This window comes from Dama dama, chromosome 9 (genome assembly GCF_033118175.1).
Source record: "Dama dama isolate Ldn47 chromosome 9, ASM3311817v1, whole genome shotgun sequence".
NCBI classification, from domain to species: Eukaryota; Metazoa; Chordata; class Mammalia; order Artiodactyla; family Cervidae; genus Dama; species Dama dama.
Window position 1 is genome coordinate 43,308,660 of NC_083689.1, and position 144,179 is coordinate 43,452,838.

Sequence of the window (144,179 nt, forward strand, 5' to 3'; positions counted from 1 at the left end):
CAAGAAAAAAGGGAGAGGGCTCAAATCAATAAAATTAGAAATAAAAAATTAGAAATAAAGAGAAGTTACAATTAACATCACAGAAATACCAAGGACATTAAGAAACTACTAAGAGGTACCATATGCAAATAAAATGGATAACCTGGAATAAATGGAAATATTCTTAGAAAGATACAATCTCCCAAGACTGAACCAAGAAGAAATAGAAAATATGAACAGATCAATCACAACTAATGAATATGAAACTGTGATTAAAAAACTTCCAACAAACAAAAGTACAGGACCAGATGGCTTCACAGGTGAATTCTTTCAAACATTCAGATAAGAATTAACACCTATATTTCTGAAACTGTTCCAAAAAGTTGCAGAGGAAGGAAATCTCCCAAACCCATTCTAGGAGGCAAACATCATCCTGACCCCAAAACCAGACAAAGATACCACAAAAAAAAATGAAGTAAAGATCAATATCACTGATGAACCTAGATAATAAATTTCTCAACACAATACTAGCAATCTGAATCCAACAATATGTTAAATGGTTCATACACTATGATCAAGTGGAATTTATCCCAGGGATGCAAGGATTTTTCAGTATAAGTCAGTGTGATACACCACATCAACACACTGAAGAATAAAAACCATCATCTCAATAAATGTAGGAAAAACTCTGACAAAGTTCAGCATCTAGTTATGATAAAAACTCTCCAGAAAGTGGGCATAGAGGGAACCTATCTCAACATAATAAAGGCCATACGTGACAAACCTACAGATGACATTATACTCAACAGTAAAAAGATGAAAACATTTCCTCTAAGATCAGGAACAAGACAAGGATGTCCACCCTCTTCATTTTTATTCAACAAAGCTTTGGAAGTCGTAGCTACAGCAATCATAGAAGAAAAAAAACAAGTAAAAGGAATCCAAATTTGAAAAGAAGTAAAACTGTCACTGTTTGCAAATGAAATGATGGTATACATACAAAATCTTAAAGATGCTTCCAGAAAACTGCTAGAGCACACCAATGAATTTGGTAAAGTTGCAGGTTACAAAAGTAACACACAGAAACCTGCTGCATACCTATGCACTAACAACAAAAGATCAGAAAGAGAAATTCAAGAAACAACCCCATTTACCATGGCATCAAAAAGAGTAAAATACCTAGGAATAAACCTACCTCTGGAGACAAAAGATTTGTACTCTGAAAACTGTAATAACCTGATGAAAGGAATCAAAGACAATAGAGATGGAAAGCTGTAACTTGCTCTTGGATTGAAAAATCGATATTGTCAAAATGACTATATACTACCCTAAGCAATCTACAGATTCAATGCAATCGGTATCAAGTTACCAATGGCATTTTTTCTTGGAACTAGAACAACAACAACAACAAAAAACTTAAAATTTATATGGAGACACAAATGACCACAAATAGCCAAAGCAATTCCCAGAAAGAAAAAATGGAGCTGGACGAATCAGGCTCCCTGACTTCAAACTGTACTACAAAGCTAGTTATCAAAACAGTATTGCAGGCTTTCTCCTGAGGAGCCCCCACTCAGCGGGACCGGCCACAGGGGATGGAGTGGGCCCGCCAACCAGGCCCTGGAGTGACCCAGAGGAGACGACCAGGCGGCGCCTGGCCCGCTGTCATCTAGACGGGCCCCCTGGGCGCGTCCTGGAGGTTGGCCGAGGAGCGGTTCTGTGGCGCTGGCGCCCAGGAGTGCCGAACTTGGCACGGGGCCGCAGGCATGCGTTCCAGCTGCAGGGCCTGCGGCGCCGTCCCGCCTCTCCCAGCGGCCTGGGAGCCCCCTAGACGAGCTACCTTGGCGGCCCGGAGGGACTGTGAGCCGTGCAGCGCTGGCCGGCCGCCCGGCTCGCCGCGCTCGCTCTGCTGACCAGCAGCCTGTGACCAGCGCGTTTGGACAATGCGAGCCAGGAGTGCTACACTGCGCTCATCGACGTGACGGTGCAGGAGCCCGGCCGCGGCACCTCTTTTTACATCCACATCCATCGCGGGCTCTTTGAGCTTGCCCAAGGCCGAGGCCGTCAGTTTCTGGCGCCGATGCCCATCCATGGAGTTGCTGATCATCTGGGCTGTGATCCTCAAACCCAGTTCTTTGTCCCTCCTAACATCAAACCGTGGATTGCCTAGGTGCAGAGGGGAAATTGCACCTTTAAAGAGAAAATACCACGGTCTGCCTGCTTTCCACAATGCAGTTGCTGTAGTCATCTACAATACTATATCCAAAGGATAGCCAGGCACTGGAGATAATGTTGTTGTCATGATTACAGAATTGTGGGGTAACGATATTTGGAGCTATCTGGAGAAAAACATCTCTGTACAAATGACAACAGCTATTGGAACTCAAAAGCTGCAGAAGAACTTCAGCCATGACTTTCTAGTCGTCGGGTCAATATCTTTTATTGTTTTGATGATTATTTCTTCAGCATGGCTTATATTCTACTTCATTTAGAAGATTAGGTACACAAATGCCCCGGGGGCAGGAACCAGCGTTGTTTTGGAGATGCAGCCAAGAAAGTCACCGGCAAATAGACAACCGGAACAGTGAAAAGGGGTGGTAAGGAAACAGATCCAGATTTTGATCATTGTGCAGTCTGCATAGAAAGCTATAAACAGAATGATACTGTTCGGATTCTCCCCTGCAAGCATGTATTCTACAAAGAGAGGGAGGTGGGAGGGGGGATTGGGATGGGGAATACATGTAAATCCATGGCTGATTCATGTCAATGTATGACAAAAACCACTACAATATTGTAAAGTAATTAGCCTCCAATTAATAAAAATAAATGAAAAAAAAAATCCTGTGTGGATCCCTGGCTTAATGAACATTGTATCTGTACTATGTGCAAACTGCATATATTGAAGGCCCTGGGAATGGTGCCAAATTTGCCAAGTACTGATTAGCATTTGATATGGAAAGACTCACCAGAGCCCAAGTAGTTAACTGACAATCAGCCCTAGGTGAGCTCGCCAGTGACAACTCGTTTGGCCTGGAGTCACAACTTGGGGCTCTCACTTCCACAGGATGGGGAGCACACTCCTAGAGCAAGAGAGATCAACATCGCAGTGACAAAAGAACGATTTATTACTGACAGTTGCGGCCTCCTCAGCGCTCTCACACTGCTACTTGATCATCAGAACCACAGCTAGTTGAATGCTAATGAGGTAGAATAGTTTTGAAGAAGGAAAAACTGCTTTCTGACTGATTGCCTTGAAGGAAAAAAGAACCTATGTTTGTGCACCATTTACCAATCATGCCACACAAGCATTTATTTTTAGTACATTTTATTTTTCATAAAATTGCTAATGCCAAAGCTTTGTATTAAAATAAATAATAAAATAAAAAAAACCAGAATTGTACTGGCACAAAAATAGAAATATAGATCAGCAGAACAGCATAGAAAACCCAGAAATAAGTCCATGCGCTCATGGTCAATTAATCAATGACAAAGGAGGCAGGACTACACAATGTTGGAAAGACAGTCTCTTCAGTAAATGGTGGTGGGAAAACTGAAGAGCTACCTGTAAAAAAGTGAAATTAGACTATTCTTTAACATCATACACAAAATAAGCTCAAAATGGATTAAAGGCCTAAATGTGAGGCCAGATATTATGAAACTCTTAGAGGAGAACATAGGCAGAACACAGTTAGATAAATCACAGTAATGCCTTTTTTTTAATGTTTCCATTATCAGAGTAATGGAAATAAAAACAAAAATAAATAAATGAGACCCACTTAAACTCAAAAACTTTGTAAAGGAAACCCTAAAAAAACCTTATAGATAACCCACAGAATGGGAGAAAATATTTGCAAATGATTAGTCTCTAAAATTTACAAACAGCCTAAGTGGCTTAATATCATCAAAACAAATGACTCAATCAAAAAAATGGACAGAAAACCTAAAGAGACATTTCTGTAAAGCAGACATACAGATGACTAAGAGACACATGAAAAGATGTTCAATATTGCTAATAATCAGAGAAATGCAATTCAAAACTACAATGAGATATCACGTCATGCTAATCAGAACGGTTACCATCAAAAAATCCACAAACAACAAATGCTGAAGAGGATGTCAAGAAAACAGAACCTTCCCACACTGTTGGTGGGCATGTAAATTGCACAGCCACTGTGGGGAACAGTATGGAGGTGTCTTAAAAAACTAAAAATAGAGCTACCATACGATCCTGCAATCCCTCTCCTGGTCATAAATCTGGAGAAAAATGTCCAAAAGGATATGTTCACCCCAATGTTCATTGCAGCATTGTTTACAATAGCCAAGAAAGGGAAGTAACCTAAATGTCCATCAACAGAGGAATGGATAAAGAGAATGTGGTGCATGTATAAAAAGGAATATTATCCAGCCATTAAAAAGAATGAAATAATGTCATATATAGCAACATGGATGGACATAGAGATAGTCAGACTAAGTGAAATAAGTCAGACAGAGAAAGATAAATATCGTATGATTTGTTTATATGCACAATCTATAGAAAACAATCCAAAAGAACTTATTTACAAAGAAGAAACAGATTCAGACTTAGAGAATGAATTTATGATTACCAGGATAGAAGGGTACGGGGAGGGATAGTTAGGGAGTTTGGGACTGACATGTACCCACTGCTATATTTAAAATAAATAGCCAGCAAGGACCTACTGTACAGCACAGGGAACTCTGCTCATTATTATGTGACAATCTAAGTGAGAAAAGTATTTTAAGAATAATTAATACATGTAAAACTGAATCACTTTGCTGCATACCTAGAACTAACACAGCATTATTAATAACTATACTACAATATGAAATAAAAAGGTAAAAAAATCAGTAAAATAATATCAAAAAATGTTTTTCTGTCTGATCAGCATTTTTCATCACAAAAATGTCAATATTATTAACTTTCCAACACTGCTTTGAGTTTTAAATCAACAAGTACTGTGATTGCTCTGTGAACTTAATTCATCTTTTTTAGGGCAACATTGTGTGCTAGTTTTCCTAAGCTCCAGGAATAGATCTCATTTTAGGAATGAATAAATGCACGATTGGACATATGAAAAAAGTAAACAAATATTCTACTGAATGAAAAAATAACTTTATATTTCTTGTAAACAGAAGGCATAGAGCTGAATAAGAAAGTTGACAATTTTGTAATTAGAGATAAATCTGTATAGTATGTTATTGATGAAATCTCTAATTGGCTGGAAATCCAGCTAAAAGTTCTACTCTTGAGACATTTGCATCTTTATATTCCTCCTCCTGAAGTGGTATGAATTGCTTTTTGCTCACAACATTTCTGGCACCAAATGTGTGAGATTTTCTACATCAATAACCAATATTCCAACTCTCCAAAGACCAACTGTATATCTGAGAATTCAGTTTAATTCTGACAGTAAGTACACCTGAATTTAACACCAGATCCCACTGATTTAAAAGCAAAGTCTTGCACAAGAGCCCTTCCCCCAACCTGCCCCAGTTCAAAAGTCAGTTGCAAGTTCTAGATTGCCACAAACTACCAACTGACTATAATCATGCATTGCCAGGACCTGTCCTTTGGTTAGGTTAAGTGATTTCCTAGAATGACTTACAGAACTCAGGGAAACATTAAGTGTACTGGTTTATAATAAAGAATATAAATGAAGAGGTACATGGGATGAGTCCTGAGCAAAGAAGCTTCTGTCTGCAAAGTTTGGGGTTCACAAGCTTCTTGCCACATATATTTATTCACCATCCTGGAGCTTTCCAAACCCCAGAGTTTAAGGTTTTTATATAGGTCCATTGCATAGGCATGATTGATTAAGTAAAAACTGACCATCGGTGCCTTAATTTCTAGTTACTCCCCCTCCCCAGCAGGTGGATGTGGGGCTGAAAGTTCCAACCTTCTAATCATATGGTTGGTTCCTCTGACACCCAGACTCCATCCTGAAGCTGTCTGAGGACTCTAGGTTGAGTTATTTCATTGTCATAAACTCAGGTACGGTTGAAATGGGCTTGCTATGAATAACAAAAGTCGTTCTTCTCACTGATATCACTCAGAAAATTCCAAGGGTTCTAGAAGCTCAGTGCCAAGACTCATGATAAGAAAAATGTATCTATTTCTTATTACATCACTGGGATTTATAAGGAAAATGGCAAAGACACCTATGGATAAATATGCTAGACTTATATATCAGCCTAAAATCTTGATTTGTTGTTATTCATTCACTCAGTTGTGTCCTACTGTTTGTATCCCCATGGACTGCAGCACGCCAGGCTTCCCTGTCCTTCACTGTCTTCCAGAATTTGCTCAAACTCGTGTCCATTGAGTCACTTTGCAATTATCTAACTCCTATGAGATCGATAATATCTACATCACTGAGTCACTGCAAATATTGGGGAGAAAAGGCAAAGGACTTCACAGAAATTAGGCACCCTTAGTGGCAGACATTCTCTAAAATCTTAACAAACTAATATAACAATTAACATATGTAGCTACATAAACAATTTACAATATCATAATAAGCATACCTATCATACATATAAAATAATATAAACAGCCAAGTGATATAATTATGAACAAAAAATGAAAAGAGAAAACACTTTATCTTTATCTTGGCATGAAAACAGTATGAGTACATCCAACTCAATTTGTCACCTTTGAACTCAAGAAATTTTGTACTGAAATGACATCCCAAATATTCTGCCCCTCCAAATCATGTATTTCTTTTTCTCTCATTTTTAAAAATTAATTTTGATCCCTTTAAACCAGCTTCCTCCTCACAACTGGTGAGTTTCTAAATATTACCTCGTGTCCCTCTAAAACCACAGTTCTCTAATACAATGTGCCTAAGTGCCTTCTTCACAGTCTTGTTCCTTAGTGTGTAAATCAGGGGGTTCAGCATTGGGGTGACCACAGTGTAGAAAAGGGCTACAAGCTTACCTTGCTCATGAGAGTTTCTCTTGGCAGGCTGGAGATACATGAAAATGATGCTCCCGTAAAACAGAGCCACCACTGCCACATGGGACGAGCAGGTATTGAATGCCTTTCTCCACCCTTCTGCTGACCTGATCTTCAACACAGCCCAGGCAATATGGCTGTATGAGACCAGGATGAGACCCAGAGGCAAGACAACAAAGATAAAGCTGGCCACGTACATCTCTACTTCATTGAAGCTGGTATCCACACAAGCCAGTTGCATAATGAGGGGCATCTCACAGAAAAAGTGGTCAATGCGATTGTTCCCACAGAGAGGCAGGAGCATGGTGAGTGTGGAACCTACCATGCTGGTGGTCAGACCCCCAAGCCATGAGGCAAAAGCCAGGCTGCAGCAAAGCTTTGGATGCATGATGACAGTGTAGTGGAGTGGCCTGCAGATGGCAGCATAGCGATCGTAGGACATGACAGCCAGAAGGACACATTCAGTTGCTCCCAACCAGTGGGAGATGTAGAACTGGATCACACACCCTCCATAGCTGATGGTTTTCTCTGGTCCCCAGAGGTTGACCAGGAGCTGTGGGATGATGCTTGTGGTGAAGCTAATGTCCAGGAAGGAAAGGTTGACAAGAAAGAAGTACATAGGAGTGTAGAGATGCACATCCATGCAGGAGACCACAATGATGATGCCATTACCCAAGACAGACACCACATAAACCCCCAAGACAAAGATAAAAAGGATGGGTTCTAGAGAGGGTCTTTCGGAGAAGCCCAGCAGTATAAAAACTTCTGGAAAACTTACATTGGCTATTTCCATCATACGTACAGCTATAAGTAGGGCAAACAAATCACCTGCAGATGAGTGGGGGGCACAAGGTATGAGTGATTACACAGGGTATAGTGATTATATCAGTTAGCAAACTTTAAACATAAATTTAAATCCTTTGTTCCTGAAAGCATCCCATCAACTGCTCCATAGGTAATGGCCCATCAGCTTTTTGAAGATCAGTTTGGAGTATGTGCCAAGTGACATGGAAATATGCATAGGCTGGGGAAAAATGGACACATGCAAAATTCTTGGCATTGAGTTTTTATTGAAATATTACTTGTAGTAGCAGATGTGGAATCAACCTAAATTTTTAGTGATAAGGTTTTCATTGGGTGGAGGATGGCATTTCATATGATGAAACACAGCACAGTTATTAAAATTGAGCCTGTGCTACTTCCCTAGTAAGTTAGCAGCCACATGAGTTCATCTTGACATTTCTTGTCCTGTCAAATCTCACAAACATTGGCAAATTTTTGTCTTATTACTAAATATAGCCAGCTTCTCATCACTTCTCACCAGCTCTGCTGCTTCTACCTTAACCTTTGCTGTTATCATTTATCACCTGAACTGTTGCTGTAACATCCTAGCTTGTCTTCCTGCTTCCCTGTTACTTCCTTTCAAAGTATCCTCAACATGATATCAAGAAGATTATGTTAAAATGTAATATGGTCATAATTGCTCCACAGCTCAACACCCTTCTTATCATAGAAAAAGGCTTGCAGTGGTTTTCCTCCAAGGTAGTCACATGCTCTTATTCCTCACCTCCTTAAGGCTGTTTTTAAAAAACAATTTTTTACTGAAGGTTTCCCTCACTGTGTTATTTAAAATTGAAAAGAACAGCTCTCTCCCATCTCTCTTATCCCCCTTTCCTGCTTTATTTTTTGTCACAGTACTTATCTTCATAGAACAAATATTCTGTTCTAATTTATTGTGTCTATTACCTGCCTCACTCCATTACAGTACAAATGTCATGGACATAGGGCTTTCTGTTACTTTATTTTTGAGTTCCCAGCGCTAACTCAGTGTCTGAAACACAAAAGTTCTTTAATCGACAGTCATCAAATCAGTGAATTGTGAAGCAGTTTTGTTAAAATGGTGTGTGAGCATGATGAAAGAAGAACTAAGGCAAAATAAAGGTATAGTTGAGGGACATGCAGTGTAACCTCAAGCAATGCTGCAAAGAGGGAACACTTAAAGCTGTCAAAGTCATGCATAGCTGACCCAGACTATGTCTTCCTCTTATAAATGTTGAATAAAACCAGAACTGAGCACAGACGATGTGTGAAGTCAGAAGCCCTCTTAAAGGGAAACAGGAAACACTCTGCTTCAGGTATCTCTGAAAAGTTCTGGAACCTTTGTTTACAAACACATGAAATTTTTCTTCCCTGGTTTTTGAAAGGAAAAATAAATGTATTATAATTAGAGTTCATTCAAGTGTGAGGATCTGAGCAGCTATAAACTCAACTCTCAACACTTTAAAAATTCCAGAGAGGGAAACTTTTCCATCTCTATAACTGGAAGTTGACCAAGCAAAATAAATTGAACACATGTATGTTTACAGTGTTTCATAATACATGTAGAATTTCCCCACGCATTTGGAGAAATGGGGCTCAGGGAGCTTCATGCCTTTCCCACAGAACTTGTACTGGTTTGGACTTTACTGAGCTAGAATGCTGAGAAAATCATCTGCTTAACATATAGTACACCAGAGCAGCACTGAACTTCTCCAAAACCACCAGGAAGAGGATTCAGGACCCCTCCAAATTTAGTAAGCATAAAGAGTAGTTTCATAATGTGGATGTGGGAGAGGAGAGGTGAATGAGGATAGTTCTGTGCAACTGATTCATGACACAATAAAGGAATTGCCCCATACACAGAGTCACCTCAGATGAATTGATGAGTACATAGAAAAGTAAAAGGCTGCATTGTCTCTCATGGGCTTAAGTATCTCTACTAGAGTTATGAAAATTTTATTAGCACACATATGGAGAAAATGTGTGACTGTCACCAAAAGATGGGGATCAGAAGTTCATAGTCAAGAAGTAATAGTTTGGTAGAATTTTTGAGAAAATGGAGATCTTAGTGATAATTTGATTCATTTCTGGAAATGATCAGTGAAGTGAAAGTCACTTAGTCATGTCCAACTCTTTGCAACCCCATGGACTACATAGTCCATGGAATTCTCCGGGCCAGAATGCTGGAGTGGGTAGCCATTCCCTTCTTCAGGGGATCTTCCCGACCCAGGAATCAAACTGGGGTCTCCTGCATTGCAGGTGGATCCTTTACCAGCTGAGCGGCCAGCCTGGAGGATTCCATGGACTGTAGAGTCCATGGGATCACAAAGAGTCGGACATGACTGAGTGACTTTTGCTTTCACTATAGAAATGATCAGTGGCTTACTCAAAGTCCAAGGGTTGCTCAGTGCAAGTACTGGAGCTATACCTAAGCAATCAGATTCTTAATACAAGAAAAAAAAAAAACCAACAACTCAGTAAAGGAAGAGTTTTGCTCATTCAATGATTCACCAAAGCATCACAATAAAAAAAATTGTTCTTGAAAATGTGACCCAGCCCCAAGTTCCGTGACGTTATGACAAAGAAAAGTAGCATGGTGAGAGTTATAGGAATGAGTTCAAATTTTGTGAGTCAATTATGTCATCACAAATTCTACCCCTGAATTTATCCAACCTACTAATATCCCCAAGACCCCAAAAAGAGCAAATCAACATGGTGCAGTTCTCTCAAACTTAATTAGAATTACCAGAAACTGTATGATTCCAGTTTATTTTAAATATCATCAATAAAAAACAAATAAATCTGAGAATATCACTTACTGATGGTAAACTAGCAGTATCCTCTCTCTCTATGCAGGGTGCAAATATTGTATAACAAGTAGTATTTTATTTCAATAATTAATAAGATCCATTAATTCAATACATGTGGCTTTAAAAAGTAAGAGAGTCAGCAAGGTATTTTGATGCTCTAAAATTGCTGGAAATCTCCAAGTCAGTGATGGTAGGTGTGCTAGATTCTCTTCAAATGCATATGTGAGGGCAGCCTTAAGTTTTAAAATTAGAACAGGTTTAAATTAGAAAAACTTATTTTTTCCTAAGAAAGGTGTAAGCAAAAGAAGTGAGAATGATTCACAGAATTTTCAGAATGAGAAATATATGGCAGTCCCCAGAGATCAAGTGTGTCATAAAACTAATAAAATTACAAGACATTCATTTTATCCCCTGGAGCATTCAGGAAGGAGGCAGAGTGTGATTACATCAGGGGAGTGAAGTTGGAGGAGAAAAAGCTTTGGGGATTTTCTTCCCTATTGAATAATTACAATTCTACTAGAATTTCTATACACATAGAATTGTTCATATGTGTACAGATGTGTCAGTTTGAATGCTATTTCAGTGTTATTTTAGGCTTTTATACTGCCAAATATTGATTGTCTGTGCATTTATGCAATGGTGGCCATATCTTGTGAAGAAGAACATGAAATATTTGCTCACTACAGTAACTTCAGTACTTGTGTTACAGATATTTTTTCAAAATTCAATTATTCTATTATTGGAGTATAAAACAGTGACGGACTAATATTTTTCTTGATAGAACAAGGTTATTTTTACTGTAGTAAAATACATGTAACATAAATTTGCTAGTGTAATCATTTAATAATGTACAGATCAGTGGAATTGTGCATTTACAAAATAGTACAACCATCACTCATATCTAGTTCCAGAACTTTCTTATTAACCCCATCAAACCCCTTTTTAGCAGTCACTTTCCTTTTTTTTTTCTTTTTCTAGTCTTTGGAGAAATCTACTTTGTCTTTATGAGTTTGCCTACTTTGGATATTCCATGTAAATGAAATCATAATGTATGTGGCTTTTTATGTTTGACTTCTTTCACTTAGCATGTTCTCAGGTTTTTCCATGTTGTAGTGTGTATCATTATTTTATTTACTTTTATAGTTGAGTCATATTCTATTGTACGACTTTGCCACATTATGTTTACCTAGTTATTTGTTGATGTCCATTGGAATCCACCTGCAATGCAGGAGACCCCAGTTTGATTCCTGGGTTGGGAAGATCCCCTGGAGAAGGGATAGGCTACCCATTCCAGTATTCTTGGGCTTCCCTGGTAGCTCAGATGGTAAAGAATCTGCCTGCAATGTGGGAGGCCTGGGTTTGATCCCTGGGTTGGGAAGATCCCCTGAAGGAGGGCATGACAACCCACTTAAGTATTCTTGCCTGGAGAATCCTCATGAATAGAGGAACCTTGTGGGTTACAATCCGTAAGGTGGCAAAGAGTCAGACAAGACTGAGCTGCTAGGCACATTGGTTTATTTGTTGATGGACATTTGTATCATTTTCACTTTTCACTATTGTGAATAGAGCTGCTAATGACATTTCTCTACAAATATTGTTTGAACATCTGTTTTCAATTATTTTGGTGCATGTCTAGGAGTGAAATTAATAGATCATATGGTAACTTTGTGATTAGAACTTGTTTTGGGGACTTCCTTGGTGGTGTAATGTATGAGAATCTGCCTGCAATGCAGGAGACCTGGGGTCAATCCCAGGGTCAGGAAGATCCTCTGGAGAAGGCCATGGCAACCCACTCCAGTATTCTTACCTGGAGAATTCCATGGACAGAGGAGCCTGGCAGGCTACAGTCCATGAAGTTGCAGAGTCGGACACGACTGAGTGACTAACACTTTCATGCTTTCACACTATTATATTTACTATGCTGTTGTTTTTCAGTGGCTAAGTCATGTCTGACCATTTGTGGCCCCATGGACCTTAGCTTTCTAGGCTCTTCTGTCCATGGGGTTTTCCAGGAGAGAAGACTGGTGTGGGATGCCATTTCCTTCTTCAGGGAATCTTCCTGACCCAAGGATTGAACCTGGGTTTCCTGTGTCTCCTGCATTAGGCAGGCTGATTGTTTAGCATTGAGCCACCAGGGAAGCCACAGTTTTGTATTACAGTTTGAGATCAGGAATTATGAGACTTCCAGTTTTGTTTATTTTCCTCAAGATTGCTTTGGTTATTTGGAATCTTTTAAAGATCCATCCAAATATTGTGATTAAAATTTGTGTGTGTGTGTGTGTGTGTGTGTGTAAAAAGTGCCATTGTATTTTGATTGAGATTGCTGTGAAACTACAGATGACTTTGGGTAGTATGGACATTTTACCAAGATTAGTTCTTCTGATCCATGAATGTGGGCTCTTTCCATTTATTTGTGTTATTTCATTTCTTTCTTCAAATTCTTATAGTTTTGAATATACATATATTTTACCTCGTTTAAGTTTATTCTTAAGTATATTACTATTTTGGTGCTATTGTGAATGGGAAACAACCAAGCAATGTATGCAGTGAAATATGTGCTCGACACAGTCTACTGCCTTACAATCTAATATGGGTCATTTTTACCAATAAATATTTTGTCTTATTTTTGAGTGCAAGTTACTCTTAATTTAATTCTGCAAAGAGCTATTACGAACCTCATTTTAAAGGTGAGGCAACTGAAGCTTTGAATGGGCAAATGACTTGCTCAAGGTCATGTGGCTAAATGGTGGAGAGATTTGCACTCATAAATATTTATTTCCTATCTCACATATTCCCTTAGTGACCTAATATAGTCTAATGGATTCAAATATTAACTAAATCCTAAAGACTCTTTGAACTGTATCACTGGCCAGCAACTCAGCCCCACACTTCAGACTCAAACAACTCATTGTCTGTGTTGTTAATGTTGATTTAAAGGGTGTTATGGAATGACTCATTTCCCCCACCAACATTCATATGTTGAGGCTGTTACCCCTATTGTGATTGTATTTGGATATGAGGCCCTTAAGGAATAATTAAGTTTATATGAGGGAGCTCATGTGTGGCATCCTAATCCCATAGGATATGTGTCCTTATAAGAAAGTGGAAAATACCAGATCTGCATCTCTTTCCCCCTGTTTCTGTCCCCCAGTATGCAGAGGGGAAAGGCCATGTGAACACAGTAAGAGCAAGGCAATCTGCGAACCAGGAAGAGAGATCTTACCAGCAATTAACCTGATGACACCTTGGTGTAAGACTGATCTGTCTCACAGGTCCAGTGTCTGACCTGTGAGAAACTAAGTTATTGTTGTTTAAGCCATTCTACATGTAATATTAGTTCAAATTTAAATACAGATGGCTAATACACCTTCTGAACTTAATGTTTTCGAAAATGAACCCTGTTTTCTACCAGACCTTAACTAGCTTCAGTATCCCCATCTCACTTGATGACAATTCTATTCTACTAGTTTCTTAGGTTAGAAACCTCAAAATCAACTTTGACCATTCTTTTTTCTCTTACTGATGGTTGTCAACCACCTACAGAAGAGATGCACCTGTATCAACTTTGTATCCTTTGAGTCACTATATTGGTATCAGTTATAGCAGTACATCTAGTGTAAATACTAGTAAAAGAAAATTAGAAAATTTTATGAAGAAATAAAACAATTATGTGCATAAAAAGAAACAAACACTACTGTTTGTTGAGTTTTTATATGTTTATCACTATGTTATTTTTCAGCCTCTCACTACATATGGCTGCACAACAAGCATATGTGGTTGGTGCTATTACACAGTTTTACAGATGAAGAGAATGAGGCTCAGAGAGGAGAGTTAATTGAGTAAGGTCACATAGTCACTAAGTAAAGAACCAGGCCCTATAGCAAGTATGACCTGACCTCATACCAGATACCAAAACCCTGTGCTTCATGTCCTTTCCTTATTATCTACATAGAGGTCTTGGTGCTACAAAAATGTGAATTCTTCTGACATTAATTTAAAGTCTAGCTCACTACCAGAGTCCCAATAAGATACTGTTTTTGAGTAGCAGGAATGGGCTTATTGTGACATTTAAGATAAAGTAAGTATAGGAACAGCTATGAAATTTTTGAATTTGAAGAATAGAAAGAATAGTGATATATTCCTTGCTCTACTAGCTAAGAAAATATTCTATTAATCCAGTTACTGAAAGTGTGCTGTGAAAGTGAAAGTGTTAGTCGCTCAGTCATGTCCAACTCTTTGTGACCCCAAGGACTATAACCTGCCAGGCTCCTCTGTCCATGGGATTTCTCAGGCAAAAATACTGGAGTGGGTAGCCATTTCCTTTTCCAGGGGATCTTTCTGACCCAGGGTTTGAACCTATATTTCCTGCATCACAGACAGATTCTTTACTGTTTGAGCCACCATGGGTGCATCATGCATAAATAAATATTAAAAGAACAGAATTGATATTCCCCAAATAAACTTATATACATAAGAAATGTAGTTTTTAAAAAATGTATCATTTCAGGATAATAGTAGAAATATAGCTAATTGAAATAAACTGTGGAGGGACCATTGAATAAACATTTGGAATATATTAAATATAGTTCTTTCTTTGTCCTATCATGTGCCCACACACACACACACACACACACACACACAGACATTGTAGAAGGGATTGAAAAGATAAGCATAAAATAGAACTCTATTAAACACAAAATAAATTTTGTGTTTGGAGGACCATTTCTAAGCATATTTCAGGCATCAAGGCATAAAATAATTTCCTCCGACTTACTAAGATAGTCTGAAAACATAAAAGTCAATGTTTGCCTGGGGTCTGGAAGACCCCTCATCACCTGGATCTTAAGGATCTCTCAGGTTTAAATTCCTTTCACACTTTCTCTCACTCCCTTTCAGCCACACCTGTCAATTTTCCATCTGAAATTCTTTCTCCTCTAAAGCCTTTGCACTGGTTGCTCTTTTTCCATGAAATGCCCTTCACACTCATGTTTTGTGTCTCCCTCCCCTCTTTCATTACGAAGAGCTAAAATGGCAACTCAAGACCTCCTGTCACCTTCTCCACTCTCATCCTATTGACTATTCGTCCTGTCATGTCTTAACCTACATTCTCTATAGGCTTGCTTATTTAATAAGCTTGTGTATCTGTGAAAGGGTGACATCGTTTCTTTGTTCTTGCATCTCCAGCACACAAAACAGGTTGCATATAAAAAATAAGTTAAAATAATGTTTCATTTTGTTAAATGAAATAAGGACTATAAGGAATTATAATTACATAGTTGATGGAATTTAATACACAAAATTTAAAGCTTTTGTACCGTGAAGGAAACAAAAAAAAACATATCAAAAGAATAAACATCCCACTGGAAAAATTATTTATCACTTCTAATAATGAAGGGAAATAGATTCATATATAAACTACTTTAAAGCAATAAGAAAATGTAAAACAGCAAGAACAACAATGAAAAAAGGGGGAAGACAATTTAGCACAGAAAGCATATAGTATCCAAAACATTTCAAAAGGTGTTAAAACTCACTAGTGATCAGATAATTGACAAGCAAAGACTAAAATGATCTACAGAATCCAAAGTTAGTGAAATTGTGAGACTGTATACCTTTCCACATGCTATTGATAAGAGTATAAATTTATAGTTTCTTAACAATTTCAAAATGTATATTTCCATAAAATATGAATATGTGAATGTTATTTGCTTCAGAATTCTAAGATCCATCTTCTATAACTAGTAGTCAAGTTTGCAAGAATTTCAGTACATATGGATTTATTTTAATTTTGTATGTAATAATGAAAATGAGGAAAATGCTCATGGTAATTAAAATTTCAGAATACATACATACATATATATAGTACATATTGATGTGAAAATATATCTATGAAATGTTTAGTGAAAGAACTTGCTAGGAAGTCCTGAGCTTGCTCTTTTCTGGGTTGTTTTCTCATATTTTGCATTACAGTCTTGGACCAAGGAGGTTGCCTGCTGAGTGTGTTTACAGTTTTTAATCATATTTTTGATACCATCTGACTCCCACCACTTCACACACTATCCCATCCCAAGCTGAAAGATGAAGTGGAGTGTGCTAGCTTGCATAAATTACTTTCACTTTAGTCTGGGTGTCCCCAAGGCAAACGCTATGCCCAGTGCATCTGGTTTATAATGTCAGATAACAGTAGAGCAGGACAAGGACAGAGGTGACTTTGGCCATGAGCATGGTTATCAGTGCTCCATCTAGCAGAGATATGGGAGCTGTAAGATATTGTGATATATATATATATATATATATATATATATATATATTATAATTTCTTAGATGACTAGACTGATAAGGACATCTTTTGTTATAATATTTAAATTTTGTCCTCAGTTTCTGAAATGTTTTTAGAACAAAAAGAAGTGGCTATCATTTACAAATGATAAAAATCCCTTTCAACTATACTTGAGTTTGTGTTAATGGGGTGACTTTTGGAAAGTCTCTAGGTAACCACTGGGGCTTCTCAGGTGGCGCTAGTTGTAAAGCACTCATCTGTCAATGCAGGAGACATAAGAGACACGGGTTCAATCCCTGGGTTAGAAGATCGCCTGAAGAAGGGCATGGCAACCTACTTCAGTATTCTTGCCTGGAGAATCCCTGGAAAGAGCAGCTTAGCGGATTATGGTCCATTGCGTCAATTTACCATGCACTAGATAACCAACAGACTGGGGCTGGTTCCCAGCGGAATCAACAAGGCGGTTATAGTGTTGAAACTTTCAGTCCTGCCCCTTCCGCCATACACCCAATTCCCTAACCTCAGAACAGAAGAGAGGGGATGGAGGGTGAATCATTCACTAAAGATCAGTGATTAAGTCAACCATGTCTATGTCATGAAGCCTCAACAAAAACTCAGAAATGCAGGCTGCAGGGGGTTTCCAAGTTGGTGAACAAGAAAACATCTTCATGTCATGACATTTGAACACTTCAAAATACATGGGGATAGAAGCTCCTGTGTTTAAGGCTCACCTGGACACCACCCTTTATATCTCTTTATCTGGGTATTTATTTGTAATCTTTAATATTCTTTGGAATGAGTGAATAATTAATTTAGTGAGAAAAATGTTCTCGAATTCTGTAAGCCATTCTAACAAATTAATCAAACTTGAGGAGGGAGTCATGGAAACCTTCAATTTATAGCTGAGTTAATTAGAAGCACAGGTGACAAGTTAGACTTGTGATTGAGGCAATCCCAAGAACTGTAGCCCACCAGGCTTCTCGGTCCGTGGACTTCTCCAGGCAAGAACACTGGAGTGGGTAGCCATTCTCTCCTGTAGGGGAGCTTCCTGACCCAGGGATTGAACCTGGGTCTCCTGCATTGCAGGCAGATTCTTTACTATCTGAGCCACTGGGGAAGTCCCTATTTAGAAGCAGAGCTGACAAGCTAGACTTGTGATTGGGGTCTGAAGTCGGGTACAGTCTTGGGTATTGAGTCTTTAAACTGGATATCTGATGCTATTTTCAGGTAAATAGTGTCAAATTCTAAGGTTATCCAATATGTGTCAGAGAACTGATGGTTGTGGGAAAACACCCGCACAGAAACGCATCTCAGATCAGTTTCTGATGGAAGGAAGGGAAGTCATCCCATTGACTTCAATCCCTGTGGGAGGTGTGGCTTCATTTCCAGACTGTGCATGCTTGAGTTAAGCATGTGAGGAGACCCTGAGGGAAAGTCTCGGAGTATACAAAGGGGCCTGGGGTGACTCAGGTTCGGTTTGCTTGGGTGAGAGAGCATCAAAACCTGTGTTCAAAAGCTTGCTGCAAAAAGGGGCAAGAGTGACAGGAGTAATCATGGAGATTCAAAGATTCTAATGTATTGGGCAAAAAAGACGCACAATACAAAAAAGTAGGTGGCTAGTTTTCAGGCTTCAACAGCATGTGAACTGTGAACTACCAAATGTTCAAGTGGTTAGAAGAGGCAGAGGAACCAGAGGTCAAATTGCCAACATCCGCTGGATCATTGAAAAAGCAAGAGAGTTCCAGAAAAACATCTATTTCTGCTTTATTGATGATGCCAAAGCCTTTGACTGTGTGGATCACAATAAACTGTGGAAAATTCTTCAAGAGATGGGAATACCAGACCACCTGACTTGCCTCTTGAGAAATCTGTATGCAAGTCAGGAAGCAACAGTTAAAACTGGACATGGAACAACAGACTGGTTCCAAATAGGGGAAGGAGTACATCAAGGCTGTATATTGTGACCCTGCTTATTTAACTTATATGCAGAGTACTTCATGTGAAATGCTAGGCTGGATGAAGCACAAGCTGTAATCAAGATTGCTAGGAGAAATATCAATAACCTCAGATATGCAGATGATACCACCCTAATGGCAGAAAGTGAAGAACTAAAGAGCCTCTTGATGAAAGTGAAAGAGGAGAGTGAAAAAGTTGGCTTAAAACTCAACTTTCAAAAAATGAATATCATAGCATCAGGTCCCATCACTTCATGGCAAGTAGATGGGGAAACAATGGAAACAGTGACAGACTTTATTTTTTGGGACTCCAAAGTCACTGCAGATGCTGACTGCAGCCATGAAATTAAAAGATGCTTACTCTTTGGAAGAAAAGCTTGACCAACCTAGACAGCATATTAAAAAGCAGATACATTACTTTGTCAACAAAGGTCCATCTAGTGAAAGCTATGGTTTTTCCAGTGGTCATGTATGGTTGTGAGAGTTGGACTATAAAGAAGGCTGAGTGCCAAAGAATTAATGCTTTTGAACTGTGGTGTTGGAGAAGACTCTTGAGAATCCCTTGGACTGCAAGGAGATTCAACGAGTCAATCCTAAAGGGAATCAGTCCTGAATATTCATTGGAAGGACTGATGCTGAAGCTGAAACTCCAATACTTTGGCCATCTGATGCGAAGAACCAACTCATTTGAAAAGACCCTAATTCTGGGAAAGATTGAACCGGGAGGAGAAGGGGACGACAGAGGATGAGATGGTTGGGTGGCATCACTGACTTGATGTACATGAGTTTGAGTAAGCTCTGGGAGTTGGTGATGGACAGGGAAGCCTTGCATGCTACATTCCATGGGGTCGCAAAGAGTCGGACATGACTGAGTGACTGAACTGAACTGAATTGAACTGAGTTTCCAAGAGGTCACATGAACATCTTTCCCCCTTTCACTATGTCTTAAGGACTTATAATACAAACAGGATAAAAATTTACACTGTTTAGGGAGACCCTCCCTTACTCTCCCTCAGGCTTCACTCCTTCAGGATGGCTCTGTTAGTGAGTTTGCATTAATTCTACTGGATGTGGGGCCAGAAATTGTGTAGGATCACTGGTGTCCTTTCAGTTCTTGACTTCATCATGAGCCACAAATCACACTTCAAATGAATTTCTTTAGGTTCTGAGGAGGATGTCTTCATTGTGAAACAACACCGTATTGAAACTGCCTCGCTCATTCTTTAGCCTATGTATTCTATTACTTTAGCACTTTGGCACTGCATGTCAAGAGTTACAGCTTTAAACTGTGCTGTGCTGTGCTAAAGTGGCTCTGTCATGTCTGACTCTTTGAGACCTTATGGACTGTAGACCACCAGGTTTATTCTGTCCATGGGATTCTCCAGGCAAGAATACTGCAGTGGGTTGCTGTGCCCTCTTCCAGGGGATCTTCCCGACCCAGGGATCAAACCAGTGTCTTCTGCATTGGCAGGTGGATTCTTTACCACTGCACCACCTGGGAAGCCCAGAAAAATGTTTCTTATGCCCAAATAACTCATTAAGTTCCCTCAAGAAATTTTCCATCCTGCAGTCCCAAATTAGTTATGGCTGTTCCTTATTGTAGTTCTCTTTCAGTCTAGAAACCTTGCAAGCAAGTAGAGACAAGAATGGTAAAATAAAATGACTGTTATTAATTTAGAGTTTCACTGGAGCCTTGTGATCTACTCTATGTGAGCAAGCCAAAAAACAAAATAAAGTTATGCTTCTCTTGATTGCTAGGTAGTTGCAAGACCCTTTAATCTTGAACCTTCTGCCTCACCTTTTCTCTAAGCATAAAAGGAAACTGAATTCTACTCTAAGTTAAGATTGTTCTTTAGGAGATTGTTGTTTTTGTTCAGTCCCTAAGTCAAGTCCAATTCTTTGGGACCCTGTGGTCTGCAGCATGGCAGAATACCCTGCCCTTCACTGTCTCCCAGTTTTTGCTCAGATTCATTTCCATTGAGTCAGGATGTTATCTAACCATCTCATCCTCTACCACCCTCTTCTCTTTTTACCTTCAATCTTTCCGAGCATCGGGGTCTTTTCCAATGAGTCGGCTCTTCGCATCAGGTGATCAAAGTATTGGAGCTTCAATGGCAGCATCAGTCCTTTCAATGAATATTCAGGGTTGATTTCCTTTAGAATGAAGGGGTTTGATCTCCGTGTTGTCCAAGGAAATCTCAAGAGTCTTCCCCAACACCAGTTCGAAAGCATCAGTTCTTCGGTGCTTAGTCTTCTTTATGGCCCTACTCTAACATCCATACATGACTATTGAAAAATCCATAGCCTAGACCTTTGTTTAAGCTCAGATCTTTGTCCACAAAGTGACGTCTTTGTTTTTTAATACGCTTTCTAGTTTTGTCATAGCTTTACTTCAAGAAACAAACACAGCATTGTAAGGCAACTATATCCCAATAAAAAAGTTTAAAAAAGAAATAAACTAAGTAATTAATAGTTGATACTGTTGATAAGTTATCAATCTCAATACTGTATTTACTTTTACTTTATCCAAGATCCAAATATACCAATATCTGTTGGTATTATTCAAATGAGTAGTCTGAGAGTCAATTTGTGACATTTAGGGAGGTGTTGAGTTCAAAAAGTGGGAGCAAAATTTCTAGAGACAGGGTTTTGGCCAAAAAAAGTCCAGAAAAACCTTTCAAAATATTGCTGAAAGTAAATGAGTTTGTGGTACACCCACTTAATATGTTTGAAAGAAAAACATGAATGCTATTTTTTCTTTACGATCAAATTTTTTCTCTGATCAGAATTTTCCCATCTCAAAAATGTAAATATTATTAACTTTACAACATGATCTTGAGTTTTAAATCAACAAGTCCAGTGATTGCTCTTAAACTTAATTCACTTTTTTAAGTGCAACTTTGTGTGCTAGTTTTCATAACCTCCAGAAATCATTCTTGGACATATGAATAGTACTCAGTGAATAAATATATCTTTACATATCCTGTAAACAGAATATGTAGACTTGAATAGGGAAACTGATCTTCCTATAGTTACAGATATATCTGTGCAGCATGTTATTGATGAAATCTCCAATTTGCTGAAAATTCAACTCAAAATTCTACTTTTGAGGCATTTGCCTCTTTAGTTTCCTCCTCCTGAAAGTGCATGAATTGTATTTTGCTCACATCTTTTCTGACACCGAATGTGTGAGATTTTTTTCACAACAATAACCAATATTCTAACTCTCTAAACACCAACTGGGCAGCCTATAGTTCAGTTTAACTCTGACAGTAACTACCTAAATCTATTACCAGATCCTGCCAATTTAAGAACAAAGTCCTCCACAAGACCACCCCCAGTTTAGAAGGCAGTTGCAAGCTCCAGGTTGCCACCCATGTCTATGACCAACTAACTATAGAGTTGCCATAACCCCTTCTTTAGATTTAGTGATTTGCAAGAATGGCTCTCATAACTTAGGGAAACACTTTAGTGTACTGGTTTATGACAAATAATATAAAAGAAGAGATACATGGGATGAAGTTTGGAAAGGTCTTGAGCACAGGAACTTCTGTCTTGGCAGAGTTTAGGGCACCCTACCTTCTTGTCACATAGATGCAGTCACCAGCTGGAAGTCTCCAAACACCGTTGTTTAAAGTTTTTGTGGAGGTTTATTGTATAGGCATGATTCATTAAGTTATTGGCCATTAATGACAATTTCCAGTAACTCCTTCCCAGACATTGGGCTGGGACTGAAAGTTACAAACTTCTAACCACAGCGTCAGTTCCTCTGGTATCCAGGCATCCTCTGGAAGCTATCTAGAGACTCTTCTTTGAGTTAATTCATTGGCATAAACTTAGGTATGTTGAAATGTCCTTTTTATGAAAATAAAAGATACCTTCTTATCCATATCACTCAGAAAATTTCAAGGGTCCTAGAAGCTCAGTGCCAGAAGTCAGGACAAAAAAAAAAAAAAGTATATATTTCTTATTACATCACAAGAGACTATAGCCAAAATGGCATATATGTCCATGGATACAAAGAAAAGACTTACATCTCAGAATAAAATCTTGATAACTTTGTAATTATCTAACCTTTGTGAGGTCAATAATATCTACCTCACTGAGTCATTACAAGTATTAGGGGGGAAAAAAGTAAAGGATTTCACACGTATTAGACACCTTTAGTGACAGACATTGCTTTAAAATATTAACAAAATCATTTAACAATTAGCATATGTAGCTACATAAACAATTTACAATATCGTAAGTAGCATGAATATAACACATACAAAGCTATATAAATAATTAGCAAAATATACTTATTAATAAAAAATAAAACAGAAAATAAATTCTCTTTGCACTGGCCTGAAAAAAGTATGTAAGTACATCCATTTCAGTTTGTCATTTACCTTGAACTTAAGAAATAGTGTGTAGAAATGATATCCCAAATATCCTGACACTCCAAATCAGTTTTGATCCCTTTAAATCTGCTTCCTCCTCACAAGTGATAAGTTTTTAAATATATGTATCCCTCCAAAACCACAGTTCTCTAATACAATGTGCCTAAGTGCCTTCTTCACAGTCTTGTTCCTTAGTGTGTAAATCAGGGGGTTCAGCATTGGGGTGACCACAGTGTAGAAAAGGGCTACAAGCTTACCTTGCTCATGAGAGTTTCTCTTGGCAGGCTGGAGATACATGAAAATGATGCTCCCGTAAAACAGAGCCACCACTGCCACATGGGACGAGCAGGTATTGAATGCCTTTCTCCACCCTTCTGCTGACCTGATCTTCAACACAGCCCAGGCAATATGGCTGTATGAGACCAGGATGAGACCCAGAGGCAAGACAACAAAGATAAAGCTGGCCACGTACATCTCTACTTCATTGAAGCTGGTATCCACACAAGCCAGTTGCATAATGAGGGGCATCTCACAGAAAAAGTGGTCAATGCGACTGTTCCCACAGAGAGGCAGGAGCATGGTGAGTGTGGAACCTACCATGCTGGTGGTCAGACCCCCAAGCCATGAGGCAAAAGCCAGGCTGCAGCAAAGCTTTGGATGCATGATGACAGTGTAGTGGAGTGGCCTGCAGATGGTAGCATAGCGATCATAGGACATGACAGCCAGAAGGACACATTCAGTTGCCCCCAACCAGTGGGAGATGTAGAACTGGATCACACACCCTCCATAGCTGATGGTTTTCTCTGGTCCCCAGAGGTTGACCAGGAGTTGTGGGATGATGCTTGTGGTGAAGCTAATGTCCAGGAAGGAAAGGTTGACAAGAAAGAAGTACATAGGAGTGTGGAGATGCACATCCATGCAGGAGACCACAATGATGATGCCATTTCCCAAGACAGACACCACATAAATCCCCAAGACAAAGATAAAAAGGATGGGTTCTAGAGAGGGTCTTTCGGAGAAGCCCAGCAGTATAAAAACTTCTGGAAAACTTACATTGGCTATTTCCATCTTACATACAGCTAAAGTTAGGGCAAACAGGTCACCTTGCAGGTGAGTGGGAAGACACAGGGTGTGAGGTATAAAGGGATTATATAAGTGAGCAAACTTTAAATCTAGATGCATAGTCATTGCTCCTGAAATCATCCATTCAACTTCATTGTGGATGAGGTTGCATCATACTCTTGAAGGCCAGTTTGGAATGTATGCTAAATGACATGGAAATATGCATAGCCTGTGGAAAAATGGACACATGAAAATTTTTTGGAAATGAGTTGTTATTGAAATATTACTTACAGAATCAACCCAAGTTTTTAGTGAGGAGTTATCACTGGGTATGGTATTTTATGGAATGAAACACTACACTGCACAGGCATTAAAATTGAGCCTGTGCTGAAATTTGCTGAATATTGTGTGGCAGCCTGGATGGGAGGGGAGCTTGGGGGTAATAGATACATTTGTATATGTGGCTCAGTCCCCATGCTGTCCACCTGAACATTGTCACTCAGTGATATTCCAGGATAAAGTAAAATGTTACAAAGTTGAGCCTGTGCTCCTTTGCCACACAGTTAATAGCCACATGGAATCCATCTGGACATTTCTCTTCTCTCAAACCCCACAATAATTGGCAATGTTTCATTTTATTATTAAATGTATCCAGATTCTCATGGCTTCTCGCCACCTCTGTTGTTTCTACTCTGATCCTTGCTGTTATCATTTATCACCTGTACTGTTGATGTTATATCCTAAATTGTCTTCCTGCTTCCTTATTACTTCCCTTCAAGTTATTCTCAACATAGTAGTCGGAAGATTACATTAAAATGCAATGGTCATATTGCTCCCCTGCTGAACACCCCCCATTTTCATGGAGCAAAGCTTGCAGTGATTTTCCTCCAACACAGCCACATGCTCACATTCCTTACCTCCTTCAGGTTGTTTCTCAAGAGTCATATTTTACTGAGGGCCTCCCTCACTGTGCTATTTAATAGTGAAAATTATAGCTTCCTCTCAGCTCCCTTCTCCCCCTTTCCTGCTTTATTTTTATTCATAATACTTATTAGCATAGAACAAATATTCTATTCTAATTCATTATGTTTATTACCTACCTCAATCCGTTAGAGTAAACATTTCATGGAGTTATGGCTTTCTGTTACTTTATTTTTGGGTCCCCAGTGCCAATGCAGTGTTTGACACACAGAAGTCCCTTGATCTATTGTCATTGAATGAGTAAACTGTGAAGTAGTTTTTAGAATGGTGTGTAGTCATGGTGGAGGCAGGACTGAAGCAAAATGAAGGTTATAGGTGATAACCTCACAAAAGTATTTCTAAGAATGAACACTTAAAACTGTCAAAGTCATGCCCCAGTGACTCAGACTCTCTCTTCCTCTTATAAATGTTAAATAAACAACACAGGACCTATCAGGGACAGTGTGTGAAGTCAGAAGCTCTCTTAGACGAAAACAGACAATCAGTCTGCGTCAGGTGTATCTGAAGAGTTCTGGGACTGTTCTTAAAAAAAACATGAAATTTTCTTTTCAGTCTTTTAAAAGGAAAAGTAAATTGATTATTATTGGAGTCCATACATTGTGAAGAATAGAGCATTTATAAACTCAACTGTCAACTCTTTTAAAATCCCACAGCAGGGAACTTACCTATTTGTATAACTGGAAGTTAGACCAAATGAATAAATTGAACACTTGTACATTCACAGTTTTAAAAAATATATGTAGAGTTTCCGCATGAATTTGTAGAAATAAGACTTAGAGAGCTTCAGGCATTTGCCAAAATTCATACACAGAAGTTGTACTGCTGTGGTCTTCACCACACCAGAATGCTGAGACAATCCTCCAGTACATCAGAGCAGCACCTAAAACTCTGAGAAGGCATCAAGGAGATGTATTCGGATCCCATCCAAATTCAGGAAGCATGGAGAGTTGTCAGGAGTGGTTTCATAACACGGAAGTGGGGGAGGATATGTGAATGAGTATATTGATGTGCAATAAAGAATAGTTATGATACAATAAAATAACTGCCCTGTGCAAAGAGTTACTGCAGATGAATTTAGGAGGACGCAGAAAAGTAAAAGTCTAAACTGAGGACTGTGTTGTCATCTGTGGGTTTAATTGCCCCTCTGGAGATAATGAAAATTTTGTTGACTCACATATGAAGAATAGGTATGAATGTTCCCAGCAGATGGGGACCAAAATATCAATCATAGTCATGAAGTAATAGTTTGGTAGAATTTTTGAGGAAATGAAGATCTTAGTGATAACGTGATTCATTTCTAGAAATGTTTAGGGGCTTACGCAAACTCCAAGAGTTGCTCAGTGCAAGTACTGGAGCTATGCTCATGACACCCAGATTCTTAGTAAAAAAAAAAAATCCTGTAAAGGAAGAGTTTTGCTCATGAGAGTGACTCACCAAAACCATTACAATAAAAATCACTCTTGAAAAATGTGACTCAGCCCCAAGTCCTGTGACATTATGACATAGAAAGCATGATGACAGTTACAGGAATGAGTCCATATTTTGTAAATCATTTATTCAGTCCCAACTCTTCCCCCGAAGGTAGGCAACCTACTAAAATACCAGGGACTCCAAAAAGAAAAAATCCTGTTACTCAAAAGGATCAGTGCTCATCAATCTTACTGGAATTACCAGAAACTCTGTGATACTGTTTTATCTTAAATATGTACCATGAAAGAAAACAAATAAACTGAAGAATATGACTTACTAATGGCTATCTTTCAGCATCATCTCTCTGTAGTCAGGGTGCAAATATTGTATAAAGGGCAGTATTTTATTTCAATATTTGATAAGATTAGCAAATTCAGTGCAAGTGGCATTAAAAATAGGAGAGCATCCAAGGATTTGGAAGCCTTAAAAATATTGGAAATCTTCACATCAGTGGTGGCAGGTGTACTAAATTCTCTTCTAATGCATGTGTAAGGACACAGTCCTAATTTTTTAAATTAGAATAAGTTTAAATTAGAGAGAAGCACTGATATTTTCCCTAAGAAAGTGGTTAGCAAAAAGAATGAGAATAAGTCACAGTATTTTCAGAACAAAAATATATGCCAACTCCCAAAGGACCAAATATGTCATAAAACTCTTAAAATCACAAGACATTCATGCTATCGCCAGAGTATTCAGGAAAGAGACAGAGGGTGACTACATCAAGGGAGTGAAGTTGGAACAGAAGAAGCTTTGGGAATTTTTTTCCTATTGAATAATTACAATTCTATTATAGTTTCTGTACACACAGAATTGATCATGGGTGTACAAAAGTAATATTTTGAATGTTATTTCAATGTTATTTTAGGTTTCTATACTGCCAAACATTGATTGCAGAACACAAGATTTGTGTGTCCCCACAAAGGTGTTTTCATGTAGTGGAGGAGAGAGCCTGAAATATTTGTTCACTACAGTAATTTTGGTACATGTCCTACAGATTTTTTAAAAATCCAATTATTCTACTCTGAGTGTACAATGCAGTGATAAACTAATACTATTCTTGATAGAACAAGCTTATTTTTACTGTAGTAAATATGTAACATATATGGTAATGTACATATTTCAATGCTATTCTCTCAAATCATCCCACCCTTACCTTCTCCCACTGAGTCCAAAAGTCTGTTCTTTACATCTGTGTCTCCTTTGCAGCCCTGCATGTAGAATCAACAGTACTGTCTTTCTAAATTCTGTATATATGCATTAATACACAGTATTTGTCTTTCTCTTTCTGATATACTTCACTCTGCATAATAGGCTCCAAGTTCATCCACCTCATAAATTTGCCACTGTAACAATTTTAAAGTGTACAAATCAATTGAATTAAACTCATTCACAAAATAGTACAATGATCACCAATCTTTTGGAGCAGGAAATGGCCACCCATTCCAGGATTCTTGCCTGGAAAATCCCATGGACAGAGGAGCCTGGTGGGCCACAGTCCATGGGGTTGCAAAGAGTCAGACACAGCTGAGCACCTAACACTTACACTTTCACTTCACACCTTTTATAAGTTAATTTTAATGGGAGAATAGTGATTTTGCAATGTTGCATTAATTTACTGCCCTACAGTAAAGTGAATCAGTCACACACACACAAACACAACCTCTGTTTTAGAGTTCCTTCCCATTCCGATCACCAGAGAGCACTGGGTAGAGTTCCCTGTGCTATATGGGAGGTTCTAAGTAGTAATTTTTTTAACACATAGTACAGATATATGTATCAGTCCAATTTCCCAATTTATCCCACTCTCCATTCCCCCCTTGGTAACCAAAAGTTTGTTCTCCACATCCGTGACTCTGTTTTTGCTTTACATATAAATTCATCTCTGCCATTTTTTTTTTCTAGACCCCACATATAAGTGATACTGTGTGATACTCATTTTTCTCATTCAGACTTACTTCACTCTGACAATCTCTAGGACCATCTACCTCTGCAAATAGTACTAATCTGTTCCTTCTTTTGGCTAAGTAATATTCCATTGTATATATGCACCACATTTTAAAAAATATTTTTAATTGAAGGAAAATTGCTTTGCAATGTTTCATTGGTTTCTACCATACAACAACACGAATCCGCCATGCATGCTTAGTCACTCAGTTGTGTCCAACTCTTTGGGACCCCATGGACTGTAGCCTGCCAGGCTCCTCTGTATATGGGGTTTTCCAGGCAAGAATGCTGAAGTAGGTAGCCATTCTCTTCTCCAGTGGATCTTCCCGACCCAGGGATTGATCCAGGGTCTCCTGTACTGCAGGCAGATTCTTTACCATCTGAGCCACCAGGTAAGCCATAAGTATATATTTATCCCCTCCCTTTTGAGTCTTCCTCCCATCCCCCTCCATCCCACCCTTCTAGCTTGTCACAGAGCAACGGGCTCTGTGAATATTCCATGAGAAGAAAGTGTAGTATGCCATTTTCAGATGGAATATCCTATAAATAACAATTATTAAATAAGTCAATATGTTCTAATGTATCACTTAATGATTATGTTTTCTTTTTAATTTTCTATCTGGATGAGCTCCTTGTGTTATATTGCAACTTCCCACCAGCTCTTTTACAAATGGTAACGTATATGTTTCAATGCTACTCTCAATCCATCCCACTCTCTCCTCCCTCTTCTGTGTCCAAAAGTCTGTTCTCTTATGGTTGTATTTCTACTCTTGGCCTGCAAATAGGTTCAATAGTACCATTTTTCTACATTTCATACATATGCATTAATACACAAAACTTTTTTCTTTCTGACTCACTTCACTCTGTGTAATAAGTTCTGGGTTCATCAACCTCAGTTTAACTGACTCAAAGTCATTCCTTTATATGAGAGTAACATTCCATTGCATATATGTACCACAACTTCTTTATCCATTCATCTGTTGATGAATATCAAGGCTGTTTCTACGTCTTGACTAGTGCAAACAGTGTTGCAAGGAATATCCAGCTGCATGCATCATTTTGAATGATGGTTTTCTCCAGTTATATGCCTAGGAGGGGGATTGATGGGTCATGTGAGAGCTCCATTTTTAGTTTTTTCAAGTACAGATCTTTTGCCTCACTAGGTAGTTTTATTCCTAGGTATTTTATTCTTTTTGATATGATAGTAAATGAGATTGTTTCCTTAATCTCTCTTTCTGACTTTTCATTGTTAGTGTATAGGAATGCAAGAGATATCTGAGTACTAAATTTGTATCCTGTGACTTTACTAAACTCATTGATGAGCTCAAGTAGCTTTCTGGTATCATCTTTAGAATTTTCTATGTATAGAACTATGTCATCTGTGAACAGTGATAGCTTTTCTTCTTTTCCAATCTGGATTACTTTTATTTCTTCTTCTCTGATTGCCTTGACTAGGACTTCCAAAACTATATTGAATAATAGTGGTGAGAGTGGACTTCCTTGTCTTATTCTTGATAATACTTGAGGAAATGCTTGTTTTTAGAGGAAGTGTTTTCAATTTTTCATCATTAAGAATGATGTTTCCTGAGGGTTTTCATATCTGGTCTTTATTGTGTTGAGAAGGAAATGGCAACCCACTCCAGTATTCTTGCCTGGAGAATCCCATGGACAGAGGAGCCTGGCGGGCTACAGTCCATGGGATTGGAAAGAGTTGGACACGACTGAGCGACTTCACTCACTCAGGTTCCCTCTAAGCCTACTTTCTGAAGAGTTTTTATCATAAATGTGTGTTGAACTATGTTAAAAGCTTTCTCTGAATCTTTTAAAATTATCATATGGTTTTTATCCTTCAGTTTGTTAATGTAGTGTATCATCTAATTGATTTTTCATATAGTGAAGAATCCTTGCATCCCTGGGATATATACCTATTTGTCAGGTTGTATATGTTGTTGTTTTTGGCTTGCTAGTATTTGTTGAGGACTTTTACATCTATGTTTATGAATGATATTGGCCTGTAGTTTTATTTTTTTGTGATATCTTTGTCTGGTTTTGGTATCAGGGTGATGGTGGCCTCATAGAATGAGTTTGGATGTGTTTATCCCTTTGTAATTTTTTGGATCAATTTTAGAAGGGTAGATATTAGCTCTTCTCTAAATGTTTGATAGAATTGAATTGACCTGTCAAACCCTCTGATCCTGGTCTTTGTTTGTTGCAAGAATTTTGATCACATTTTCAATTTCAGTACTTATGATTAGTCTGTTCATATTTTCTATTTCTTCCTGTTTCAGTCTTGGAAGGCTGTACAGAGCCTTAGAAAACTTAGAATTTGTCCATTTCTTCCAGGTTGTCCATTTTATTGGCATATGGCTGCCTGTAGTAATCACTTAAAATCTTTTGTATTTCTGTTGTAACATCTCCTTTTTCATTTCTAATTTTATAGTTTTGAGTTCTCTTCTTTTTTTCTTGATGAATCTGGCAAAGATTTGTCATTTTTATCACCTCAAAGAAACTGCTTTTAGTTTCATTGATCTTGGTTATTTTTTTTCCATCACTATTTCATTGATTTCTGCTCTGATCGTTAAGATTTTTTTCTTTCTAGTAACTTTGGTTTTTGTTTGCTCTTCATTTACTAGTCATTTTAGGTGTAAGGTTATATATATTGCCTCTCTGTTGAGCCTCCCTTCCAAAAAGCAACCTATCCCTTTATCTCAACACACAGAATGAGTTGAGATCCCTCTGCTATACAGAAGCTTCCCACTAGCTACCTATTTTATACTTAGTAATATATATATGTCAATGCTACTCTCTCAATTTGTCCCACCCTCTCATTTCCCCCATATCCACAAATTCATTCTCTATGTCTGCATTTCTATTTCTGTGAATAGATTCATCAGTATATTTTAGAGATTAATTATGCATGTGTTAATATATGATATTTGTTTTTCTCTTTCTGACTTACTAGACTCTGTATGACAAACTCTAGGCTCATCCACATCACTACAAGTGACCAAATTTCTTCCTTTTAAGAGCTGAGTAATATTTCATTATATATATCACACATCTTTATCCATTCAACTGTTGATGGACATCTAGGTTGTTTGCCTGTAATGGTTATTGCAAATAGTGCTGCATTGAATATTGAGGCATATGTATCTTTTGATTTTCTCAGGGTAAGTGCCCAGAGAAGTGGGATTGCTCCATCACATGTTAGTTTTATTCTTAATTTTTTTTAAAGAAATATTCATACTGTTCTCCACAGTGGCTGTATCAATGTATATTCCCACCAATGTGCAAGAGAGTTCCCTTCTCTCCATATCTTCTCCAGCATTTGTTGTTATTTTATTTTTTTTAATTTATTTTTTGATGATGGCCATTTTGATCAGTGTGAGGTGATACCTCATAGCACTTTTCATTTGCATGCTTCTAATAGTAAGCAGTGTTGAGCTTCTTCTCTTGTGTTTGTTGGCCATCTATATATCTTCTTTGGAGAAATGTCTGTTTAGGTCTTCCACCCATATTTTGATTGGGTTGTTTGTTTCTTTGGTATTGAGCTTCATGGATTGCTTGCATATTTTGGAGACTAACCCTTTGTTGGTTGTTTCATTTGCTATTATTTTCTGCCATTATAAGGGTTGTATTTATATCTTGTTTATAGTTTCCTTTGCTTTGCAAAAGCATTTAAGTTTAATTAAGTCCCACTTGTTTATTTTTGTTTTTATTTCCATTACTTTAGGAGGTGGGTCAAAGAGGATCCTGCTTGATTTATGTCAAAAAGTGTACTGCCTATGTTTTCCTCTAGGGATTTTAAAGCTTTAGGCCTTACATTTAAGTCTTCAATTAATTTTCTATTTATTTTTGTGTGTGGTATTAGGAAGTGTTCTAGTTTCACTCCTTTACATGTAGCTGTCCAGTTTTCCCAGCACCACTGACTGAAGAGGCTGTTTTTTCTCCTTTGTATTTTCTCACCTCTTTTTCAAAGATAAGGTGCCTAGGTGCGTGGGTTTACCTCTGGGCTTTCTGTCTTGTTCAGTTGACCCATATTTCAGTTTTCTGCTAGTACTGTGCTGTCTTGATGACTGTCTTGATAGTCTGAAGAAGGTTGGTTCCTCCAGCTCCAGTTTTCTTTCTCAAGTTTGCTTTGGCTATTCAAAGTCATTTGTGTTTCCATACAAGTTGTAAATTTTTTAACTCTAATTCTGTGAACAATTTCATTCATGATTTGATAAAGATTACATTGAATCTGTAGATTGCTTTGGGTAGTATAGTCACTTTATAAGACTGATTCTTACAATCCAAGAACATGGCATATTTCTCCATCTGTTTGTGTCATCTTTGATTTCTTTCAACAGGTTCTTACAGTTTTATACATGCAGGTCTTTTGTCACATTAGGTAAGTTTATTCTTAAACATTTTATTCTTTTTGTTACAATGGTGAATGAAATTATTTCCTTAATTTCTTTTTCTGACTTTTTGTTGTTAGGGTATAGGAATGCTAGGGATTTCTGTGTATTAATTTTGTATCCTGTGACTTTACTGAATTCATTGCTTAGCTCTAGTAATTTTCTGGTGGCAACTTTACAGTTTTCCACGTATAGTATCATGCCATCTGCAAACAGTAAGAGTTATACTTCTTCTTTTTCAATCTGGATTTCTTTTATTTCTTTTTCTTTGTGATTAACATGTCTAGGACTTCCAAATCTATGTTGACTAATAGTGATGAGAGTGGCACCCTTGTCTTGTTTTTGATGTTAGAGGAAATGCTTTCAGTTTTCCACCATTGAGAATGTTTGCTGTGGGTCTGCTGTATATGCCCTTTATTATATTGAGGTATTAAATGAGCATAGAAATGCTCATTTTCAGGAGCATTCTTATGATAAATGGGTGATGAATTTTGTGAAAAGCTTTTTATGCATCTTGAAATGCATATGAGTATTTTTATCCCAGCTTTCTTTTGATTTCCATTTGCATGGAATATCTTTTTATATCCCCTCATTTTCAATCTATATGTATCTTTAGGTCTTAAGTGGGTCTCTTGCATGCAGCAGGTGTATGGTTCTTATTTCTGTATTCATACATACAGTCTGTGTGTTTTGATAGGGGCATTTAACTCATTTACATTTGAGGTCATTATCAATACATATGTTCCTATTGCCATTTTCTTAATTATTCTGGGCTTGATTTTGTGTGTCTTTTTCATTTCTTGTGTTTCTTGCCTAGAGAAGTTTTTTCAGCATTTGTTGTAATGGTGCTGAATTCTCTCAGCTTTTGCTTGTCTGTAGTTTTTGATTTCTCCATCAAATCTGAGTGAGATCCTTGTGTAGAGTCATTTTAGTTGTAAGTTTTTCTCTTTTATCACTTTTAATATATCCTGACACTTCCTTCTGGCCTACAGAATTTCTGGTTCTTTTATATGATGTTTTGCTTTTCCATTGCTACTTTTCCTTCTTATATTTAGTTTTTGTTAGTTTGATTAATATGTGTCTTGGTGTCTTTCTCCTAGGATTTATTCTGTTTAGGACTCTCTGTGCTTCCTGTACTTGGTTAGCTATTTCCTGTCAGATGTTAGGGAAATTTTCAACTATAATCTCTTCAAATATTTTTACAGACTCTTTCTCCTCTTCTTCTGAGACTTTATAATGCAAAAAAAGAAAGTAGCAGAACAATAAAAAAGAATAACAAATGTAATAAATTTAGAATGCTAACAGATATGCTAGGAAAAATATGAATTTGAAACAGGCACTGTAGCATAAAACCAAACTCCAAAAGCAAAGAAGAAAAAAATAATAATGATAAAACCAAAAGGGAGCAGAACAGGAACAAAGAATAAAAATAAAATGGACTTGGAAAATCAACAGATATATTAGAAAAAATATTTCTAATATATTAGAAAAAACAATACTATTATTGATGAAACAATCCTTGGAGGGTAAAGCTTTGCTCCAATAGAAAAGAGAGAGAGAGAGAGAAGTATATATATATATAAGTGTATGTATGTATGTATGTTGCTGTTTAGTCACTAAGTTGTGTCTAACTCTGACCCCATGGACTGTAGCCTGCCAGGCTCCTCTGTCCATGGGATTTTCCAGGCAAGCATACTGAATTGGGTTGCCCTTTCCTTCTCCTGGGGATTTTCTGGACCGGATTTGAAATTTGAAACCATGTCTCCTACATTGAAAGTAGCTTTTTGATCACTGAACCACTTGGGAAGCCTCTCTCTCTCTCTCTCTCTATATATATATATATATATATATATATATACACACACACACACATATGTAATTAAAAAATAAGAGGGAGCAGAACAATAACAGAGTAAAAAATTAAGTTTAGAAAATTAAAAAAGAATAATAAAAATAAAAAGTTATATATGAAACAACTATGGAGGGTAAAACCAACCTCTACTGGCAAAGAGTTAAAAAAAAAAAAAGAAAACAATAAAAAGGTAGAAAAATTGTTGGCTGTGAAGGGCAGTGCTTAGTTATGGAAGAACCCAGGATGTGGTGGGATTTAGGGAGAGGTGGAGTTTACCCAGAAATGAAGTCCTCATTCAGGATCCACAGCTCTGGAAAATGTCCTGGGCAGGAAAGGGGGGCAAGCTTGGGCTCTTCCCAGCTGAGGGGTCCTCTGGAGTACCTCAAACTTTGTGTGCCAAGGATTAAGCCCATCCATGTCCCCAGGAGGCTCCCTGGGCCTGAGTGGGTGAGGGAACGGAGGTGGTTCTCCGCTCTTCCACACCACAAGTTACCCTCCCCACACCGACCTGGCTCCTCCTCTACTTGCTCCTTGTAGCAGTAGCACCTATTCAGGAAGGGAATGCCCTAGAGGACAGAGGGGCCCCTGGAGGGTGGAGCCCTCGGTGAGGGCTTGGCCCAGAGGGCAGAGGGGAGCCCAGGGGATGGAGGACTACACCCCAGTGGGTGGAGGACTGGGTCTGGAGGGTGGAGGGGGGCCCCCGTAAGACGGAGTGGAACCACAAATGGTGGAGGGCTCAGCCTGGAGGGAGGAAGGGACCTCAGAGGGAGGCGAGAGCCCTGGAGGGCAGAGGGGGCCCTGGAGGGTGCAAGGATGGGCCCAGAGCGATCCCAGAAGGTGGAGAGTGTCCCGGAAGTTGGTAGCCTCAGCTTGGGGTCAGAGGGCTCCTCGGGCCTGGTCAATGGGGGAATGGCAGGTGGTTCTCTGATCCTGAAATCCCGGAGGAAGCCTCCTCCACTAGCCTGGCTTTTCCTCCTCCTTCTTCCCTCTCACACCCCCAGGGCCTACCCAAGTGGAGGAAGCCCTGAAGAATGGAGTGTGCCCTGGAGGACTCCGCTGAGAGGGTGGAGATGGCCCTGGAGGACAGAGGGGCCCAGGAGGGCGGAGGACCAGGCTCTGGGCCCCCAGAAAGCTCCCCAGGGCCAAGTATACAGGGAACTCCAGGCACTTCCTTCAATGGGTCCTTCAATTCCCAAGGATTCCACCCCCTCCCAGCTAAGGTGAGGTACCATTCCTGGCTCCCAAAATGCTCCCCTTTCCCTCAGCCACCTCTCAGTCACACCAGTCCCCTCCACTTTGTCTTGACCGCCCACCCCCTGCTCCCCACTACCTGGTACCTGGTCGCCCAGGGGCTCCTCCCATGCTCTTGGCCACTGGAGGTCTCCCATTAGCATCTGGTGAGTATCTCAGGTATGAGAGACACTGGACTCCATGGCTTCCCTCTCCACTAGCTTGGCTCCCCCTTCTATTTTGCCTTATTAATAGTCACATATTTGAAACACTGAGAGTCAAACTTATTTTGATAGTTACAATATTTACTATATTGACAATTACAATATTTACTATAAACACCTTTTAGGTAAAACATACTGGAAGCAAAAAAAAATAATTTCAAAAAATAACTTTTCCTTTATGGGTAGTTACTGACTACAGTTATTGTACAAACCGGAGTAGTTAAGCTCAAATTCTACAGTGAAATGTCTGTACTTGACTTTCCTCATCTCAGGGTCTGATCAGGAACACAGCCAGCAGGGAGTGTCAGTCTGAATTTACTCAGCCTCCTGGCTAGAATTAGTGTCCTTGAAAATTGGGGGTATGTTACCCAAAGGATACAACCATGAAGTTGGAAGATGAATAAGTTCTGGGGACCTAATGCACAGCCTTGTGATTGTAGTTAACAGTATTACATTATGTACCTAAAGTTTGCTAAGTGACTAGATCTTGAATGTTCTCATCATGAAAAAAAAAGAAAGAAATGGTTATTATATAATATAATGTGTTGACTATGTCAACAATGTTAAGTATGGCAGTACTTATATTCAATACATAAATGTATCAAATCAATACAACTTAAATTTACATGTTATGTGTAAATTATAGCTTGATAAAAAGAAAAATCCTAACAAAGCATCTGACATAGTTAAAATAAAATGAGAGAGAAATGCTTCATGCATGGAGGATTTAACCTATAAACCAGATAACTGTCTTCAGTATGGTGTGTCTCTCAATTAGAAATACATAATAAGAAAGAATGTTCTAAGTTATTATTGAGCATTGTTCAAAGAGCATTTGAATAATAGAGATTTTTATAGTTATTCCAGAAACAATGCTAAAATTAAGATTACTAAACTATATATGTTTAACCTTCTCCTTTAAACAATCCAAACCATCTGCTTCTCTGCCAACTGTTAATCCATCATGACATTAGTTTCTGCTACTTAACCTCTAATCTTACTAGGTTGTAAAAATATCAGATTTTCTAATATTTGCTAATTCTTAGTGCCAGTGCCTGGCAGGTCATTCAAGAAATCTGATTTTAGTAACTTTTAGGTAAAGGACCATGAACAACAACAAAAGAACCTTATGTCAGGGGAAAATGTGCCATGCAATTTGTTGAAGGAATAGTTCCTGGTGGGTGATAGGGCACTCATGATGACTGTGCTAATGAAAGGTTGAACATTTGCATTCTGGATGGAGAGAATGAGGCCATAGATCTGTACACAGATTGTTAAGCCAAATTACATCATTCAATGTTCAGGAAAATGTTTTTAATTAGGTCTTGAATCTAAAAGAGATGTAAACAAGACCTCCTCAAGTTCTTACACCGTTTGCTTTGGCTTTTGTATCCTTCAGTGTCCTGATCATTTCTGGATAGCAGCACTGAAGGAAAAACACTGAGTTGTAACATAAGTTGTAATTTTTTAAAAAATTTTTTATTTATTTATTTTTCATAAGTTGTAATTTATAGCTCAACATTCAGAAAACTAAGATCATGGCATATGGTCCCATTACTTCATGGCAAATACATGGGGAAATAATGGAAAGAGTGGTAGACTTTATTTTGGGGAGCTCCAAAATCACTGCAGATGGTGACTACAGCCATTAAATTAAAAGACACTTACTCCTTAGAAGAAAAGTTATGACCAACCTGGACAACATATTAAAAAGCAGAGACATTACTTTATCAATAAAGGTCTGTCTAGTCAAGGCTATGGTTTTTCCAGTGGTCATGTATGGATGTGAGAGTTGGAGTATAAAGAAAGCTGAGTGCCAAAGAATTGATGCTTTTGAACTGTGGTGTTGGAGAAGACTCTTGAGAGTCCCTTGGACTGCAAGGAGATCCAATCAATCATCAGTCCTGGGTGTTCATTGGAAAGACTGATGCTGAAGCCGAAACTCCAATACTTTGGCCACTTGATGTGAAGAGATGACTCATTTGAAAAGACCCTGATGCTGGGAAAGATTGAAGTCAGGAGGAGAAGGGGATAACAGAGGATGAGATAGTTGGATGGCATCACCGACTCGATGGACATGAGTTTGAGTAAACTCTGGGAGTTGGTGATGGACAGGGAAGCCTGGCGTGCTGCAGTCCTTGGGGTCTCAAAGAGCTGGACATGACTGAGTGACTGAACTGAACTGTAATATAGATATTTAGGCAAGTGATGTCATAAAGGGAAATTTTCCTTCTATGTTTGAAAATATGTTGTGGCAACGAAGGTACACTGCCCACAAGTTTCAGATGAAGATCAGTTAAGATAATTATAACTTTCTTGAAATCATCATTGTCATCATCATCATCATCTTCATCAGTCAGACAATTGTAAGGGAGGAAATCTTTCCATCTGTCTCTCTCTATTTAAGCTTACTGACGGAGGTCCTATAAATTAAACTGACAATAGATTAAGAGAAGGAAAGATATGCAAATTTATTAAATTTTAATTTTATATCCATGGGGGGCATTTTTTTGGAAAGTGAATATCCAAAGAAGTGAGATATGAGAGCTTACATATCATCTTAACAGGAGAAAGGGAGAGAACAAACACTACTTACCAGACAGCAAATGAATTTTAGATTCTTAGGAGAATAATGGGGGGTATGATAGATGATGACAATGTCTGTTTGAATGTGGTGGTGACTTCCTATCTCTTTTCCTGTGATGATTCAATCTTCCCTGTGACAAAACTCCCAGGAAGGGGATTTACTACAATTGAATTTTTTCTTTGAAGAAATTCTTTCTTTGTGTTTAAGTAGATAAGGGGAGCTCAAAGAAAGCTTTTTCCTGCATTTATTGATTATAAAATGTCTTCATTACACCAAAGTGGCATATTGTGATCTCCTATACAATCATTATTTTACCTTTTCTCAAAATTGAGATAACTTCTTTTTTTCCATATAATAAATATAAAAAAAAATTCAGTCAAGCAATGACATTAAAAACATTTTAAACCAAGTACCTGGTTTGTTGACCTGTTAACTTTTCCAGTAGTCAATTTTCATCTTATTGATCTGTCCTTCAACATAAAACAATCGAGTTAGATTTGAGAGTCAGTTTCTTTACCCAGGGCTTGGGTAAGAAACCATTTTGGTTCCAGTATTATCTACAAATAAGCAGAGACTAGCTGTTAACAGATAAGAACCTTCTTTCATCTCACATGCTTGGTCTAGCTCCAAGTTTTACGGAAGTAACTGATATCAAATCTCCCACACAGATGGCTGATGTACTTTAATGTTACAAATACCACTATTTTCATGGAAGGAAATTTCCAGTTAGCATTAGAAATTTTAAACAAACATTATCAGCAATGTAAAGATTTATTTTTAAAAAATGCTAATTGTAGCATTGTTATAATAGAAATACTGAAGTAACCAAAAAAAAAAAAAAAAGAGAGAGAGAGAGAGAGAAAAGACCAAAAATCAATCATTACATGGTTATATAATCATTATCATTAGTAATGATATTATGAAAATATAATAACAGTCATCCTACAAAATCCTACAAAAGAACTTTACACAGAAAATTATAAGATACTGATAAAAGAAATCAAAGATGACATAAATAGATGGAGAGATAGTCCATGTTCCTGGGTAGGAAGAATCAATATTGTGAAAATGACTATACTACCAAAGGCAATACAAAAGACCCCGAACAGCCAACCAGTCCTGAGAAAGAAGACAACCTTCCTGATTTCAGATTATACTACAAAGCTACAGTCATCAAGACAGTATGGTACTGGCACAAAAACAGAAATATAGACCAATGGAACAGGATAGAAAGCCCAGAAATAAACCCATGCACTGATGCATACCTTATTTTTGACAAAGGAGGCAAGAATATACAATGGGGCAAAGACAGCACCTTCAATAAATGTTGCTGGGAAAACTGGATAGCTACATGTAAAAGAATGAAATTAGAACACTTCCTAACACCATACACAAAGATAAACTCAAAATGGATTAAAGACCTAAATGTAAGACTGGAGACTATAAAACTCTTAGAGGAAAACATAAGCAGAACACTCAATGACATAAATCAAAGAAAGATCCTCTATGACCCACCTCCTAGAGTAATGGAAATAAAAATAAAAGTAAACAAGTGGGGCCTTATTAAACTTAAAAGCTTTTGCATAGCAAAGGAAACTATAAACAAGGTGAAAAGAAAACCCTCAGAATAGGAGAAAATAATAGCAAATGAAACAACTGACAAAGGATTAATTTCCAAAATATACAAGTAGCTCATACAACTTAATGCCAGAAAGACAAACAACCCAGTCGAAAAGTGAGAAAAAGACCTAAAGAGACATTTCTCCAAAGAAGACATATAGATGGCTAACAAACAAGTGAAAAGATGCTCAACATCGCTCATTATTAGAGAAACGCAAATCAATACCACAATGAGATATCACCTCACACCAGTCAGAACAGCCATCATCAAAAAGTCTACAAACAGTAAATGCTGGAGGAGGTGTGGAGAAAAGGGAACACTCTTGCACTGTTGGTGGGAATGCAAACTGATACAGCCACTATGGAAGATGGTATGGAGATTCCTTAAAAAACTAGGAATAAAACCACCATATGACCCAGCAATCCCACTCCTAGGCATATACCCTGAGGAAATCAGTGTTGAAAAAGACACATGTATCCCATTGTTCATTGCAGCACTATTTACAATAGCTAGAACATGGAAGCAACCTATATGTCCATCGACAGGTGACTGGATACAGAAGTTGTAGTATATATACACAATGGGATATTACTCAGCCATAAAAGGAACGCATTTGAGTTAGTTCTGATGAGGTAGATGAACCTAGAACCTATTACACAGAGTGAAATGAGTCAGAAAGAGAAAGATAAATATTGTATTCTAATGCATATATTTCTTTGGAGAAGGAAATGGCAACCCACTCCAGTATTCTTGCCTGGAGAATCCCAGGGATGGGGGAGCCTGGTGGGCTGCCATCTATGGGGTCACACAGAGTCGGACACGACTGAAGCAACTTAGCCACAGCAGCAGCAGCAATGCATATATACAGAATCTAGAAAAATGGCCCTGAAGATTTTATTTACAGGGCAGCAGTGGAGAAACAGACATAGAGAACAGACTTATGGACATGGGGAGAGGGAGGAGAGGGTGAGATGTAGGGAAAGAGTAACATGGAAGCTTACATTACCATATGTAAAATATATAGCCAGTGGCAATCTGCTGTATGGCTCAGGAAACTCAAACATGGGCTCTGTATCAAACTAGAGGAGTGGGATGGGGAGGGAGATGGGAGGGAGGTTCAAAAGGGAGGGATATATGTATACCTATGGCTGATTCACTTTGAGGTTTGATAGAAAACAACAAAATTCTGTAAAGCCATTATCCTTCAATAAAAAAATAAATTAAAAAAAGAGAAAATATAATAACGGTCATCCTAACTGGTTTGAGGTGAAATCTCATTGTGGTTTGATTTGCATTTCCCTAATCAGTAGTGATGGTGAGCGTCTTTTCACATAACTGTTGTCCATCTGTAAGACATCTTCAGAGAAATTTCTACTCAAATACTTCGCCTATTCTTTTATCGGGCTACTTATTTTTCATTATTATTTTTGCTATTGAGTTGTATGAGTTTCTTATGTATTTTGAAAATTACCTTTTTATCAGATGCATAGTTTGCAAATACTTTTCCTTTTTTGTAGGTTATCTGTAGGTTGCCTTTTCCCTCTGTTGACTGTTATAACATAATGCCTATAGTTAACCCAAAGGTATTGTACACTTAAAATTTTGTTAAAAGTGTAGATCTCATGTTAACACATGCAAACACACACCTACATGCAAACACCAAAAGGATGTAAAGAAATTTTGGAGGTGATGGTTGTTTTTATTAGCCTGATTGTGGGGATGGTATTGAGTATATATGTGTGCCTGCTAAGTTGCTTCAGTCTTGTTTGTCTCTTTGCGACCCCATGGACTTATGGACCCTATGAGGGTCCTCAGTCCCTGGGGATTCTCTGGACAAGAATACTGGAATGGGTTGCCATGCCCTCCTCCAGGGGATCTTCCAGATTCAGGGTTCAAACCCACATCATCTCTTACGTCTCCTGTGTTGGCAGGTGGGTTCTTTACCACTAGTGCTATACTATATATAATATAGCACTATACAATTTACACACACACACACACACACACACACACATATATATCCACTTACCAAATTGTATATGATAATTATATTTGGATTTGTTTTATTCCAATTATCCCTCAATAAAGCTGGAAAAAAGAAAAAAAAATAAGAAACTGATCTTTGAAAAACCTATTTAAAGGCATAGAAAGACATGTGCAAAGGGAGACCTCCTTTTGGAAATTTTTTTAACCCAAGGGGTACATATGTGTATTCACAGAGCAAAGACTATAAATATACATTAAAATACATAGAAATTGTTTCTGGGTAATAGGGTTCTGGGATATTTAAATGTTTTCATTTTTTCTTATTTGTACTTTCTAGATTTTCTATGCCAAGCATATAATAACAATGATAAGAAAAACCCATGTTATCAAATATCTGACTTTAAAAGTACAAAGTGAGATGATAGTTCTGACTATAAGAGTAAATAGAATGCATTTTGTGCGCCTTTCAAATAAATGACAAACGAAGTTGTTGATAGGGAAGAGATGAAGTAGAGAGAGCAACCATGTGGAGAATATTGACAGGGAGGATTCTTCTCAAGAATAAAAATGACCCACATCAAGTGTGTAGTTTGAGATATTGGCTTTGAAGGCTAGTATCTTGTTCTTTGACACAGCACTGAGACTACTAAATGAAATTTCTTATAGCATGCATGTCAGCTCATTCAACAGTCATAGCCACCATCATTACAGAATACTTTACACTAAAATCCACTTTCACTTATATACTATCTATTTCACAGGTGAAGAATGTCAGGTGCAGGAGGCTCATTGGCTAGCCTTCAGTAGTAGAATTAAGAGTGTTAGTCAGTCAGTCATATCCGACTCTTTGCAACACTATGGACTGTAGCCCACCAGGCTCCTCTATCCATAGGATTTTTCAAGCAAGTATTCTAGAGTGGGTTGCCATTTCCCCCTTCAGGAGATCTTCCTGACCCAGCAATTGAACCTGCATCTCCTGTGTCTCCTGCAATGCAGGTGGATTCTTTACCCTTTAAATCCTTGTCTTTTTCCTGACCAACTCACGCTAGTGTGAGCAGAGGGGACCCTAAAGAGGCTGAAGAAATTGGAGACCTTGGGCATTACTACATCTCCATCACTGAATGTCTGGCTCCCAGTGGGGACCTACTTAAGCATTTAGGGACTGATGAGTTCATTTGTGAGTAATAAATGGTTTATGGCACTGGTTCTCAAATCTCAGCAGGCAATAGGAGGAAGACATCCCAAGAGTCTCTGATTCAGCAGGCGTGAACTGGGGCCCAAGAATTTGTATCTCTAACAAGTTCTCAGGTGAAATGGATGTTCTTGGTTTGGAATCATGCTTTGAGAATCCCTCGTCTAGCACTGTGTTCCTTAAAGGATCAGCAGTAGTGGCATCTACCCAAAAGTTTGTTAGAAAGGCAGATTTTTGACTCCAGCTTGACAATCAGAATCTGCATTTACAAGATCATCAGATGATTATTATAGATGTGAAAGTTTGGGAAGCAGGGCTTTAGTACACAGGTTCTCAAATACGAGTTGGGTAAGCCATAAACCCAGAATGGGATGTGTGACAATCTTGCTGCAGATGTATTTTTCTCACAATTGTGATTGAAACATAAACTAGAATTTAGAAATTTCTGAACCAGAATTTGGGCTTTCCCAGTGACTCAACGCAGGATCTGCCTGCAATGCAGGAGCCACAGGAGACATGGGCTCGATCCCAGGATTGGGAAGATCCCCTGGAGGAGGAAATAGCAATCCACTCCAGTATTCTTGCCTGGAGAATCCCATGGACAGAGAAGCCTGATGGGCTATAGTCCACAGAGTCACAAAGAATCAGACACAACTGAAGCGACTTTGCACACACACACAAGGCCTGATACTTCCTGAGCTCTGCCAATGGCTAAGTTAAAACATCCTCAGTCCTGGTATTTGGAAAAAGAGAACTGGAACATATGAGTGTATAGTTTCTGAATTCAGCAGATCAATTTCATGTTGGATGAGAACTGAAGAAAAGTGGCTACTTGTTCTCTCCTCTTTTGCGTGAGAACTATAACGAAAAAGCTATTTCACTCTCCCAGCAACAATGGCTCAGAGTCAGCAGTCAGCTTATTGCCTGCCTTGAAATTATCACTGTGGCCAGCTTGCGCTCTGTGGCTCTGATGGGCTGTGTAGGGGAGGAAGTGGGGGACCAGATGGTGGAGATTGTATGTTAGGCCCTGTCACCTTCCTCCTTGTAATGTTAGTCTTGAAAAAACAACAGGAAGAAAAATTTCTTTTTTACTTACCTTGAATAATGTCCAGACTCTTCTATTTTTCTTACTTTTTCTCTGCAGTCTTGTCTTTTGAAGTATCAGACCACTAAGGAAAGGCATTTACATTTGATTTGATTTTCATAAATGGAAGAACAAACAGATGTTTGTTTTATTTTTAACTTTATTTCTTTTCCTTTTAGGAGGGTTTCTTTTTGTGTGTTTGGAAGAGGACAAAATATTGAGAGTCCTGAAATCTCAAATTTCTGAGAAATAGGGATAGTCCCTGCCCTGTCTGACTCTGAAATCCTGACATTTTGTTGAAAGCAAAATGAACCCTAGATTTATTCTCTCATGTTTCAGCCTGATTTTTCCACACTCCACACACACACACACACACACACACACACACACACACACACACACTCACACTCACACTAACATCTCTTCCTTTTCCCCTCCCCTGCCTTCTCTACCATGCCTATGCCCATCCTCTGGCAACTTGTCATTGGTGAAAGCATGAATCAGTGGTCAGATGTAACATCCTGCCCCGTTTTGTGGCCACTGTTAAACTTTGGTCAAGACACCCCAAGTGGAATTAAACTCAGGATCTGAGAAACAGAGTCACAGTGAGAGAATGGGAAATAATCTCATGAGAGAAATCAGGTAAGTCCTGACTCTGGGCACAGCCCTTCTTGGGAGAAGAGACAGGAAGAGGGAGGTGGGGTGTGTGCATTTGGAATGGTGAATCAGTTGTGCTTTAAGAAGGTTGAACTTAAAGACAGCATCTCCTAAGAACACACAGGAAGCTCCCAATCCACTTTCTCTTGGCCTACTTTGGAATTGTGGTAGGTTGTCAGATTTAGAAAATAAAAATACAAGATGCCAGTCAGATCTGAATTTCATAGAAACGCATGCATTTTTTTTTTCAGTATTAAGTATCCCTCTTGCAATATCTGGAGCACTATGGCACAGGTCATGTGCTGTGCATGGGTTATACTTAAACTGAAAAAGTTGTTGTTTATCTGAAATTCAAATTTAACTGTGCATCCTGTCTTTTATCCAGCAACCTGGGTCTGTGATCACTTGAATCTTCCTACATCTTTTTCTTCATCTGAGTAGAGGGCTTATCTTGCCATTCATTGACTTCATGGGATCAGAGTGAAAATAAACACTCAAGTTCTTACAAATTGTTGAAGCAAAATAATTCACTCAAGTGTTTTTAAATTAAGTAGTGCCTTTTGTGGGTGATTTTTATCCCTGTCCTTATCAAACACTTCCCTCTTTCTCATAGGTAAATAATTTTTTCTTTGCCTAAGATATATAGACACACTTCTTTTTGTTGTTGTTGGAATGACTTTTATTTTATTCTTTATTGGAATATACTTGCTTTACAAGACACGTCTTTTTTATCCATTCATCTGTGGTCTTAAATTGTTTCCAAACAAGATATATCAAGTGTTGGCAAGGGTGTAGAGAAAAAGAAAGACTTGTATACTGTTGGTGGTTCAGTCACTGTGGAAAATAATTTAAATAATTAAAAAATGCAACTATCATATGATCAGGCATTCTTGCTTCTGGGTACATATGCAAAAGAAATGAAACCAGGATCCTCCTATCTTTGTTGTAACATTATTCACAACAGCCAAGACATAAAAATAACCTAAGTATTGAGCAACGGATCAATGGATAAAGATTGTCTTTTCTTTTTTCTCTTGTTTTTCTTGATGATAGCCATACTAATGAGGTGATATCTCATGTGGTTTGATTGATTTGTATTTCTCTGATAGTTAATGATTGTTGCTGTTCAGTCTCTAAGTTGTGTCTGACTCTTTGTGACACCATGCACTGCAGCATGCCAGGCTTCCCTGTCCTTCACTGTCTCCCAGAGTTTGCTCAGACTCACATCCATTGAGTTGATAAGCCATCCAACCATCTCATCCTCTGTTGCCCCATTTTCCTCTTGCCTTCAATTTTTCCCAGCATCAGGGTCTTTTCCAAAGAGCTGTTGTTGGCCATTTGGATGTGATCTGTAATACAGGTAGATTGATCTGGCCTTGCGGCACTCAACATATTGCTCCTGTGTTCCAATGAGTATATCCATTTCCCACTAGCTAACATCTAAACTGTGGAACATTTGTTTTAGAATTTAAAGTCCTATATATTGTTTTAATCACTCCCTCCTTGTTCTCTTCTCCCTTTGGGCATTGCCTGACTGTCTTGCTTAGCAACCAGCCTCCAATTAAGTACTTTCTACTTACTAATGGAGTCTCTCCAAGGCAATTTTTACTTTGAATATATCTTTACAGCCCCTATAACTGTCTAGAATGTAGAGAAAAATAGAAATCTAAAGAATGTGTACTTAGTTAGTTAAATATACCTTTTTTCCCCCTTCTGTCATAAATATGTTGTATGGACTTTGTCAGTCTGGTCTCTTGGCCAATTTGAGTTGAAGTGTGCCTTGGCTGTCAGAATTCTTGCCCCAAGGTTCATTTTCAACCACTTTTTATTTGCCAAAATATAATATTCCCTCTACAGTGCTGTGGCCAGATATTACATCTTCCTGATCTTTACCAGAAATTATTCTTTCACTATTCAATGACTTGTAAATGGTTCATACACACTGATGATTCTAAACGCATCGTGTTCTGTCATGGTTATATGGGTGTAAGACTTTTAGATAATGTATTCTCTGGCCATGAGGATAGTACTCTTAAACTTTGAAAATCCCTGAAACTCTTGCTAATGATCTGCAGAAAGAAGGCTCTCAATAAATGTTTTCTGGCTAGTGTGAAGAAGCATGTGCGCTCATTGGAGAAAAGCAGAGATTAAAATTGTCCTGTTCGGATTACTGAGACTTAAAGGAGCTTTCCATTTTTAGCTGTCTTCCTATCTGTATTGATTTTTAAAATATCCAACCTTATCTGTTACCGTGTTCTGATAAGGTTGGTGGTCTCTTTCAAAACAGCCATGAATTGTGCTTACTTTACAAACATGAAAGCATCATGAGGATGCTGATTCAGTTCAACCATGTTGTAAACGAAGCCAGTTAGACTCAAAGAGATGAAAGTGTCTTGGTTTGCTTACCCTCGTCATTGCAAAAACCCCTTCTTATTCTACTCTTCATGGGATGGCAAAGAGTCAGACACAACTGAGCAACTAACACACACACATATATTCTACCCTTTAGCCACTGCTTTCTGCTTAGGATCCTATTCCCACCTTCTGGAGAAACCTATCAGCTAGATTTCAGATCTATTTTAAAGTTCAGGAAGATGTGAAGAGGAAGTAGACAGATGTTATCTTAGGATTCCTCATGGTTGTCATCTGTGAATGATACCTCCACAGTAAGAGGCATCCTTAAGAGGCATCCAGTAAGAGGCATCTAGGCCCTCCTGCATGCCCACAAACTTCAAGGCAACCAGATTCTCTAGTATTCAAGGAACTCACAGGACTGAGTGAAGTATTCAACTTTCATTGATAGTAGAGACTAATAATTATTTCAGGCTTGCTCTCTGCTCTATACACCATTAAGAAGTTCATAAGATTATCTCATTATTTTTCCATACTAAGTGGTTATTTTTATCCTTAGGTATGGTTTCATTGGAAAAATACAATATTAAGTATAAAAGTGTTGGATTTTTGAATACATTTATTAATTGGTGACGGGAGGTTATTTTATTTCCAGTAAGTAAAATATGGGTAATTTCTGTCTAGAGTACTCTTTGCCTTGGTGAACTTCAAAAGTCAGGTTAGCAGCACTGCTTGCAGTTCATACAACTGGATAAAGGAGAAATGAATAATTTGTAATAAATAATTCACCTGAGAAATCATGAAGCTAAATTAAGCTTATATTTGATAATTGTCCTGTTTTTCTTGTGATCCTGAATAAGCTCCTTGGTTTCTATGATTGCATGACTGTATCTCCACTGTGAGGGTAATAATATTGCCAGATCCTAGATTTAGTTGTGATGATAATATGAAACAATGTATATGTGTTAGTGGGCTTCCCTGATAGCTCAGTTGGTAAAGAATCCGCCTGCAATGCAGGAAACTCCAGTTTTGATTCCTGGGTGGGGACGATCCCCTGGAGAAGGGATAGGCTACCCACTCCAGTATTCTTAGACTTCCCTTATGGATCAGCTGGTAAAGAATGTGCCTGCAAGCAGGAGACTTGGGTTCAATCCCTGGGCTGGGAAGATACCATGGAGAAGTGAAAAGCTACCTACTCCATTATTCTTTCCTGGAGAATTCCATGGACTGTACAGTTCATGGGGTCTCAAAGAGTTGGACACGACTGACCAACTTTCACTTTCACTTTTCATATATGTTAGCAGGAACATCAGTTCAGGTTAGTCTCTCAGTTGTGTCCAACTCTTTTTAGCAGAAACATAGTAGCTGATTAATGAATGATACCTATTATTTAATTCCATTAGTACTGAAGTCAACTTTATTTTCAGATTCTTGAGTTACAGTGCATTTTGTCTCAGTGAATTACTCATAGAAATTATTTAATTCACAACGAACCCCATTCAATGCACTGCAATTATGATTGAGAACAAGACGGAAAAAATTCTACCTCATGGAACTTGTTCTAGCAGGAGAAATGGGTTACAATTTTATAAATCGTGCACTTCAGGGAGTTATAAGCACTATGAATGAAATATAGCAAAGGGAGAGGTATGATGTCATGGAGCGCTAATATTAGAGAGGCATGGGTAACTGGGAATAAGCAGATTAGGCAAAAATCTGTGGGATTAGCTTCCAGACAGAGAGATCATGTGTAAAGGCCCTGAGGAGAGTCAGAGTATGGTGTGTAATGGGATGAGGAGGGCAGGGGACATGAGGTTAATAGGGTCACCACTTGGTCACTTCATATTTTACAACTGCTTGTCCTGGGCTTTTTATCTCTAAGTGTTATTGAGATATAGTTGGTATGCAAAATTCATATATTTAAAGTATGTATTTTTAAATTGATACATATTTACACTTCTGTGATATCATCACCACAATTAAGGTACTAATATCTTAATTAGTGGAGATAATTAAGAGTGAAATAGAGGAGAGTGAAAAAGCTGGCTTAAAACTCAACATTCAGAAAACTAAGATCATGGCATCTGGTCCCATCACTTCATGGCAAACTGATGGGAAACAAGGGAAACAGTGAAAGACTAGTTTTTTGGGCTCCAAAATCACTGCAGATGGTGACTGTAGCCATGAAATTAAAAGACGCTTGCTCCTTGGAAGAAAAATTATGAACAACATAGACAGCATATTAAGAAGAAGAGACATTACCTTGCCAAGCTAAGGTTTTTCCAGTAGTCACGTATGGATGTGAGAGTTGGACCATAAAGAAGGCTGAGCATCAAAGAATCTATGCTTTTGAACTGTGGTGTTGGAGAAGACTCTTGACAGTCCCTTGGACTGCAAGGAGATCCAACAAGTCAATCTTAAAGGAAATCAGTCCTGAATATTGATTGACTGGAAGGACTGATGCTGAAGCTGAAACTCCTATACTTTGCCCAAATGATGCATAGAACTGACTCATTTGAAAAGACCCTGATGTTGAAAAAGACTGAAGGCAGGAGAAGAAGGGAACACCAGAGGATGAGATGGCTGGATGGCATCACTGACTCAATGGACAATAGTTTGAGCAAGCTCCAGGAGTTAGTAATGGACAGGAAGGCCTAGCGTTCTGCAGGCCATGGGTCACAAAAAGTCGAACACAACTGAGTGACTGAACTGACTGAACCATCACCTCCAGTTTCCTTGTTTTGTGTGTGTGTGTGTATTTTGTGTCTGAGTTAAGAACACTTAACATGAGATCTTAATATATTTTAAAATGCACAATAACTTATTATTAACTATAGACACTATGTTGTGCTGCATATTCTGGAACTAATTTATATGATATAACAGAAACATGATATTATTGAGCAGCAATTCCCCCTTTCCCTATCTCCCCAGCCCTTTGCAACAACCACTCTACTTTGTTTCTATGAGTTCAACTATTTTCCTTTTTTAAAAAATTTAAAACTTACTTAGTTTTCATTGAAGAATAATGCTTTACAATATTGGTTTGATTTCTGCCGTACATGATGTAGCCATAGGTATACATATGCCCCCTCCTTGAACCACTCTCCCACCTCCCAGCCTTTCCCACCCCTCTAGGTTGTTACAGATCCCCAGTTAGGGCCTTGAGTCATAAAGCAAATTTCCATTTGCTATCTATTTTACATATGGTCGTGTATATGCTTCCATGCTACAATTATTTTCAGCTTCACATAAAATTGAAATCACGCAGTATTTGTTCTTCTGTGACTGGATTATTTTACTTAAGCATAATATACTCGAGATTCATCCATGTTGTTGTAAAAGGTAAAATACTTTCTTTTTATGGCTAAATGATTTTAGATAGTATGTATATGCTACATGCCACATTTTCTTTATTCATCTGTGAATGGGCATTTGTGTCGTTTCCATATCTTATTTATTGTGAATAATGCTGCAGTAAACATGGGAAGGCAGACATCTCTTTGAGACCCTGATTTTGATTTCTTTTTTTCTAATATCCTAATATATTTATTTCAACTTGCTTTTGTGATTAATTGGATTTTGATTTCTTTGGACATATGCTCAGAAGCAAAATCACAGAAATAATTATTTTGTTTTTAATTTTTTTGAGAAGTCATCATACCGTTTTCCATAGTGCCTGCATAATTTGCCTACCTACCAATTTCTCCACATCATTGCCAATATCTGCAGATATATATATTGGCTTCCCTGGTAACTCAGTTGGTAACAAATCCACCTGTAATGCAGGAGACCCCGGTTCAATTCCTGGGTCGGGACGATCAGCTGGAGAAAGGATAGGCTACCCACTCCAATATTCTTGGACTTCCCTGGTGGCTCAGAGGGTAAAGAATCTGCCTGCATTGCAGGAGACCTGGTTTGATCCCAGGATTGGCAAGATCCCCTGGAGGAGGGCATGGCAGCCTACTCCAGTATTCTTGCCTGGAGAATCCCCACAGCCTGAGGAGCCTGGAGGGCTACAGTCCATGGGGTCATAAAGAGTCAGACATGCCTCAGCTATAAAACAACACACACACGCAATATATTTTTGATAACAGCCATGCCATTTTAATAGGTGTGAGATGATATAACTTAATGTGATTTTGATCTGCACTTCACTGATAACTTTGTTGAACATTTCCTGGCAGCTGTTGGCAGTTGGTATATCTTCTGTGGTGATGAAGGTAAAATGAAACAGTTGTGCTCAAAGAGGTGAATTCACATATGCCATGATGAAAAATGCTTCCCACTTTTAAGGTCAGTCAGAATTTATGGGAAGCCTATATGAGATAGCACTCTTGGCCTTAAAAAAATAATAACATAGAGGAGGGATTACAGTGGGTGCCGACTAAAAAGTTGATAAGCCCCTTGAACAAATACTGTACCTAATAGCTGTTCTGTACTTAAAAAAATTAGAAATTATATAGCTGAGAGATGATAAAAGCTTTTCAAGGTCACTTCTGCTATAAGATGATGAAACTACAGTGTACAAATGGTGATTTAACTAACACATGTATATGTTGTGAAATGATTACCAGGATATATCAGTAATTCCTGATGTCAAGTCACGTGTCATTTCCACTATACCACAACAACCTCTTTTTTTTTTTCAGAAAGGGCAGATGTTAATGTATTCTTCATAGAAGCCCAAATAGTGTGCAATAGAAACAAGAGGAAGGGATGAATAGAATTCTGATTTGGACTGGCAGGGACGTAGGGCATGTTTGAAGAATTGCAGCTTGGATTGTTTTGCAAATGTTAGGCAGGCTGAACAAAGTGGAAAAGACTACAAACTAAAGGGACAATGTGTGAAAATGTGTAAGAGTTTGAAGTATGTGGTGTTTCAGGAAGTACAATTGTCAAATATTAGAGCATATTGTTCAAGGATAATCCCAATAGGAGAAGAATTTGAAAATGAGATTTGTCATTTGATGATAAAAAGTCTTCAAAGGCATACAGGGAGTGATAATGCAATGAACATTTGTGAGTGGAGAAAGATGTAATGTGGCTTATATGTTAAGAGAACTGTCTGTCCTTAGTGTGTAAGGTGAAATGGACAAAAATGGACAAAGTTAAGAAGCTCTAAAAAATACATGAATTAAAAGGAAATGAAGAGCTGAAATTCAGCAGGAACAACCAAAATGGAAAAAAAGAGGTTTGGTGAAAGTAAATGCACTTCATTTTGGTGTTTGTCAGTCATTTAGATCACAAATGTGGCATGAGAGAAGGAAAAAGTTATTCCCCTGAATGACATATCAGTCTCTTCCTGGCCTCTCCTGAGGACCTCTCCATTATTAGAGACTCTTGGGATATGCTGCACATATTTGGAGATGAAGGAGACACAGAAACAAGGAGAGCAGTGATGAATATTAGGCGAGGCGGTACTTCCCAACTTCCTCCTGTAACTGTCAAATAAATCCCCATCAAATCTGCCAGAAAGAGGAAACAGAAATGATAAGAACAGACTCAGCTCTCCCTCTTTCCTTTGTCTGTGATAACACTTTTTTATTCTCCAAACTCAGCCGTTACCCCATTTTCACGGAATGAAAGAGCCGTTAGACCTGTACCAAAGATTTTCCAGACTTTACTCTCAGACACTCTAATGCAATGGCATTGAGGGGGGAAGGGAGATAACATTTATCAAGCAACCGAACAAGTGCCAAAATATTGTATAGTTGGGCTAAATCATCACAATGATACCACAAAGGAGATACTGCTATCCCCATTTTGATATGTTTTGAAGTTAAGGGTGCAAGGGTTTCACTCTCTCAGTTAGAAGGGGTGGTTTAAGTCATCAAACATGTAGCCAGCAAGACTCCAAAGTCCACGATTTTTGTTTGATTATTTGAGAGAGGTTTTCTATAAGGCTTCCCTTCTTTTCAAGAAGAGGGTACTTTGGACCTTCTGGAACATGGAAGGTGGGAAGCCTGCCGGTGGTTCTCAGAGGAGTATGAGGGGATGACATGAAGCCCTCTGCCTGTTGCTTGTCTATTGGGTTCAGCATTAAATGGATAATAAGAACTGTTTCCTTCTGGAAATCTATAGCTGACACCTACATTATATTTAGAAAGTGTGAATCTTCTCTCCATCTATCCAATGATAGGGTTCAGGATGTACTGCCCTTAAATATGGTACCTTGGTGTATTGACTATCTCAAGCTGAAGGAATTCAAGGACAGCAGAAGCAGGATGGTTATTCTGATTTCCCAAAACTTGCCTCTCTTCCCTGAAAGCAGGAGATGGATCCCTTATGTGAAAGGTGCTCTCCTTGTTCCAAGAGGAAGAGAGACATTTCTATCACCAGAGACAAGGAATTTAGGGTCAAGAAAGCTATGCTAACAAAACTTGTTACACCTTTATCATTTATTAGCTCTCGATCAATTCCTCTGCCTTGTCAATGCTTTCCAAGCTTGTTGTGCCTTTGTCTCAAAGATATACAAGCTTCCTTTCTGGGTCACTTCTGGTCTTCTTTCTCAAGTGAAGGCTCTCATATGCATGAAAAATTCAATAAAATTTGTATGTTTTTCTCCTGTTAGTTTGCCTCATGTCAGTTTAATTTTTAGGCCCAGCTAGAGACCTAAAGAAATTAGGGGAAGACTTTTTCTCCTCTACATCATCTATCTACTTTAAGTTTGTATCTATATATGTACACAGCATGCAAACAAGCCCTTATTGACTAAAAATAATGAAATTTCTGAATAGTGCATGGAAACTTTAAAATTATAGATTAATAGCTTTATTGTTCTTGATCATCTTAAATATTTTATGATCTCTGTATGACTCAGCCTTTCAAAGATGATAGTTTAAAGGAAAATTCAATAACAGAAAATCTATATTTCCTCTGGTGGAATTAGACCCAGTCCATATTTCCTCAGGCAATATGGATTTAGAACTTACATTTTGGACAGAATTTTATAATCAGATCTCCATAATTGTTTATGAAGAATTCTTACATTCCTGCTCAGGGCTAAAGTAATCAAATTAAAAGCTTGGATATTTCCCAGAGAATAAGGCTTTAGTATGCCTCTGTATTCAGAAAGGGGAGGTAGTAAATTGACTAAAGAAAAGGAAAATGTACCTTAAGAGGAAATTTATTTACCATTTCATCATTATGCCCTTACTTTTAAAATTGTGTTCAGCTTCAAGTGTTTAGCCAGGCACCAGAGACTGAAGTGCCTGACTTTGAAGCAGATGAATTTTTCATGTGTAGATGATCATGTGGTTTTTTCTTTTTATTCTCATTAGTTAATAATTAAGTGTAGAATTTGATGACTCTTAGTGGTGCTTTTCTGCTTTCCAAAAAATAGAAAGAATGTGTTAAAGATTTTCAAAACAAACTACTCTTTGTGACCATTGAAAAGTATATTGCATTGTTATTGACATCTAGGTTCTAATAAAGTGGCAGGTGCTTTAAAAGCAGCAAAAGGACCAAAGGAATCACCACTAACAGGAAGACTAAGGAGTGATATCTTGTTTAGTCACTAAGCGGTGTCTGACTCTTTCGAGACTTCGTGGACTGTAGCCCGCCAGTCTCCTCTGTCCTTGAGATTTCCCAGGCAAGAAAATTGGAGTTAGTTGCCCTTCCTTTTCCAGGGGATCTTCCCAACTTGAGAATCAAACTCACATTTCCTACATTGACAGGCAGAGTCTTTACCACTGAGCCTTCTATGTAAGACCATTCTCATTATGTTTTCTCCTTCCTCCCTAATTCCCAGTCTCACTCCTCTTCCCATAAGTACCAATTTTAATTTATTTCATCTGTAGCCTTAGAGTGTTTGGATCTGAGTCTTTGAAATGTTAATAGATGCAAACAATAACTTAGTATCAACTTAGTCTGTTTTCTTCTATACTCATCAATATCTTTGAGATCTATATTTATTAGAGTGAGCGTATCTCCTTTGTAACCTCTTATCTGAGCTTGCTTCACACCATCCATTCATGCCAACCTGCCTACCAAAGTCCTGCTGTGGATATCTAAAACATACCTCATATACCTTTGGAAGGAGTGACCTGGAATATACCCCATTTCTTTACTGGGAGACTACACCTTCTACTCTCCCTTTCTGGAGGTTTTGGATCTTCACATCTGTTCCTTTACTTGAAAAATGCATGTTTTCTAGTTTTGCCATGTATTTAAAATGTAAATTTGTAACCAATTGCTATTTTAATTTTTATTTATCTGGTTGTTTATTGGTGATTTTTTTTGGGGGGGGTGTTTTTTTAAATTTATTTATTTTTTCAGTGGGTTTTGTCATCCATTGACATGAATCAGCAATAGATTTACACGTATTCCCCATCCCGATCCCCCCTCCCACCTCCCTCTCCACCCTATTCCTCTGGGTCTTCCCAGTGCACCAGGCTCGAGCACTTGTCTAATGCATCCCACCTGGGCTGGTGACCTGTTTCACCATAGATAATATACATGCTGTTCTTTCGAAACATCCCACGCTCACCTTCTCCCACAGAGTTCAAAAGTCTGTTCTGTATTTCTGTGTCTCTTTTTCTGTTTTGCATATAGGGTTGTTGTTACCATCTTTCTAAATTCCATATATATGTGTTAGTATGCTGTAATGTTCTTTATCTTTCTGGCTTACATCACTCTGTATAATGGGCTCCAGTTTCATCCATCTCATTAGAACTGGTTCAAATGAATTCTTTTTAATGGCTGAGTAATATTCCATGGTGTATATGTACCACAGCTTCCTTATCCATTCATCTGCTGATGGGCATCTAGGTTGCTTCCACGTCCTGGCTATTATAAACAGTGCTGCGATGAACATTGGGGTGCACGTGTCTCTTTCAGATCTGGTTTCCTTGGTGTGTATGCCCAGAAGTGGGATTGCTGGGTCATATGGCAGTTCTATTTCCAGTTTTTTAAGAAATCTCCACACTGTTTTCCATAGCGGCTGTACTAGTTTGCATTCCCACCAACAAGTTTATTGGTGATTTTGTGTATCTATTCAGATGCTTCTTAGGCTCTGAAGCTTCTTTTAAATGTTTACTATCCAAATCCTCTGCTCCCAGAGCAGCAAGCTGAGTTCCCTGTGCTACATAGCTGCTTCCCACTAGCCAGCTTTTTCACATATGGTGCTCTGTGATGACCTAGAGGGCTGGGAATTGAGGAGTTGGGTGGGAGGGAGGCTCAACAGGGAGAGGATGTGTGTGTACTTATGGCTTATTCACGTTGTACAGCAGAAATCAACACAATATTGTAAAGCTATTGTCCTCCAATCAGAAATAAATTAAAGCAAAAGAAAATACCCAAACAAACAGAAACTTTTTTGCTCATCTTTTCCTCCCTCTTTGGTTTCTTGAATTCTTGTGGATTAACAAACACCTTTTGAATATTATAGACTCACCTCTTGAGTGTTAGCCAGGTTAAAGAAAAAAGTAATGACACTTGTTAAAGATGGCAAGGAAGACTTGATTTTATAGCTGGGGAGAGAGATGAGGCTGAAAGAATTTACAGTCAAGGAACAAGGTAGGGGTCAGTGGATGAAAATTTACTAAGAGGAAATAGGGTTAAAAGTGGTTCTGGCTCAACCGACCTAACAGAACTCTTGTTGAAGACAGGCCATGATGATCAGAAATCTCTTGGTGGATGGCGGAGAACAAGGAGCTTGGTGGGGTTCTGGTTAAAGCACCTTGGCAGGATTTTTACTAAAACTGGATTTTATAGAGAAGTGCACAGACAAGCCTAGGAAGAGGTTCAGGAGACTGATTCAAGTTTGTTAACCATAACAAATACCTAATCTTACCAGGCATCCATCTACTTGCTTCATTTTGATTTATTAATACCTGAAGTCCTAAATGTTGATGTAATAAAATTTGTCAAGTTTTTGCCTCATGGTTTGTGGTTTGGTTCTTTTAAGATAAATTTCCTTTAATTGATTTCTGTATTAAGGCAAAATTTGCATATGGCAAAAGGAGCAAATTTTAAGTGTAACACTTGTTGAGTTTTACAAATGTGTATACCTATGGAACGTGGTATATATCTATAGAACATGTGTATAGTCATAGAACATGTGTATACCTATAGAACACCCCAATCATGACATAATTTTTCATCATCCCAGAAATTTTCCTCATGCCTCTTCTCAATCACCTCAAAGTACTCTTCTATTCCCATGTTTGTTTTTTTTTTTTTTGCAAATGAGCTAATAAAATATGTACTTTTTGTGCTTGCTTTTCAGTCAACATTAATGAAAAGATTCATCCATACTGTTGCATGTGACAAAAGTTCATTCTTTTTTGTTACTGAATATTCCAGAGTCTGTTTAGGTGCAAATACACAAGAGTATGATTATGCATTCTTCTATCCATAGTATTTGAGTTACTTCCTATTTTGGGCTATAATGAACAAAGCTACTATAAATATTCATGTTTAAATGCTTTTGTGGATAGATGTTTTCTTTTCTCTTGGGTAATTCCTTAGGAAGAAGTTTTCTCCCATTTTTATGTAGCAAAGCTATTACTCTGGATTTTTTTATACTGATTTTCTTCATTAGATCTTTGATCTCTATTAGTATGTGGATTAAGTTAGGGATTTTGCTTTTTTTCTCTCAAAGAAATGACCCAGATTTTGCAACTTCAATTACTAGAAGATATATTCTTTTCCCACTGAACTATAATTACTTCTATATTATATATGGAGTGTCTACATATGGTTGGTTTATGTCTTGTATTCCTTTACTAGCAGCATATAGATTTTATTATTATGACTTTGTAGTATGTCTTGATATCTGGTGTGATGTTATTCTCTATGACATCACAGAGGCTTGATATAATAAATATAAACCATAAAAAAAAAAGAGATAAATATAAACCATAGTAGAATGATTTTAGTAGGATGGGTTTTAAATGTAAAGATTTTGGTACCTACAAAATCACTGGATTGGCTCTAGTTTTGGCTCTCAGCCTGGGCCTCTTTATAAACATACCTTTATGCTACAAAATTGACCAAGCTACCCTGCCTAAGAGGTTTCTAGGGTGATTCTACATTAAAAATTTCCCTACCAGTACTGTTTATGAGGCTTGAGAATGGACACCAGAAGGCTGATGCACAAAAACTTCTTGTCTGTGAACCTGACTTTTGGAGGAAGAACCACAAAAAGGCCTCTTCACACTTTGAGCAGCATGTAATTTGCAGCTTCAATATTGGTGGCAAATGATTCTGAGGAAGGCAGTCATCACTTTCCTTTTTCCAGAAAGAAGATGGAATAGATATTAACAATGCCCATTAACTATGCTCAGAACATGTCCTCTTTATTCCTCACTTCAAAATTGATTTAACTTTTTGAGGACTTTTACCTCTCATATTTATTAAAAACTAAATTAGTTGAGTTAATCAAAAGTGTCAGCTTGAATTTTGATTGGGATAACATTGGATATATAGATTAATTTCAGTACAAAAAGCTATGTTGATGCAACCACTATTCCAGTCAAAACAGTTGTGTATAACTTTATTCAAAATTTTAGTGTATTTTAAAAGAGTTGTAATTTTTTTTTTGATTCTTTGCTTAGGTTGATTTCTAAGTACTATTTATAATATCAGATAAAGTACATTATTCTCTAGCCTAGTGTTGTTGAAATGCTATTGAATTTTGTAAGATCGTTTTGTGTCTACCAGTCTTGTTAAATTTGTTATTTAATGGTTTGTTAAGTTAATGCTACTGGGTTTTACATATAATTAATATATAAACTACAAAAAATACTTTTCTATTTCTTTTCATTTTTTACAACTCCTGCCTTTTTCTTGTTTTTTTTTTTTTTTCATTAACTTTTCTGTATGCTTTTGATATATTGCTTTTATCAAAATAAGGAAGTTCTGAATTAAAATACATTTTATGAGAATTTTTATTATTAATGTGGCTAAATAGTATCAAGTGAATTTTTGAAATTGTTGAGATAACCTTTAAATTTTTTGGTTAGATTTCTAAGATGGTAAATTATGTTAATAGGTTTCTTTCATTTTTTTTTTTTTAAATTAATGGCTTAGAGGTCTGATAGCAATCAGTGTTTGATAAACAGAGATGGTAGTGAGAAAGCAATCAAATAATGAACGTAAAATCCATTATCAATTCAGAACCGTATTGTTACTGACTTTCCTGTCCTGTCTTAGCAGTGTCTAAGTAAACTTTGGGCTTGTGAATAAGAGAGATTGTTAACAAGTAATGGGAAACGATTAGGAAAGGCTTTTCTCCTTGTCTTTTTTCTCTATTAGTGAATTGGAAACACTGTCATTTGCATGATCTGTATCCGTTCCTCAAGATTCCTTACTAACATAACTTTGATTTTATTTATTTTAGCAATATAATCAGCTCTAATATCCCTTGTAGGTAGGCATATCATTAGATGTTCAATGAGATGACCTGGAGCTTCCTATGAAATCTTTTTCTTTTCTAATAAATATATTCAGCATAAATGGCATCTACTTTCCCTTTTATAATTACTTTGAACATGGACATGATGTCTGAGGTTGTGATAATAATAAGACAAGCATGATAGTGACACCAAAAAAGTAGGCATGGCAAAAGTAACAAGGGTGTCTGCCAGATAACACCCCTGAATGTCTCAATCCAATATCTGTAAATGTATTTCTCTCTAATTATTTTCAGAAAAATGCACAAAAAATGCATAAACAAAAATTTGCTTAAGCTTATAATTTTTCTGTTAGCAGATTAACACAAGCTAAGTGAAAAATACAGTACAAGTCAATAATGGCATTGAACTTCAAATAGTTGATAATATGGTTATATTTTTAAACTTTTAATTTTATTTTGAAGTTGATTAGCAATGTTATATTAGTTGTAGGTGTACAGCAAAGTGATTCAGTTATACATATTCATGTAACTATCCTTTTTCAAATGATTTTCCCATGTAGGTTTTTACATAATATGGAGCAGAGCTCCCTTTGCTACACAGTAGGTCCTTGTTGGTTATTCATTTAAAATACAGCAATGTGTACAGGTCAGTCCCAAACTCGTAATCTATCCCTCCCCTAGACCCTTTCCCTCTGCTGACTGTAAGTTTGCTCTGTAGGTCTGGGAATCTGTTTTTGTTTTGTAAGTTCATTGTATCACTTTATTTAGATTCTATATATAAGCAATATCATACAATATTTGTCTTCACTCAGGATAACAATCTGTATGTGCATCTATGTTGCTGCAAATGGCATTATTTTTAATGGCTGAGTAATATTTCATTGAATATATGTACTGTATCTTCTTTATCCATTCATTTGTCGAGGTACATTTAGATTGCTTCCATGTCTTGGCTGTTTGTATTGATAACCTACCCTGTCTGGGATAACACCTAGTTGACTGTCATGTGCTTTTTCTGATTTTTTTAACTTTATTGTTTCTATTAAAGTATATTTGACTTCTAACGCTTTATTAATTTCAAGTGTACAGCATACTGATTCAGTATTTTTACAGATTATACTCTATCCAAAGTTGTTACAGGAAAATGGCTATAATTCCAGTGCTATACAGTATCTTCTTGTTGGTTATCTATTTATAATAGTAGTTTGTCTCTCTTAATCCCATATCTCTAATATGCCCTTCCTTCTTTTTCTCTCCCTTTTGGGAAACACTAGTTTATTTTCTATATCTGTGAATATCTTTTGCATATATTCATTTGCATTATATTTTAAATTCCATATATAAGTGATATCAAACATTATGTCTTTGTCTGACTTACTTTGTTGTTGTTGTTCAGTTACTCAGTCATGTCTGACTCTTTGCCACCCCATGGACTGCTTGCGACTTTGTGACACCATGGACCCCCTGCAGCATTCTAGACTTCCCTTTGCTTCATCATCTCCTGGAGTTTGCTCAAACTCATGTCCATTGAGTTGATGGTGCCATCCAACCATTTAATCCTCTGTCATCCCCTTCTCTTGCCTTCAGTCTTTCTCAGCATTAGGGCCTTTTCCAATGAGTCAGCTCTTCGCATCAGGTGGCCAAACTATTGGAGCTTCAATTTCAGCAGCAGCATCAGTCCTTCCAATGAATAGTCAGGGTTGTTTTCCTTTAGGGTTGATTGGTTTGATCTCCATGCTGTCCAAGGGACTCTCAAGTCTCCTCCAGAGCAGTTCAAAGGCATCAGTTCTTTGGCCATCAGTCTTTTTTATTGTTCAGCTTTCACATCTGTACACGACTACTGGAAAAACCATAGCTTTGATTACACAGACCTTAGTAGGCAAAGTAATGTCTCTGGTTTTTAATATGCTGTCTAGGTTTGTCATTGCTTTTCTTCCAAGGAGCAAGCATCTTTTAATTTCATGGCTGCGGTCACCATCCACAGTGATTTTAGAGCCTAAGAAAATAAAGTCTGTCACTGTTTCCATTGTTTCTGTAGATCCACCGATGTAGCAACAAATTTGATCTTTTTTAAAGAGTGAATATTATTAATATTATGTATTACACACACACATCTCATGTCTTTTATATCCATTTATTTGTTGATGAACACTTAGGTTGTTTCCATATCTTGGCTATGTGATATGGCTATGTGATATGTGAATAGTGATATTGTATGTACACAGCACACAGCATCATGTGTCTTTTGCATACATGCTCTTGTTTTCTTTTGCATACATGTTCTTGTGTCCTTTGCACACATGTTCTAGTTTTTTCTAGATGTAGTATCAAGGAGTGGAATTTCTGGATGATATGTAGTTCTATTTTTAGTTTTATGAGGAATCTCCATACAGTTTTTCATAGTGATTGTACCAATTTGCATTTCCACCAACAGTGTACAAGGGTCAACTTTTCTCCACATCCTTTCCAACTTTTGCTGTTTGAAATTGTTTTGATAATGGTCATTTTACAGGTGTAAGATGATACCTCAATGCTGTCTTGATTTATGCTTATCTAATAATTTATGATGTTGAACATCTTTTCATTTGTCTGTTAGCCATCTGTATGTCTTTGAAGAAATGTCTGTTCAGGTGTATTTTTTGTTGTTGGGTTGTTTGTTTTTATGATACTGAGTTGTATGAAGTATCTATATATTTTGGATATTAGCCTTTGGTTGAGCTCATCATTTGCAAATATTTTATCCCATTCTGTAGGTTGTATTTCCACTTTATAAATGATTTCCTTTGTTGTGCAAAATGTTTAAGTTTAATCAGATCCAATTTGTTTATTTTTGCTTTTATTTATTTTGGCAAAAAATGTTGTTGTAACATGTCAAAGAGTGTTTGCCTATATTTTTTTAGGAATTTATGGTTACAAATCTTACAATTAGGTCTTTAAATTATTTTATTTTTATGTACATTGTGAAAATTTTTTCTAATATCATTGTTTTACATGTAACTGTCCTATTTTACCAGGAAAATTTGTTGGTATATTCTTGCCAATGATTAGCTGGCTATAGATACATGAATTTATTTCTAGATTCTCTTTTCTGTTTGATTGACTTATGTGTCTGTTTTTTTGTGCCAGGACAAACCTGTTTTGATTACTGTATATAAATAGTATACTCTGAAGTCTGGGGGAGTGATACTGCTGTGTTCTTTTTTCTCAAGAGAGCTTTAGAAATTCTGGGTCTTTTGTGGTTCCATATAAATTTTAGGATTATTTGTTTTAGTTATGTGAAAAAAGTCATGGGTGTTTGTTGCGGTCCTTTAATGGACCAGAACCTGGTGGTTCAGAGTCGACAATAAGAAAGCAAAAGAGAGAAAGAGGCTAATATTCTTTGGGTTATGCAGAGAACCAATAAAGCCCCAGGACAGCACTTGCACCACTCATGTAGGCACAGGGCGTCCTCTCAAAGAGGTCTTGAAAGCCCGGGCGAGAAAGTGAGCTCGGCAGGCTTCCATGCTCCAGAGAATCAGCCAGAAAGAGAGAGAGAGAGAGAGAGAGAGAGAGAGAGAGAGAGAGAGAGAGAGAGAGAGAGAGAGAGAGAGAGAGAGAGAGAAAGGAGGACATGGGGACTCAGGTCTCTAGTGGAAGGAGGGTGCTTTATTGAATTCTGTGAGTATATATACTGTTTTACAAGGTAGCTTCTTCAGCAAAGATAAAATCAAAAGACCAGACTGACAAGTTACCAAGGAAACAAGGAGTAATAGGGGTCATAAAGCCAGGAGACAATCTATATCAAAAGAAAGAGGGTCTTAAATAATCACTTTCACTGTATGGAAAAGCTAATGAAGGAAATCCATGCATGCATTCCATCTCATGACCTCAGTTCTGAGAGCAGCATGCCACCCACTTGTTCCTGTTACCAGAAACTGATAAGGAACAGAGGGCTCATGAGAGACAGAAAACAGCACACAGGAATCCTACTGTTAAACATTCCCTGACAGGTGTTTTGATAGAGATTGCATTAAATCTGTAGATTGCTTTGATTAGAATACTCATTTTAACAATATTAATTATTCTAATACAAAACCACAGTATAGCTTTCAATTTCTTTGTATCGTCTTCAATTTCTTTCATCAATGTTGTATAATTTTCTTAGTATACATCTTTCACCATCTTGGTTAAATTTATTCCCAGATATTTTAATTCTTTTTGATGTAATTTTAAACAAGATTTTTTTAAAAAATGTTCCCTTTTTGAGGATTAGTGTACAGAAACACAAAAGATTTCTGAATATTAATCTTATATCTTGCAATTATGAGGAATTTATTTACTTTAGTAGACTCTTTGTAGACATTAGGGTTTTCTATATAAAGTATTGCATTACTAGTATTAATGTACAGAAACAAAGAAGATTTCTGAATATTAATCTTATATCCTGCAATTATGAGGAATTTATTTATTTTAATAGACTCTTTGGAGACATTAGGGTTTTCTATATAAAGTATTGCAAATAGGAACAGTTTTACTTCTACTCTTCTAATATAGATGTATTTTATTTCTTTTTCTTACCTAACTGCATTGGCTAGAATTTCCAATACTATGTTAAATAGAAGTGGCAAGAATGAGCATTCTTGCCTTGTTCCTAAATTTAGAGAAACGGCTTTCATCTTTTCATCATTGAGTATGATGTTAGCTGTGGATTTCTCATAAATGGCCTTTATTATGCTCACTTATATTCCCTCTATCAGGGATCTTAGTTTTCTGAATGCTAAGTTTTAAGCCAACTTTTTCACTGTCCTCTTTCACTTTCATCAAGAGGCTCTTTAGTTCTTCTTCACTTTCTGCCATAAGGGTGGTGTCATCTGCATTGCTGAGGTTATTGATATTTCTTCTGGCAATCTTGATTCCAGCTTGTGTTTCATCCAGCCTGGCATTTCACATGATGTACTCTGCATATAAGTTAAATAAGCAGGGTGACAAAATACAGCCTTGATGTACTCCTTTCCCAATTTAGAACCAGTCTGTTGTTCCATGTCCAGTTCTAACTGTTGCTTCCTGACCTGCATACCGATTTCTCAGGAGGCAGGTCAGGTGGTCTGATATTCCCATCTCTTTCAGAATTTTCCACAGTTTGTTGTGATCCACACAGTCAAAGGCTTTGGCATAGTCAATAAAGCAGAAGTAGATATTTGGAACTCTCTTGCTTTTGTGATAATCCAACAGATGTTGGCAATTTGAACTCTGGTTCCTCTGCCTTTTCTAAATTCAACTTGAACATCTGGAATTTCACAGTTCATGTACTGTTGAAGCCTGCCTTGGAGAATTTTGAGCACTAAGTTGCTAGCATGTGAGATGAGTGCAACTGTGTGGTAGTTTGAGCATTCTTTGGCATTGCCTTTCTTTGAGATTGGAATGAAAACTGACTTTTTCCAGTCCTGTGGCCACTGTTGAGTTTTCCAAATTTGCTGGCATATTGAGTGCAGCACTTTCACAGCATCATCTTTTAGGATTTAAAATAGCTCAACTGGAATTCCATCACCTTCACTAGCCCTGTTCATAGTCATGCTTCCTAAGGCCCACTTGACTTCACATTCCAGGATATCTGGCTCTAGGTGAATGATTACACCATTGTGGTTATCTGGGTCATGAAGATCTTTTTTTGTAAAGTTCTTCTGTGTATTCATGCCACCTCCTGTTTATATCTTCTGCTTCTGTTAGGCCCATACTGTTTCTGTCCTTTATTGTGCCCATCTTTGCATGAAATATTCCCTTGGTATCTATAATTTCTTGCAGAGATTTCTAGTCTTTCCCATTCTATATTCCCTCTATACCCAGTTCGGTAAAAGTTTTAATCAGGATTTTAATAATGAATGGAGTTTAAATTTTATCAAATGCATTTTTCTCATCTGTTGAGATGATCACATTATTTTTATCCTTCCTCTTGCTAATTTTGTATGTCTCACTGATTGATTTGCAAACATTGAACCATTCTTGTGTTCCTTGAATAAATCCAACACAATCATGGTACATAGTTCTTTTAACATATGATTGTATTTGGCTTGCGAGTATTCTTTTGAGAATTTTTGCATCTGTATTCATCAAAATTCATCTGGGCAATTCCCAGATGGCTCAAGTGGTAAAGAATCTGCTTGGCAAGGCAGGAGACAGAAGAGACGTAGGTTTGATCCCTTGGTCAGGAATATGCCCTGGAATAGGAAATGGCAACCCACTCCAGTAATCTTGCCTGGAAAATTCTATGGACAGAGGCGTCTGACAGGCTATGGTTCTTGAGGTAGCAAAGAGCTGGACACATCTGAGCATGTACATACACTCATCAAAAATACTGTCCCGCACTTAGGATATTCTACTCAATTAGAATAGAAGGTAAGATAAAAATTATCTCAGACAAGCAAATATAAAAAGTTTTCATCAGTACCAAACCTAAACTAAATGAAATTTTGAAGAGTCTTCTTGAGGTGGAAAGAAGAATCTATGGAAAATAAAAAATCTCAAATTGGATGGAGAAATATTGTATAAATTATTGAATTTTGGTGTTTATTTAGATTTCCTTTGTGAAGTTATGATGTATTAAAAAGTTAAAGTCATACATTTGGAACATTTTTAAAAAGAAAGAAAAAAGCACAGAAAATATGGAAAAATCAGCCCTTATCTCAGTACTTTGACCAGCATACATTTTAAGCTTAATATGTGGTTTTTAAATGATAGAATATTGACAATTTATTAATTCATTCAATAAATCTTTGTATATCATCAATGCCTGATGTTATCTGAATTCTGTTTGGTTAAAACAAAATCTTTTACTTTATGCATGACAATTCATAAATGCCTTTTTATGTACAGTAATTCTAATGACAACAAATTCCAATTAAGTATCTTCTAAATTAGGAACTTTATGACCCTGTTTTTTTAATTTTGAAATACAAACAGCCCTTAGAAGGGTAAATTAGTGAATCATTGAAAACCTCAAGGAGAATCTTCGTTGATCAGATTGGAAAAAAGAAATCATGAGAAACTGGATTCTAGGGAAACAGAAAAAGAAAAGCAAATAAGGGACACCAAAATTAAATTTTTCCTGATTCACAATCTATACTGTTAAGTAATTATAACTTCCAAATTTGAGAGTTTTTGAATACTATCCAGAAATCTCTACATCAGAATAAAAAGAAAAGGTTCCCTTCCTCTGTAAATCTGATTTACTTTGTATTTAACAAGTTCTACTCTTTGCTTAGTAATCCTGTGTGTCAATATCTAACAATGTTTCTTGAACTTTAAACACTAATATTGAAGAGATAACTTCTCTCAATAATGTCAGTAAGCAAGTATGAGGCTCATAGTCTGAGATATTTTACATGAACTCTTATATAGAAACAAGAGAATACACTATTTTTGAGGATTTGGTACTAGTGGGAAAAGACTAGTCCAAGAAATGCTATATTTGTACAATGTACATAGTGAAAAATTTGATTAACTGAATCATGAGCTTTGGTCTCTGATGAATTATTCTGTAACCATTATATAATCATTCAAGTCACTGGTTCCTCTGGTTGTAGCTTCATCATTCAGTGTTTGATTGATTCTCATAATAATGATTTTAATTAATGAGAATAAACCTAAGAGTAATATGTACAACATACACTTCTCTGAATGTAGGTGAGGATTACAATTGCTCTACATGTATGTGAATGGCAAAACAGAAGACTTTAGAGAATCTTGCTCTGGCTCAGAGGGCCAGGATCAGTAGTCCTAGTACTGCACATAGACATATATAGCATGCTTATGCTACCTGGACTCACTGGAGAGGCCGAACCTTTCCATTGTAAGGGGCTTTCAACCTTCTTGGCACCTCCTTTCTCTTCTGGAGAACTCAGGGAATTGGCAAGTCAGATCATGATCAATCCAAGCCCTAGAACTTTCCTGATTATAAAAAATTAAACTGAGAGAATCAGGGATCAGATTATAGAATTTTGTTCCATCATAAGTCTGGCTTCTGGTCAATTTCCAAATTGCATTCTGTATCTATGACTGTCAATTTCAAAGAAAACGAAGTTTAACAGAAAGGAAAAGCAGGCTTCTTTTTAATAGTGAGAGAAGTGTACTCACTCTCTAGTCCACCATCACTGTAATAAAAACCAAATATCATGAAAAAGAAAATTACAGACCTATATCACTGAGAAACATAGATGCAAATGCTCAACAAAATACTAGTAAACAGAATCCAACAACACATTAAAAAGATTATATACCATGATCAGGTGGGATTTATCCGAGGGATGGGAGGGTTTTTCAATATGTATACAAATCAATGAATGTAATACACCATGTTAACACATTAAAGAATAAAAACTATATGAACATCTCATAGGTGCAATAAAAGCTTGTGACAAAATTTGACACCCATTTGTGATTAAAAAAAAAAAGTACCCAGAAAATGAGCATAGAGGGAACCTATCTCAACATAATAAAGGCTATATATGACAAACCCACAGCAAATATCATTCTCACTGGTGAAAAACCTGAAAGCATTTCCTCTAAGATCAGGAACAAGATAAGGATGTCCACTCTCACCACTGTTATTCAACATAATTTTGGAAGAGCTAGCCATGGCAATATGAAAAGAAAAACAAAGAAAAGGAATCCACGTTGGAAAAGAAGAAGTAAAACTGTTACTGTTTGCAGATAACATGATACCCTACATTAAAAAAAAATCCTAAAGATGCCACCAGAAAACTACTAGAGCTAACTGATGAATTTGGTAGCTACAGGATACAAAACTAATGCACAGAAATCTCTTGAATTCCTATACATTAACAATGAAAGATCAGAAAGAAAAATTAAGGAAGCAATGTCATTTATCATTGCAACAAAAATGAGTGAAATACCTAGGAATAAACTCACCTAAGAAAGTGAAAGCTGTAGTAAGAAATGGCAAGCCACTCCAAGTATTCTTGACTGGAAAATTTCATGGACAGAGGAGCCTGGTGGGTTACAGTCCATGGGGTTGCAAAGAGTTGAATAGGACTACTTAACTGAGCACAAGGAGGCAAAAGACCTGTATTTACAAATCAATAAGACAACACTGATGATGAAAGAAATCAAAGATGACACTAACAAATGGAAAAATATACCACGTTCTTGGGCTGGAAGAATCAATATTGTGAAAAATGACTATGCTACATAAAGCAACCTACATATTCAATGTAATCTCTATCAAATTACCAACAACATTTTTTAGAGAATTAGGACAAAAAATGTTACAGTGTGTATGGAAAGGTGAAAGACCCCAAATGTCCAAAGTAATCTTGAGAAAGAAAAATGGAGCTAGAGGAATGAAGCTCCCTGACTTTAGCTGTTGTTCAGTCACACAGTCATGTCTCACTCTTTGCAACCCCATGAACTGCAGCACGCCAGGCTTCCCTGTCCTTCACTGTCTCCTGGGGTTTGCTTAAGCTACTATACTACAAAGCTACAGTAATTAAAACAGTAAAGTACTTGCACAAAACAGAAATACAGATCAATGGAACAGGATAGAAAGCCCAGAGGTAAACCCACACACCTATGGGCACCAAATCTATGGCAAAGGAAGCAAGAATATACAGTGGACAAAAGACAGTCTCTTCAATGAGAGACTGGAAAACTTGACAGCTACATGTAAAAGAATGAAATTAGAACCTTATACCACACAAAAAAATAAACTCAAAATAGATTAAAAACTGCAACATAAGACCAGGCACTACACAATTCTTAGAGGAAAACACAGGAAGAACACTCTTTGACATAAATCACAGGGGGATCATTTTTGACCACCTCCTAAAGTAATGAAAATAAAAACAAAAATAAACAAGTGAGACCTAATTAAACTTAAAAGCTTTTGCATAGCAAAGAAAACAAAAAATGAGGTGAAAAGACAACCCTGAGAACAGGAGAAAAGAAAATGTTTGCAAAAGAAGCAACTGACAAGGGATTAATCTCCAAAATATACAAACAGCTCGATAACAACAACAACAACAAAAAAAACCTCAATGTGTGGAAGACCTAAATAGACATTTCTCCAAGAAAGACATACAGATGACCAAGAAGCATATGAAAAATTGCTCAATATCACTAATTATTAGAGAAATGTAGATTAAAACTACAATGAGCTATCACCTCACACCAATCAGAAGGGCCATCTCAAAAAATCTACACACAACAAATGCTGGAGAGAGTATGGAGAAAAGGCAACCTTCTTGCACTATTGGTGGGAAGGTAAATGGATATAGCCACGATAGAGAACAGTACAGAGTTTCCTTAAAAAACTAAAAATAGAACTACTATATAACCCAGCAATCCCACTCCTGGGCATATACTCTGAAAAACCATAGTTCAAAAGGCACATGCCCCTCAGTGTTCATTATAGTACTATTTACTATAGCCAGAATATGGAAGCAACCTAAATCCAGGTGAGTGGATAATGAAGATGTCATACATATATACAAGCAAACATTTTTCAGTCATAAAAAGGAACAAAGTTGGGTCATTTATACAGATGTGAATGGACATAGAGTCTATCAAACAGAGTGAATTAGTCAGAGAAAAACATATACCATGCATTAACATGTATGAGTGGAATCTACATATATGGCTGATTCAGTTCACTGTGCAGCAAAAATTAACACAAATTGTACCCCATTTTTTGAAAAATGTTAAGGAAAGCTAAAATGGAGACAAAAAGATTTGGAGAGAGGTAACAATCTCTTTTTTTCTTGTGTGTTTTCTAGTTGCTTGAAAGACAATCAAAAGGAGCTTGGGAAGGTAAGCCCAGACGTGAAAAGAAAACGGTAAGAACACAGCATTTCAGAGCATTTTCCCCAGAGATTTACTTCCAGAATCTCTGTACCATGAGAGCTAATGTCCTATCTTAGATCTCTTAGAGCCACAATGATAAAATTATTTGGCGATTGCCTCTAAGACTTGGCAGAATGTTAAATGGAGACTCTAAACATGAAAACTGGGTCATTAGTACACATATTTTGTTTCTTAATAGTTATATAATGCAAATGCATGAATGAATAGCTGATATAAAGGATATTTGTTTCTGGTTGGTTATTTGGAATGACCACACTTCTAACCTATTCCACATACTTAGAATAATTTGGGGAAATATAAATCTAATCATGTCTTTCCCTTAAAACCCATCTATGTTTTTCTATTACACACAGAATAAAATCCAAACTTTTCACCATGGACTAAAATTCAACATAGATTGACTCCTGTGTATGTCTCCAATATCATTCCTCACCCTGCATTCTCACCTGTTTTCTCCCAGGAAATCATATCCTCTAAGCCACTAATCATCTTCGCCTTGGGGCCCTGGCTCATGCTGTTTTGCTAGTGCATATGAGTTTCATTTTCCTTGTTTGTGACAGAAAATATCTCCTCTGGAGATGCTGGCTCTTATGATTTCTATGAGCTCCTTGACTAGACTATGTAAGAATGCTGTTTCCATACCATGTCGATTTTCTACACTGCCCCTCTCTTTATATTTTGCTGTTGTTCAGTTGCTCAGTTGTGTCTGACTCCTTGTGACCCCATGGATTGTAGCATGTCAGGCTTCCCTGTCCTTCACTATCCCTGGAGTTTGCTCAAACTCACATCCATTGAGTCGATGATGCCATCCAACCTCTGTCACCCCCATTTCCTCCTGCCCTCCATCTTTCCCAGCATCAGGGTCTTTTCCAATGAGTTGGCTCTTTGTATCAGATGACCAAAGTATTGGAGCTTCAGCTTCAGTGTCAGTCCTTCCAATGAAAATGCAAGATTTACTTCCTTTGGGATTGACTGGTTTGATTTACTTGCAGTCCAAGGGACTCTCAAGAGTCTTCTCCAGCACCACAATTTGAAAGCATCAATTCATATATTTCTATGTCTTTCTCTTAACTTGTAACTTTATATTGTTAGTTTGGCTTTTTACATTCCATCTTCCTCTATAGACTAAGTGTTTATAAAGGCTTTGACCACTGCTTGAACTTGTTAGTGTCTATCAGTTGCCCAACCCTGACAGGACACTCATGGGGGAAAAAAAAAAGAAGGCAGTGCAAAAGCAATCTATATCTGGACACTCATATCTTGCCACTGCTTAGATTAACAGAAAAACCATGACTTGTTTGTCAGTCATGAGATTTTCATATCTTTGCACTCAACCCCTTTCCTAATCATTTCATCTCAAGGTCTGTGTTTCTGTCTCTGAGATGACCCTTTCTAGTCTTACAAAGTGTGAAGGTATGGGGGATGGAGAGGAAGACCTTGATGTTTGTTGGTGACAGGAAATAATTTTTGAGGAATCAGTCATTTCCTAAGTTGCAGCTATGCTTTCTCTGCACAAAGGAAAACGTAGAAATAGTGGAGTGGCTATGCCTTCACTGTGACTCTTCGCAACTCCCCTTTACATTTTGTAGCTGGAGAAGAGGTAGAAATTATCTTTTGATGTTTCTGAACTAATGTTCTGATTGCATTCTATATCTGTAATGTTTTCCCATGGATGTTCCAGGATTCATTATTCTTGAAGTTCAGAAGCTATTACACATCAGTGTTCCCTATGATTTGTGTTTTTTTTCCACCCATAAAATCAATTTTCAGATTCAAGTCTTTATTTCAGGAGTTCGTTTTAAAAAATATCTTTGGATATTTTTGTTTTAATTGTTTGGTTCTCATGACCTGAAATAACAACTATGTGTATATTAAGATTTCTTTTTTTTTTTTTTTCATAATTATCATTCTTTTTCTAACCACTCTACCTCTTTATTTTCTACCATTTACCTTTTAGTCTCAAGAATGTTTTTTTATGCTACTGCTTGTTTTTTTTTACTCTTCCATGCTTTTAATACTATTTTACTTTCTCTAAAAGCTTTGCCATTTCTCTCAATTTCCCCCCCCTGATTTATGCTAGCCCACTTTCCTGCTCCATGTATATTATGTTAATAATTTTGTTCTTTACTTGTCTTTATTACATTGTTTCTATTATCTATCTATCTATCTGTGCAGTCCATGCTTGCAACTTTGTGCTTAAGACCTTGCTGTGCAAGCATGTCATTTGTGAGATAAAGTGGCGTGTGTGTTTGTCCATTGGTTTAATGAGAGTGCTTCCCTGGAGGCTCAGACGGTAAAGGTTCTGCCTAGAATGCAGGAGACACGGGTTTGATCCCTGGGTTGGGAATATCCCCTGGAGAAGAGAATAGCTGCCCACTCTAGTATTCTTGCCCAGAGAATCCCATGGACAGAGAAGCCTGGTTGCCCATAGTCCATGGGGTCACAAAAAGTCAAACATGATTGAGCATCTAACGCTTTTACTTTTTGGGAGAGAAGAGAAAATCTAAGACTCAGGCTTTGATTTTAGTATGTTTTCTCTGATTGCCTCCTCACGGAATATTTTCTTCCCTCTGCTCTGAGCACATCTCTGTTTTATATTCATTACCCTCTTTGAGTTGCGAATATCATTATAGGTTGTATCCTTTGTCACTTCCATTTTTTCCCTTAAGAGTCTGGGAAAAGGAAACAAAAGTTGTGTTGGCAACTTCACGCCCTCTTTGTCTCTTCTTTGTTATGTGCTGTGGAATTGCGTGGCTGTAGAGATAATCTCTTATTTCTTTCATCACTAGCCCATACTTTTTATGTCTGTCACTGCAAGTTTGTAATTATAATTTCTAGAACTTATGATTTATCTTTAAAGATGTCCTCACTCATCCAGAACAGCAGAGAAATAAATTGAATTTCAATATTATCCTTTGGGTCATTCTCAGTTTCACTATATTGCACATATGCTTTTCATATATATGATAATATACAATATATGTGGCCTAAATAATTTAGTAATTCCTAAGTATAATAAATTCATAAAATACTTTGTTGGCATTTGTGGAATTTGTTCTCTACTTTTCATTCTTTTCTTAGATTTGTGTGGTTTTCCTTTTTTTCACCTTTATTGAAGTATAATTAAAAAATAAAAATTTAAGACAAAGTTTTAAGATAATTAAAGAGTACTTGATGATTTATGTATACATTTTGAATGGATTGCCCCACTGATGTAATTAAAACATCCATCATCTCACATATTTACCTTTTTAAAATGTGAGAGCCTATTTCAATTATACAATACAGCATTAACTATATTTCATGGTTTTTCTGAAAAGGGAGTAGCAAGCATTTAATTTTATTTAACCTTTGAACTATAAATTTAGAATGAGCTTAGGTTAAGGGCAATGAAATAGTTCTTTTAAGTGCAACTTTGGCTTCAGGGAACTGGAGTCTCATGTTATTATCTTTTTCCTTTGTAGGCAGGAAGTGACTACATATGAGATAGAAAATCAAGGTCAAGATAAGAAGAAAAGTAAGTCATTGCTTCATATTTTTCATACTGGGGATGTTGTAAACATACAAATTAGCTGATGTTCTGATACTATGTTCCAACTGGAGGAAATTCTGCTTGGAGTCCTTATAGGGATGTGCTAGTCCTTTACTTATTTTTGTCTCATGAAACTGATCTCATTAATCTTTGTATTACAGTAGTATTTGAACATGATTTATTTCTAGCAGCATTTCATAGATTTCTAGGGGAAGGAATTAACCAAACTCTGCCAATTTTAATTTATATATTGAAATTTTAAAATAGGGTCACATTATCTGGTGTTTTTTTTTTTTTTTTTTAAAGCATTTACTCCATTTGATATAGTATCTAGGTGTTGTTGCTTAGTTGCTTGGTTGTGTTGACTCTTTGTGACCCCAAGGACTGTAGCCCACCGGGCTCCTCTGTCTATGGGATTTCCCAGGCAAGAATATTGCAATGGGTTGCCATTTCCTTCTCCGGGGGATCTGTCCAATCCAGGGATTGAAACTGTGTCTCCTGCATTGGCAGGCAATTCTTTACCACTGTAATAATCATGCAATTACTCAAAATGAACAATTATGAAGAAAACTCACATTTTCTTATCACTATTGCTTCAACTGTCCTCTCATCTTACAGTCAAACTTCTTGAAAGAATTGTACGGCCTCATTATCTGGGACTTTGCATTTCCCAGTCTAAGCTCAGAGTAGTTTACTTCTGGTACTACTGTTCCACTAAGCATATTCAATGGACTATGAAATGATACATTTTACCAGACTGCATCACAGTCATAATTAGAATAATAAGCTTAAAGAGCATTATAGTGCATTGCATATGTAATTGTTATATGAGAATTATTTCTATTTTATATATGTATATGGTTGCACTGAACCAGGATATAAAATATACTTTTAAGGATGGATCACATTAAAAAAAGTTGAATGTCTCTGTTCAGATGTAACTACAGACTCTAAAAGACAATATTCAATCTTAATCTCCATCACTGTATCTCTAGCACTTGAAAATGTTGCTCAGCATCTCCCTCCTGAAATTCTTCCTTCCTTCATTTATCTGACACCACACTCTACTCTGGATCCTCAATTGTTGACCATTGCTCTACTGTCTGATGCTATCCTGTTTCAGTACATCTGGAATGCTGGTGCTTGAACCAGATTTGGAAACTTTCTACTCTTTTGAGGAGCTTCTGTATGATGGATTTTATTTTTTTCTAATCTTTGGTAGAAATTTCTAGGGAAAAGTATCTGGAGAAAATGTTTATTGTAAGAACTTTTTTCACTTCTAGATGCAAACGCTTTTGTAGTTATAGATTATTCACATTTTCTGTTTCATCTTGTCAGTTTTGCAAGTTAAGTTTCTCATCAAACTTATCCTTTTTAATTAAAATTCCGAGTCCTAAACTTAAAATTGTAAGTATTTAATGTTTGCGGGATCTATAGTGATGCCCTCTTGCTATTCCTTTGAGCCCAATTCCAACTGATATATGGCTTACTCGAATCCTAAGAGGTTCACCAAATACTGTGTCACTTTTATTTACAGGAAGAGTAGGTGCAAATTGATTGAGGTGGCCGCTGCTGCTGCTGCTAAGTCGCTTCAGTCGTGTCCGACTCTGTGCGACCCCATGGAAGGCAGCCCACCAGGCTCCCCCATCCCTGGGATTCTCCAGGCAAGAACACTGGAGTGGGTTGCCATTTCCTTCTCCAATGCACGAAAGTGGAAAGTGAAAGTGAAGTCGCTCAGTCGTGTCCGACTCTTAGCGAGCTGCAGCCTACCAGGCTCCTCCGTCCATGGGATTTTCCAGGCAAAAGAGTACTGGAGTGGGGTGCCATTGCCTTCTCCGGATTGAGGTGGGGCTATCCTGAAATAATTCAGGCTACTGACCACCCACCCTCCAAAACTTCGCCAAGGTGAAGGTTCCTTCATTTTCCTTTGGCAAACTATATATCTAAAGTATTCCAGGGTACCTGTCCCTTTATGTTCACCAGGATCTATCAGCCTTATGTCCTCTATATAGTAGATTATTTTTATGTCCTGCAGATATATGAAATGATCAATGTTCCTGCAAAGCAGATATTGACAGAAAGACAGAAATAGATAAAGCCCTGAAATACACCAATGAAGCAGCACCAATGAAGCATGAAAGCAAATGTATCTAACTATCTGCCAATGCACTGCTTTAGTGAATTAACAGACCTCATCTGCAACAGTAAATGCAAATGAAGTTATCTAATTAAATTTGTGAAAATGTCCAAGACCCAGCCGCATTTACTGAGGCCAAAAAGGGAAATTAAGTGAAAAAGTTACCAAAATTACCACCTCTGCATCTTTTTGATATTAAAGTCAGTAATTTTCTGGTTTTATTTTATTGCTTTTAGTCAGTTTACATTCCATTTAGATGAGAGCCAGTTGAGGAGAATCTATATGATGCTGCTGCAAATTGGTCAACATATCTGCTTTCACCCTTGTTTTAGTCATGGTGATATTCATTGGATATATTTATGGACCCCTTCAACACACTATGACATAGACACAGGAAAAAATTCCCTTCTTCTATTAGTGGGCTAAGGTAAAATAAGATTCTTTTAGGGAAATTTCCTTGGTCCTTTAATCAGCTCTTGAACCACAAATTTAAAGTATCATATTCTCTGTTTATGTGCTCCAAAAACAATCAGATAATCAGTAGTCTTCATATTTCTCATTCTTTCCCAAAAGGTCTGTTAGAGCAGTCATTTAGGCTAGTCTTTTCCACTCAAGTGACCACAGGTAAATTTTAATAAGTCTTTTGCCATTTGTACTGTGGACTACTTGTGTCTCATTTTTTAATACGGGATCTGCTCTGCCTCTAAACCTAATCAGCTGATGTACCTAAGTCCAGATTCTCATACCTTTGGAAGATGGTTACTTCAACCATTCCTGGTTCCAACAATTACAGATCAGTCATAATTATTGGGTTGAACTGCAGGAAAGATGTGGCAGTCTATTAATGGTGTGTGAATCATAATAGAGCCAGAAGACTTACCAAAATACAAACAGCAAGAAAAATTTGCAATTTAGAAAGCAATGTGATGCTTACCATGTGTTATTTCATGGACATAGGCAAAGGAAGGTTTTCTTTGCCATTTTCTGAGATGTTGGGGCAAAGATGGGAAGGTTATAGAAGTACATTCATTTAAATATTCTTACTTTCCTAAATCTTTAGATATTTTCCTTTTTTGGCTTTATAACAAGGAATATATGGGTAGTAGGTAGAATAAGGGGTTTCACAGGTGGCTCAGCAGTAAAGAATTTTCCTGCCAATACAGGAGATGTGGGTTCAATCCCCGAGTTGGGAAGATTCCCTGGAGGAGGAAATGGCAACCTTTTCCAATATTCTTGCTTGGAAAATCCCATGGACGGAGGAGCCGGGTGGATGGACTATAGCTCATGGGGTCACAAAGAGTTGGACAGGACTGAGCTATTGAGTATGCAAACAGGTATTAACAGAATAAAGGCCCCCAAAGATATCCAAATTTGACTATGTTTTTAAATGTCAAAAGGGAGTTTACATATGTGATTCAAGGTTTCTAGGTGGGGAGATGAACAAATGCTCTTAAAATGTAGAAGAGAGAAGTAGAGTGTCAGAGTGTCAGCACAGTGTCAGAGAGATGCTGCATAAGAAAAACTCAAACAGCTATTGCTTGTTTGTAGCAGTGGAAAGGATAATGATCCAAGGAATGAGTGCAGCTTCCAGAAGCCGGAAAAGGCAAAGAAATTGAGTCTCCTTTAGAATCTCCAGAAAGGAATGCAGCCATGTCAACATCTTGATTTTGGCCCAGTGAGACTCAGAATTCTAATATCTAAAACTGTAAGATATTAGTAATAAACTTGCATTGTTTTAAGCCATCAGGTTTGTGATAACTTCTTACAGCAGTTTTTGTTCAGTCACTCAGTCGTGTCTGACTCTGCAACTCCATGGATGGCAGCACGCCAGGCTTTCCTGTCCTTAACTCCCAGAGACTGCTCAAACTCATGTCCATTAAGTCGATGATGCCATCCAACCATCTCATCCTCTGTTGCCCCCTTCTCATCCTGTGCTCAATCTTTCCCAGCATCAGGGTCTTTCCAGTGGGTCAGCTCTTTGCATCTGTTTTGCAGAAAGTTTTCACTTTCATCTCAGGTTCACAAGATTTGTTAACAAAATAAGCCACTGGTTATATAGAAATAAATAACACAGATATTTATTAGAGAATTATCTAGCTTACTTTCAATATACTAACATTAAAAGAAAGGACAAATAGAAAGAGCAGAAGATACATCACCAAATTGGGCTTTGACCAACATTCAGACTCAATCAGCTCTGGGAAGTCCCGTGTCACAGCACATCTGGAGTCCCAATTGGGAAAGGGTCCCAGGCAGCATATCTAATCCATGGGTGAGACTTCAAAGACTGCAGTTTGGGTCTCCCATTTATAATCCCAGGACAGATGCAAACTGATATCATCATCAATCTGTGACCAAATTGCAAGCCTAGTTTCATGTTAATTCTGTTTGATTTGTCTTGTAAAACTTGGAATGTTGTTAAGCCTGGGGTTTGGTTGGCAAGGCCCCCTTCAGGGGCTCAACAATCTCAAGATTCTTCCCCCATTTTTTCTAAAGTACTGAAAGTCCTGCACTCACAGCAGGCAGTCACTCCCAGTCACTCCCACTCAGGGCAGTGTCCAGGCAGGTTAGAAGCAAAGTCAGAGGCCTGCTCTGCTTTGTCTCTGAAGCCTAAATAGGATTGTGTGTGTGTGTGTGCGTGTGTGTACTTAGTCTCTCAGTCATGTCCGACTGTTGCAACGCCATAGACTGTAACCTGCCAGGTTACTTTGTCCATGGGATTCTCCAGGCAAGAAAACTGGAGTGGGTTGCCATTTCCTTCCCCAGGGGATCTTCCTGACCCAGGAATGGAATCCAGTTCTCCTGCACTGGAGGCAGACTACTGACTGAGCTACAAGGGAAGTTTAATTTCCCTAACAGCATCAGGTGGCCAAAGTATCGAAGCTTCAGTATAAGTCCTTCCAGTGAGTATTCAGGGTCTATTTTCTTTGGGATTGACTGGTTTGATCTCCTTGCTGTCCAAGCGACTCTCAAAGAGTCTTCATAAGCACCACAGTTCAAAAGCATCAATTCTTTGGCACTCAGCCTTCAGTTATGGTCCAGCTCTCACAACCATAGCACTACTGGAAAAACCATATCTTTGACTTTACAGACTTCTGTCAGCAAAGTGATGTCTCTGTTTTTTAGTACACTATGTTTGTTATAGCTTTTCTTCCAGGGAGCAAGCGTCTTTTAATTTCATGGCAGCAGTAATAGGAGACAATTACAACCTGAAGCAGTAATGCCTTTTTATACAGGCCATTACTGAGATCTATTCCTAGGCAGCCACTCTAGTTAATAATTAGATGTGCCTCTCAACTCTGTGAATTGCAGTATTGAGTCCAGACTTTCTGATAAGTGCATCAGTATCTAGACATTCATTCCGTTCCATACCATATGTGTGCTTTCTTTCATAATCTAGGACTCACAGAATCAATTCAATAACAACACAGTGTTGCGGAATTCACACTTTTGTTTGTTTGATTTGGGCAGGTTGTGAATACATATTAAGAGCGTAAATAGAAAGGAAAATATTCTCTTTTTAAAAAATTTATTTATTTTAATTGGAGGCTAATTACTTCACAATATGGTAGTGGTTTTTGCCATACATTGACATGAATCAGCCATGGGTGTACGTGTGTTCCCCATCATGAACCCCCCTCCCTACTCCCTCCCTATCATCCCTCAGGATCATCCTAGTGCACCAGCCCTGAGCACCCTATCTCATGCATCAAACCTGGACTGGAGATCTGTTTCACACATGATAATATACATGTTTCAATGATATTCTCTCAAATCATCCCACCCTAGCCTTCTCCCACAGAGTCCAAATGACTGTACTATATATCTATATCTCTTTTGCTGTCTTGCATGTAGGGTCATCGTTACCATCTTTCTAAATTCCATATATATGCTTTAATATACTTTATTGGTGTTTTTCTTTCTGACTTACTTCACTCGGTATAATAGGCTCCAGTTTCATCCACCTCATTAGAACTGATTCAAATGCATTCTTTTTAATGGCTGAGTAATATTCCATTGTGTATATGTACCACAGCTTTCTTATCCATTAGTCTGCTATGGACATCTAGGTTGCTTCCATGTCCTGGCTATTACAAACAGTGCTGCAATGAACATTGGGGTACATGTGTCTATTTCACTTCTGGTTTCCTCCGTGTGTATGCCCAGCAGTGGGATTACTGGATCATATGGCAGTTCTATTTCCAGTTTTTTAAGAAATCTCTACACTGTTCTCCATAGTGGCAGTGTACTAGTTTGCATTCCCACCAACAGTGTAAGAGTGTTTCCTTAATTTCTCCACATCCTCTCCAGCATTTATTGTTGGTAGACTTTTGGATAGCAGCCATTCTGACTGGCATGAGATAGTACCTCACTGTGGTTTTGATTTGCATTTCTCTGCTAATGAGTGATGTTGAGCATCTTATCATGTGTTTGTTAGCCATCTGTATGTCTTCTTTGGAGAAATGTCTTTTTAGTTCTTTGGCCCATTTTTTGATTGGGTCATTTATTTTTCTGGAATTGAGCTTCAGGAGTTGCTTGTATACTTTTGAGATTAATTCATTGTCAGTTGCTTCATTTGCTATTTTCTCCCATTCTGAAGGCTGTCTTTTCACCTTGTTTATAGTTTCCTTCATTGTGCAAAAGCTTTTAAGTTTAATTAGATCCCATTTGTTTATTTTTGCTTTTATTTCCATTACTCTGGGAGGTGGGTCATAGAGGATCCTGCTGTGATTTATGTCGGAGAGTGTTTTGCCTATATTTTCCTCTAGGAGGTTTATACTTTCTGGTCTTATGTTTAGATCTTTAATGCATTTTGAGTTTATTTTTGTGTATGGTGTTAGAAAGTGTTCTAGTTTCATTCTTTTACAAGTGGTTGACTAGTTTTCCCAGCACCACTTGTTAAAGAGATTGTCTTTCTCCATTGTATATTCTTGCCTCCTTTGTCAAAGATCAGGTGTCCATAGGTGCGTGGATTTATTTCTGGGCTTTCTATTTTGTTCCATTGATCTATATTTCTGTCTTTGTGCCAGTACCATACTGTCTTGATGACTGTGGCTTTGTAGTGTAGCCTGAAGTCAGGCAGGTTGATTCCTCCAGTTCCATTCTTCTTTCTCAAGACCGCTTTGGCTATTCGAGGTTTTTTGTATTTCCATACAAATTGTGAAATTATTTGTTCTAGTTCTGTGAAAAGTTACCGTTGGTAGCTTGATAGGGATTGCATTGAGTCTGCAGATTACTTTTGGTAGTATACTCATTTTCACTATACTGATTTTTCCAATCCATGAACATGGTATATTTCTCCACCTATTTGTGTCCTCTTTGATCTCTTTCATCAGTGTTTTATAGTTTTCTATATATAGGTCTTCTGTTTCTTTAGGTAGATTTATTCCTAAGTATTTTATTCTTTTTGTTGCAATGGTGAATGGTATTGTTTCCTTAATTTCTTTTTCTTTTTTTCTCATTGTTAGTGTATAGGAATGTAAGGGATTTCTGTGTGTTAATTTTATATCCTGCAACTTTACTATACTAGTTGATTAGCTCTAGTAATTTTCTGGTGGAGTCTTTAGGGTTTTCTATGTAGAGGATCATGTCATCTGCAAACAGTGAGAGTTTTACTTCTTATTTTCCAATCAGGATTTCTTTTATTTGTTTTTCTTCTCTGATTGCTGTGGCTAAAACTTCCAAAACTGTGTTGAATAATAGTGGTGAGAGTGGGCACCCTTGTCTTTTTCCTGACTTTAGGGGAAATGCTTTCAATTTTTCACCATTGATGATAATGTTTGCTGTGGGTTTATCATATATAGCTTTTATTAAGTTGAGGTATGTTCCTTCTAAGCCTGCTTTCAGGACGATTTTTAATCATAAATGGGTATTGAATTTTGTCAAAGGCTTTCTCTACATTTATTGAGATAATCATATGGGTTTTATCTTTTGATTTGTTAATGTGGTGTATTACATTGATTGATTTGTGGATATTAAAGAATCCTTGCATCCCTGGGATAAATCCCACTTGGTCATGATGTATGATCTTTTTAATATGTTGTTGGATTCTGTTTGCTAGGATTTTGTTAAGGAGTTTTGCATCTATGTTCATCAGTGATATTGGCCTTTGCTTTTCTTTTCTTTTTTTTGTGTGGCATCTTTTTCTGGTTTTGGTATTAGGGTGATTGCAGCCTCATAGAATGAGTTTGGAAGCTTACCTTCCTCTGCAATTTTCTGGAACAGTTTGAGTAGGATAGGTGTTAGTTCTTCTCTAAATTTTTGGTAGAATTCAGCTGTGAAGCCATCTGGTCCTGGGCTTTTGTTTGCTGGAAGATTTCTGACTCAGTTTTAAAATCCGTGCTTGTGATGGGTATGCTAAGATTTTCTATTTCTTCCTGGTTAAGTTTTGGAAAGTTATACTTTTCTAGAAATTTGTCCATTTCTTCTGAGTTGTCCAATTTATTGGCATATAGTTGCTGATAGTAGTCTGTTATCATCCTTTGTAATTCTGTGTTGTCTGTTGTGATCTCTCCATTTTCATTTCTAATTTTGTTGATTTGATCCTTCTCCCTTTGTTTCTTAATGAGTCTGGTTAATGGTTTGTCTATTTTATTCATCTTCAAGAACCAGCTTTTAGCTTTGTTCATTTTTCCTATGGTCTCTTTTGTTTCTTTTGCATTTATTTCTGCCTTAATTTTTCAGATTCCTTCCTTCTACTAACCCTGGGGTTCTTCATTTCTTCTTTTTCTAGTTGCTGTAGGTGTGAGTGAGTGAGTGAAGTCGCTGAGTTGTTTCCGACTCTTTGCGACCCCGTGGACTGTAGCCTACCAGGCTCCTCTGTCCATGGGATTCTCTAGGCAAGAATACTGGAGTGGGTTGCCATTTCCTTGCTGTAGGTATAGAGTTAGGTTATTTATTTGACTTTTTTCTTGTTTCTTGAGGTAAGCCTGTATTGCTATGAACCTTCCCCTTAGCACTGCTTTTACAGTGTCCCATAAGTTTTGGGTTGTTGTGTTTTAATTTTCATTTGTTTCTATGCATATTTCGGTTTCTTTTTTGATTTTTTTGCTGATTTGTTGGTTATTCAGAAGCATGTTCTTCCTCCATATGATGGAATTTTTAATAGTTCTTTTTCTTGTAGCTGACATCTTACTGCATTGTGGTCAGAAAAGATGCTTGGAATGATTTCAATTTTTTTGAATTTACCAAGGCTAGATTTATGGCCCAGGATGTGATCTATCCTGGAGAAGGTTCTGTGTGCGCTTGAGAAAAAGGTGAAATTCATTGTTTTGGGGTGAAATGTCCTATAGATATCAATTAGGTCTAACTGGTCCATTGTGTCATTTAAAGTTTGTATTACCTTGCTAATTTTCTGTTTAGTTGATCTATCCATAGGTGTGAGTGTGATATTAAAGTCTCCCACTATTATTGTGTTATTGTTAATTTCCCCTTTCATACTTGTTAACACTTGCCTTACATATTGGGGTGCCCCCATGTTGGGTGCATTTATAATTGTTATATCTTCTTCTTGGATTGATCCTTTGATCATTATGTAGTGTCCTTCTTTGTCTCTTTTCACAGCCTTTATTTCAAAGTCTGTTTTATCTGATATGAGTATTGCTACTCCTGCTTTCTTTTGGTCTCCATTTGCATGAAATATCTTTTTCCAGCCCCCCACTTTCAGTCTGTATGTCCTTTGTTTTGAGGTGGGTCTCTTGTAGACAGCATATATAGGGGTCTTGTTTTTGTATCCCTTCAGCCAGTCTTTGTCTTTTGGTTGGGGCATTCAAACCATTTACATTTAAGGTAATTGTTGATAAGCGTGATCCTGTTGCCATTTACTTTGTTGTTTTGGGTTCGAATTTATACACTTTTTCTGTGTTTTCTGTCTAGAGAAGACCCTTTGGTATTTGTTGAAGAGCTGATTTGGTGGTGCTGAATTCTCTCAGCTTTTGTTTGTCTGTAAAGCTTTTGAATTCTCCTTCATATCTGAATGAGATCCTTGCTGCGTATAGTAACCCGGGTTGTAGGTTTTTTTCTTTCATCACTTTAAGTATGTCTGACCATTTCCTTCTGGCCTGAAGAGTTTCTATTGATAGATCAGCTGTTATCCTCATGGGAATCCCCTTGTGTGTTATTTGTTGTTTTTCCCTTGTTGCTTTTAATATTTGTTCTTTGTATTTAATCTTTGTTAATTTGATTAATATGTGTCTTGGGGTGTTTCACTTTGGGTTTATCCTGTTTGGGACTCTCTGGGTTTCTTGGACTGGGGTGACTATTTCCTTCCCCATTTTAGGGAAGTTTTCAACTATTATCTCCTCAAGTATTTTCTCACAGCCTTTCTTTTTGTCTTCTTCTTTTGGGACTCCTATGATTCGAATGTTGGGGCATTTGACATTGTCCCAGAGGTCTCTGAGGTTGTCCTCATTTCTTTCAATTCTTTTTTCTTTTTTCCTCTCTGCTTCGTTTATTTCCTCCATTCTATCGTCTTCCTCACTTATCCTACCTTCAGCCTCTGTTATTCTACTGTTGGTTCACTGCAGAGTGTTTTTGATCTCACTTATTGCATTATTCATTATTGATTGACTCTTTTAATTTCTTCAAGGTCCTTGTTAAACATTTCTTGCATCTTCTCAATCCTTGTCTCCAGGCTATTTATCTGTAACTCCATTTTGTTTTTAAGATTTTGGATAATTTTTATTATCATTATTCTGAATTCTTTTTCAGGTAGACTCCCTATTGCCTCCTCTTTTGCTTGGTTTGATGGGCATTTATCATGTTCCTTTACCTGCTGAGTATTTCTCTGCCTTTTCATCTTGTTTAGATTGCTGTGTTTAGGGTGGCCTTTCTGTATTTTGGCAGTTTGTGGTTCCTCTTTATTGTGGAGGTTCCTCCCATGGGTTGGGTTGGACGGGTGGCTTGTCAAGGTTTCCTGGATAGGGAAGATTGTGTCAATGTTCTGGTGGGTGGATCTGGATTTATTCTCTCTGGAGTGCAGTGAAGTGTCCAGTAGTGAGTTTTGATATGTCTATGGGTTTGGTTTGACTTTGGGCAGCCTGTATATTAAAGCTCAGGGCTATGTTCCTGTGTTGCTGGAGAATTTGCGTGGTATGTCTTGCTCTGGAACTTGTTGGCTCTCGGGTGGAGCTTGGTTTCAGTGTAGGTATGGAAGCTTTTGGATGAGCTTTTATCTATTAATGTTCCCTGGATTCAGGAGTTCTCTGTTGTTCTCCAGTTTTGGACTTAAGCCTCCTGCCTCTGGTTTTCAGTCTTATTCTTACAGTAGCCTCCAGACTTCTCCATCCATACAGCACCAATGATAAAACACCTAGGTTAATGGAGAAAAGATTCTCCACAATGAGGGACACCCAGAAAGGTTAGGTGAGTTACACAGAGAAGAGAAGAGGGAGGTGGGAGATAGAGGTGACCAGTTGGAGAATAGGGGGAATCAGCAGGGGAGAGAACAATCTAGCCAGTAATGAAATCCCTATGTGCTCTCCACAGCCTGGAACACCCAGAGAGAGGTTCATGGAGTTACATAAAGAAGAGAAGAGGGAGGAAGGAGATAGAGGTGACCCTGAGGAGAAGGGGGGGGGGGTCAAAAGGAGAGAGACAGTTCAGCCAGTAATCAGTTCCCTAAGTGTTCTCCACAGCCCAGAATACCCAAAGAGATTCACAGAGTTGGGTAGAGAAGTGAAGGTGGAGGGAGGAGACAGAGGTGACCTAGGGGAGAAAAAGGAGAGTCAAAAGGGAGAGAGGGCAATCAAGCCAGTAATCACTGTCCTAAGTAAAAATGGGTACTGAAGATTGGATTCTTAAAGGTACAAAATTGATAACAAATACCAAAAAGCAAAGATTAAAAATTGAGTCCAGATTAGACTCTCAAAAGTACAATATTAAAAAAGCAAAACAAAATCACAAAAATTATAAAAAATAATATGAAGTTTGCTTTAAAAATAGGGTCTTTTTTTTTTTTTGCAAGGTAATAGTAGGTTATAAAAATGAAAATTAAAGGAGTAAGAGGACTTAAAAATAAAAGAAAATGAAAAAATTAAAAATGATAATAGTAAATTATATGTAGGAATTTCTTTTGGAGCTGTTGTGGGCAGTGTGGGGTCAGTTCAGTTTCAGATAGTTCCTTGTTCCAGCTTATACTTCTCAAGATCTACAGGCCCCTTCCAATGTAATCGGTGCTAACTACAAGGTTTTAATCTGTTGCACTTGTCACTTCCAAAGTGGTTCCCTCTGTTTATTTTGGCTCTTCAGTGTCTAATTTCCACCCTGAAACAAGGGGGTGAAGGTGGTTACTTATTTAGGCTCCCTTGTTCAGTCATGCTGTGGGGAGAGAGGAACACTGCAAACAAGTATCACTGGTGTGTGTGGGGAGTGCTCACAGTGTTTTGGCCACACTGGGTTTGCCCCCACTCACGGAGTGTGTGCTTTCATAGTCTACACTGCTCAGGCTCCAGGTTGCTCTGCAGGGGAACTGTCTAAAGTGGGCCCTGGGTTGCATGCACTTCCCAGGTCTAAGCTGCTCAGGTTCAGGTTCTCGGGTACTCCACAAAGGCACAGACTCGGCTGGGCCTGTGATTTGTGCCCTTCCCAGGTCCAAGCAGCTCAGATGACAAGGTGCTTGGTGAGCACACACTCCCCAGGTGCAGGGCATCTTATCACCTCCCCCATCCCAGCCACACAGTTTCCTGGGTGTGCAGTGGGAGCACCGTCTCAGGTGTGCCCTGTGTCTCTTCTGGGGAGCTGATCTCTGGTTGAGACCTTTCTGATGGATGTCAACTGTCCAGGATCCCTGGAAGACTTGCTTAGCAACTAGGAGCCTGCTCACAGTTTGGTAGAGGATGCCATCTCTGGGGCCGAGATTGCCCCTTTCCAGCTCTGGCTGTTGTCCGCCTGCCTTTCTGCCTCCAGAGGGGGATGGGCCGGTCTGCTGCTGGCTAGCTCTCCTCTGGTATTCACTCAGTCCTTTGTTCTGTGAGCAGGCCGGCAGTGTCTAAGGTTAGGGCTTTTTGCGGGAATGTTCTCTCTCTCTCTCTCTTTTTTCTCTCTCTAGCTATCCCTCAGTTTGAGTTGCTATCTCACATTAGCTCCCTCAGATTGCCCTCAGGGCATTCAGGCCTGGTCTTTACCCTAAGCAATGCAGCGCATGCCTCCCTGTTCAGCCCCCACTTGCTGGTAGTGGATGTGAGCATCTGGGCTACTTCTCCGCTGGGAGTTGCCGTTAGGCGTGTAATCTGTGGGTTTTATTTATTTATTTTTCCACCTGGTTATGTTGTCCTCTGAGATTGCAAGACTCCCCACAGACCTGCTGGTGAGAGGGTTTCCTGGTGTTTGGAGCTTCTCCTCTTTTACGACTCCCTCCCAGGACTGATCTCCATCCCTAACTCTTTTGTCTCTCTTTTTATTTTTTATATTTTGTCCTATCTCCTTTTGAAGACAATGGGCTGCCTTTCTGGGTGCCTGGTGTCCTCTGCAAGTGTTCATAAGTTGTTTCGTGGAATTTTCTCAGTGTTCAAATGTTCTTTTGATGAATTTGTGGGGGAGAAAGTGGTATCCCTGTCCTCTCTCTTTCTTTTATAATCTACTTTATGTCAAGGGTATGCTTGGATCTGATTTTTGTCTTCAGTATGAATAAGATAATGTATTCTTGGTAGGAGATATTGGCTGACCTTCCTTTGCAAGATAAATTTCAGGGTTTTCAATCAAGGAAAGATAAGTCCCACTCTCCAAGACCAGAGAGAACACCTCATGTGACACAATGATCTTTCTTGGAGTTTGGAATTCAGGTTAATTGCCGTCATCAGAAATTTTCTCAGATATTTCCATTCCGGTTCTAAGCCTCATATATATATATATTTTCAATGTTCTAACTTCAAATAAGAAGTCTACTCTGGATATGAATTTAGCTGACCTTTAGCACAATGAAGGCATGTTTCACATTTTTAACCTTAGAATAACTATGCTTGTTTTTAAATATGTTAAGATTTTCAGCCCCAAAAGCTGTAACCACTTCACCCACTGGTGTACGATTTTTTTCATGCCTTTCATACTTGTGCTTGGTTCTCCAAATTATCACTAATGCTACAATTGAATTGTGCTCAAGCTACATAATTCCCTCAGTTTCTGATTATAAAACAATACTAATTTTAAAACATATTTGGTTAATTGATTCATTACAAACTATGATATTTATAAAGATATATTTTTATATGGATAAATATAACATTTCATACTTGAAATCAGTGCATTGAATGTGACTTTTCTGTGAAGAACAAAGAGATGTTAAAAGTTACTAGCATACTGTTGTTATACAGAATCTGTATATTTAACATATTCTATGATTTTGCTCACAATCACTTTCAAGCCTATTAGGTTGTAGATGTTAAGAATCATTCAATGTTCCTTTTACAAACTGGGATTTTACTATATTTAGTAGTCTAAATATAGTAACCTGTAGTTCTAACATATTTATTAAAAATATTAGCAGTGAATCTTAGATTAACAGATGTATAATTCAGTATTTATAGCTGTAATCAAATTGAATCTGTATTTAATTTGATATAGTCACTTTTGTTATGTCAGTACCTATCTCTATAATGACTGTTCATCTTAAGAATTGTATGATTTTCCTATGATAACTTTATAAAATTTATATCTTAATTTTGTAGCCATAATTATTTTTTATTTATACTTGCCATTTTGCATTGTCATAGCATATTTATCAACAAAATTTTATTATCCAGCTTCAAAATTTACTTTTAGTCACCAACTTCGTTATATATCATTTACACAGAAAGATAGTACTGTTGTTGCCCCCAAAGATGTGTCCTTCCTTAAGAACCTCAATAATAACATGGAATTATGACATGTTTAGACAGTGGACCTCTTTGAAGTTTCATCATTTTTTCCTACCCTTTCACTATCTTCTTACCCTCAATTTGTGATGTCCCAAAACTCTTAGATTGCTTTCTTTTTATTTTTACCCTCCAGGTAAAGGTGTTCCATCCACTTCTAATCAGGTAATACAATCATTGTTACATTTGTCTGATAAATGCAAAATACAGACAACTTCATACAAACCTACTTGTAGATCTTCCTTAACATGCAATTTCTGAATGGATTTATCAAAGATTTTGATAGTTTAAATATTAGTCCTGGTAATTCTAATGCAAAAATAGAAAGAAATAAAAAAATAAAAATATTTTACCAAATTTAGGTGATAGGTAAGTTTGTATTGTTTTCTCAAGTCTACCAAAGTCTAATATTTTTATTTTCAAAGCTACTGTAACAAAAGTAAATCAAATTTGCAACTACAATCTGACCACCATAAAACATATATTATTTTTTAGCTTTCCACCTTCCCTTTTAATCTTTATGTCCAGGACTTAGCTTTTATATTTATAAACTTGGTGGATATCAATCAACAGATGAAAAAACACTTATTCTTTTTAATATTATATCACAAACATTTTATTGATTTAATTAGCAGTATTTTAATTTTTCTTTCATGGTCCATACAATTGAAAATGTATTTAGATTCTCATTACATTAATTAAATTTTATCCTATGAAGAATTGTTATGCAATTTGATTAATTACTTATAGATCTGTGATTCTGATTGTTGCATATAGTATACCTCAGTATGTGTGACATAAAGTATACAACTACTTTTCTCTAGATGTTCAGGGAGATAACAGTGTCTTGTTATTCTTTTTTATTATTTGTAGTGAAATGAAATGAATTAGTGGTAGTTTGAAGCATAGGATATGTTGCTAAAATGAAGTCTTTAAGACATCAGGGCTTGGAGAGAGGGCCTTGAATACCTGAGGTGCAAGATCATCATTAGACAAGAAAAAAGGAGGGATGGTGGAGTATAGAGTTCAAATCTGATGATTGATTCTAGATCCTTGATTTCTTTTTTCTTTGTACTTGCAGGAAAATAAGAATGTCAGTGGTTGTGAAGAAGTATGTTACTCTGTCATTAATCACAGGCCCTATCGGAGACCCTCCCTGAACTCCAACGATGATGGTTATGAGAATGTCGCAAAGAGAGTGAGACCATTAAGGGAAGGGCCAGAAACAGAATATGCCCTTCTCAGGAAACCTTGCACTATTAGGTCTTCTTCCTGTACAGCTGAGAATGATTATGAAATTGTGCTTCCTCAATAGAATACTCCTGCCTCATCATCTTCCAGTAACAAAGATGACCAAATGGTGACCTCCAGGGGAGTCTTTCTCTTTCAGCAGTACAGCAACTTTTACTTCTGGCCAGATTTTGTAAATGATACTCTTTCACTGTACCACATTAAGAAACTGAAATATCTCATCAACGTGGTTTGGGTAAAGCCACATAAGTTGATATAATGATACAGAGTATTCAACCTCTTTTTCTTTGTAAGGTTTGAGGATGTGGAAATTGTGTGTGGGGGGGTCCTCCCTAGAACAATAAACATCTACACATATGTTACTTAGAATATCCAACTCCAATTCTACTTTCCAAATTTCAGAGGCCAGCATTCACAGTCCTAATTACCTATTTAATTTTTGAGGTGTAATCTACTTAATAAATTCTTAACATAATAAGACCAGTGACCAGAACCTTTGCTAACTGAGTATTTACTTCAATTTTGCCTTTTCTGCATACTGGAGATTTTGCATGTAAATTTGTGGTAGCAATTTAAGAATTAACAGGGTTTGATATTGGCCTTTCTAAGAGGAAAAGCTGAGAGTGCAATTTAAAAAAAGGAATGAGGTTTAGTAGCCCAGTGTCTTTCTTTCTGATAGTCAATCAGATAAATTTGTTCAAAGTTTACTAAAAACTGAAAGCATACTTGTACTTACAGTTTTGTTCACAATATACTAGTTAATTTAAATACTAGTTATTTTTAACGAAGAAGGAAGAATAGTGTCTGGTTTTAAAATTCAGGCAAATTAGTAAACAACCCATTTATTTTTACTTTCATTCTCAAGGAGAGTCTAAACAACTTGCCAACTTCCCACTGAGGACATAAAGGACATAATTGAAAAAACACCAATAATTAATTTTTATATAGCTACAATATACTGACCTTTTAGGTTACTGGCAAGGATAAATCAATAGATAGATGTCAGCTAACTTTCTGTTTTGTTTTTCATATTTTTTCATTAAAATGACATGTGCTGTAGGAAGGAATCTGGTTTCTAGTTATTAGTTTAATACTAGACTTAATCTAAAATAATGTCTGTTATTCTTCTATGCACATTAATTTCTAACAAAAGGTAAACTGAGACACTTCTCTACACTGGAGCTCCTTTACTGCCTCCTCTATAGAACTACCTGGAAGAGAGTAGGTAGACAGAGAAAATGGACAAATTAACAGAATGCAATAGCTCATGTCAAAATATAACTTACCTTATTTATTAGGAATGATCTCATATAATAGAAGATACAGATAATTACCATTTATGGAGCATTTGCTGGGTTCTAGTTGTGTAACTTATTGGTTTTATACAAATTTTGACTCCCTATTCTTGGTAAATTCTTGTGTTCCTTTGAAGTGATTTCAATGTGTGGAAGGAGAACTTAATAGAAATCTTCTAGTTCTGGAAAAGTCACCCTTTCTGAAATATGTAGAAATATTGTAGAAATCAGTCAACCTTCAGAAATGACAGAACTGTTTTTTATTGTAGAAATTAGTCAACTTTGGGAAATGACAAAATTGTTTTACCTTGTAGAAATCAGTCAGCTTTAGGAAATGACAAAATTATTTTTTCTCTGTATGCTTTTGTAGTTATTTTTCACATGTAATAAATACTATATTCAAGATAATGACTTATTTTAATATACTTAATAATATGGAATTATAGGAGAAGGGGCAGTCAATAGGACAATGAATATTACTGTTTAGTAAAAGAAATATAGAAATCTAAAAGCATAGATGTGATCTGGTTGTAAATCATACCCTATTTCTTGTGGAGATTCAGTATTTGTTTTTAATGTATAATCTGTCTTTCATTCAGCATAATGAATGTTTCACCTTGTATTAGTAGTTGACATTTTTATTAGTATATTACTGAATGAATAACTCATAATTTTTAATCTAATTATTTGCTGATGGGTATGTACGGCATTTACAGTTTTGACATTATAAATAAAGCTGCTATACATTTACTTGAGTACTCAGATGTATTGGTTTGCTAGGGTTGCCAATATATCACAGTCTAGGTAGCTTCAATAACAAAATTTTATTTTTTCACAATTCTGGAGGCTGCAAAGTTCAAGATCAAATTGTAAGCCAGAGGTTTTCTGTTTTCCCAAGACCTGTTTTATGCTTCTTTCCTAGTTTCTGATGACTTATTGGCAATCTTTGGGATCTGAAGACTTACCAGTAAGACCTTTATGTCTCAAGAATAGGAAATAAATTTTACTAAAATTCAGTGATTTTCTATGCATGTTAGTGAAATATCTAGGCGTCTAGTGGTATGGGGATGTTGAGATATTATTTCTGAGGTAAATAATAAACTGTTGCATCTGACTACTACTGTAAACAAAAAAGAGATCCAATGCCTGTGGAATTTTGAAGACACAATATTTGTGGATTTTGCTAATAACATACCCTTTATTTGGATTTGCAGCTCTTGTCTGTTTATGGAGTGACCTGAAAAGTTGCTAGTTTTTAGTGGGGCCCAAGACAAGTGACAGTTCTGCATCAGGTCCAGGCTGCTCTCCAAGTGCTCTGCCACTTGGACCTTATCATTCAGCAGATCCAGTGGTGCTTGAAGAGTCAGTGGCACCTAAGGAAATTGTCTGGAGCTTTGGAAAGTTCCTATAGGTAAATCACAGGGAAGGCCCTTAAAATTTTGGATCCATCCTCCAAAGATCATTACTATCCTTTTGAGAAATAGCTCTGAGACTAAAGGTTTAATCATGGGTCACCAAGTTGCCTTGCAACTTGAGTTGTCCATCATCAACTGTGTCATTTGACCAAGCCATAGAATTGGGCACACATGATAACATTCCATCATATATACCACTTCCACTGGAATTGGTATATATGACTTTGGGCCAAGCAAGCCCTGAAGGCACAAATAGGTTACATGAAGAAGTGGCCCAAATGCCCATGGTTCCTATTCCTGCTATAGCACTTTCTTTCTCCCAACCTGTACCTGCTGCGCCATGGGAAGTTTTCCACAATCAGCTGACAGGAAGAAAGACTCATCTGGTTTACAGATGGTTTTGCACCTACACAGGTATTACACCTAAAATGGAAAGCTCTTGCTCTACTGTTCCTTTCTGGAACATCCCTGAAGAACAGTGCTAAAGGGAAATTCTCCCTGGGCAGAACTTCAAGAAGTGCCCCTGGTAATTCACTTTTCTTGGCAGAAAAAATGGCCAGGTGTTGCTTCTGATCAATGAACTTACTACACAGAGAAAGAAGCATGGCGGTGGGCTCATGATTATGAAAATCATTGATCCTACCATGCTCTCCTGAAGCAGAGGGCTTGATAGAACAGGGCAATGATAATTTGAAGACTCAGTTATAGCACCAGTTCTTTGGCAATATGTTGCTTGGTTGAGGCCAGGTTCTCCTTGGCTGTGTACGCTCTGAATCAGTGGCCACTACGTGGTGCTGTTTCACAGGTCCAGCAATCAAAGGGTGAACACGGGAGGGGCACCACTCACTATTACTTCTAGTGACACATTGGCCAAATTTTTGCTTTTCGTCCTCAGAGACTTATGCTCTGCTTGCCTAGAGATCTTACTTCCAAAAGGAGAAGTATGTAGACCAGGAGAAACAATAATGAACCAGAAGTTAAGACTGCCACCTAGCCATTTTGGGCTCATACCACCTGATCAACAAACAAAAGGAAATTATCTTCCTGGTTGGAGTAATTGATATGAACAACCAAAGGGAAATAAATTGTACTGGTCGTCTACAACAGAGAGAAGGAAGAGTATGTCTGGAATCGAGGGTATCCCTTAAGGTTCTCTTAATGCTACCATGTTGTATGACTAAGGTCAATGGAAAATTACAACAACCTAATTCAGGTAGGACTGCTAATGTCCCTGACACTTCAGGAATGGCTTGGATCACCCCACAAGGTAAAAAACCCACAACTATCTGAGCTACTTGCTGAGGGCACAGGAAATATGTAATGTGTAAAGAAAGACGATAATAATTATCTACAACCATGTGACCAATTACAGAAATGAGGATTGTAATTGTTATGAGTATTTCTTTTATGTTGCTATGCATGTATTTGTGTTTATGAATTATATCATATATATATTCACACACACACACATATATAAACCTGTAAATGTACAGTATACAAACATTTTACATATTACATATACATGTACATTTATATTAAACAAATGTCTTTAAATCTTTCCTCTCATTTTCTTATCATGAAACATAAAATGTATTGACTTTCCTTATATATACATACATACACATATATACATATACATTTTAACTTTATATCATAGTATTTAAGTTACAGAATATCAAACAGAAGAGTGAATCTCATCCAAGGACTTTGCATTCTTTTTTGGGGAGAAGATTAGTATACCTTTGGGTATACAAAAGATAAGCAGAGGGGCTTCCCTGGTGCCTCAGTGGTAAAGAATCCACCTGTCAATGCAGGAGACATGGGTTCAACCCCTGATCTACGAAAATCCCACATGCTGTGGAGTCGCTTAATCTGTGTGGAGCACCTAAGCCTGTGCAACACAACTGTTGATCCTGTGCTCGAGAGCCCAGGAGCCACAACTCCTGAGCTCATGTGCCACTGCTAAAGCCCACGCCCTAGAGCCTGTGCGCCTCAACAAGACAAGTCTGTAACAAGAAACCTGCATACCACAGCTAGAGACTAGCTCTGCTCACCACAGCCGAAGAAAAGCCCATGCAGCAACAAAGACCCAGCACAGCCAAAAGTAAATAAATAAAATTTTAGAAAAAGATAAGGAAAGGTATAATTTTGTTCTTTCTCATTTCTTTTTTTTAACTAATTTCTGACTTTGTGTCATTCACAAATTGTATTTCATCCTTTCTTCTATAAAGTAAACATCTAAGATCACAAATTTTAAAGTACTGTTTAAGCTGTATTCTACATATCTTAAAACACATTTTGACAACTGTTCAGTATTTAATATTTTCTGTTTTTACTACATTTTACATCATAAGTTATTTAAAAGCACATTCTCGATTTCTAGTATCAGTTTTTTTTTCTTTTTTCTTTTTGTTAATATTTTCTAATTATTGTTGTTGGTGAAAGATGTCTGTATAATACTAGTTCTCTGAAATCTGTCAAAAATTGTTTCATGATACAGTAAGTGGAAAAGTTTTGAAACTATATCATAGTGAGCTAAAAAAATAATGTAACTTTTGTTCCATTTTGTATATACCTATTAGATATAACTAGTTAGTCATGTGGTTTAAATAGCCTATCTTCATTTTTTTCCTTTAAATGTGATAATTATTGAGTAAAAAATGTGTTTAAAATATCCTACTATGGTGGTAAATTTGTCAGTTTCCTTTCATTCTATACCATATTTAGTTATATATTTTGAAAGATGTTATTAACTTCACGCAAAGGTTAGAATTGGTACCTCTCCTTGTTATCCTCTTATATATCTTCTTTACTTAAGCTTTATTTTTTCTAATATTAATAAAGCCATATCAGTTTTGTTTGGGTTATTATTTGCATGACTCAATTATCTTTTTCTATCCTTTTTCCTCTTAACTTTTCCATGTCCTTATATGTTAGATGCCTCTTTTAATAGCTTATAGCTAAATATTGTTTTTCTAGTCTAGTCAGCCTTTGACACTTTCTTATTTATTTATTTAAATTGAGATATAACATTGTGTTAGTTTTAGATATAAAACTAATAATGATTTAATATATGTATATATAGTTAACATCCATCATCACTTATAAGTACACATTGTTTTTTCATGATAAGAACTGTTAAGATTTACTCTCTTAGCAACTTCAAAGATACGATACAGTATTGCTAACTATAGTCACCATGCTGTTATTACACCCCCAGACCTATTTGTCTTTTAACTGCAATTTTGTACGTTTTAAGCACTTTTACCCATTCCACCCTGTTATTTTTTTATTTGCAGATTTAGTACTGTTTAAGAAGATGTGTATGGATGCCACATAAGCAAAGGGTGGACTGCAACTTGTCTAGGTTGGTCAAGCAACCATCTAGATGTTGTGATTTTTTTCTTTTTTTAGATGTGATTATCATTTAAGTGGGTAAATTTTTAGTAAAGTACATAACCCTTTATGGGCTTCCCTTGTGGCTCGGCTGGTAAAGAATCTGCCTGCAATGTGGGAGACCTGGGTTCGATCCATGGGTTGGGAAGATACCCTGGAGAAGGGAAAGGCTACCTACTACAGTATGCTGGCCTGGACAATTCCATGGACAGTCCACGGGGTCGCAAAGAGTTGCACACGACTGAGCGACTTTCACTTACTTCACTTAACCTTTTATAATGTTGTGTGGGCCTCATCCAATCAACTAAAAGCCTTAATTAAAAAAGACTGATATAAACCAAGAAAGAAAGAATTCTTTCTAAGACTGCAACACAGAAGTCTGGCCTAAATCTCCAGACTCCTGTCCTACAGAATTCAGATTCAAGATGCAGCTTTAATTCTTACCTGAATTTTCAGCTGTTAGGCCCACTTAGAAATTTCAGGCTTATCAATCATTACTTTTGTGTGAGAAAATTCTTTCTCTCTCTCTGGACAGATGGACAGATAGATAGGTAGATAGATATAGATATATTTTTTATATTGGTCTGTCTCTGTGGAAAACTCTGCCTAGTAATCATTATCTGTTCATCAATATATCTTAGGTATTTGAGCTTTAAAAAAATAAATCTCAGAGACTTCCCTGATGGCCCAGTGGTTAAGAATCCACCTTGCAATGCAGGGAACATGGGTTTCATCCCTGGTCGAGGAACTTGGATCCCACACACTGCACAGCAACTAAGTCTGTGTGCCACAACTAGACAATCTGTGCAGTGATAAAATGAAATTCTTGTGAAAGGAATTCACAACTGCTGAACAACCATGAGAAAACCTATCAAAAAAAGATACCCCACATCCAAAGACAAAGAGGAAGCCAGAATGAATCAGTAAAAGGGGTGTGGTCATAATAAAATCAAATCTCATACCCAGCAGGTAAGCGACCCACAACACTGAAAAATAATTATACCACAGAAGTTATTCCACAGGAGAATTCTGAGCCCCATGTCAAACTTCCCAGCTGGAGGTCAGGGACTGGGAGGAAGAGTCCCCAGAGAATCTGGCTTTGAAGACCACTGGGGTCTGATTGCAGGGCTTCAGACAACACTGGAGAAAACAGAAGCTCCACTCTTGGAGGGCACACACAGTCTTGTGCACACTAGGACTGGGGGGGGGCAAGATCTCCTTGGTAACACTGAAAGGTCTTCTTTTGGGGTGGCTGAGGCTCACTTCAGGGATGAAGACACTGGAAGGATTAGTTCTGGGAAGCACTCATTGGAGTCCGCCCTTCCAGAAATAGCCATTAGCCCCACCAAATAGTCTGTAGGCTCCAGTGCTTGGTCACCTCAGGCCAAACAACAAAGAGGTTTGGAACACAGCCCCATCAATCAGCAGACAAGCAGATTTAAGTTTTACTGAGTGCAAGACTGACCACCAGAGGGACAATACCCAGCTCTACCCAACACTAGTCCTTCCCCTCAGAAAGCCTCTTAGATAGTCTCATACACTAGAGGGCAGACAACAGAAGCAAGAACTACAACCTTGCAACCTGCAGAAAGAAAACCATAATCACAGATTCAACAAAGTGAAGCAGTAGAGGAATATGTACCAGATGAAAGAACAAGATAAAGCCCCAGAAAAACAATTAAGTGAAGTGGAGATAGGCAACTTCTCAGGAAAAAAAGTAAGAATAATGATAGCAAAGAAGATACAGGATCTCAGAAAAAGAAATTCTTTTATTCAAAAATTAGATATGTTTGACACATGGCCTGCATGTTCTTAGTCACTCAGTTGTATCTTTTTGCAGCCCCATGGACTGTAATCCACCAGGCTCCTCTGTCCATGGAATTTTCCAGGTAAGAATACTAGAGCAGCTTGCTGTTTTTAATTTTAGGGGATCTTCCTGACCCAGAGATCAAACCTGTATCTCTTGCATCTCCTGCATTGGCAAGCAGCTTCTTTACCATTGAGAAATATGGAAGGAGTCCCAAAAGGAGAAAAAAGAGAGAAAGGGGCTAAGAACATGTTAAAAACATATTAGGTAAAACTTTCCCCAACCTGGGAAAGGAAACAGACATCCAGGTATAGGAAGCACAGAGAATACAAAACAGAAAGTCCCAAGGGGACCACATCAAGACAAAGTGTAATTAAAGTGGCAAAAATTAAAGATAGAATAATATAAGCAGCAAGTGGAAAGCAGCAGGTTATGAACAAGTGAGCTCTCATTATACTATCAGCTGACTTTTCAGCAGAAACTCTGTAGGCGAAAAGAGAGTAATGCTTTATATTGAAAATGATGAAAGCTAAAAACCTATAGCCAAGAATAACCCATATGGCAAGGCTTTTATTCAGATGTGAGAGAGAGATAAAAAATTTTACAGACAAGCAAAATGGAAAAGGTTTAGCTCCATGAGACCCGCTCTACAATAAATATTAAATAGACATCACTAAATGGAAAAGAAAAGGCCACAATTTAGAAATTAAAAAGCTATAAAAGAAAAATGTCTAATGGGAAAAAGCAGGTATACAGTAAAGGTAGTATAAACCTTTTATGAAACTAGTAGAAAGATTAAAAGACAAAAGTAATATAATTATCGATAATAAAATTAGCTAAGGGACACACAAAGGAAAAAGATATAAATATGGATGTCAAAAACAGGAAACATAATGGGAGAAAGTAAAAATTCAAGGTCATTAAAAAGGATTTGAATAAGAGATCAGAAACAAAACAGTTACATATATATGTATATTTATATATACATATTTTCTATATTGCTATATATAAGCCTCTTGATAATCACAAGCCAAAAATTTTCAGTAGATAAAAACACAACAAAGAAAAAATCCAAACATAACATAAGTTAGTCATCATATCACACAGAAGGGTAGGAAAGAAGAAGAAACACAAAAGAACTACAAAAACAATCTTGAAACAAGAAGAATGGCAATATGTACATATTAATAATTGTCAGTAACTTATTGATTTATTTTTAAAAATTTACTTTTTTTTAACTTTTTTTAATTTTTTAAAATTTTATTTATTTATTTTTTCTTTTTATTTTATATTGGGGTATAGTTTATTTACAAGATTACATTAGTTTCAGGTGTACAGCAAAGTGATTCAGTTCCACATATATATATATATATATATATATATATATACATACATTTTTTCAGACTATTGTCCTGAATAATCCTTAATAATAATAATTTTTTCCTAAATAATAGCTTATTACAAAATATTGAGTAGAGTTCCCTGTGCTATACCTTAATCTTACTGATTATCTATTTTATATATTTTAGGGCATACATGTTATTCCTAATTTATCCTGCCTTTGCACCTTTCTCCTTTGGTAACCATAAGTTTCTTTTTGAAGTCTGTGTCTGTTTCTGTCTTGTAAATGTTTGTTTTTATCACATTTTTTTAGCTTCTGCATGTAAATGACATCACATGATATTTGTCTTTCTCTGTTTGACTTATTGCATTTAGTATGCTAATCCCCAGATCCATTATGTTGTAAATGATGTTATTCATTTTTTTAATGACTGAGTAATATTCCACTGGATATGTGTACCATGTGGACATTCAGATTGCTTCCATATATTGACTATTGCAAATAGTGCTGAACATTGGGGTGCATGTATCTTTTTTTTTTTTCTTTCTTTTTATTTTATTTTATTTTATTTTTTCAGTGGGTTTTGTCATACACTGATATGAATCAGCCATGGATTTACACGTATTCCCCATCCCGATCCCCCCTCCCACCTCCCTCTCCACCCGATTCCCCCGAGTCCTCCCAGTGCACCAGGCTGGAGCACTTGTCTCATGCATCCCACCTGGCCTGGTGATCTGTTTCACCATAGATAGTATACATGCTGTTCTTTTGAAATATCCCACCCTCACATTCTCCCACAGAGTTCAAAAGTCTGTTCTGTATTTCTGTGTCTCTTTTTCTGTTTTGCATATAGGGTTATCATTACCATCTTTCTAAATTCCATATATACGTGATAGTATGCTGTAATGTTCTTTATCTTTCTGGCTTACTTCACTCTGTATAGGGGGCTCCAGCTTCATCCATCTCATTAGGACTGGTTCAAATGAATTCTTTTTAACGGCTGAGTAATATTCCATGGTGTATATGTACCACAGCTTCCTTATCCATTCATCTGCTGATGGGCATCTAGGTTGCTTCCATGTCCTGGCTATTATAAACAGTGCTGCGATGAACATTGGGGTGCACGTGTCTCTTTCAGATCTGGTTTCCTCAGTGTGTATGCCCAGAAGTGGGATTGCTGGGTCATATGGCAGTTCTATTTCCAGTTTTTTAAGAAATCTCCACACTGTTTTCCATAGCGGCTGTACTAGTTTGCATTCCCACCAACAGTGTAAGAGGGTTCCCTTTTCTCCACACCCTCTCCAGCATTTATTGCTTGTAGACTTTTGGATAGCAGCCATCCTGACTGGCGTGTAATGGTACCTCATTGTGGTTTTGATTTGCATTTTTCTAATAATGAGTGATGTTGAGCATCTTTTCATGTGTTTGTTAGCCATCTGTATGTCTTCTTTGGAGAAATGTCTGTTTAGTTCTTTGGCCCATTTTTTGATTGGGTCATTTATTTTTCTGGAATTGAGCTGCAGGAGTTGCTTGTATATTTTTGAGATTAATCCTTTGTCTGTTTCTTCATTTGCTATTATTTTCTCCCAATCTGAGGGCTATCTTTTCACCTTACTTATAGTTTCCTTTGTAGTGCAAAAGCTTTTAAGTTTCATTAGGTCCCATTTGTTTAGTTTTGCTTTTATTTCCAATATTCTGGAACGTGGGTCATAGAGGATCTTGCTGTGGTTTATGTCGGAGAGTGTTTTGCCTATGTTCTCCTCTAGGAGTTTTATAGTTTCTGGTCTTACATTTAGATCTTTAATCCATTTTGAGTTTATTTTTGTGTATGGTGTTAGAAAGTGTTCCTGTTTCATTCTTTTACAAGTGGTTGACCAGTTTTCCCAGCACCACTTGTTAAAGAGGTTGTCTTTTTTCCATTGTATATCCTTGCTTCCTTTGTCAAAGATAAGGTGTCCATAGGTTCATGGATTTATCTCTGGGCTTTCTATTCTGTTCCATTGATCTATATTTCTGTCTTTGTGCCAGTACCATACTGTCTTGATGACTGTGGCTTTGTAGTAGAGTCTGAAGTCAGGCAGGTTGATTCCTCCAGTTCCATTCTTCTTTCTCAAGATTACTTTGGCTATTCGAGGTTTTTTGTATTTCCATACAAATTGTGAAATTCTTTGGTCTAGTTCTGTGAAAAATACCGTTGGTAGCTTGATAGGGATTGCATTGAATCTATAGACTGCTTTGGGTAGAATAGCCATTGTGACAATATTAATTCTTCCAATCCATGAACACGGTATGTTTCTCAATCTGTTTGTGTCCTCTTTGATTTCTTTCATCAGTGTTTTATAGTTTTCTATGTATAGGTCCTTTGTTTCTTTAGGTAGATATACTCCTAAGTATTTTATTCTTTTTGTTGCAATGGTGAATGGTATTGTTTCCTTAATTTCTCTGTCTGTTTTTTCATTGTTAGTATATAGGAATGCAAGGGATTTCTGTGTGTTAATTTTATATCCTGCAACTTTACTATATTCATTGATTAGCTCTAGTAATTTTCTGGTAGAGTCTTTAGGGTTTTCTATGTAGAGGATCATGTCATCTGCAAACAGTGAGAGTTTTACTTCTTCTTTTCCTATCTGGATTCCTTTTACTTCTTTTTCTGCTCTGATTGCTGTGGCCAGAACTTCCAACACTATGTTGAATAGTAGTGGTGAGAGTGGGCACCCTTGTCTTGTTCCTGATTTCAGGGGAAATGCCTTCAATTTTTCACCATTGAGGGTGATGCTTGCTGTGGGTTTGTTATATATAGCTTTTATTATGTTGAGGTATGTTCCTTCTATTCCTGCTTTTTGGAGAGTTTTAATCATAAATGAGTGTTGAATTTTGTCAAAGGCTTTCTCTGCATCTATTGAGATAATCATATGGTTTTTATCTTTCAATTTGTTAATGTGGTGTATTACATTGATTGATTTGCAGATATTAAAGAATCCTTGCATTCCTGGGATAAAGCCCACTTGGTCATGGTGTATGATTTTTTTAATATGTTGTTGGATTCTGTTTGCTAGAATTTTGTTAAGGATTTTTGCATCTATGTTCCTCAGTGATATTGGCCTGTAGTTTTCTTTTTTTGTGGCATCTTTGTCTGGTTTTGGAATTAGGGTGATGGTGGCCTCATAGAATGAGTTTGGAAGCTTACCTTCTTCTGCAATTTTCTGGAAGAGTTTGAGTAAGATAGGTGTTAGCTCTTCTCTAAATTTTTGGTAGAATTCAGCTGTGAAGCTATCTGGTCCTGGGCTTTTTGCTGGAAGATTTTTGATGACAGTTTCGGTTTCCTTGCTTGTGATGGGTCTGTTAAGATCTTCTATTTCTTCCTGGTTCAGTTTTGGAAAGTTATACTTTTCTAAGAATTTGTCCATTTCATCCAAGTTGTCCATTTTATTGGCATAGAGCTGCTGGTAGTAGTCTCTTATGATCCTTTGTATTTCAGTGTTGTCTGTTGTGATCTCTCCATTTTCCTTTCTAATTTTGTTAATTTGGTTTTTCTCTCTTTGTTTCTTAATGAGTCTTGCTAATGGTTTGTCAATTTTGTTTATTTTTTCAAAAAACCAGCTTTTAGCTTTGTTGATTTTTGCTATGGTCTCTTTAGTTTCTTTTGCATTTATTTTTGCCCTGATTTTTAAGATTTCTTTCCTTCTGCTAACTCTGGGGTTCTTCATTTCTTCCTTCTCTAATTGCTTTAGGTGTAGAGTTAGGTTATTTAATTGGTTTTTTTCCTGTTTCTTGATGTAAGCCTGCAATGCTATGAACCTTCCCCTTAGCACTGCTTTTACAGTGTCCCATAGGTTTTGGGTTGTTGTGTTTTCCTTTTCATTCATTTCTATACATATTTTGATTTCTTTTTTGATTTCTTCTATGATTTGTTGGTTATTCAGAAGCGTGTTATTTAGCCTCCATATGTTTGAAGTTTTAACAATTTTTTCCCTGTAATTGAGATCTAATCTTACTGCACTGTGGTCAGAAAAGATGACTGGAATGATTTCAATTTTTTTGAATTTTCCAAGACGAGATTTATGGCCCAGGATGTGATCTATTCTGGAGAATGTTCCGTGTGCACTTGAGAAAAAGGTGAAGTTGATTGTTTTGGGGTGAAATGTCCTATAGATATCAATTAGGTCTAGGTGGTCCATTGTGTCATTTAAGGTTTGTGTTTCCTTGTTAATTTTCTGTTTAGTTGATCTATCCATAGTTGTGAGTGGGGTATTAAAGTCTCCCACTATTATTGTGTTACTATTAATTTCCTCTTTCATACTCGATAGTGTTTGCTGTACATATTGCGGTGCTCCTATGTTGGGTGCATATATATTTATAATTGTTATATCTTCTTCTTTGATTGATCCTTTGATCATTATGTAGTGTCCTTCTTTGTCTCTTTTCACATCCTTTATTTGAAAGTCTATTTTATCTGATATGAGTATTGCGACTCCTGCTTTCTTTTGGTCTCCGTTTGCATGAAATATTTTTTTCCAGCCCTTCACTTTTAGTCTGTATGTGTCTCTTGTTTTGAGGTGGGTCTCTTGTAGACAGCATATATAGGGGTCTTGTTTTTGTATCCATTCAGCCAATCTTTGTCTTTTGGTTGGGGCATTCAACCCATTTACATTTAGAGTAATTATTGATAGGTGTGGTCCCATTGCCATTTACTTTGTTGTTTTGGGTTCACGTTTATACAACCTTTCTGCATTTCCTGTCTAGAGAAGATCCTTTAGCATTTGTTGAAGAGCTGGTTTGGTGGTGCTGAATTCTCTCAGCTTTTGCTTATCTGTAAAGCTTTTGAATTCTCCTTCATATCTGAATGAGATCCTTGCTGGATACAATAATCTAGGTTGTAGGTTATTCTCTTTCATTAGTTTCAGTACGTCCTGCCATTCCCTTATGGCCTGGAGGGTTTCTATTGATAGATCAGCTGTTATCCTTATGGGAATCCCTTTGTGTGTTATTTGTTGTTTTTCCCTTGCTGCTTTTAATATTTGTTCTTTGTGTTTGATCTTTGTTAATTTGATTAATATGTGTCTTGGGGTGTTTCGCCTTGGGGTTATCCTCTTTGGGACTCTCTGGGTTTCTTGGACTTGGGTGGCTATTTCCTTCCCCATTTTAGGGAAGTTTTCAGCTATTATCTCTTCGAGGATTTTCTCATGGCCTTTCTTTTTGTCTTCTTCTTCTGGGACTCCTATGATTCGAATGTTGGGGCGTTTCACAGTGTCCCAGAGGTCCCTGAGGTTGTCCTCATTTCTTTTGATCCTTTTTTCTTTTTTCCTCTCTGCTTCATTTATTTCCATCATTTTATCTTCTACCTCACTTATCCCATCTTCTGCCTCTGTTATTCTACTCTTGGTTCCCTCCAAAGTGTTTTTGATCTCATTCATTGCATTATTCATTTTTAATTGACTCTTTTTTATTTCTTCTAGGTCTTTATTAAACATTTCTTGAATCTTTTCAATCTTTGTTTCCAGGCTATTTATCTGTAACTCCATTTTGTTTTCAAGATTTTGGATCATTTTTATTATCATTATTCTAAATTCTTTTTCAGGTAGATTCCCTATCTCCTCCTCTTTTGTTTGACTTGGTGGGCATTTTTCATGTTCTTTTACCTGTTGGGTATTTCTTTGCCTTTTCATCTTGTTTAGATTGCTGTATCTGGAGTGGGCTTTCTGTATTCTGGAGGTCTGTGGTTCCTTCTTATTGTGGAGGATTAACCCCGTGGGTGGGGTTAGACGATTGGCTTGTCAAGGTTTCCTGGTTAGGGAAGCTTGCGTCAGTGTTCTGGTGCGTGGAACTTGATTTCTTCTCTTTGGAGAGCAATGGAGTGCCCAGTAATGAGTTTTGAGATGGGTCTATGTGTTAGGTGTGACCTTGGGCAGCCTGTATGTTGATGTTCAGGGCTATGTTCCTGCGTTGCTGGAGAATTTGCGTGGTATGTCTTGCTCTAAAACTTATTGGCTCTTGGGTGGTGGTTGGTTTCAGTGTAGGTATGAAGGCTTTTGGACAGTCACTTATTACTTAAAGTTCCATGTAATCAGGAGTTTTCTGGTGTTCTCAGGTTTTGGGCTTAAGTCTCCTGCCTCTGGATTTCAGTTTTATTCTTCCTGTAGTCTCAGGACTTCTCCAACTATACAGCCCTGATAAGAAAACTTCTAGGTTAATGGCTAAAAGATTCTCCCCCGTTAGGGACACCCAGAGAGGTTCACAGAGTCACATGAAGAAGAGGAGAGGGAGGAGGGAGATAGAGATGAGCAGGAGGAGAAAAAAGGGGACTCAAGAGGAGAGAGACAGATCTACGCAGCTGTCTGTTCCCAGAGTGTTCTCCGTAGCCCAGTCACCTACAAAGATTCACAGAATCGGTTTGGGAAGAGAAGGGGAAAGGAGGAAATAGAGGTGTTCTGAGGTAGAAAACGGAGAGTCAAGATTGGGAGAGAATAATCTTCGATTTAAAAATAGGGCTTCTCTTTTTTTTCTAAGGTTATAGTGTATGGAAAATGAAAATTAAGGAGCAGTAGAGGAGTACTAGAGGACTTTAAAAGAAATAAGAGAAAAAGAAAAATAGAAAATAAAAGAGAAAAAGGAAAGAAATAAAAGAAGAAAAAAGAAAAAAAAAGAAAAAGAAAAAGAAAAAAATGGAAAAAAAAATTTTTTTTCCCCTAATTAAAAAAAATCATAAAAATCTCCTTTCGAAGACAATGGGCTGCTTTTCTGGGCGCCTGATAACCTCAGCTAGCGATCAGAAGTTGTTTTGCGAAGTTTGCTCTGCGTTCAGTTATTGTTTTGATGAATTTGTAGGAGAGAAAGTGGTCTCCCCGTCCTACTCCTCCGCCATCTTGGCTCCTCCCCTCGTGCATGTATCTTTTGAAATTATGTTTTTTTCCAGATATATGCCCAGAATTGGAATGCTGGATCATAAGATAGTTTTAACTTTGTTTTTTTAAGGAATATTCATAGTATTCTCCATAGTGGTTGTACCAATCTACATTTTCACCAACAAAGTAAGAGGGTTCTCTTTTTCTCCACACCCTTTCCAGCATTTACTGTTTGTAGACATTAATGATGATGACCATTCTGACTGCTATGAGGTGATACCCCATTGTAGTCTTGACATGTATTTTTTATAGTAATTAGCAATGTTGAGCATCTCTTCACATGCTTTTTGGTTACCTGTATGTCTTCTTTGGAGAAATGTCTATTTAGATATTTTACCTATTTGTTGATTGGGTATATGTGTGTGTATATATATATATACACACACACACACCTTCATGAGCTGTTTGTATATTTTGGAGATTAATCTCTTGTCTGTCATTCTGTTTGCAAACATTTTTTACCATTCTGTGGATTGTCTTTTTGTTTACTTTGCTGTATATAAGCTTTTAATTTTAACTAGGTCACATTTATGTATTTTTGTTTTTATTTTCATTACTCTAGGATGTGGATTTGAAGAGATCTTGTCGCAATTTATTTCAAAGAGTGTTCTGCCTCTGTTTTACTCTAAAAGTTGTATAGTATCTGCACGTTCATTTGGGCCTTTAATCCATTTTGAGTTTGTTTTTGTGTATGGTGTTAGAGAATGTTCTAATTTCATTCTTTTACATGAAGCTGCCCAGGTTTCCCAGCATCACTTAGAAAGAGACTGTCTTTTCTCCATTGTATTTTCTTGCCTTCTTTGTTGTATATCATTGACCATAGGTGTGTACTGGTTTATTTCTGAGCTTTCTATTGAGCTCCACTGATCAATATGTCTTATTTTTTTTTTTGCCAGTACTATACTGTTTTGATGACTGTAGCTTTGTTGTAATAACATAGTCTGAAATCACAGAAACTATTTCCTCCAACTTTACTTCTTTATTCTCAAGATTTCCTTGGTATTTGGGATCTTTTGTGTCTCCATACACATTTAAAAAAATTTATTCTATTTTTGTGAAAAATGCCATTGGCAATTTAATAAGACTTCATTGAATCTGCTTTGGGATAATAGTCATTTTCACAATGTTTATTCTTCCAATTTAAGAATATGGTACATCTTTATATCTGTTTGTTTAATCTGAATTTACTTTCATCAGCATCTTACAGATATAAGAGTATAGATCTTTTGTTTTCTTAGGTCAGTTTCTTGCTAGGATTCTTATTCTTTTTTTTTTTTAATTCTTCCACATTTAATTTTTATTTATGATATTCTTTTTTTATTTTTTTAATTCTATTTCTTTTTTTTTTCATTTATTTTTATTAGTTGGAGGTTAATTACTTTACAATATTGTAGTGGTTTTTGTCATACATTGACATGAATCAGCCATGGATTACAAGTATTCCCCATCCCGATCCCCCCCTCCTACCTCCCTCTCCACCCGATTCCTCTGGGTCTTCCCAGTGCACCAGGCCCGAGCACTTGTCTCATGCATCCAGCCTAGGCTGGTGATCTGTTTCACCCTAGATAATATACATGTTTTGATGCTGTTCTCTCAAATCATCCCACCCTAGCCTTCTCCTACAGAGTCCAAAAGTCTGTTCTGTACATCTGTGTCTCTTTTTCTATTTTGCATATAGGGTTATCGTTACCACCTTTCTAAATTCCATATATATGCATTAGTTTACTGTATTGGTCTTTATCTTTCTGGCTTACTTCACTCTGTATAATGGGCTCCAGTTTCATCCATCTCATTAGAACTGATTCAAATGAATTCTTTTTAATGGTTGAGTAATATTCCATGGTGTATATGTACCACAGCTTCCTTATCCATTCATCTGCTGATGGGCATCTAGGTTGCTTCCATGTTCTGGCTATTATAAATAGTGCTGTGATGAACATTGGGGTGCATGTGTCTCTTTCAGATCTGGTTTCGTCAGTGTGTATGCCCAGAAGTGGGATTGCTGGGTCATATGGCAGTTCTATTTCCAGTTTTCTAAGGAATCTCCACACTGTTTTCCATAGCGGCTGTACTAGTTTGCATTCCCACCAACAGTGTAAGAGGGTTCCCTTTTCTCCACACCCTCTCCAGCATTTATTGCTTGTAGACTTTTGGATAGCAGCCATCCTGACTGGCGTGTAATGGTACCTCACTGTGGTTTTGATCTGCATTTCTCTGATAATGAGCATCTTTTCATGTGTTTGTTAGCCATCTGTATGTCTTCTTTGGAGAAATGTCTGTTTAGTTCTTTGGCCCATTTTTTGATTGGGTCATTTATTTTTCTGGAATTGAGCTGTAGGAGTTGCTTGTATATTTTTGAGATTAGTCCTTTGTCTGTTTCTTCATTTGCTATTATTTTCTCCCAATCTGAGGGCTGTCTTTTCACCTTGCTTATAGTTTCCTTTGTTGTGCAAAAGCTTTTAAGGTTCATTAGGTCCCATTTGTTTATTTTTGCTTTTATTTCTATTACTCTGGGAGGTGGGTCATAGAGAATCCTGCTGTGATTTATGTCAGAGAGTGTTTTGCCTATGTTCTCCTCTAGGAGTTTTATAGTTTCTGGCCTCACATTTAGATCTTTAATCCATTTGAGTTTATTTTTGTGAATGGTGTTAGAAAGTGTTCTAGTTTCATTCTTTTACAAGTGGTTGACCAGTTTTCCCAGCACCACTTGTTAAAGAGGTTGTCTTTTTTCCATTGTATATCCTTGCCTCCTTTGTCAAAGATAAGGTGTCCATAGGTTCATGGGCTTATCTCTGGGCTTTCTATTCTGTTCCATTGATCTATATTTGTCTTTGTGCCAGTACCATACTGTCTTGATGACTGTGGCTTTGTAGTAGAGTCTGAAGTCAGGCAGGTTGATTCCTCCAGTTCCATTCTTCTTTCTCAAGACCGCTTTGGCTATTCAAGGTTTTTTGTATTTCCATACAAATTGTGAAATTCTTTGGTCTAGTTCTGTGAAAAATACCGTTGGTAGCTTGATAGGGATTGCATTAAATCTATAGATTGCTTTGGGTAGTATAGCAATTTTGACACTATCAATTCTTCCAATCCATATACACGGTATATTTCTCCATCTGTTTGTGTCCTCTTTGATCTCTTTCATCAGTGTTTTATAGTTTTCTATGTATAGGTCTTTTGTTTCTTTAGGTAGACATACTCCTAAGTATTTTATTCTTTTTGTTGCAATGGTGAATGGTATTGTTTCCTTAATTTCTCTTTCTGTTTTCTCATTGTTGGTATATAGGAATGCAAGGGATTTCTGTGTGTTAATTTTATATCCTGCAACTTTACTATATTCATTGATTAGCTCTAGTAATTTTCTGGTAGAGTCTTTAGGGTTTTCTATGTAGAGGATCATGTCATCTGAGAACAGCGAGAGTTTCACTTCTTCTTTTCCTATCTGGATTCCTTTTACTTCTTTTTCTGCTCTGATTGCTGTGGCCAACACTTTCCAAACTATGTTGAACAGTAGTGGTGATAGTGGGCACCCTTGTCTTGTTCCTGATTTCAGGGGAAATGCTTTCAATTTTTCACCATTGAGGGTAATGCTTCTTATTCTTTTTGATGTGATATCAACTAGAATTTCTTTCTTAGTTTCTCTTCCTGAATTTTCATTGTTAGTGTATAGAAAAGCAACAGATTTAAACATATTAATTTTGCATCCTGTGACTTTACCAAACTCATTGATGATCTGCAGTAATGTTCTGGTAGCATTTTTAGTGTTTTCTATGTACAGTATCATGTCACCTGCAATCAATGACAGCATTACTTCTTTTCCAAAGTGAAATCTTCTTATTTATATTTTTTTGTCTCTGATTGCCATGGCTAGGAATTCCAAAACTATATTGAATAAAAGTGGCAAGGGTGGACATACTTGTCTTGCTCCAGATCTTACAGGAAATGCTTACAGCTTATCCCTGTTGAGTGTGATGTTAGCTACGGTTTGCCATATATGGTTTTTATTATGTTGTGGTATGTTCCCTATATGCTCACTATTCAAATCCCTTATGATTATTCAGTAGAAGTGACAAATAGATTCAAGGGATTAGGCAAGATAGACAGAGTACCTGAAGAACTATGGACAGAAGTTCATAATATTGTACAGGAAGCTGTGATCAAAACCATCCCCAAGAAAAAGAAATGCAAAAAGGCAAAATGGTTGTCTGAGGTGGTCTTACAAATAGCTGAGAAAGGAAGAGAAGTGAAAGGTAAAGGAGAAAAGGAAAGATATAGCCATCTGAATGCAGAGTTCCAAAGAATGTCAAGGAGAGATAAGAAAGCCTTCCTAAGTGAACAATGCAAAGAAATAGAGGGAAAAAACAGAATGGGAAATACTAGAGATTTCTTCAAGAAAATTAGAGATATCAAGAGAATAATTCATGCAATGATGGGCACAACAAAGGACAGAAGTGGTATGGACCTAACAGAAGCAGAAGATACTAAGAAGAGGTGGCAAGAATACTATGCAGAAGAATTATGCAAAAAAGAGAAGAACTAAGCAAAAATCTTCATGACCCAGATAATCACAATAGTATGATCATTCACCTAGAGCCAGAATGTGAAATCAAGTGGGCTTAGGGAAGTATCAGTACAAACAAAGCTACTGGAGGTGATGGAATTCCAGCTGAGCTATTTTGAATCCTAAAAGATGATGCTGTGAAAGTGCTGCACTCAATTTTCCAGCAAATCTGGAAAACTCAGCAATGGCCACAGGACTGGAAAAGGTCAGTTTTCATTCCAATCCCAAAGAAAGGCAATGTCAAAGAATGTTCAAACTACCACACAATTGTACTCATCTTACATGCTAGCAAAGTAATGCTCAAATTCTCCAAGTCAGGCTTCAACAGCTTGTGAACTGTGAACTTCCAGATGTCAAGCTGGATTTAAAAAAGGCAGAGGAACAAGAGATCAAATTGCCAACATCTGCTGGATCATTGAAAAAGCAAGAGAGTTCCAGAAAAACATCTACTTTTGCCTTATTGACTACACCAAAGCCTTTGACTGTATGGAACACAAAAAACACAAAAAACTGTGGAAATATCTTCAAGAGATGGGAATACCGGACTACCTGACCTGACCCCTTAGAAATCTGTATGCACGTCAAGAAGCAATAGTTAGAATTGGACACGGAACAACAAACTGGTTCCAAATCGGGAAAGGAGTATGTCAAGGCTGTATATTGTTACCCTGCTTATTTAACTTCTATGCAGAGTACATCATGAGAAACACTGGGCTCAATGAAGCACGAGCTGGAATCAAGATTGCCGGGAGAAATATAGGTAACCTCAGATACGCAGATGACACCAACCTTATGGCAGAAAGTGAAGAACTAAAAAGCCACTTGATGAAAGTGAAAGAGGAGAGTGAAAAAGTTGGTTTAAAACTCAATATTCAGAAAACTAAGGTCATGGCATCTAGGCCCATCACTTCATGGCAAATAGATGGGGAAACAGTGGAAACAGTGACAGGCTTTATTTTGGGGGCTCCAAAATCACTGCAGATGGTGATGCAGCCATGAAATTGAAAGACGCTTGCTCCTTGGAAGAAAAGCTATGACCAACCTAGGCAGGATATTAAAAAGCAGGGACATTACTTTGCCAACAAAGGTCCATCTAATGAAAGCTAAGGTTTTTCCAGTAGTCATGTATGGACGTGAGACTTGGACTATACAGAAGGCTGAGCACCAAAGAATTGGTGCTTTTGAATTGTGGTGTTGGAGAAGACTCTTGAGAGTCCCTTGGACTGCAAACAGATCCAACTAGTCAATCCTAAAGGGAATCAGTCCTGAATATTCATTGGAAGGACTGATGCTGAAGCTTAAACTCCAATACTTTGGTCACCTGATATGAAGAATTGACTCATTTGAAAAGACCCTGATGCTGGGAAAGATTGAAGGTGGGAGGAGAAGGGGACAACCAAGAATGAGATGGTTGGATGGTCACCGGCTCAATGGACATGAGTTTAAGTAGTCTCCCAGTGTTGGTAATGGACAGGGAAGCCTGATGTGCTGTAGTCCATGGGGTCGCAAACAGTCGGACATGATTGAGCGACTTAAATGAACTGAACTGTGTTGTCTAACAGGAACTAATGTAGAATTGTAGGTCATTTCTACTTCAGAGTAAATTAAAAAAAATACTTGTAGAAAAGAATATGATATTTGTGATTGCCAGAGGCAGAGAGTGTTGTGAAATGGAACTGAATCAAGGTAGTCAAAATGTATAAACTTCCAGTTATAAGATAAATAAGCACTGGATGTAATGTACAACATGACTGAATTACCGTGCTTCATGTTATATATGAAAGCTGTTAAGAGAGTAAATCCTAAGAAATCTCATCACAAGGAAAAAAATTTCTATTTCTCATATTTGTATGTATATGAGATGACAAATGTTCACTAAACTTATAATGATAATAATTTCATGATATGTAATTCAAATCTTATACTCTACACCTTAAACTTATACTACAGTGCTGGATATCAATTATATTTCAATTAAATTGTAAGAAAAAGAACAAAATGATTTAAGGTGACAGCGAAACACATGACACAAAACTGTATAGTTTGCTAGTAGACGGTAGGTTTCCTAGAGCTTAAATTATACCAGTAACTGTAAGCTGTTAACTAGCAACAATTTTGATTTATTTTTTGTATTAATTGAAATCTATGATACTTGTATTTAAAGTAAAGCCATGGATTAAAATATAGGTTTAAATATATATAAAACTTTCCAAAGCAGAAGCCTACAGGCTCACATACTCAGTAATTAATTCTATCAAACCTTTAAAGAATAAGTTAGTCATTATCTCCAGAGATACTATTGAAATTTTCTAGGCTATTAAAAATGTTTCAAATGACAAAAAAATATGACTTTAGGGATTACAATGAATTGTTCTCCTTGGCCATCTTCTGTTAATAAGTATTTCCTGGTGGGGCATAGTATCCCAGAGGACAAACGCATGATCTCTCTCTGTAGTATGCAAAGCATCCACACCAGGAAAATTGACAACTTTTTAATAAATTGTGTCTATTCTCTGAACACCACGTGAGGCAGAACATCTTTACATACTCCAAAGGTTGTGCTACTCTAAATATGCATTATTCTTAAGATGACATGCTTTTTAAATAGCTAATATTTCCTCAAAATTTAAATGTTACAACATCTGGAAGGATAACTGCTAAATATGTTTCATAGAATTCTGTTTGAACTATCATGCTGACCAAATAAGAATGTCCATGCTATAAGAGTTGGATAAAGTGAGGGAGTTCATTTAATTGCTACCAAATTATAATCATAAGTTTATTACTTCAGAGAGATTTCTAAAGCATTTATAGTAGCTTCTTTTAAGAGCCATAAATTTGGTTATAGTCTGTTGACTTAAAAATCTTTTAAAAATTAAACTTAAAAAGTATTTTAATCTTTCTTTAAAGCATAGATATATTTTAATTTTCATTCTTTTTTTACAGAGGTGGCAAAGAAACACATAGAGATGAAACCATGAGTTCAAGGATCCTTAATCAGTTGGCAGCAGATAATTTTGGACTAATGTCACCACTAAGCAGGGAAAAGGTAACTGGGTAATGCATTTCTAAAGAAGAGATGTCAATGAGTTTGTAAGAGATTGACTACTGTGTGGCTTCCAAAAGTTCATTGGTTTGGTGTATTCATAAAAATGCAGGGTTCTTTCCCTGCTTTGTGGGCTTAAAATGTTATATTTTAAGTTATATTTCCTTAATAGTTGATACTCAGAATTAAAATTATATAGCAGCAAACTCTTCCTCTCTTGAACAATACTTAAATTGGGGTTATAATAAGAATTAAATTTGTGTAACCCAGCCCTTTCACAGTTCAATTTTTCTCCATTCTTTCATTTCACTTTAGGGAAAAGGGAAAATCAGTAAAAAGGGGAAAATGACCTACTAAGATCAAACCAAATGAATAAGGCAGGAATGGTGCAAGTCTCTTATGATAGAATGATAACTATGAACTCCACACTAGGCATCTCAGAAGCAATTATATATAAAACCTTTATATCAGCAACTTTATGGGTAAGTTTTGTAAGATTTTTCCAATACTCTTTACTCTCATAAGCAACATGTAAACATTTCACAATATCTAAACAGATAACCCCAATACACATTGATTGCAGTAAGCTATGCTTAGATCTACTGGTTTAGGGTTCACTCTACTGAGCAATAGAAACATCTGTACTGCTACTTCTTTCCCCACATTCATGTGTGGTGTGTACTTCTGAACCAGAAAATATCACCCTAGGATTAAACTCTAAACATTGGCTTCATTCATGCCCGGTTTTGCTCATCTGACTAAGCGAATATCCCTCGCTCCAAAAGCTGCAAAGATACATCATACCTGCCACTTTTCCCACAATTGTATTTCTTTTACTCCTCATCTTCTTTCCCAGTGTTACTCTCTGTCTCTATCATTTGTCAGAATGCCACCTGCCACCGACTCTGTCTATATGTTCTTATTAAATTTTCCTTCCTTTCTTCACCTCAGAGCAGAACACACAGATGTGTATATATGAAATAGGTTTTGGTATACCACCATCGTGACACTGCTTTCCATCCGTGGTCTTGGAGTGTTTGAATGTAAATATCTGAGAGCTCTCCAAGGTATTAGCACAGCCTGGAAGGCTTGAAGCTAAAACTCAAAACAGGATAGTTTTCATCAAAATTAATCTCCTAGCAGAAAACAAAGTACTATGAATGAGACACTAAAGAGATGACTCAAAAGGTAGTGGTAGTTGTGTAGCCAATACACGTATGTCCATTTCTTGCATCTTAGCAAGAACCCAGGAGGACAGCACAGTGTGAGGAGTTTGGGAGTACAAACACCTGGGCTCAGATTCTGGCTTTGCCGCTAAAGTCTCCGTGAACACGTTACTTCTCCACTCTCAGCATCAATTTTCTCATCTTTGTTGATAAAAAAAATGACTTTGTTGATAGTAAAAACCACTAGTCTCATAGAATTAAACAGGTTCACAGAATGCACATACTCAGAACAGAGTTTGGTGTATGATGAGTCCTCTGTGTCTCATTCATTATGTACTCATGATTGAATTACTGACTTTCAGTGATATTTATAAAACATATTTTAATGCCTCATGGCAATATATCTTAGATGCATGGAAAAAACTGATGGTAATATCTTAACTTTATTTATAAAGACACTTAGTTCTAGGGACATAAAACCATTTCCCAAAGTTAGCGAGGTAGTCAGTGATCACCCTTAGAGAAAATGCCAAATCTCATGTTTTATCTAGTGAATTCCTAAGCAACTACACAGATTGCAGTCCTGTCCTGGAATCCTCTCAGAATTGATGCAACATAAACAGCCAAAGACACTTTACTCTATTTCAAAAATGGTAACAGCAGGCAGAAACTTTCTGCAGCAAAGTATTGAGACCAGGTAATGCATTTTCTTTTGTAAGTGAGAAGCAGCTTCCAAACTCAACTATGAGAGGTGCGGTTCTCTGTATATCTTGTAACAAACATTTGTAGATAAATAGAAAACCCATTTGGAATTCTCTTATCAGAATGGCCTGTTCAGTAGTACCATGAGATAAGTTTGTTTTTATTTTCAAAGACATGAATTGGATCAAAGACAGTGGAAGGTAAAAGTCAGCAGACATTTACCTTTTCCTTCTTGCTGTTTTAGATCCCATTTCTATCACCTAGCCTCTGCTGAAGTCTTCAGAATAATTTCTTGACATTTCTATTCATAAAGTGACCCACATGGTTGTCATAGTTTGCAAAAATGCTGTATGGATTTCTAGTACCTAAATAGCCTAAGATCAATCAACAGCTGGTTGTAGCTTCTCTATCTCTGCTCTCTCCAGCTCTTGCACTTTAAGCTCCAGGCAATAATTTTCAGCAGTTACTGATGATACCAAGTTATTTCAAGTCTGTGTTTTTTCTTTTTTTTTTAAAACTCATTAGACTGCTGCTGCTTCTTGAAATAAACTTGTGCAACTCAAGAGCACTCTATAATCTTAAAAGCTCAACTCAAACATACTTTCTGAGATCTTTCTTTCATCTCCATTTTTCCTCCCCTCTGTTAGTTATTGGAAAATGGAATAAGATTTGCTAAGTAATTGTACCTAGAACTTCTCATTGTGCTTACTTCTTGAGTTCACTTGTGCTTCTACTAGCCAGCATTTGATACAAAATTCAGGCTTTTTAAAATGTCTTATTCCCCTTATGTAGCATAGGACGTAGTATATATACAATAAATTTTGGTGGATACATTAGCTGATATAATGTCTAAGAGAAATAGTTAATTTGTAGTTATTCACCTAACATGTATAAATACCTTAATACATGCTGTTAAAAGGATAAGAAAACTGGTCCTCAATGTGTTTATGACTGAATAGAGAAGAGTACAAAAATTAAGTATATATAGATTTGATACTGATGAAAAAGAGGTGAAAACCTCAATCTTGATTCATTCTAAGTTGTTTTGTTTTCAAGGTAGATGGAAAATCTCTGATCAATAGACCAGGTATCATGGGATAATTGATGATATTACACACTGGTATTCTGTACTTTAACCCCTTCCCTTTATTACAAAGTCTTCTTTCCAAATATTTAGATCTTTTTCTTTGTCATTTATTATATTATAATGTAATATTTGAATATTGAATATTATAAGTTCATTATTCTAGATCTTCTGTCTTTTATTTCATATATAATGAAGCATAATATATAATTATATATAGTGTAATAAATAATAAAAATATATTACTATGTAAATATGTAAAAATATTTCATATATTAAATGATAAAAGATAAATATATTGTTAGATAAGCCACAAGTTCTTCTTTTAAAATTTTATTTGAAAGTGAAAGTGTTAGTTATTCAGTCATGTTTGACTCTTTGTGACCATATGGACAATAGCCTCTGTCCATGGAATACTTCAGGCAAGAATACTGGAGTGGGTTGCCATTCCCGTCTTCAGATCTTCCCAACCCAGGGATCAAACCTGGGTGTCCCATGTAGGAGGCAGATTGTTTACCATTTGAGCCACCAGGGAAGCCCAAGTTTTATTGATACATAATTATATATTAATTCTGACTTCACAATCATTTTTTTGAAACTATGCTAGATATGAAGTACATCAAGATAATAGACATCGCATTCAATACTCTTTAATGCTAATAATGTGTAAGTATAGAAATACAGAGTTGTAGAAATGAATTGCAAAAGTGACTTCTGTAAAGATTCGCCAAAATGTTGATTAAATTGAGACTTAAAAATGTAAAAATATCTAAGCAGATGTGGTATGAGGTATGAGTGAATACTATTAAAAACACAGTATGCAATAAAACTTAACAATGGAAAACCACATTCTAAGTTTGGAGAACTGAAAGTGTTTCCTTCTGAGGCTTGGAAGGAGGTGTCGAAAGCCACCATGTTTGGCATGATTATCGAGGGGCTAGTAAACTACATGAAGGACTTCTGACCTTGCGTTTTAACACTCTCTCCCATACATGAAATACAATATTTATTCGCATCTTTATCCCCAACCAAAGCACTGCCATTCTAAATCCACTATCTCAAACAGTCCTTACATTATCCCTGTAAATTAGAACTATTCATCATCTCCATGTTGCAGTCAAGCAAACCAAAGCCCAGTGATATCTAGAGATTTATTCAAGATATACAACTAAGATGTGAAAGACCAGGACTTAAACCTTTTATGCCTCTGAAATACTTGACTTTTCATCATGCTCTATAGACTTCCATTAACACAAGGCGAGGCAATGATTGCATGTGTGTCTAAGCACAATAAATATGACTTTGGTGGTGTCTTGGTGGATTTTAATGACACAAAAGAGAAATTTTGAAAACCTGTGCTGAAACAACATACTTAGTGGTAAAAGAGATATGGTTTAAAAAAATAAAAAACTTGACAGGATTATTTTTAAATAAAAAATTCAGGACAAAAATTTAAAGTATTAAAGTGTTACCCCTTTCAGCTGCATTTGTATTTTAAAAAAGACTTGGGGAGTGATAATGATTAATTTGCCATAAGTTCTTCAAACATCCAGAGTTTTGACATTTGGCTGGGGATAGTGCTTATATTCATCTAGCTGTTCTAATCATATTATGCAATTTCCATAGTCATAAAGGTTATATGTATATGATTTATGTGTTTATATAGGATTTTAATTACGAATAGGTGTCAAATGAGTAGCTGGTAACAATGTGTCATAGGTTCGGTGGGACTCTAGGTCAAAGTCTTTATGACAAGAAAGGCATCAAAACAGTGGTTTTTAATTTTGTTCTTGAACATTGTAGAAATAATCAGTCTGATTTTTCCAGGCATCAACTGACTTGAAACTGAATTGATGCACACTGTTCTTAACTACTCAATCTTATTTCATTATGTGCAAAACTTCAATAATTTTAACGTCTTCCTATTCATTGGCTCGATATTCTAATAGTAGTTAATTCCTAACAATTTTTACTTCATGCTCTGAAGCATTTCTTGCATTCTATTGATATCAACTTCACTGCTCTGATTGTGATTGTCTACACTGTTATTTTATGGACTTCCCAGGTAACACTAGTGGTAAAGAACCCACCTGCCAGTTCAGGAGACACAGAAATATAGGTTTGATCCCTGGGTCGGGAAGATCCCCTGGAGGAAAGTATGGCAACTCACTCCAGTTTTCTTGTCTGGAAAATCCCATGGACAGAGGAGCCTGGCAGGCTATAGTCCATAGAGTCACAAAGCGTTGGACACTATTGAAGTGACTTAGCATGACATTGCTATTATTAGCTGCCTACATAGTTTCTGGACTAGGCTATCTTCTGTTTTAAATGATTCTACACTGTGCAGGCATACTTATCTTGCAAAGGAAAATTTAAAGCAAATCAAAACCCTCCTACAAAGCCTAGGCTATGCAGATAATGTGTATTGATATTGGTATCTCTGAAAACGTGACTCAAATTTACCTTGTATCCTATTCTGTTATGTGGCATAGTCAATAAGCAATAATCATGCTTCAAATTTAGTTCCTTTTTTCTATGCCATCCTATAATGTACTCTCCATTTCTATACTCATTTCTTTGTAAAAAATAATTTTATTTATTTTTGGCTATGTTCAGTCTCTGTTTCTGTGTGAGCTTACTCTCATTTTGGAGAGTGGGGACTATTCTCTAGTTGCAGTGGCACATGGACTCAGTAGTTGCAGCTCCTGGGTGCTAGAGCACAAGCTCAATAGTTGCGGTGCATGGGCTCAGTTGCTCTACGGCATGTGGGATCATCTCAGATAAGGGATCAAATCCATATCTCCTGTATTGGCAGGCGGATTCTTTACCACTGAGTCACTAGGAAAGCCCTCTATATTTATATCTTACCATCAAGACATGTTTTCTTCTTCGATTGTTCTCATCTTTTTGAGAGCACAGTTAATTCAATCTAAGCCTTGTCCTTTATAGAGTCTTCTCTCTACTATACATTCTCATAAATGCACTGCTGACACAGATAATAAGATGCATATTCTCACATGTTTCATCATGGCCCTACCTTACTTAATCTATTTGGTAGGTTCTGAGAATGCACTTTGATGTTTATGATTCCTACATTTCCTACAAAATTCCATTACTTTTATATTGAAAAAAAATGATATTGATGAAAAGGTGTTGAGAATTTCAACCTTGATGCATTTTAAAACTTTTGTTTTATCCTCAAGATAAATGGAAAATCTATGATCAAAAGGTCAGGCATGCCACTTCACAAGATAACCAATGATATCACACTCCAGTATCCTCTACTTTGGCCTTTTCTCTTTACCTATATCCAAAGTCTTATTTCTCAATATCTAGATCTTAATTCCCTGGTGGCTCAGATCGTAGAAGTGTCTGCCTACAATGTGGGATACCCAGGTTTGATTCCTGGGTTGGGGAGATCCCTTGAAGGAAATGGCAACCCACTCCTGTACTCTTGGAAAATCCCACGAACAGAGGAACCTGGTAGGCTACAGTCCATGGGGTTGCAAAGAGTCAAACAGGAGTGAGCGACTTCATTTTCTTTCTTTCTTTCTTTCTAGATCTTAATTGCCAAGGGAATTGGTATAAAACTCTTTCAGTTTCTGTTTAATGTGACTTCATCATTCTGGAGTGAATAATCAAAGTAAGAGTAATGCAGTGGACCAATGAGAGCAGACTCCGTGGGTTCATCCTGGTAGGTTTTTCTGACCGACCTCAATTAGAGCTCATTCTCTTTGGGGTAATCTTGTTTCTTTACTTCATGACGCTCCTCGGCAACTCTACCATCATCCTTGTATCCCTCTTGGACTCTAAACTCCATTATCCCATGTACTTTTTCCTTTCCCATCTCTCCTTCCTGGACCTTTGCTTCACCAGCAGTATTATTCCTCAGCTTTTAGTCAACCTGGGGAGTTCAGCTAAGTCTATCACATATGGTGGCTGTGTGGTTCAGCTCTATGTCTCCCTTGCCCTGGGATCCACGGAGTGTGTCCTTCTGGCTGTTATGTCCTATGACCGCTATGTTGCAGTCTGCCGCCCTCTACATTATGCCTTTGTCATGCACCCTCGGGTCTGTAACATCCTGGCCTCTATGGCGTGGCTCAGTGGGGTGACGACCACCCTTATACAGTCCACCCTCACCCTACAACTCCCTTTTTGTGGGAATCGCAAAGTGGATCATTTCTTCTGTGAAGTTCCTGTGCTCATCAAGTTGGCTTGTGTGGACACCACTTTCAACCAGGCAGAGCTCTTTGTGGCTAGTGTCTTATTCTTGGTGGTGCCGTTGTCACTCATCTTGATGTCCTATGGGAACATTGCTCAAGCAGTTCTGAAGATAAAGTCAGCCACTGGACGACGTAAAGCATTTAGGACCTGCTCCTCCCACCTGATGGTTGTCATCATTTTCTATGGAACCATTATCTTCATGTATCTGCAGCCAGCCAAGAGTAGATCCAAGGACCAGGGAAAGTTTGTGTCCCTCTTCTACACTGTGGTGACGCCCATGCTTAACCCCCTTATTTACACCCTGAGAAATAAGGAAGTCAAAGCAGCACTGAAAAAAATTCTGGGGAAAACTTTATGATTTAGTGAGGCATGGCTGTCAAAAGATATTTAAAAGAGCATTATTAGGACAGTAATTTAATGGATGATGACTCAACAAATAATTCAGTTATGTTCATAAGTTAGTTTCCACAGAAAAATTTTAAACAAAGCTTGAAATTCTAAGTAGGATGAACTTGCATTTGAATGCCCATTTCATGACAGAACAGCTGGGTGACCCAAACAATTTGCATAACCTTTACATCAGCTATAAATAAAAGCTGGTATGAATGATACTGAGCAGCTTAAATTAAAATTAGATTATTCTAGGTATTTTATTGCTTATAAAGTTTATTCATAAATTTAATTTATTAGTCATAACTACATGGGTATTATACTTTTTCTTTTGCATGGATTGAAATATTTTGACAAATTACTCATGTCAGAAAGAACAAATCCTAAACATCCACAGTATTGTTCTTTCAGCTAACCATGAATTCCTGAATCCCTCAGGTTGTGATCCCATTACACCGAGCTCATTATTGCTGTGCTTTCCACCTGTTTGACAATTTTCTGACTTTTTAGTGTTCTCTCCCTAGTAGATTTTTAAGAATGGCAACTATGCTATGACTGGATTAAAGTTTAAAGTAAAATCTGTACAAAGGTGACTTCCAGATTTGTGCTTCAGTATAGATACTTACTGTTTATATTTTCATGTTCAATTATGTATTTCACTTCTACACCTAGGTATATTAAAACAACCTCAGAATTAGTACATCAAAACTAATCAAAAGCTCTCTGGTTTTTTGGTTATTTTTTACTATTCTCAATATCACAAAATGGAACATACATCATCCCAACTCTGTCTCCTATTTCATTTGCTGTTTGTAACTTATATACAATCTTATGGATTTTACCTTTTAGTTATCTCTCTAGTCTATCCGCTTCTTTCCATTTTAATTTTCTACCACAAGTGTACTTCTAAGATGGCCTCCTTACTAGGCAGAAGATATTTATTTAATGAACTAATCATGTTTTCCATTATGTATGTTATTAGGTACATGCAATTTTTAACTCCTCATGAAACTTATATTTGTCTTATCTCCTTTACGAAGTACATTTGTTTATTAACAATTATTCAGGCATTGAGGACACAGATGTGAACAGAACAGCATCCACACTTGTAAAGGGTTTATATGCTAATCATCCAACTCAGTCAATTGATTTTCACCGTGTGATGGTATCTCTTGTCAAACAATAGAAGTCAATGTTAGAGGGAGAAAAACCTCACTTTCATCAAATTGATTGTAAAATCAAATCTATCTCAATATAATATTAATGGCTACGTGTTTTTTTTTTTTTTTTTAAATTTGGATTTTTGGTATTACGCTGATACAGTTGCAAAGCAACATTATCTAAGCAGTAGCACCTCACCTTGAAGAAGGAAGAATGAGTTTATACTGTTATTTGCTAAATCACAACTATTTTAATGTGTGTGTAAGAAAGGAAAGAATTCATGGGTAAATTTTAAAGGGTCTGACAGCTTATAATAGCCAAATAGTCTTCAAGTGGTATGTTTTTGGTGACAGAGAGGACGTTTTTCTTTAAAATGATTAGAAGACTTACATGATATATACACAGATATAGCAAGATATAACTAGAAATAGAATGTTTTCCACTATATTGAGGAGGGTGCAAGCATCTCTGAAATCCAAGTAAACTGGAGCTTAATAATAGAAAAATGAAAAGGAAAACAAGCTTATGTAGCATAAGCCCTGACAGGTTTTTTTCTTTTTTTGGTAACATAAATGCCTGACTTAAGGTTTGATTGCTGAAGCACCCATTTCAGTGGTGAATCCACTTCACAGATGGCTATCTCTGACAAATTGTTGGCCATCTGACTTGATAAAGAGACAGGTCACCTCCACCCAATAAGGCTCTTTTGTTTTAGAGGTCATAGGTCACTTCAACAACTGACCTTTTGGGCTGATGAGGACTTTTTCCTCTTTTGGCTTTCTTTCTTTCTTTGAAGTACAGTTGATATACAATGTCATGTTAGTTTCAGGTGTACAACATACTAATTCAATATATATATATATATATATATACACATATGTATATATTTGAATATTTCTGTTTTGTAAATAAATGATGTGTATCCTTTTTTTCTTTTTTCAGATTTCACATGTAAGCGATATCATATATTTGCCTTTCTTTGGTTTGGGTACTTTAAATTTCTACTCTTGTGTTTTAAGTTCACCTACAAAGAATGAACTGAAGAAATCCTAGGTTCCTACTCATGATTTCAATAAAGTCAGAACCCCAAGCCTGCTACTCTTCCCCCCAACACTATGTGGCCCCATGTGTGCTGGGTAACTGTTAAATTTTGTAAATTTTGCTTTATTTTTCAAAGTTTCCTGAAGGTTACTGCTGAAGGGTGTTTTGCAAGTATATAAGAACTACAATTTTGTCCAGCCACAACATTGATTATTGATAGTCTGACATCAGCAGAAAACAGCTTAATAGGCAGGATGTAGAATTTGGAGATTGTTGGTAAGCATGATCAGACTTAGACAATCAAGGAAAAGTGGGGACTCTTTGGTTTTGAATAAAAACAAAGCAGCAATTAATTTTGCTTCTACAGAACAATTAAAGTATTATATGAATATAGAAAGGAAATAAGAATAGAATTATTAACTTGTCTGCTCAAAAATGTAAAGTGGCATTTTACAATAGTGAGAACAGAGCAGTGTAATAATGCTTGACATTTGCTGTTCAGTTGTAACTCATTCTACAGCCACCTCGATATTGTGGGCCAACTACTTAAGAGATATATTCTTGAGGTTATTTTTCTGAGTTGCTGTAATTTTTCTGAAATCTCTGTAATTGCCAAATTAGTATTTTTCCATTGTCCATGCAAGCATTATAAAAGGGTTCAGTTCAGTTCAGTCGCTCAGTCGTGTCTGACTCTTTGTGACGCCATGAACCACAGCACGCCAGGCCTCCCTGTCCATCACCAACTCCCGAATCCACACAAACCCATGTCCATTGAGTCGGTGATGCCATCCAACCATCTCATCCTCTGTCGTCCCCTTCTCCTGCCTTCAATCTTTCCCAACCTCAGGGTCTTTTCAAATGAGTCAGCTCTTCACATCAGGTGGCCAAAATATTGGAGTTTCAGCTTCAACATCAGTCCTTCCAATGAACACCCAGGACTGATCTCCTTTAGGATGGACTGGTTGGATCTCCTTGCAGTCCAAGGGGCTCTCAAGAGTCTTCTCCAATACCACAGTTCAAAAGCATCAATTCTTCTGCACTCAGCTTTCTTTGTAGTCTGACTCTCACAACCATGACCACTGGAAAAACCATAACCTTGACTAGACAGACCTTTGTTGACAAAGTAATATCTCTGCTTTTTAATATGCTGTCTAGGTTGGTCATAACTTTCCTTCCAAGGAGTAAGTGTCTTTTCATTTCCTGGTTGCAATCACCATCTTCACTGATTTTGGAGCTCCCCAAAATAAAGTCAGCCACTGTTTCCACTGTTTCCCCATCTATTTCCCATGAAGTGATGGGACCAGATATCATGATCTTTGTTTTCTGAATGTTGAGCTTTAAGCCAACATTTTCACTCTCCTCTTTCACTTTCATCAAAAGGCTCTTTAGTTCTTCTTCACGTTCTGCCATAAGGGTGGTGTCATCTGCATATCTGAGGTTATTGATATTTCTCCTGGCAATCTTGATTCCAGTTTGTGCTTCCTCCAGCCCAGCGTTTCTCATGATGCACTCTGCATATAAGTTAAATAAGCAAGGTGACAATATACAGCCTTGACATACTCCTTTTCCTATTTGGAACCAGTGTGTTGTTCCATGTCCAGTTCTAACTGTTGCTTCCTGACCTGCATACAGGTTTCTCAAGAGGCAGGTCAGGTGGTCTGGTATTCCCATCTCTTTCAGAATTTTCTACAGTTTATTGTGATCCACACAGCCAAAGGCTTTTGCATAGTCAATAAAGCAGAAATAGATGATTTTTTGGAACTGTCTTGCTTTTCAATGATCCAGCAGATGTTGGCAATTTGATCTCTGGTTCCTCTGACTTTTCTAAAACCAGCTTGAACATTTGGAAGTTCACGGTTCACATATTGCTGAAGTCTGGCTTGGAGAATTTTGAGCATTACTTTATCAGTATGTGAGATGAGTGCAATTGTGCGGTAGTTTGAACATTCTTTGACATTGTCTTTCTTTGGGATTGGAGTGAAAACTGACTTTTTCCAGTCCTGTGGTCACTGCTGAGCTTTCCAGATTTGCTGACATATTGAATGCAGCACTTTCACAGCATCATCTTTCAGGATGTGAAATAGCTCAACTGGAATTCCATCACCTCCACTAGCTTTGTTCATAGTGATGCTTCCTAAGGCCCACTTGACTTCACATTCCAGGAAGTCTGGCTCTAGGTGAGTGTGAGTGATCATACCATCATGATTATCTGGGTCATGAAGATCATTTTTGTACAGTTTTTCTGTGTATTCCTGCTACCTCTTCTAATATCTTCTGCTTCTGTTAGGTCCATACCATTTCTGTCCTTTACTGAACCCATCTTTGTGAAATGTTCCCTTGGTATCTCTAATTTTCTTGAAGAGATCTCTAGTCTTTCCCATTCTATTGTTTTCCTCTATTTCTTTGCATTGATCACTGAGGAAGGCTTTCTTATCTCTCCTTGCTATTCTTTGGAACTCTGAATTCAAATGGGTATATCTTTCCTTTTCTCCTTTGTTTTTCACTTCTCTTCTTTCCACAGCTACTTAGGATAAATTTAATTGGCAAGTGTTTTGGAAAGTGCCAAGGTAAGTTCCCGGTGTTCATGTTAGTTGCTCAGTTGTGAACTATTCTTTGTGACCCCATGGAATATAGCATGCCAGGCTCCTCTGCCCATGGAATTCTCCACGCAAGAATACTGGAGTGGGTAGCCATTTCCTTCTCCAAGAGATCTTCCCAATGCAGTGGTTGAACCTGGGCCTTCCACTTTGCAGGCAGATTTTTTACCTCTGAGCCATCAGGGAAGTTCCTGGTATCTTACCACATAAACCCTTAGGTGATATTAACAAATGATGATCACAGGGCATTTTTTCATGATCATATCCTGGAATCTTCTGTTATGGACATTTTAATGTGCAACACATTTTCCATAGAGGGAAAATGGTAATTTTCTTATCCTTCTGGGGACGTTCTGAGGCCATATTAACAGCCTTTTTTTTTTTTTTTTTCCCTAGTATAAACCAACTCCTAAAGGAGGAAATAAGTCACTGGGGTTTTACCCTTTCAAGTTCATTCTTTTCAGAATTGGAATCAGCAGCGATCTCTCATTTTCTTCTGGCGTGTTTCTATGCAAACCCCAGCATCTAGTTTAGAAACTATTTACTTTTTCATTATTTGCACCTGGCATTTCCCTATTGTACCACAGACTGCATGAGAAAGAGAAACAGCTTTCTGAGCTATTGCAGAGAGATGCAGTTCCAGAGAAGTAGCTTTCTAGCCACTGTGATATTTCTTACTCATAACTGAGGGTCAAAGCTCATTCGTATAGTAAACTCCCAAAGATAGTTTCAGTATTCTTGCATACTCTTCCAGGTTAGGAAGAAAGATTAGGTATTATCTTTGTCGGCATACTGACATTAGTTTAGTTGGTACTCAGTGACAGGACTTTACAACAGCCTGAATGTTTCCTTTTCTCGGAACCTTACATTTGGTTCCTAGCTAGCACTGTCTTGAACAGTTCCTGTGGCTCTGGGACCTTAATCAGGAATACCTTTATATTTCCTCTCAAGACACAGGCACCTGGAAATACTGTGGACAAAGAAGTAACTCCTGAAGCTAGAATGCATGCTCTCAGCCTGAAACAGGTATGTTGACAGATGGTACCTGCTGTGGTCATCATAGTCTGGTTGTATGTTTTACTGAATGTAAAGCAAGCTATGAAAACAAAGAAACTCATCTGGCTCAGATGGTAAAGAATCTGCCTGCAATGCGGGAGACCTGGGTTCACTCCCTGGGTTGGCAAGATCCCTTAGAGCAGGGAATTGTAACCCACTCCAGTATTCTTGCCTGGAGAATTCCGTGGCAGAGGAGGGCCTGGTGGGCTACAGTCCATGAGATCGCAGAGTCAGACAAGATTTAGCACTAACACTTTCACTTTCTTTTCAGAATTGAGAAGTCTCTGGATTTCTAATTGTAATTTCATGTCATATTTGACTATTCCAAAAACATTTTTCCTCATAAAATTGACTGGACTTCTTCCTTCCTCCCCGGCTCCTTTCCTTCCTTTCTTCCTTTTTTTTTTTTTTTTTGATGCTCAATATCACCTCTGCTCAAAGACAGCAAAAAATGAGTTTAAAATTGATCATTCCTGATCTTTTTATATTCTTCAAAATGAAAAAAATGACCTTTTTACCCAAATATTTTTGCACTTGATACACATTTGTGAAGCATCTAGTCAAAGTCTAGAGACAATCTCATTGACCTAAAAGGGAATTAAGTCAGTATACACATTATCTGCTTAACCAACTGATATTACTTGTAAGTACAAATACATTTCCAGAAATTCATTTCTAAAAGATTAATATGTGCCTCACTTCTTCACTTACCACCCTGCTGCCCCTTTATTTAACAGCAATCTCAGTCTCCTAATTTCCTCTGGATTGACCCCATAGACAATTAAAATGCTTGTTTTTTATATCAGAATACTGCCCTCTCTCATGATACATCCCATTTCTCTTCTTTCTACTGAAAGGACATTTGAACCCAATTTTTATTGTTTAGTATATTTACATATAAAATTTAATTTTTTTAATTTTTTGTTGTTGGATTTTAGAAATGTACAAAGAGTTTACCAAAATTGAGTAGAAGATTGAGTGAGTCATAGCAACTTTTATATACTGGAAAGTATTTTAAGGAGAATAATAGTTCATGGGCTAAAAAGTAGGACAAAATTTGAACTCACACCCTATAATCACAGAGTGAAATAATGGATGCCAGACTACTTTCAAAGAGAAAAAACTTTCAGTGTTAGAGAAGCACAATATGAGAGTTTAAAACATTTAATACAGGAGGTATTTCTAATGACTCAATCAAGAGAAACAAATTGGGGATATACACTAGAGATGAAGTCTCAGCAGATAGCAGGTTCTTGAGGGATGGAGGAGCTCCAGGTACGTGTGAGGTGCTATGTGTATGTCCAGCACAAAGAGGAGGAGCTCTCAATGCTTATGTTATAGTCAGGATAGACTCTCTGTAATATGAAAACATCCAGAAGTTTTCTATACTTTAGTTATCCTGTAGGTACACCCAAGACAACGTGAATTATGAATATCTCATTTCCTGAGGATGAAAATACCTGTAGATGGTTGTGTAAGGCAGATGGGTTGGGCTGCAGGTAACAACATTGATTGGGTGACAATTCAAGACAACACTGATTATGTCATTTTCTGAGGGTAGCACAAATAATCAGTGGTCTTAAAGGTGGTAGCATCTGTTGGAATACAAGAGGGCATTATCTTCAAGGGTTTAGAGAACTGTCCCATGGGATGTCCCTTGTCACGGTGGATTGGTTCAAAACAAAGGGACCAAGAGTGCCCATGTTAGGAGGCAGCTATCAAATCCAAAAGTTAGTTTCATACAATCATTTAAGGCCCATATCATAGCATGTGGGGAGCCCAAGGAAGAGTGGGTTGCACAGAAAGAAGAAACATAACTGCAAAGCAGACAGTCAACATTTGCACGGGGAGCTGGAGGGGAAGTTTGGCTGAAACTTGAGAGATACTCCTTAGGTATTGGTGGAAGGAATGATTATTAGCATGATTTATTTAGTCCCAATTACACAGCCTGGTTCTTCACATGATATTGCTTGCATGCTCAGTCATGCCCTATTCTTTGTGACCCCATGTCCTGTAGACTGACAGGCTCCTTTGTCCATGGAATTTTTCAGGTAAGAATACTGGAGTGGGTTGCCATTTTCTACTCCAGGGGATCTACCCAAGCCAGGGAATGAACCCAAGTCTCCTATGTCTCCTGAATTGGCAGGCGGATTCTTTACCACTGTGCCACCTGGGAATCAGAAATGTGTCTTTGTTTACAAGTATATTTCCACTTTAATTAAAAGTTTTAATGATGGTATTTTGCACAACAGATGATCAGCAGTTTTATAATAAAGCATAAAAATTGTTTACAATCTAGCCTCCATTTGCTGTTTTGTATGAAAATTTCTTTGTGAAATATAATTTAGGCAGCAAACGTTATACATTTTCCTGATTTTTTCACATGATTCAGCCAGTCCCTCTTTTAAAAACTACTGTTGATTTGAATCTTTGTTTTGTAGCTACAGGTTGTCTTAAATTCTTAGAGAGTGAGGAGGAGTACATTTTACTTCCTAAACATTTACCTTGTTTCTTGGAGAAATTCTTCTTCAAGTATATATGTTCTTCATGTAACTTTTGTCTCTTAGAGACCTTTACTTCATTGTTTTTCTTTGTCTTTGATTTTTGTTGTTGTTGTTGCATTTTATTTTGAAAAACATAAATCTTAGGCTTCCCTGGTAGCTCAGCTGGTAAAGAAAGGCACCTGCAGTGCAGGAGATCCCAGTCTATTCCTGGGTCCAGAAGATCCACTGGTGAAGGGACAGGCTACCCACTTCAGTATTCTTGGGCTTACCTGGTGGCTCAGTTGGTAAAGAATCAGCCTGCAATGTGGGAGACCTGGGTTCGATTCCTGAGTTGGGAAGATCCCCTGGAGAAGGGAACAGCTACCCAATCCAGTATTCTGGCCTGGAGAATTTCATGGACTGTAGAATTCAATGGTAGAGAAGGAAATGGCAACCCACTCCAGTATTCTTGTCTGGAGAATCCCAGGGACAGAGGAGCCTGGTGGGCTGCTGTCTACGGGGTCACACAGAGTTGGACATGACTGAAGCAATTTAGCAGCAGCAGCAGAGTCCATGGGGTTGCAAAGAGTCCAACTCGACTGAACAACTTTCACTCTCAAACACTAGGTTCCGTGTTTTATACTTCTTACATATCCATCATCTTTTGATGTATACAGTGATCGAGACTTGTCTTTTCCCAAATACAGCAGAATCATTTTGTCTTGTATTTTCCATCTTCCCACCCCAGCCCCTGGTGCTATTTTAATGGTATTTTTAGAATATTAGAGGGAGAATTAAATGTTGGTAATTTAGAATTTGTGTTCTGTCCTTCAATCGTTTGATGGGAAAGTACAGAGGGCATCTTGAATGTTCACTCAAGATATATAGTTTTCAGTCATTTCTTCCCTTAATGTAATCTCTACTCTGGAACATGCCCAGCTCAACTTGATATTTGACCCTGTCACTCAATTATGAAACTAGCTAATCTTCCCAGCTATGGAGCCATCCCTTATATGGGCTATACTTTCAGTACGATATACGTTTTCATGGCCCTCTATATTTTATACTTTGTTTGTCCAAGATGAGACCTACATAGAATGGTGCTTAGTGAAGAGAGTTTCACTCTCTGTTCATGTGATTTTGTTAAATTTCAACATATCAGGCACATAATATGTGGAATATATAATATAGGTTTATAAGCATTTCATAACTTTTAGAACTGTTCCTGCTTAGAATAGTATTCACTTTCTATTTTCTGCCATTTGTGTTTAAGCTACTAGTTTTAAAGAGAGAAGTGGAAATACTGCATTCATGGTCAATATTTACATCTTAAAAATGTTTTTCACAACTTGTTTTGAAACTTTCATGTTTAGTAATGCATAATGTGTTCTTAATGAGCAATAAAGATATTTTACTTGCTCAGAAAAGTACTGTTACTTAATGAGTCCAAGTCAGTGATATCTATAATTGGAATTAATTGCTTCCCGTGAACTTAGCAATGTACATTTGGAAGGTGTTTGGACACTGCTTCTGTTCCCTGTAAGTCCACTCACTCATGTTTATTGTGAAGTTTTCAAAGGTTCAGATGAAAGAAAATGTAAACTGAAGTAGTAATTGTTTACTATGCAAATAAAAAGTCAATGAATTGGAATATTGCCAGTGAAGTGGAAGGTAGACATTTTGGAGGGCACTGATCTGAAGTGATACAGAACTAATAATAGTTAATACTGCATAATATCTACTAAAAATATTTGAAAAGGGATCATTTGCTTTAGTATTAAACATAAAGTTTATGGTATTTCCTACTGAGAAAGGATGAGAAAAAGATGAAATAGATAAGTCAGAGTGCTTCAATTTTGTAGTTACAAGACTGGGATAGAGTTCATAAAAATCAAGAAGAGGGCCATGTGTGGATTTGATCCCTAGTTATGACACTACATGGAGAAGGCAATGGCAACCCACTCCAGGACTCTTGCCTGGAAAATCCCATGGACGGAGGAGTCTGGTAGGCAGCAGTCCATGGGGTCGCTAACAGTCAGAGGCGACTGAGCAACTTCACTTTCACTTTTCACTTTCATGCATTGGAGAAGGAAATGGCAACCCACTCCAGTGCTCTTGCCTGGAAAAGCCCATGGACGGAGGAGCCTGGTGGGATACAATCCATGGGGTCGCTAAGAGTCGGACACGACTAAGTGACTTCACTTTTCACTTTATGACATTACAATCCACTTTCTCAGCCTCATGCTTTTGATAAAGCCATGTTCAAATAGATAGTGGAGCCATATATGTTTGAGACATTTCTAATTTGAGGGAAGGTTGGTAAGTTCTGATCATTCATTTGGTAGTCATATCTACTATCTACTAGTTGACTAAAGATATATTAGTTTCCCTAGGGAAAAAGAAAGAGGTATAATATGGTGGATATAATATGAGTGAACTGCTGAATAATTTTTGAAAGGCTACTTTGTGCTGACCACTCTAAGGGTTAGAGACAGAAAAGTCATATTTTATATGACTCCTGGCCTCATGAATCTCACAAACTGTTGTGAGTAGACACATATACCACTTAGTCAAATGCAAAAATATATTTATCCATTATCAAGTTTCCCAGATAGTTAAAAACAAAGCTTTTTTTTGGAGTGTATGGTAGTAAAGTATGCTTGCTACCATAAGGATAATAAAGAATGTTTATTTACCCTTAAAAACTTGCTTTCAAAATATGAATTACGTTTTGCACTCACACTTTGAGTTGATAACAAATATGCACATGATTATAGGAAAAAGAAATAAAAAAGCATATGGCTAGCATTTCATTTCCTAAAGACTTTTTGGAGCCTGGAGGATCCTGGGTCTCTGAAAAAAAGAGAATGAGCAATTTTTCAAAAGCACATAAACAAACACTAGGGAAAGAAAAAGAAAGATAAGTAAGAGTATAGAATTAACTGGTTGATCATAAGAAATAGATTCATATGTTGCCTTAAATACTAAATACATATGCTCTTTTGACTGAGCATATAGCTCTGAGTAGTTGATTTTTAATTAATACCAGTCTCATCTGGTATATTTAAAAATTACATAATGTTACAACTAATTTCCACTCTTTTGGGGTGATTAAAAATGGCCTTATTCTCACTTTATTGAAAGTTGCTTTAATAAACCTGCTTTTTTCTCTAGTTGAAATTAACTGAGTAACTGAGTTTCCCCTTCATGTGACTAGAGAGACATCAATATAGAGGAGGTACATTTGGTTGGATGGAAATGATAATAAAATTAATTTCCTAGAACAGATGATGGTGCTTCTTTTTTACAGCTTTATTGAGGTAGAACTGATATATAAGTAAATTCACAGTTTATTTAACATATATAAGTTCATGTGTCCGGACATATGTGTGGACCCATGATACAGTCACCACAATCTAGGTAATACATTTATACGTCGTCTCCAAAAGTTTCCTTGTGTTCTTTTGCTTTTTGTGTCAATGTGTGGTAGGAACACATAACACGATTTACCCTGGTACCAAATGTTAAGTACATGATATAATATTGTTAATTATAAGCAATATGTTGGACATCAGCTCTTTAGAACTTATATTGTATAGCTGCAATTTTTAAACCATTGAGCACCTCCCTGTTTCCTCCTCCTCCCATCCTCTGGCCATCACCATTTTATGTTTCTATACGGCTGACTGTTTTACATGTTACATATAAGAGGGGTGTTTGTCCATTTGTGTCTGACCTATTTTACATAGTATACTGTCCTCAAAGTACATCCATGTTGTTGCACATTGTAAGACTTGTTTCCTTTTTAAGGCTAAATAATATTTCATCAATATTCTAATAATACTCCATTAATTAAAGTTGACTAAAATACCATAAAGGGCTTCCCAGGTGGCACTAGTGGTAAAGAACCTGCCTGCCAGTGCAGGGGGTGTAAGACACACAGGAAGCTCCCCTGGAGGAGGGCATGGCAACCCTGCCAGCATTCTTGCCTGGAGGATTCCCAAGGACAGAGGAGCCTGGCAGGCTACAGTCCATGGGGTCGCACAGAGTAAGACACAACTGAATGGACTTAGCACGCATGCACGGAATATACTGTATCTTCTTTATTTATTCATAATATTTTATCAACATGCTAATAATACTCCATTAGTTAAAGCTGAATAATATATCATATCTTTCTCCCGTTATTAGATGGACACTTAGGTTGGCTGTTGTGAATAATGCTGCAATAAACACAGGAATGAAGTTATCACTTAAAGATCCAAATTTCTATTCTTTTGGGTGTATACCCAGAAGTGGGAATGTTGGACCATGATAGTTATAATATTTTGAGGAACATTGATTCTGTTTTTCATTCTCACTAATACTGTACAAGGATTCTAATTTCTCCATAATCTTTCCAACATTTGTTGTCATCTGTTTTTTGTTTTTTGTTTTTGATAACAGCCATCCTTACAGGTATGAGGTGATATCTCATTGTGGGTTTATTTGCATTACCCTGATGATTAGTGATGTTGAACACTTTTTCATATGCTTACTGGACATTTGTATGTCTTGTTTTGAGAAATGTCTGTTCAAGTTCTTTGTTCACTTTTTTTGGTCATCTCTTTTGTTGTTGTTCTTGTAGACATTTGAATCTCTTACATATCTTGGATGTTATGTATAATTTTATATATTTTCTCCCCTTCCAGAGATTTTTGCTTTTGTTGCCTGTGGTTTGGTCTTATGTCTTTAAAATCATCGCCAAGACCAATACCTTCAAGGTTTTCCTCCATGTTTCTTCTAGGAGTTTCAGTTTCAGACTATACATTCAAATCTTTAATCTAAGTTGATTTATGTATATGGTGTAAGCTAGGGGTTCAATTTTATTCTTTTGCATATGGATATTCAGTTTTCCCTGAACTGCTTATTGAAGAGACTGCCCTTTCTACATTGTGTATTCCTGGTCTCTTTGTTGAAGATGACTTGTTTACATGCAAGCATTTATCTCTAGGTTCTCTATCCTGCTCCATCGATCTACACGTTTACCTTCATGCCAATACAATACTGTTTTAATTACTATAGCTTGATCATTAAAAAAACATCTCTTCTTTTCTATCTTGCAGAGCATCAGAAGACACCTATACCATTGAGAGAGTACGCACTGTATTTATTTAGAATGCACACAATAGGAAAATAGATATGAGGTCTAAGCATTTCACATATAACTTTGGGGAGAGATGACATTATCATTTATCTGACCTTATGTAATATATAATCTTTCTCAGCTATGACTTAACTTTCTGGAACATACTTTGCACATGGGGATGGTGAAGAGCACCAATGAGGGAAACATAACAGGTTTTATCCTGTTAGGGTTTTCTGATTATCCTCAGTTACAGACGGCTCTCTTTGTGGTCATCTTGATCTTATATTTACTAACCATTTTGGGGAACACCACCATCATTCTGATATCTCATCTGGAACCCAAACTTCATACACCAATGTATTTTTTCCTTTCTCATCTCTCTTTCCTGGACCTCTGCTTTACTAGCAGTGTTATTCCTCAGCTCCTGGTAAACTTGCAGGATCCCATGAAAACCATTACCTATGGTGGCTGCATGGTTCAGCTCTATGTCTCTCTTGCTTTTGGATCTACTGAGTGTGTCCTTCTGGCTGTGATGTCCTATGATCGCTATGTGGCCATCTGCCGTCCCCTCCACTATGCTCTCCTGATGCATCCTCATCTCTGCATGGCCCTGATATCTTTAGCGTGGCTTAGTGGAGTGGCCACCACCCTGGTACAGTCCACTCTCACCCTGCAGCTACCTTTATGTGGGCATCACCAAGTGGATCATTTTATCTGCGAAGTCCCTGTACTTATCAAGTTGGCTTGTGTGGATACCACCTTCAATGAGGCTGAGCTCTTTGTGGCTAGTATCCTCTTCCTTGTTGTGCCTATCTCCTTCATCCTAGTCTCCTATGGTTACATTACCCAAGCAGTTTTGAAGATCAAATCAGCTACTGGAAGAAAGAAAGTTTTTGGGACCTGTTCCTCCCATGTGACAGTTGTCATCATGTTCTATGGAACCATCATGTTCATGTACCTGCAGTCAGTCAAAAGTACATACAAAGATCAGGGAAAGTTTGTCTCTCTCTTCTACACAGTGGTGACCCCCATGCTGAATCCTCTTATTTATACTCTGAGGAACAAAGAGGTCAAGGAAGCACTAAGAAAAGTTCTAGGGAAGATTCTGGTAATAAAGTTTACATGATTGTCAAAAAATTGTTTAAAGCACTACTACGATAAACACCGAATTTTTGTGGTTAAAGAAAATCACATAATGTTTTAAAACTATTTTTTCCCATTTCCTTTTGATTAATTTCTTCTAAAACATTCTGTAATATACTATGGAATGTATGTGTCTAGTCCCAACCTTACAAATACACAGTAGTAACATAAATCCTTTGGCTCATGTCTTTTCTCCAAAATATATTATATATGCAGCATTTGAGGTTTAATTAGATATTTTATAAGAAATATATTTCTTAAAAATATTCAAGAAATATTTTAAATTAGCCATTTAAAAATTTTTGAATAATATATTCAATCTCTTACCCTTTATGTTTCTCTAGATAGATGTATGGCTTACTTTTTTGCAAGGATGTATCTAAGATGGATGAACCATGGGCAAGCTGTCATAAAGCAAATTCTTTTACTTCACCTATACTCTATCCACTTAAAATGTGGTAGACATATACAGAGTTGCATAAATAGCATGAAGACAAAAGCCACACATTAAAGGTGGAGAATAAAGCAGAAGCAGAAACTTGATTTTATTATGTTGTAGTTGAACCAACTGAACCACTTTGAACTAACATCGGACTCTGATTCCTAAGAAAAAGCATAGCCATGGACTATTCTACAGATTGCAAAGCCATATAAAGAAAAACACTATTGTTGTTAGTATAACCATGCACTTCTTAATGCTGTTGTTGATTATTTCACTTTTTAAAATATACAATAATATACTTTCTTTTTTTACATTTAGACCCCTACAGTTCATATATATAAACATATTTTTATAATTTGGAAACTCATTTTCCAGATGAAAGCTTAACAAAATTCATTTTATTATTTATGCTACAACACTGATTTTTTTTACCTATAACTTCATTCTGAAAAATCTTTGCTTATAACATTCCTTTTCTGAAAATTAAGACTTTTGCACCTTGATTCTGAGAAATTTTGTACAAACACATAGTATTAAAATCTCTATTTCACTGCACTGTAGCAAACATTAGGTTGTACAGCCTATAGTTGGCAAAAATACTCTACATTCCATAGATTTTGGAAAATTGTGTCTCCATTTTTATTGCCTCAAGGCATTTAAAAAATTTCCTCTTTAGTTTCTTTGCTGATCCATTAATTGTTCAGTAGAATGTTGTTTAATCTTCACATGTTCATGTTTTTTCCAGTTTTGTTTTCATAATTATTTCTAGTTTCATAGTGTTGTGGTCAGAAAAGATGTTAGATGTGATTTTAATCCTCTTAAATTTACTGAGACTTGTTTTGTGGCCTAACATGTAAACTACTATGCAGTTTTTAGGTAAACTATTTTGTATATATTTATTAAGACAATCTGGTTAATATATCACTTAAAGTCAATATTTTCTTATTGATCTTCTCTTTGGATGATTAGTTGATTGATGTAAGTGGGGTATTAATGTTCCCTATTATTATTGCTTCCCTGGTGGCTAAAGAATAAGAATTCACCTACAATGTGGGAGACCTGGGTTCGATCCCTGGGTTGGGAAGATCCCCTGGAGGAGGGCATGGCAACCACTCCAGGATTCTTGCCTGGAGAATGCCCATGGGCAAAGAAGCCTGCTGGGCTATAGTCCATGGGGTCACAAACAGTCAGACACTACTGAGTGACTAAGCACACACAAACACTATTATTGCATAACTCTCAACTTTTCCCTTTATATCCATTAATATTTCTTTGCTTTATATATTCAGGTGCTCCTGTATCGGGAGAGTTAGTATTTATGAACATCACATCCTTTTTTCAGATTGACCTCTTTATCATTATGTAATGCTATTCTTTGTCCTTTGCTACAGTCCTTGTTTTAAAGTCTATTTTGTCTGACATGAGTATTGCTACTCTAATTCTCTTTTAACTACATATGTGAATAACTTTTTCCATTCTTTCACTTTTAGTCTGCATATGTCTTTGTATTTAAAGTAAGTCCCTTATAGACTGCATATAAATGGATCTTTTAAAAAAATCTGTTCAGTCACCCTATGTCTTTTGATTAGAGCATTTAGTTCATTCATTTACATTTAAAGTGATTATTGAAAGGTGTGGACTTGCTATCATTTTGTTACTTGTTTTCTGTGTGTTTGTTGTAGGTTTTTGTGTGTGGTTATCATGAGGTCCATATAAATCGACCTATACGTACAGCAGTTTAAGCATACAGTTGCTTAAGGTTGAATGCATTCCAAAAGCCCTGCAGTTTTACTCCTCTCCTCACTTTTTTTGTTTTCAATAGCATATTTTACATCTTTTTAGTTTGAATATACCTTAAGTACTTACTGCTGCTGCTGCTGCTGCTAAGTACTTACTAGTTACAGTTAATTTTACTATTTTTCCTTTTTAGCTTTGTAAGTGGCCAATCCACTGCCTTTATGATGTATTTTCTCTTACCAATGAGATTTTTCCTTTCATATATTTTCTTTTTTCTTATTATAGCCTTTCCTTTTAAGCTGAAAGAAGAACCTTTAATATTTATTGTAAGAGTGGTTAGTGATGATTAACTCCTTTAGCTTTTCCTTATCTGGAAAACTCCTGATCTCTCCTTCAATTTTATGATAACTTTGCTAAGTAGAGTATTCTTTTTTTCCCTTTTAGTACATTAAATATATCCTGCCATTTCTTTCTGGCTTGCAAAGTTTGTACTGAAAGACAGCTGGTAGCCTTATGAGAGTTCTCTTGTATGTTATTAGTTATTTTTCTCTTGCTTCCTTTAAGTTTTTCTTTCTAACTTTCACCACTTTAACTGTGATATGTCTTGGTCAAGATCTCTTCGGGTTCATCTTGTTTGAGACTTTCTTACTTGCTGGACCTGGATGCTTGTTTTCTTTCCCATGTTAAAGGAGTTTTCAGCAACTATTTCTTCCTTTTTTAAAATAAACTTTTATTGGAGTACAGTGCTTTAAATTCAGTCATTGTTTCTTCAAATAAGTTTTCTGCTCCTTTCTCTCTATCTTCTCCTTTTTGAACTCCTATAATGTGAATATAAGTATGCCTGGTATTACCTCAGAGGTCCCTTAAACTGTTTTTAAAATTCCTTTTTCTTTTTATTGTTTTGATTGGGTGATTTTCACTAGTCTTCCAGATCACTTATTCATTCTTCTGTATTGTCTATTCTGCTATTGATTTCCTTTAAGGATTTATTTTTCTTTTCATTTATTGTATTATGTAGCTCTGATTGATTTTTTAAAAATATTTTCTAACTCTTTGTTGAAGGTCTCAATTCTTCTCAGTTTGGTGAGCATCCATATGATGATTACTTTGAACACTATCAAATGAATTATATCCATTTCATGACATTCCCCCCCCTGGGGTTTTATTTTGTTTTTTTGTTTGGAACATAATTACTCTATCTTCTCATTTTGTTTGAATATCTGCAGTTTCGTCCTATAAGTTAGGTAATATAGGTACTCGCCTGGTCTTAAAGTCATGGTCTGGTGTAGGAGCATCCCCTATACACTGTGTATACTGGGCAGCTTTTTCAGGTCACATAAGCTCTTAAGAGTTAATTTTTAATTAATGCTAATCACACTTAGTGTATTTCAATCATGTAATCTGATGATTATTTTTCACTATGGATGATAAATATCTTCTCCTTTAGTTGAATAAAACCTTAAAATCTAAATAAAAACCTAAGTTTTGTGTCCTTAAATGGAATTATCCGAGTTTTCCCTTTCTGTAATGAGGAATACACTAATAGAAGGGGTTAACTTTAGCTGACCCTACTTCTACTCCTGCTTTATTGACTGTGCCAAAGACTTTGACTGTGTGGATCACAATAAACTGTAGAAAATTCTCAAAGAGATGGGAATACCAGACCACCTGACCTGCCTCCTGAGAAATCGGTATGCAGGTCAAGAAGAAACAGTTAGAACTGGACATGGAACAACACACTGGTTCCAAATAGGGAAAGGAGTATGTCAAGGCTGTATATTGTCACCCTGCTTATTTAACTTATATGCAGAGTGCATCATGAGAAAGGCTGGGCTGGAAGAAGCACAAGCTGGAATCAAGATAGCCGGGAGAAATATCAATAAACTCAGATATGCAGATGACACCACCCTTATGGCAGAAAGTGAAGGAGAGCTAAAGAGCCTCTTGATGAAAGTGAAAGAGGAGAGTGAAAAAGTTGGCTTAAAACTCAGCATTCAGAAAACTAAGATTATGACACCTGGTCCCATCACTTCATGGGAAATAGATGGGGAAACAACGGAAACTGTGACAGACTTTATCTTTTTGGGCTCCAAAATCACTGCAGATGGTGATTTCAACCATGAAATGAAAAGACACTTGCTCCTTGGAAGAAAAGCTGTGACCAACCTAGACAGCATATTAAAAAGCAGAGACATTACTTTGCCAACAAAGGTCTGTCTAGTCAAGGCTATGGTTTTTCCAGTGGTCATGTATGGATGTGAGAGTTGGACTATAAAGAAAGCTGAGGGCTGAAGAATTGATGCTTTTGAACTGTGGTGTTGGAGAAGACTCTTGAGAGCCCCTTGGACTGCAAGGAGATCCAACCAGTCCATCCTAAAGGAGATCAGTCCTGGGTGTTCATTGGAAGGACTGATGTTGAAGCTGAAACTCCAATACTTTGGCCACCTCATGCGAAGAGTTGACTCATTGGAAAAGACCCTGATGCTGGGAAGGATTGGGGGCAGGAGGAGAAGGGGATGACAGAGGATGAGATGGCTGGATGTCATCACTGACTCGATGGACATGGGTTTGGGTAGACTCCGGGAGTTGGTGATGGACAGGGAAGCCTGGTGTGCTGCGGTTCATGGGGTCCCAAAGAGTTGGACACGACTGAGCGACTGAACTGAACATATATATGTGTTAATATATGGTATTTGTTTTTACTTTTCTGACTAACTTCACTCCGTATAATAGTTCTAATGGCTCTAAGTTCATCCACCTCACTACAATCAACTCAAATTCCTTTTTATGACTAACATTCCACTGCATATATGTATAACATCTTATCTATTCACCTGTCAATGGACATCTAGGTTGTTCTGATTGCCTAGTTATTGTAAATAGTGCTGCAGTGAACATTGTGGGGTACGTGTGTCTTTTTCACTTCCCTGGTGGTTCAGAAGGTAAAGCATCTGCTTACAATGTGGGAGACCTGGGTTCAATCCCTGGGTCCAGAAGATTCTCTGGAGAAGGAAATGGCAACCCATTCCAGTACTCTTTCCTGGAAAATCCCATGGATAGAGTAGCCTGGTAGGCTACAGTCCATGGGGTTGTAAAGAGTCGGACACGACTAAGCAGCTTCACTTTCTACACTTGATCTTAGCCAAAAGGCCAAGAAGTGATAGCTTCACTTTCAACTTCACTTTCTCACAGTATATGTCCAGTAGTGGGAGTGTTGAATCATATGGTAGTTTTATATCTAGTCTCTTTTTCTAAGGAATCTCCATTCTGTTCTCCATAGTGGCTGTACCAATTTACATTACCACCAGTGCAAGATGGTTCCCTTATCTACACATCTTCTCCAGCATTTATTGTTGTAGATTTTTTGATGATGACCATTTCATTGTTGTGAAGTGATGCCTCATGGTAGTTTTGATTTGCACTTCTCTAATAGTGAATGATGTGGAGCATGTTTTCACTTGTTTATTGGCCATCTGTATGTCTTTTTTGGAGAAATGTCTGTTTATATCTTCTCCCCATTTTTTGATTGAATTGTTTGTTTTTCTGATATTAAGCTATATGAACCGCTTATATATTTTGAAATTAATTCCTTATCAGTTCCTTTGTTTGCAGTTATTTTCTCCCATTCTGAGGGCTGCCTTTTCATCCTGTTTATAGTTTCCTCAATTGTGCAAAAGCTTTTAAGTTTAATTGTGGCTCAGACAGTAAAGAATCCACCTGCAATGTGGGAGGCCTAGGTTGGATCCCTGGGTTGGGACGATTCCCTGGAGAAGGAAATGGCAATCATTCCAGTATTTGTGCCTGAAGCATCCCCACGGACAGAGGAACCTGGCGAGCTACAATCCATTGGGTCACGAAGAGTCAGACATGACTGAGTGACTAAGCACAGCAAGGCCCACTTGTTTAGTTTTGTTTTCATTTCCATTCCTCAAGAGGTGGGTAAAAGAGGATATTGCTGCAGTTTATGTCAGAGTGCATTGCCTGTGTTGTCCTCTAAGAGTTTTATAGTTTCTGGTCATAAAATTTAAGTCTTTAAACAATTTTGAATACGTTTTTGTGTATGGTGTTAAGAAGTGTTCTAATTTCATTGTTTTACACATAGCTGTCCAGTTTTTCCTATACCATGTATTGAAAAGGCTGTCTTTTCTCCATTCTATATTCTTGCCTCCATAGTTAAAGATAACATGCCCATGGGTGGATGGGTTTATCTCCCGGCTTTCTATTTTGTTCCCTTTGTCTAAATTTCTGTTTTTGTGCCAGTACCACACTGTCTTGATGACTGTAGCTTTGTAGCATAGTCTGAAGTCAGGAAGTTGATTCCTCCAGTTTTGTTTTTCTTTCTCAAGATTGCTTTGACTATTCAGGGTATTTTGTGTTTCCATATGAAATTGTAAAGTTTTTGTTTTGTTCTGTGAAAAATGTTACCTGGGTTATCTGGGTTCTGTGAAAAATGTTACCTGGTTATGTTACCATCATTATCTGAGTCATTAAGATGCTATTGTATAGTTTCCTTGTGTATTCTTGCCACCTCTTCTTAATATCTTCTGCTTCTGTTAGGTCCATATCATTTCTGTCCTTTATTGTGCCCATATTTGCATGAAATGACCCTTGGTATCTCTAATTTTCTTGAAGAGATCTCTAGTCTTTCCCATTCTATTGTTTTCCTCTATTTCTTTGCATTGATCATTAAGGAAGGCTTTCTTACCTCTCCTTGCTATTCTTTGGAACTCTGCATTCAGATGGGTGTATCTTTCCTCTTCTCCTTTGACTTTAGCTTCTCTTCTTTTCTCAGCTATTTGTAAGGCCTCCTCAGACAGCCATTTTGCCTTTTGCATTTCTTTTTCTGGGGATGGTCTTGCTCCCTGTCTCCTGTACAATGTCACAAACCTACATTCATAGTTCTTCAGGATCTAATCCCTTGAATCTATTTGTCACTTCCACTGTATAATTGTAAGGGATTTGATTTAGGTCATAGCTGAATGGTCTAGTGGTTTTCCCTACTTTCTTCAGTTTAAATCTGAATTTGGCAATAAAGAGTTCATGATCTGAGCCACAGTCAGCTCCTGGTCTTCTTTTGGTGACTTTATAGAGCTTCTCCATCTTTGGCTGCAAAGAATATAATCAATCTGATTTCAGTATTGACCATCTGGTGATGTCCATGTGTAGAGTCTTCTCCTGTGTTGTTGGAAGAGGGTGTTTGCTATGACCAATGTGTTCTCTTGGCAAAACTCTATTAGCCTT

General features: G+C 37.2%; 5 protein-coding genes and 1 pseudogene across 5 annotated transcripts; 4 read left to right on the forward strand and 2 right to left on the reverse strand.

Annotated features, from left to right (window-relative positions):
- Positions 1-3,299, forward strand: part of LOC133062825 (E3 ubiquitin-protein ligase RNF130-like) — a 5,762-nt pseudogene extending 2,463 nt beyond the window's left edge.
- A 3,489-nt stretch (positions 3,300-6,788) lies between these two features.
- On the reverse strand, positions 6,789-7,748 carry LOC133062826 (olfactory receptor 2C3-like). Its single transcript, XM_061152193.1, has one exon. It carries the CDS (start codon positions 7,746-7,748, stop codon positions 6,789-6,791), a length of 960 nt encoding a protein of 319 aa, XP_061008176.1.
- Positions 7,749-19,475: 11,727 nt separating this feature from the next.
- Positions 19,476-24,266, reverse strand: LOC133061340 (olfactory receptor 2C3-like; the record flags this gene model as incomplete). The annotated part of the gene is made up of 2 exons (XM_061149349.1): positions 23,339-24,266; positions 19,476-19,498 (listed from the first exon to the last, which is right to left on the reverse strand). Coding segments are annotated over exons 1-2 (951 nt in total), but the record flags the coding sequence as incomplete, so codon positions are not given.
- Positions 24,267-45,331: 21,065 nt separating this feature from the next.
- GCSAML (germinal center associated signaling and motility like) lies at positions 45,332-92,987 on the forward strand. The gene is made up of 5 exons (XM_061151137.1): positions 45,332-45,473; positions 70,968-71,027; positions 74,520-74,572; positions 89,709-89,737; positions 90,654-92,987. The coding sequence occupies exons 1-5, from the start codon at positions 45,445-45,447 to the stop codon at positions 90,885-90,887; spliced, it is 405 nt and encodes a 134-aa protein (XP_061007120.1). The 5' UTR covers positions 45,332-45,444; the 3' UTR covers positions 90,888-92,987.
- A 28,198-nt stretch (positions 92,988-121,185) lies between these two features.
- On the forward strand, positions 121,186-122,118 carry LOC133061341 (olfactory receptor 2G2-like). The gene has a single exon (XM_061149350.1). The coding sequence runs from the start codon at positions 121,189-121,191 to the stop codon at positions 122,116-122,118; it is 930 nt and encodes a 309-aa protein (XP_061005333.1). The 5' UTR covers positions 121,186-121,188.
- Positions 122,119-135,788: 13,670 nt separating this feature from the next.
- LOC133062827 (olfactory receptor 2G2-like) lies at positions 135,789-136,742 on the forward strand. The gene has a single exon (XM_061152194.1). It carries the CDS (start codon positions 135,789-135,791, stop codon positions 136,740-136,742), a length of 954 nt encoding a protein of 317 aa, XP_061008177.1.
- Positions 136,743-144,179: the final 7,437 nt, after the last annotated feature.

Excerpts from the sequence above, each read along its gene's own strand:
- GCSAML (XM_061151137.1), top strand. The coding sequence starts at position 45,445 with ATGGGAAATAATCTCATGAGAGAAATCAG. Across the intron at positions 45,474-70,967 it reads AATCTCATGAGAGAAATCAG|TTGCTTGAAAGACAATCAAA; the intron begins GTAAGTCCTGAC and ends TGTGTTTTCTAG. Across the intron at positions 89,738-90,653 it reads TTCCATCCACTTCTAATCAG|GAAAATAAGAATGTCAGTGG; the intron begins GTAATACAATCA and ends TTGTACTTGCAG.
- LOC133062827 (XM_061152194.1), top strand. The coding sequence starts at position 135,789 with ATGGGGATGGTGAAGAGCACCAATGAGGGAAACATAACAGGTTTTATC.
- LOC133061341 (XM_061149350.1), top strand. The coding sequence starts at position 121,189 with ATGCAGTGGACCAATGAGAGCAGACTCCGTGGGTTCATCCTGGTAGGT.
- LOC133062826 (XM_061152193.1), bottom strand. The coding sequence starts at position 7,748 with ATGATGGAAATAGCCAATGTAAGTTTTCCAGAAGTTTTTATACTGCTG.